At 50.3% G+C, this 144,179-nt stretch overlaps 1 long non-coding RNA gene across 1 annotated transcript in view; it reads right to left on the bottom strand.

The window, feature by feature from the left end:
• Window positions 1–143,884: 143,884 nt before the first annotated feature.
• LOC123393008 overlaps window positions 143,885–144,179 on the bottom strand; it is an 11,472-nt gene continuing 11,177 nt past the window's right edge. Inside the window, exon 3 of the long non-coding RNA XR_006607710.1 lies at window positions 143,885–144,179. This exon is cut by the window's right edge and continues 100 nt beyond it. This is a non-coding gene — a long non-coding RNA (uncharacterized LOC123393008).

Genomic DNA, 144,179 nt, shown 5'->3' with positions numbered 1-144,179 from the left:
AAAAAGGGCCATGATAGCTAGTTGAGCCCTTTTCCCTTCTGCCTTCATCCTGTTTGGAATTAGAACATGATCTCTGCAGCTACAGCAGCTGTACTGTCACCTTGAGGGAAAAGCCAAGAGAATTTTAAAGATGCTGGCTAATTCCACAGAGACTTTAGGTAGCCACCCTCTGCTTTTTGTTTTTGTTTTGCGTGTGTGTGAAAGGAAATGCTCCCTATTTGTTTATTTAAACCATTGCAAACAGGTTTTCTGTTATTTGCCACTGAATACATTCCTATTGTCCTGGAAGGGTCAGCAATCCAGTTATGTACTGCAGATAACAAACCACTCTGAAACTTAGAACCTAAGACATAAAACCACACCCATTCTGTTATTTTCATGATCTTTTGGGTCAGGGATCCTGCCAGGGCCCAGCTAGAGCTTCAGCAGGCGGAGGCTGTGACAAGGGGAGTAGAGCCAGTTGTCTGGGGCCTCAGTGAGGTTTTCTGGGGTTCGAATGTCCAAGGCAGCTCCTTGGCTTTTATGTCTGTGCTTGAGCTGAGCTGGGACAGCTATGGCTCTGCCTGGTGTTATTCTCTCCCTACAAGACCTTTTTACATGGCTGGCATGGCAATCTTAGGGGCTTCAGACTTCTTATGGGGTGGCTGGCTTCCTTCTGAGCAAATATACCAAGAAGGAAGCAAAAACTTCTAGTTCTCTTGAAGGTTTGGCCTGGCCTTACTTCACTTGCCCTCCTTTCCATTGGTCGGAGAAGCCACAGGCCACCCCAATTCAATGAGGAGAGGAATTCTGCCTTTCTTTAGGGTAGTCGCATGCACAAAAAGGAAGATAGGATCTGAACTGCCGTCCCAGAGACAAGACAAGAAAGAGTTGCAAAGCAGATACATAGTTCAAGGTCCAGCTCTGGCTTTGACTCCCCCTGGGACCTGTGTGCACACTGCTCTCTTGGAACCTCAGGGCAATGTCTAAATTCCTGACCTCAACACATAAAACCTTTCACATGGCCTTTGGCTTTGGCCTTGCTGAACTTCCTGCTGATTTCTCAACACCCCAGTGTTGCTCTTGATGCCTGAAATTCCTCTCAATCCCTTCCCTCAACCTCTCTACTCGGCGAACTCCTACCTACCTGTAAGGACTCAGCCCCAGTGCTCCTTCTCCTAGAAGCTCTCCTGATCAGCCTTATCCCAGCTAGGTTCTCCACCCATGGGCTCTTATCCCCTCCTGGCCGCCTCTCTGGCCCCTCGGCATACACCTGCTTGCTAGTCTGGCTTGCCCACGAGAAGGTGAGAGCTTTGAAAATTCCAGTCTCTAGTCCCCATCTGAGCCCCCAGCCCCTTCCCGCCCCCAGCGCAGGGCCCAGCAAAGAGCTGGCAGGCGGGCACTGTTTGTAGTAGAGAGAGAGGAAGGCAGTAGACACCCAAGAGCTATACGACAAGCACATCCGGGGATTCTCACAGGGATTTTCCCCGTTGGCACACTCCCTGCTCCAGGCCCTCCCTGGAATAGCTGAACTCAGAATTACTTCCCTGTAATTCTTACACCAGAGTTAGAGTGAAATATTCAATGGCTATAGAACAACGTTTCTTCAGCGCTTGGCTTAGGAGCTGTCAACACCCCTCCTCACAGGCTTCCCCATTCCCGATGCGACTTGTGGTAGATCCAGCTCACATGCCTGGCTGATGCTTGAGCCTTGCTTGCTGCCGCTGCAGGCGCTCCTGGGACCCCCAGGAGCCGCTGCTTTTCCTGGCCTTCCAGGAAATCCAGTACGTCTTTTTAAAACACCTGCTTTGCGCCCAGCTTTCTGCTGGGTGGTGAGGACAACAGAAAACCTGATAGCAAAGCAAAGGCGTAGACAGAGAGTTAGCAGGCTGGAAGGCGGGAGTGCGGCGGGCATGGTGGGGCCAGGAAGAGGGGCGGAACCTGGTCAGGATAGGAACTGGGCAGGACAGGAGCCTTCTCTGCTCTGGCTCATCTTCAGCCAGTCCTCAGCGCTGGGGTGTTGTGGCTGTTTCCTTGCATCTTCTCTGATGGGGGGACGCCCAGACCTTACTGATCATCCAATGTTAAGAGTACTAATCCTTCCCTTCAAGCCACAGAAGGAAGTTTGGACTTTAGCCTGAGAAAAATGGAGAGACATCGACGGTTCTTTGAAAGGTACAAAGTGATCAGATCTGGGTTTAGAAAGTGCATGCTGACTGTGGCTGGAGAATGGGTTGGGGGAGGCAGGAAAGAGGTAGGGAGATCACAGGGGGCTGTACCATACTTCCTGAGGACAGCTGTTGGCTGCCTGCAGCATAGTAGGGCTGCGGGGAAGGCGAGAAGTGGACAGATTCCAAGACTGTCTGAGTTGTGGATGTCCCATTCCTGGTGGGTGGTGAGTACAGAGGGAGAGGGAAGCATCAAGGCTCCTGAGGTTGCTGACCCCCACAGAGGAAAGGAACAGTTCTGTGACAATCATGGGGTCAGTTCTGATACCTTCACTGATGCTCCCCTGTCTTGTTTTTTTCTGAAATCCATAGCTACTAAATGTAGTGATTTCCTCAAGCCTGGGGCAGGTAAAGGGGAAATCTTTCCAGCATCTATGCTATGAACGTCCCATCTTCTGTGTTGTAGCTGCAGGAAAGTCAGGGCCATTTGTGAGCACAGATCTGACACTTCCTTTGCACTCTGACTGACCATGCACCTGCTGACTCACCCCAGGTGACTGGGCTAGGCAGCATCTTTACTCCATTAGTAATGGAGGGTGTCCCTAGGGGGTGTCACACTCTATGGTATTGGAAAGAGATAAATAGAGAGAGTGCCCTGAAATCACAGAGGACACTCTCCCTGCCTAGGGGATGGGAAGAAGGCTTTACAGAGGTCTTGACACATGAGTAGGAGTTTGCCAAGGAGATGGGGGGAGGAAGAGCACTCAGAGCAGATGGTACAGCAGGAACAGAGGCATAATGTCAGGATGAGAGAACCCAGAGACAGTGGGGCAGGAAGAGCTAGAGATGACACTGGAAGAGAGGTAAGGTCATCAACAGCCATTCTCCAGAAGCTGAGCTTGACCTCGTAATATAGCGATGACAAAGATAGCAATGACAAATAATACATCATCATCTGATCGATGGCGGTTGTCTGAACCGTGTGTTAAGAAGGATTCCGAGGTGGAGTTTGGAGGAGTGACACAAACACTAGTGAGGTCTGCTGGGTTGCAAGAGGAGAGCTGCTAGTCTGGGTGCTAGGGATTTGCCATCTCTACAGTAAGAGGAAGAGCCACAGAAGGAAGGAAGAGCGTGTGGCTGAGGAGTGGCTGGGGGGGGGGGGGCGGCGGAGGGAGGAGGGCTCATGAACGTGGGGAGAAATTAGCTGGAGGGTTCGGGGAACACGAGTTGCTGGGAGGCCAGACTGAGGCCATGTTGCCAATGAGCCAGCAGTGAGTTCAAATATAATCGGAGGCATAAAGCAACTACCAAGTGTCTGCAAGGCGAAGGGTAGACCTTATTGTAGCTGTTCTGTAATGAGGGTGTGCTGGAGGAATAAAGAATTTCAGCGTCAACACTGTCAGTCTCCCTTCTGCCTTTAGCAAAACACCCAGGTAAAAGAAGACACACACACACACACACACACACACAGCAATGACCCCACCAAGGGGGCACTTTCTACCTCGCCTTCTCTGCTCCCTGCGAAGTCAGTGCATAATTACCGGAAAGCATTTTTGACTGAATTTTAGATGAGCATTTTGACAAAATATAATATTGGAAACAATCTTTATCAAACATTCATGTGTCGTGTGAGAGATAAAGCCCGGAATCCATAATTCATACGGCGTGTGTATTACCAAGTGTGCATGAGAGACTGAATTTCAATGAGGCAGCCTGAACAATATTTTCTGCCAGACGCAGGCTTTCATCATTTACATTATTCACTAGGTTTTCCAGAACAGTAAATCTTAAATATATATTTGTGTTGGGAAGAGCTTGTGTGCGTGTCTGTGTACACACAGAGGGACGTGCACCCTTTTGGGCACAGAGCTGGCGGATGCATGTTCCAGCTGGAGGGGCACGCGGTGACAGCCGGGAGGCTTGGCGCCGCGGATGTGCAGGGTTCCTTCTGGAGGACCGCCCGCATCACCATGGACGCTTCAGCTCCCTGCACGGCCATCAGATCCACCCACCCTGTTGTCTCCCTCTTCAGACCCATCCAGCGTCTCCCGTGGCACCCTAAAATAAAACAGGGCTTAGATGAGGGGCATGTCCATGGATGCTTCAGAGCAGAGCTATTCAAAATTTATTTGCTGTACTCTCCAGGAAGTAATTGTCCCCGAGTCTCCAAAGGTCAAGATTGGAATGAAGTGCTCATAAAGATGGTTGGATTTTGTTTCACTCTGTTGCTTAAATGTCTTCTGCAGCAAGCTTCCCCAGTCCATGAATCGCTCTGCTTGCATACTTTAGTGACCAGGAGCTCAGTACTCCCAGTTTGCCCCAGACTACCTCCTAAGAGTCAGAAGTGCCCGAAGGTCTTCCCTTGATTGAGGCAAAATTCGTCTTATAATTATCACCCCTGTTGATGGCCCAAGCCCATGAAGACCAACAGAGCAAGCCTGCTTTCCAGCATACAGGGCAGCCCTTCAGAGCTCTGAGCAAGGACATCACATCCCTGGAAGCTTTGCTTGCCAGGTCTTTGTCCCTTTAGCTTTTCCTCAGCTGGCTTGCATGGCAGGTGCAGAGGTGCTATCTCAGACTCTACTTTAGGAGCGAGGAGCTCATTTTCCCGAAGCCAAGGCTACTGCCAGCTTGTAGCCGAGTCCTTCCTCTGGCATTGCCCTGGACAGAAGGGACTGGCCCACCCCAAGTTTAGCCCTCTCCGGGGGCAACTCCGGCCCATGACTTGTAGATGCACCTTGGAAAAGTCACGTCCAGCTCTAGAATCCCCGTGGGGTGGGCTCATGCTCTGTTATACGGCAGGCAGTTCAACTTCCCTGTCTGCCCAATCCAGCATTTTTCAGTCCCCTTGGGAGCTGATCTGGGACTCCTCCCCAGTCATTTCCTGCACGCCCATCTTTGGGGCAGAGTCTCAGGGAATCGGACCAAAGACGATAGGAAGTAGGAGTGGGCTGCGGGACAGCCTTCCAGGGGAACTGTGGAGCAGGATCCCTGCTGGCCAGCGGGGAACAAAGATGCTATCCCTGGTGGTGAATGCCAGACTGCACTGCGGGCTCCCCTCCTGGGAGGACAGTAGTGCAGTTGTTACCACTTTGTCCTGCTGGAGAAACTGGGATAGGATCCTGGTGGAAGGGAACCTCGCAAGGCAGGTTGCATATTTCAGGAGAGTGAGAGGATTGAGGAAATTAGTCATTATAAAGACAATGGGATTGAATGACTCGTGCTGAGTGTGATCGTTGGATCTGAAAAAACCGATAAAAGGCTGTAGGTGATTAATTACCAATTGAAGGCCTCGTGTGGTGGTAGTCATTGGGCTTCCCTGGTTACAGAGAAAGGGATTCACATCTCTAGCAGCTGGAGACAAGAGAGAGCTGAGGTTCAGGAGCCTAAGTGGAGCTCCAAGAAGAGGACATTCTGAATTCTCACCCTGAGTGAGCTGGCTATGCCAAGGTCACCATCCTTGGGAAGGTATGGAAGGAATGGAATCTTAAGACTGAGAATGAGAATATCAAGGTCAATAACTTGAGAACTTTGAACCCCAGACCTGCTGGGCCCCCCAACCCCGGCCTGCCGAAGTGGTCCTCTCCCTGATATGGAAGTCTAACGCTGCCCCCTCCTCGCTTACAGATGATACAGACTCGACATCTGTCTACTCAAGATCTACCTCCAATCCCCTCTGGGACACTGGACCAATCACTGGGGCCAAGTCACTATAAAAAATCAGCTAGTGAAGTAGGAACCTTCCACAGGAGGAAAGGAGGTCAGTGTCCAAGGAGGGATAGGAACCCCCATGCATGCTGACAGGACCCAGGGGGGCATGCACGACACACTGGGGGTGCCCAATGGGCAATGCAATGCAAAGCTGGATGAGTGAGTTTATCACTATGGAAGACTCTCCCTTGATACAAGATTTCACACCCTGACAAGGACCTTGGAAGATGATACTAACACACTGTTCATGGTGCTCTTCCAAGCTTGGAAGAAGATATGGCCCACACTCTGTAGAGTAGAAATGTCAGAATTGCAATGGCAGATGGCTGGAGAGGGGATCTGCAACTCTGAGGAGGGAACAGGCTAGAGTGGCAAGAAAACCTACTGGCTGGCTGTGTTCCGCTGTGGGGTCTGGATGACGGGCCATTTGCCAAAGCAGTGTCAGGTGTGCTGGTGAGGAGGGACCAGCCGCAGGGAGGAATCCACTGGGTGTGTCGTCTCTAGACTAGGCATGACCTTAGGCAGTGTCCCATGCCACAAACCTGGGCTCCCTGCTAGCCACTGGGATCCTAGGAAAAGGCAGAAGTGAGTGGGGTGGAGCTTACCGGCCAGAGGCCAGGTGGGCCCCACCATTGCCATGAGCAGTGAGGTCAGAGTGGTGGTGGAACCCGCAGATGGGTAGGTGTTGCTGGAGGATAGATGGCCCTGAGGGAGGGTGACCAGCTGAGCTTTGTTCAGGACTGTGGGGGTTTCTGGGACAGGGAACTTTCAGTGCTAAAACCAAGAGAGTCTTGCTCAAACTGGGATAAATTGGTCACCTTGCCCTCTAGGCAGCTAAGAAGAATATTGCTCAATTTACAAAAAAAAAAAAAAAAAAAAAAGTAAAAGACGGATGATCAGGAGGCTAAAAGCTGCTGTCCCAGTTTTAACAAAAACAAAAACAAAAAACCCATGATCTCTCATCCAGTTTCTGAATTTGCAGGCCCAGAATCTACTGACTAAAGGAGAGGCTAGGTCCCCATAAGGAAGGACCCTGCCTCACCATGGCCAGTGGGGTCCATGATGACTACCCTTGTCCTTTTCCAGCTTATATCCTGAGGAATGGCAAGTGCCCAGAGCTGGTGCTGATAATAAACGGGATTCTGAAGCCTCCGTGGCCACCATTTGAGTATGTGTGTGTGGGGTCAGGCTATACATATACTCCTGGCACAGATCTGACTCACACAGGTCCACTGCATCCATGTTGGGAAAGTGTCACCCAGTGTCCCACAGGGTATCCTAGTGGGAAAGACCAAGTGCAAGCTTCTGAAACTCTTCCATCCCTACCTCCAGTTAAGATGAAAAGCGAAGGGGCACCTGGGTGACTCGTGGGTTAAAGCCTCTGCCTTCGGCTCAGGTCATGATCTCAGGGTTCTGGGATAGAGCCCCGCATTGGGGGGGGGTGTCTCTGCTCAGCAGGGAGCCTGCTTCCCCCTCTCTCTCTGCCTGACTCTCTGCCTACTTGTGATCTTTCTCTCTGTCAAATAAATTAAAAAAATCTTAAAAAAAAAAAGATGAAAAACGAAGAACAATATTGCATTCCAGTGGGAGATGCAGAGATTAGTGCCACCTTTTATCCTAAAAAAAGAGAGGAGTGGTGGGCCCCATCATTTTACCATTTTATTCACCAGCTGGAGCTTCCAAAAATGAGATGGGTCTTAGAGGATGAGAGTGGGCTCAGAGAAAGACGGCACTGAGCACTGCACGGTGTATGCAGATCTCTATCAGGAGAGAGGCCCAGAGCAGCTCACACTCTCCAGGGGGTGGAAAAATGCATCCATGGAAGGTCTTTCACCAGGAAGGTCTTTCACCGGGACAAGCATTGACAGGCAGGAGCTTTAACTCCTGTCAATGCTCCTGTCCTCTACCATAATATAGTCCCAAAGATCTCAAACTGTCTAGACAAGTAGTGTAACATCTCACAGATCTGTGGAATTGATGAAATCCTGTCAATTATACTGGATGAGCAAGACAAGCAAGGAAGTTGGAGGTCTTGCTAAGACACACGTGCTCCAGGGAGTGGAAGCTAAACCCACAGAGATTTGGGGCGCCACTATCACCAGTGAGGTCATTAGCAGTTGTGTGTTCCAACTACTTTGGATTCTCTTCCAAAGTAAAGTCAAATTACTGCATCTCAAAGCTTCTACCACTGAAAAGGAAGCTCAACACCTGGTGGGTCTCTTTGGATTCTGGCGGCAGTATTCTCCACAATTGAGAATTGATCTGTGGCAGATCAGTTTCTGAGCAGCCTTACTGTGTGAGCCACATGATAGGGCAGACTTTGAAGGATTACAGGTATTTGTAGCCGGAAAGGAAACTAAGTGGAGTTTATGGTGAGTTCCAAAAAGAAGATTACCATGTAGACCATTAGGATTTTGGAACAAAGCCAATCTGCAGTAGAGAATTAGACATTCAGAAAACAGCTTTTAGCATGCTACAGGGCACTGGTACAAATGCCACCCTTGACCGTGAGACATGAAATGACCGTGAAGCCAACCTTGTTCAGCATGAACTGGATTCATGCACAAACATCATCAAGTCATAAGATTGTTGTAATTTGGAAGTAGTACACCTGGGATCAGGCACGATGGAACCAGATGACACCAGAAGCTGCCAATGAAGGAGAGGCAAAGCCCCATGTGGTCCACCACTGCTGTTCAGCTCCCACCTGTGGCTCCGTGCGTGAGGTCTCTTAAGACTATGTGAGGAAGTAGGGATAAAACCAAGCTCTGCTCATGGATGTGTTGACTTAAACTATATGTGTTGAGTTGAACTATATGTGTTGACTTGAACCACACATGGTAGACCCACTCAGGGGTGACCCTGGAAACCAGCGGAGAGGACAAGACCTCCCAGCAGACAGAGCCACAGGCAATTCCCTTGGCCACCACTTTTGTAGAAAAAGAGAAATGACCTGAAAGAGAACATGAGTAGCTTCACAGGAAGCAATGAGTATCTGAGCTTTTGACCATGGTCCTGAAAGGAGAAAGATGAGATGTGAAGGTCCACAGAAGAAGCATGTGGATGAAGCTATGGGATCGGTCACGGAACATGAAGAACTTTGTATCACATATCGCCATGCATTAGAGCTCATATAACCTGGAAGAGGCATCAAGTAAACAGAATGACTCAGATAGTTGACATCATGGTGTCAGCTAACCACTGTCACTGACCTTCCCCATGTTGGCATGGATGGATTCATGAAGAGGGAAGATAGGGGGGCAAGGATTAGAGGCTACGTGTGGCACCAATAGCATGGGTTCGCTATTTATCAAAGGTACTCCCATGTCCCATGCCTACCCTGCCAGCAACAGAGACTGATGTCAACACATCTACACGGCATCATCCTTCAAGGAGATCCACTGGACACTGGATGGTGAGTGATTACATTGAACCCCTTTCACTCTAGAAGAGCAGATGATTCATTTTGACTGGAACTGACTTGAATTCTAGATGTAGGTTTGCTTTTGCATGTGCTGGACTTCAGTTTGCCCCACATCTGATGGTTCATGAACTATTTAATCCACCAACCCGTGATCCCATATAACATAGGATCCCATGATTGAAGAGGATACCTTTACAGCAAAGGAGGCATAGCAGTAGGTGGAAGATTGTAAGATCCTTTGGGTTCATCTCATGCTGCATCCCCAGATACTGCCGCTCCACAGAGTGATAGAACAGCCTTTGAAAGTGCAGCTGAGGCACTAGGTTGAAGATGATGCCTGTGAGCCTTTAGGGTATGGCATGGACCCTAAGTCAATGACCTTTTAATGATGCTCTATTCCCAGCAGATAGAATGAATGGGGGGAGGGCAAGAGATAGAAGTAGGAGTATCTCTGCTCATTGTAACTCCCATGGACCCTCTTGGGGATCTGTGCCTCCTGTCACCACCCCACTTGGCTCTGTGGACCTGGAAATCCTGGTTTCTGGAGGAGAAATGTTTCCACTAAGGGACACAGGAAGTCACAATAAAGTTTTGGTGATAGTGTCACCCAGTATCTTTGGGCTGCTTATTTGTGCTGAAAGACTAGTAAACAAGGGACAAAGTCACTAAGGACTAAGTCACAAAGTCACTAAGGCTTCCAACTTTGATCGTTGGAAGGAAGTAGAGTCGTTGCTACTCCAGACAAAAGACAGGGACGAGTATGCTTGGCATACTCGTGTTTTCGCCTGTCCATTCTTGATGGTAAACTGAGAAGCACAGTCCCTGTGAAGGCATTCCCTGTGACACAGAGAGGCCTGGGGAGGGTATGGCAACCAGAGAGTCAGACCTTTTAGGGATGAACGTCTGGTTCATAAAGCCAGATGAGCCTCAGAGTTCAGCCTTGGCACTAGATGCTAGTGAAGGGAATCTAGAATAGGTAGCTGGTGAGAGAAATTACAAGGACCACCTACGACAGTGGTGACTACGGTGTGTCCCACTATACCTCCTCTTATTCAAGTTTCCCCAAGAGAAGAGGCCACCAGTATCTAGGAGACAGGAGAAGCTGCTCTAAGGAGTTATTCTATAAAACAGATGACTGTGTGCATCTCAAGGGGGTGGACCATAGTGGGAGGTATGATACACTGCCCAGAGGCTGCTCCGGGACTGAGCACTCACTCCCACACTGCTGGCAGTGCTGTTCCCTGGCCTCACCCACGTCCCTCTCCAGGAACCACCCTTGGCCAAAAGGAGCTACCATGCCTTCTCTCTGGGAGCAGCCCACATCTGCTGGTTGGTTGATATAGGGTACAAAGGTCCATCCCCAATCCAAGAACTCTGAAGGGCCATACTGGCAGCAGAGGCTTTGCTAAGAATATCACCCCAACTTCAATAAGCACCGTTCTCCCTCTGTCCAAACACGCTTGCTCTGCTCTTACAGGTGCAGTTCCTGAAAGAACTCCCTAATGAACTCGCTGTGTAGAGATCTCCATCTCAGACTGTTTCTTGGAGAATACATCCTATTACATAGGATTTTAAGGTCTCAAGTGCCTGGATTCTGGTCCTATCAGTATATCTCTTGACAAATGGTCTCTAAAGCAGAAATCAAGTTTTGATTTTTCAGGGTAGGAGAGTCTCACCTCCCTTACTGTACACTCTATACATTTATTAATGTGGCCTATGTTAGCAATACCCTTTTTACGGCCATGCCACACTGTCGTCTTTTCTAAACTCACTCTTGGTTAGAACTCTACATCTGTTCTAAGCTTTGCTGCTGTTAAATCTTGTGTCCCTCATTAAGTATGTGCTGTCAGCTTTGGGGGGATCAAATATAGGACTTAGACTCTTCTGTTCAGTTCCATCTGGTTGGCTACCACTTATCATCCCTACCTGTTGAAAGGTTTTTGGATCAGACTTTCATTTGATTCATTTATCCTTCCTTTCAAATTCATGTCAGACTCAAATTTGATAAGCTGGCCTTCCGTGTCCTTATTCGGGCTGTTAATGAAAATGCTCGTCAGGCTGCCCCAGGCCTTCCCAGGGGTTGGCTGTCTTCTTCCTGGAGTGGGACAGAGCGCTCAGTCATGTCAGAGAACAACACATCTCTTCTCGTCTGTGCTGTGGGCTTTGTCAGGAGCTAATTATCCCCATTGCCGACAGCACTGGCCCTTTTCTTTGTGACACCCCCTGTGCACTGCCTCACCACCTCACCCCTGCCACTAGCCCTATGAGGTAGCTGCCTTTGATAGCCTTCCAGAGCTGCTAAATTAACGGGCCCAAGGTCACACAGCTCCTTGGTGGCAGAGCCCAGATTCGGACTTGGCCAGGGGGATCCCAGAGTAAGCTGTCACCCACTGTGTCCTAACACCTCTTCCAGAGAGCAGCTCCCAAGACTGGTTGCTCCCTGCTGCAGGAAGTGGGACAAAGCAGTGTGGAGGGACAGGTGACTTGGGTCATGTCAGGGGAACGGGGAGAGGTACCCAAATCCCTCTTCTCTCTGGGAGAAGGAAGCCTCTAGAAAACCAGGCAGTGGAGAGAAAGAGTGATGCTCACTTGGTTCCATGATCTTCAGGTAATAATATTAATGCTTGCTGAACATTGCCTTTTGCCAGGCACCAGGCACCATGCCAAGCTGCTGACCTGCACTAACCCACTTGCTTCCCCAACACTCCTGTGGAAGGATCTGTGGCACCGAGAGGTGCAGTGACTTGCCCTTAGTCACAGAGCCAGCTGCAGAATGAAGCCTGGATAAGAAACCACCAGTGTCCTCTCAAGACAATGCTGGCCTCTTTGCTCCCGTTTGCTGGTGAGCCACCTGAAGCCTAGCGAGGGACAGTGACATGCAAGCCACATTGTAAGCTAGAGTCCTCACAATTTTGTAAGCTCTGCGGACCACATTGTCACTTTCCGCCTTTACTCTGCTAGGACAGGAGCTCTGTGAGAGCAGGAGATGTTTGTTGGCTGTAACATTCACAGATTTACTGCTGGGTCCCCAACTCTTATAACAGCGCCTGGCATGGGATGGGTGCTCAATCAGTTATTGATTCACCAAGAACCGGGGTTATGATCTCTAGGGTGCCATGCAGGTACCCAGCCCCTGAGATAATGCGCAACCCACACCCATGTACAGGGAGCTGGCGGGACCAAATGCTCTGCCCAATGTCTCGTGACCACGTAGTTACTACCTATGAATTGGCTGGTCCTTTGCAGGATGCTTGCCCTCCCTGGTACCATCAGCTTTCCACTGTTTTTGGCTGAGATCATAGCCTGAGCATCGCTCAGGTAGGGATGTGTGGGAGAAACCCGCATGGCTCTCTGTTTCACCACCCGCATGACATTTGGTGTGGGGCCGGGCACAGCCAGCTAAGGGATCTTGCAGCTTCATGCCAGGAACAGCTGGTATTTTTGCTGTGCAGGCTGTGCTGTTGCTGGGATTAATTTCTGTTTTCTTTTTCCTTTATCTTCCCCCCCCCCCCAAAATAGGAGCACACCATTCTCCCAACACAACACAAAGAATCAACAAACCCCTCCATGAGTTAGCGGTAAATATTGCAAGAGACCCACCAAGATTTTCATTATCTGTGGCCGCCCAGCCTGCCAGGGAGGTGTGGGGGCCGGTAGTGCTGGCTCCTTTGGAGACCCTCTTGGAGAGCAATGCAGAGCGGGGACACTCCCAGGCTCTCGAAGGGCCTGCAATTTAAGCCACTTCTTGGTTTCAGGACAGACTCTCTGGGTATTTAGAATAACAATTTACTCTGAACTCTTCATCAGTAACAGAAATCCACAGGCAAGAAGATATTATGGAGGTCAGATTGCAGTCTCCTCTCCTCTTGACTTGGGGCTCCGAGGGGTCGGTCATGATCATTACCATGTGGTCAGTCAAGAGACTATCCGTCCTTGGCTTCTAGTGGCAACTGTGCTCCTTCCCACAGCATCCTGACGGGCCAATACCGGGACCTGTGCTCATCTGCCTGGGCTTTCTGCTCAATGAAGTCCCCGTAACTTGAGTGGTTCAGAAACATCCTCCCTAGGAGTGAAATTGGCCACGTCAGCAAAAATGTCTTCTGGCTCCACCTGGTATATTCTTCCATTTTGTATCCTCTGCCACAGGGACATTTTTTTTCAGGGTCCTCTTAGGATTGCCCTAATAGCTCAGCAATGACCTCTCTGGCTAACTCCTGATGATTTTTTAAAGGTGCATGCAGTGGGCTTGCCAAGTGTTAGAATGGGAGGCCACCTAGAGACCATCTAGTCTTCCATGACCTGTAGGCAGGCAGGAAACTGCAGAGATGTTCAGGATGTTGGTCAAGATCTCCCAGCTGCTAACTGGCAGGGAGGCAAGGCCAGGCGGGTGGGCTCCCAGTGCTGTCCCACCCCCACCCAACAACTGCCTCCAGCTGCCTCTCCAGTCCAGTCCGTTCCCCCAGGTCTTTCAGAAGACGGAAAGCTAAATTAGAACTCTGTATTAGTTTGCTACGGCTGCCATAACAGAATACCACGGAGCAGAAACAGAAATGTATTCTTTCTAGAAGAAAGAGGCTAGAAGTCCAAGATCAAGGTATGGGCAAAGCTGGTTTCTTCTGAGGCTGTGAGGGAGAGTCTTCTCCGTGCCTCCCCGAGAATGTCCACTGGTAAGCCGACAACCTTTGTCGCTTCTTGGCTGAGACCATCACCCGAATGTCTGTCTTCATCTTCATGTGGCATTTTCTATGTGCCCACATGCTAAATTTCCCCTTTTAAAAAAGGACACCGGTTCTGTTGGATCAGGGACGTGCCTACTTCCAGTATGATCTCACTTTAACTAATAACATATGCGGTGACTCCCCTTCCAAATAAGGTTGCCTTCTTCGATATTTGGGGTGAGGACTCCCCCTATAAATCCAGGGGGACACAACTCAGCTCCTAACCAACCCCAATTTTCTAAAACTCGGTGATCCTGGATAGTTTTTAACTTAACAAATCGCCATCAAATTGAATTAAAATACGGGTTCTTAGCAACCTAGAAGGAAGGATTCCAACATTAAATAATTGAGTAATGTGACACCATGACTTGGAACTACCTGCACACAGATTGGCTGTGCCTGGGGCTCATGCTTGCTGAACAACCAGCTGTGGCCGTTTGAAGGGGATGGACAGCGAAAGAATCCAGAGAGAGGTGAGGCAGGGTTTAGAGTTGAGGCTCTGTGTCTGACATATGTATTCAGGGGGCTTATTTGCATTTCCCCAGGCTAGGTCTCAGCTCCTCAGGGGTAGAACTGGAACTGTTTGGTGCACATCAGTAACAACCGCACAGTGAGGCTCAGAGACAAGGTGCCCTGCTCATAACAACATGGCAATCATGACGCCTGCTTTGTGCATTTCAGATTTGTTTCCTCAACTGAACTGTAAGCCCTTTGAGGGCAGAAATCTCCTGCCCCAGTGCCTATCTCAGAATTCTGTTTGGAAGGCACTTGGCACTGGGGTAGATCTGATCATGACCCATAGCTTCAGCCTCTTTCCCCATACCCGAAATCTCAGAGAAACCCCAAGGCCTCCTCCATGCAGTGTAATTGCTTTGGAAGCACAGTGCTTCCCCGTGGCCTCTGGCTGGCAATCCTCTTCTCCCCCCACCACGCACCCCCACCCATTTCTCCTTGTGTAATTAAAGGGAAAATGTTCTGCATTCATTTACTTTATACTTTATCAAATAACGGAGAGATGAATTAAGAGGTCCATATTTCTATTTCAAGGTTCATGTGCTTTCACAAACTGCGCAAGTTGTGCTCTTAAAACCTGCCGCATCAGCAGGAAGTCTCAGCTCAAAACTCACCATCTCACCCCCTTCCTGTTTGCATCCCCAGTGCAATTTCTAAGTAGATATGATGGGTAAGGATTCTGCATAGACAATTGTGAAATAATACTGAGAGCCGCCAGGATCCTCCGTCCCTTTTGTCCCTCTCCTATTGCTCAAGGAGCCTTCTCGAGGAAGGGATGGCTCAACTTGGCTCAACTAACTTGCAATGTTTGTTGAAACAAACATTTATTCGGTACCTACTGTATGCCGAGGGCTATAGTGGGCACCACTGGCGAAATTCATATCTTAAATTTCTTCAGGTTAACAAGATAGTCGTACGTTCAAAACTGCATTGAATTCTTACAAAACCCCTCTGGCATGGATATTATTAGTATTAGCCTTGCCATTCTGCAGGGGGAAAACTGAAGCTGAGAGAAATGAAATGACAAGTGTTCTTCACATTCAGCAGGTCAGTGACCTGGTAGACTGGTAAAGTCTATGCATCTCAGCTCAGAATAAATTTTTAAATGCATAAAACAAAATAAATAGGCTCATAAGGGCAACCAAAGATACCGGAATGCAGTTTTTCAAAATACTATGAAAGTCTGATAGAGTAATTTATGTGCTTCTTTATTAAGGCATTAAATAACAAGATTCAAATAACTATTGCAACTCTAGAGTAATGACTTGCATATATCAGGGATCAGCAAACTATCATCTGGCTCACCACTTGTTTTTATAAATAAAGTTTTATTGGAACTCAGCCCCACCCACTGATGGTCCTATTGTCTAAGACTGCAATAGTTGCAACAGAGGATATCGGCCCACAATACCTAAAATACTTACTACCTGGACTTTTACAGAAAAAATTCTACTGACCCTTATTGTATTCAACATTTTGAAACACCTGCAGCAACTTTAATGGAATTGGAAAAGACCTGCGATTTCTACGGCTGACAAACATCTCAAATACTATTGCAAATATGCCTCTGGTTTGTTGCCTTCATTTGTAACTGAAGCTTGTCATTTTTTCCATCCAAGCTCATGGGTCCCCAGAATTCTATTCATGGTGCCTGTGTGGATAGCATTTGACAAACCAGCATTTGCCCTACAACCCTGGATCCCCGACCCTCAAGCACCTCACAGTCTGGTAGAACACACATACACACAAACACACTCACCCTTGTAGGCAGGAAGTTCCTGCTTAGGAGATCATGAAAAGAAAAGGTGCCATGGAACTCTTGGGGAGACAGTGGGGTCCAATCCCTTAACCTTCTGAAGTCCTTGATAAATCCTGAACCCACACATGTGGTTGTGGCCAAAGGGATGAAGTGAACTCCAGCTCAGCTGCCTAGCCTGCTTATGTTGAAGGGTGGGATGCCTTTCTAAAACTCTCACAAAGATGCTCTGTGGGCTAGGGAAAGCCTGGGTACATCTTCCCTTGCACAACATGGATGCGTCTATATTTGGGCTTAGACTCAGTGCATGTTTATCCGGTAGTCCCTCAAACACTTACAGGTGCACTGATGGATTGACTCTTGGATAGGTAGCAATAAAAAGGAAGGCCATTATCATACTGAGAGATTACAAAGACCTCACTCTGCAAACTTTCTATTCATGCATTCGTCCATTCACATCTACCTTCCTAACAAATACTCGTTAATTCCCTACTCCGCGCCAGCCTCTCAGCTGACCACATGGGTGCTCTATGTATGAGCTACAGGAAGTGTAGTCCCGCTTTATAATTTCCTAGCTATGCTACCTTGGGTAGTTTCTATTCTCTGAATTCTATTAGTCCAGCTACAAAATGGGAATCGTAAATATGCCTGCCACCCCCTTGACAGATCTCAGGTGAGTCCAAGGAGATAATTGACGGAAAGATTGCCGGGGAGAAGTTGCTTCAAAAATTGATAGAAAGGAGCTATCTCTATAGCTCAGGAGGGGTGGGCTCCTTCACAGAGAAGCAACCTTGAGTCAGGTCTTGAAAGATGGACAGGATCTGAAGAGGCCAGAGGTGAGCAAAACCCAGGAGAAGAAGCCAAAATGGCACCATCAGTGAGATCCGGGTGGCAAGGAAGGAGCTGTGGCATCTGGCTGCCTCCCTGAGGAGCGTGTGACACTCAGCACACTCCCTGCCGAGATGTTAGAGCCGGCCAGGAGGCCCGTGTTTATTATCATCCTCATCACCATTATTATCATTATTAATAATATGATATTTGGAGCATTTATGCACATTAATTTTAAACAAGCGTGTGTGGTGGCAAGATGGGAGGCAGCTACCAATAAACAGCCATAACGTGGGTCTTTAATTTGCATAAAATCATTTATGCTAATTTAATTAGTCCTTTGTTTACAGCTGAGGCTCACTCACCGCCGGGCTACGAGATGCGCCCAACTGCAGCATGCTGCGGAGCCGGAAGCCGAGCACACGCATCCGTTGTGCAGGGAGGCCCCTCCTGCAGAGAGGGACGAGTCACCAGGACACAGTCAGACTCGACAGTTCTTATTTATAACCTGCTCCCTGCAGAGGATGGTGCTGGGTGCTGTCCTATTTTTAACTGACCTGTCCTGACAACCACCTTGTGAAGATCAGAGACGTTTCACATCTGACCCAACATCACACAGCTAGCAAGTGACAAGGCAGATATTAAACCCAGCTGTATGTACCTATCTCCAGTTCTCAGCCTCTTTCTATATCTTTATGGGAATAGACATTAAGTGTGAAGAGCTAACGTGGTTTGGTACACGGTAGGGACTCTGTAAACGTGGGTTGAATGAATGAATAAATGAATGAATGGACGGATGGATGGAAAGACAGCACTGTTTCAGTTAAAAGTGCTTCCAGGTGTGTTTTCACCTTGATATCTTATAGCGGCCCTGACAGATGGGTCTGGCCAGCTCCATTTTGCAGAGGAAGCTGAGCAGGTGGGGTGACGGAGAGGGCACTGCACTTTGAACCCAGCCTTCTGCATCCTCCTGCTGATTGTGTCACTGACTGAGGCCCTGACCTTGGCCTGCCCTTGACCTTGGGCAAAGTGCTTCCTTCACCCCAGTTCCTCCATTGCCCCATTTGCAAGACAGAAAGAAGGATCCCTTGTCCTTCTAATCTGACGAGCAGAAATAAAAAAATGAGTCTGTGGAGGGGACCGTGCAGGGTGCCTGGAAATTATAAGGTGGTATTTGTCAGACTTGCCTTGGGAAACCTTGAAAAATTGAATGGAAACCACTGGGCTCATTCATCTCCTTTTAACAGCCCCATGTCATCCAGCCTGGTCTTTTCCATTCCTGCTCTGTCCAATCCTGACAACATAATTTAGTTCCAGGGAACTTGAATAGAACAGAGCGGACTGGTATTTCCACACACCCGGGCCTTGATTAATACCGTCAGGGCAGCTGCCTGTGAGGAAGAGGAGTCCAGGATGGTGAGGCTCTGCGGCATCCAGGCTCCTGTGCTCACCGCCTCTCCCCTGCCTGGGGGCTCGCCCCTTCCCAGTCTAGGTGCCGAGACCGTTACTTGGTGGATTTGTCCTTCCTGCTGTTTAGTCATCCATTCTGCAAACATCCTGAGTGTTTGCCACAGTCAGGCTGTGGGGAGTGAGAGTTAAGTAAGGACCAGCCCGGTCCTTCAAGAATTCGAATTCAATCACGAGAAAATGAAGACCAATGGCCACTCGGACAAAAAACGGCTTAAGAGATGAAACAAGGGCTAGAGCGGGGATGGAGTGAGACTGGGGGTGATGGAGGAGCCCCCTCCATCTGAGGAGAGGGTGAGAGGCCTTCGCAAAGGAGCCGGTGTCAAAGGAGGAGTTTGGGGATTCTTGAGATTTCCCCAGGCAGAGGTGCAGGGAGAGAGGGAGGGAAGGAGTGGGGTGCAGACTACAGGCCTAAGCAAACTCGTGAAGGCCTGAGATGCCCGACGGGTGTGGGACTGGCCGGTGGGCGGTCTGGGTGTCCCTGCCGCGAGCTGGTGCTGAGGTGGGGGCGGGGCCCAGAGCGCGGACTGCCACGGGCAGATACCGACGGGTCTGTCTCAGCTCTGCACGGGCAGACCTTTCGGTGGGAATGCACCCGAGTCGGCAAAGGGAGATGAAGAAGAGGACCCTGAAGGAAAAGCGAGAAGGGGGTGGAAAGCAGAGAGGGGCCATTCCCCGGCATCCCATCCTGGTGAGAGTGGAAGTAAGTCTCAGATGCTGGCAGGGTGAGGGAGTAGGGAGCAGGCTGTAGGTGCAGGGCGGGTATCTCCTCTCATTTGTGAGAGTGGGGCCCCTCCGACAGTCCTGAAAACAGTGCCTGCTTCTTTTTCTTTGTGGACTTCCTTCAAAATAGGCAGCCACCCAGAACGACCTTGACACTGCTAACCACACCCAGGACCCCTTTCCAATATTCTGCACAGAAGCCTCCTGAACCCATCACAGAGGAGGCAGGATCACCCCATCATGAATGCGTCCCTGTCCTGCCCAACAACACCTGCATGGATGGCCTCTTTCCATGGATATCAAGATTTATTGTTCCTCAAAATCAAATATTGACCTTGGCTTTTTATCCATCAATATATGACCTTTCAAGTCAATGAACCTGGATATGCGAGTCAATGGTTACTTATTATTTCCCCTGCCCTGAAATGGAAATCTCAGACCTCAGTGCACGGATTGGACCACAGTCATGATCTGTTCATAGCTCCCTGCTCTTGGCATTTGTGATTGAAGAGCCCTTGAATGAGCTGCACGGTTCCCAGGAAGCCCGTTTGCTCGCTCGCTCGCTCACTCATGGCATCAGAAGCCACTCAGGGCAGATTTGCAATTCCATGCCACCTCCCCCTTTCCCTCCCTCTTTGAGAAACATTTGAGTCTGGTGACTTCTCATCCCAATGGGCTGAGGCTGGTCCCAGGCCACTGGGGAAGCATGGTGTCTCTCTTCCCATCTGTCTAATGCCAGAAGGCATGGATGTCCTTCTTGGGCTAATTGGTGAACAGATCCTGACCATAAGTGACCCATCTCTGAAGTCTTCTTGCACCAATGACCTCTGGGAGTCTGGGAGGAGGTAGAGAGAAGTTTAAGTCCCAGACATCTGGGTTTGAAGTATTAGTCTTTCCTTACTAGCTGGGTGGCTTTGGGTAGGTTCTTTCTGTTCATACTTTCAGTGCCTCAGTTTCCCTATAAGTAACGGGGGCTGTTGTAAAGAGTCAGTGAAATAATCTGGGTAAGGTGCTTTTAATCAATGTCTGGCAGAGAAGCAGTGGTGGGGGTAGAGAGTGCTACTGCCCATCTAATGCTTCTCCCCCTTCCAGCTACATGGAAGACAGCCATTCCCACCCACCACGCCTGTGGTTGAGTGGAACAAGTGCCGGGTTCAAGCCATCAGACTTTAGTTAGTTAGTTACTTATTGGACAGAGAGAGAGAGCACAAGCAGGGGGAGCAAGTAAAGGAGAAGCAGGGTCCCCACTGAGCAGGGAGTCTGATGTGGGGCTCAATCCCAGGACCCCAGGATCATGACCTGAGCCAAAGGCAGACACTTAACCAACTGAATCACCCAGGAGCCCTAGGCCAAAGGAATTTGACCAGAAGTGACATGGATCACTTCTGAACCGGGTCGTGAAAGCCAGGGCACCATTTGCCAGTCTTTCCTGCTGCTGTGGTGACCCGGAAGGGGAAGGTCACATGCGGCCAATGGGGTGGCTTTGGATGGCGGAGCACCTGTCAGCTGTGTGGCTGAGGGGATCCTTGCCAGGATCTGCAAGGAAGGCTGTGTGAGGAAGAAACAAATCTTTGTTGGGTTAAGCCCCTGAGATTTTAGAGCTACTTATTGTTGCCATGTAGTTCAGACTCCCCTGGGTAATGGGGTTCTCAATAAATATGAGTGATCATTAGTGGGAGGACTGGTGCTATGGCAGACAAGCAGAATGCCCTGATCACTGGCCGTCGTCAGCAGCAGACACATGACCATGACAGTCAGTACAGCCTGTTCAAGCCCTGCTCGGCTAGAGAGTCTGCCCTGATCTTCTGACTAGGTCTGATGAGTCGGCTTCCCCTGGGCCTTTGTCCCTGGAGCCCCACTCTCCCCTCGAGACTGTACCTGGAGATTTGACTCCATTAAATGGCCATTGATGGCTGTGTCAATTTACTTGATGCAGGGAGAGGGGAAAGAAAACATGACGCTGAGGGCCAAGGATCCCGGATTCGAATGTCAGCTCAGTGTCTGCCTCTTCCTGGGCTCCTTGCCCAAGCTGGGAAGGACCTTCCCTGTCCCCCATGGCACCCGCTTGCCCTGGGCAGTGACTCTGGCTGCCTTCTCCCCTGGGCTACGTGCTCTTCAAGGGCAGGACCTGTCTGAATCCTTGGCACACAGTGTGCTATGTAAATGAAGGCTGACTTAAGGGTGATGCTGAAAGAGAAAAAGGCGCCATGATCATCTGTTCTGTGGCGTCACCACCACAGAGACTGTCTTCGGACATCTGTTTCCAGGAGAGTTTATCTGGGGGCACCTAGCAGGGGCGGATGGCCTTGTACCTTCCCCAGGCAGCCCTGGAGCACTTTTGTGGGAGCCTAGAGGCGTGAAGAGTGCATTTGGAACTTCACTGCCTTGTTCCAAGCTCCTCACCTTGCAGAAGGGGCTGGAAGTCATCTTGGGAGCTGTCAGGACATGATTGCAGGTCTGTGGGCCTCCAACCCTCTCGGCTTTTTACTTCTCATTCATGTAGTTTTATAGCCTGCAAGTCAATTCTGTCTTAGGCAACTCTCGGGTGTGTTTGATCACTCTCTACATGGAAAACGTGACCCTCTAGAGAGGTTTCAAAGACAGAGGCTTAGTTTAGGAGCATGAGAGCAACCTGGTTTCAGAGCCTGGGTCTACCCACACGCAGACCCACTGTGGGTGCCCAAGGAATGTACACAGGCAGGACTCAGGGTGGGGACTGGCAGGCAGTCGGGCCTAGATTGGCAGTGAAGTTGCGTGAGGATGTCCCAGCTCTCCACACCAAGCTGCTTTGCCCAGGTGGGACCAGTCCCCGCTGCACCTGACTGATGACTGAATTCCCATTCATCCGTTCAGTACCAGTCTTCCCCCACAGAGACAAAGGACCATGCCTGTTTCTGCCTCACCAGTACGGAGCACAGTGTTGGGCACATTGTAGGGTTTCAGTACGTATTTGCTGACCAACTGACGGAGTGATTTCAGGCCTTGTGGCCTAGATGCCTGCCCTAGGGTGGGTTAGGAACTGGGGAGGCCATAGGTGTAGTCCTGGCCTTTCTATACTCATGGTTTGCAGGCTGCCTTTCTCTTAAAAGAGCTCTAAAAACCATGCTGGAGCAAAAATGTTTATGAGTGTGAAGTGAGACCCAGAGAGGGTAAGTAATGTTCACAGTCACCCAGCCGGTTAACTGCAAACCAGGGCTGGGGCCCAGTTCTGAGTAACTCTAAAAACCACGCACTTTTCCTTTTACCACCACCCTTTCAGCAAATCCCAAACCTCAGGGAATGTCAGAGTTCCTTGGGACATTTGTAAAAATTCAGATTCCTGGGCTTCATGCTCAATACTTCTATTTTAGTCAGTTTGGAGGCAGGGATGGCCTTAAGGCAGACAGGCGCCCCAGGCCAAGACTTCATTTATTTATGTATTTATTTTGCGGGTGAGGCAGAACACTTTGAGTCACTCAAAATCATGTAAGCACCATTCTGCTGGTCTGATCTTCCTTGATCTAATGAAAGACATGCTTTGCTGCCCAGTGAGAGCAATTCACTGGCCAGACTGCCTGCCAGGTACAGGGATCTAACTGTGGGGCCTGGAGATGACCCCACTGGTCTGAGTCCTTGCAGCTCTTTGGGACATCTGGTCAACTCTCGAAGGCCCTGGGATCAAGAGAGAGAAGGTACACAGTCTCTGAGGAAGAGAAACAAATGGGGCTTGGAACTCACACAGGGCCTGGTCCTGTGTTGGGATTTCCCACCTCGGTGGCGCTGGGAATCCAGGCCTGGGCACAAGGAAGGCTCTCCATGACAGAGGGGCCCCCTGAGGTGTGGGCCGCGTGACAGGCAGGTCTGTCTGGAAGACACCTGAAAACCTGGATTTACATCAGCACCCCGGGGGATTCTGACCTGGGGTACTGTAGGTCACACTTTGAGAAACACTGCCCTAGGAGCCTAGGGACAACTTAAGATAGGAAGAGCTTCTGAAAGCCCTGTCTAGTCGGGGATGGGCTCACCCGTGCTTGGGGTCGGGTGCAGGCTCCAGGCCTGTGGGCTCTCTGACCAACCTAGTGGCTGTCACCCCCAGGCATTCCCCCACAGGAGGAGGTTGGTGGGCACTGGGTGGCAACCCTGCCTCCCAAGGGGCCTTCTGATGAGACAGGCCCTCGGCAGCCTCCTAATTTGTGTCCTCCTTGCGGTGCCGGTAGCGGCTTTCTGATGCAGAGGGACCCCAGTCACGAGTTTCTATTAAAAGAGCTGATTCTCAGCTCTCGGAACTCAATGTGCAGAATAAACAATGGGGCAGAATCCTATTAAAAAAGGCTTCCAACATGGACAAATTAAGCCCTTGGGAATGCCTTACAAAGAATACATTTTTCCAGTGTCGAACCAAGATCAATAGAGAAAAACAAATAATTTCAAGTGGGAGTTGTCATAATGATACCCAGGTACCGGCAGGGGTTGGGTGCCTTATTTTGGCCTGAGGACACCCCGGCAAAGATAATGAGGGAGCAGAGGAGGGGAGCTCGTCACGGGCGTGGGGGTGTCTGGGTCTCCCAGGCGGCTGAGCGAGGAGGATGTCGCGTCTCATTTGTCTCTGTCGAGACTCCCTCTTTCTCTGGGGGATGGTTAAGCCCACAGCGCTACGCTCAGCCCACCGAGGGCTTTGTAAGCCTGGGGTGGGGAGGGGCAGGAGACCCCGGCTTTGTTCACGAGGGGAGGGATCTCTGCGCAGGCAGGGCGGGGAAGCTGCGTCTGCCTCCGCCTGAGCAGAGTGGACATCCTCAGACATTCGCGCAGACACCCGAACTGTCACCAGCCAGAACTAAGCCCCTCCTTTGCTCTCTCCACTTGTGACGGCTCTATGAATCTCACTCCTGCCATATCTAATTCCGTTCCCTCGAGCCACGCAAACTCTTCCCCGTGCTTCCAGGCAGATCTTGAATCCTGCCTCTTTATAAAACCTTTCCTGAATTCTTCCCTCCTTGTCTAGATTCCTAGTGATCCAAGTAATACCCCTGAGCGCTCCAGTGAAGCAAAGGGAGACTCGGGCCCGGCACATCATTACCCCTGCCTCCCCTCACCACCCCCATCCTATTGACTGGTCGGGTCAGTGCTTCCCCCTCCTTCTTAGGCATCCCTGGTTCAGTCCAGCTCACCCCACACCTGCTGGGCAATGCCGCGTGGTAGATCCCATGCTGGTTCTGGGAGATCCCGTGTTGAGCAAGACACAGGCTGGGGGCCCGTGAAGGCAGGGACTCACCCAACCTTCCTAACCTGTGACACTTCAGACTGCACATACCTTATGAGGCAGCAATCCTACTCCTATCTGCCCAAGAGAAACATTCCTACATGGGATCATGGAGGCTTTTTCAAGGACTTTTACTAAAGCCTTGGTACACAGAGCCAGAAACAACCTTAATGCCCATCCCTGGGAGGATGGCTAAGGCCTTATGGCTTGTCTCTACTTCAGTTAGAAAAATGTCCATATAGTGGTGCAGAAAGGTCACCACGAGAGTGTGGGATCAATAAAGCAAGGTACAGAATGTACATACGGTATGATAGTCCTTAAAAAAATGCACACACGTGTACATTATACACAGGCACACACACTCACATATGCGCACACATATACGTACATACGGGCACACTCAGGCACACACAGGCATGCTCACTTGCAGAATGCTATAGCCTTCCTTGTTAGGATCACAATCTCAACATTCGGAATTTCTCCGAATTCTTGCTCTGCCCCTCGCTAGACCGGTAACCTTGGGCAAATGAACTCCCCCTTCCGTACCTCATTTTGCTCCTCCGTAAAATACAGATGACTATATTTCAACCTCCAGAAATGATGGAGTGGAATGAATGATGAATGGAGTTAACACGCTCCGAGCGCTCGCACGAGAGCCCGGGCAGGAAGGGCTGAGCGTTGCTGCTATGAGTCTGCTTCTCCTCGTCTAATGCGCACACCTTGCTCACATCCTAAACCAGCAGTCAAGGTGCAATTTGCCACTGGTAGACCTTAACGTCGGGTCATAGTTTCATCGACAAATTCCTTCCTTCTTGGTAGCCCGTGAAGTGATGATGGCTCATCTTCCACCTGGAGACGGTGTGGGCACGGTGAAACAGACTATGATAACCGGGAAGTAGTCAGTAGGGCATGGGCTGGTGCCCAGCGAGCTCTGGGCCAGGCACAGCCTGCTCATACCAGTGGTTCCCTCTGGGAAGAGTGCCGGAGAGGGGGCTGTCAGGAGGCCTGCGGCCTTATCAGGGCTGCCTTAGTGCTTTACAAGCAGCGAGGACCCGTGTTTACATGTGGTTTCACTTAGCGTTGCTTGGCTGCAGCAGGCAGACACTAACACTGGTTAACTTCAGCAAAAAGGAATTTATTGGCAGGATGTCGGGAGCTCACAGAAGTGACAGGAGCCCCGAGAAGCAGACTCGGAGAGGGATGAGGGCCCCGGCCTCTCCCCCGGGCCTGAGTTAAGAATCACGGCCACCACCTGGTAGCAGGAAGCATCTGGTCTGCACGCCTCCATGGCTGAGATGAGTGACCTCCAACCTTCTTCTCTGTCTCTGGGTCCAGTGGCTCTTGTCATTCTTTTTTGGTGTCTGTCACGTGATGACCGCCTCCTCCCTAGGCTGGAGAAATTCCCTACCTTAAAAGTTTTGAGTAAAAGCTACTGAGTCAGCCCCCCACTGTGACCCAGAGTGGTGGATCCGGGCAGTCCCAGGCTCCCTTGCAGCTAGGGCACAGACGCGTGCCCGGGCTGGTCAGCTGCCAAGCCCCTCTCCTGTACAGTGAGCTAGGAACAAGCAAGGCCATGAAACAGGGGCCAAGCACATCTGTGCTGGGGGCAGGGAAATGGAGGGCAGCCATGGCTAGATTGAAGTCCACCTGGCCGCACTGATTAGAATGGCACCACCCATGCCCAGTGCCCGGGGCAAGCCACAGCACCCCATGCTCAGTGCACTGCCTTGGTGCTCTCACTGGGTTAGCTTCATGAGGACAGTTCGGCTGTGTCAGCGTGGCTTGGCCTCTCTGCTTGTCTCTGTGTCTGTTCCTGCCTTCCTAGCAAGCCTGTGGACCACCTCACCTACTTCCAAGTAAATCTCCCTTTCTGCTTCAATCTGACCAACTTAGATTCTGTAGTCGGTGATCAATAAGCCTGGCTGACACCCTCTGTCACTCACCCCAGATGCAAAGTCCCAGAAGAGAGGTCAGGACACCGGGTTACTCCCTGGCATGAACCAGAAGACATAAGGAGCTGGCTTTGGTGATGGGAGGCAGGAGCCTGGAACCCTGCCCCCCACCCCTCCCGCCAAGACCACACACAATGGGGAGGAGGAAGAGGCAAATTCTAGGAGGGAACTGGGAATTGAGGTGCTGCTGGTGAGGGGTGTGCAGGGGGTGACAAAACATGACAAATGGGCACTGTTGTTACTTAATCAAGATAGTGCATGCCCTGCTTGCAGGAAACCAAGTCATTCACTCATTCATTCATTCATGTTATTCAACAGACTGCAAGCCAGTTATGTGCAAAAGCAGTCAGGCACTGGGGACGTAAAGATGACAGCCCTTCAGGAACCTGGGTCTGGTGTTGTACCAGGTAAGTGAACAGGGACAGGCGGTGGGCCCACTATCGCAACACCAGGTGGCCCAGGCACTCAGCCTAAGAAGGAAACAGTCAGAGAAGTCTCCACAGAGCAGCAAATGAGCTGGGCCTTGAAGGAGAGGCAAGATGGGCAGGGGTGCAGAGGAAAGGGGCGGGGACAGCGCAGGTGTGCAGCCTCAGGATTATGAAGGGACACACCCTCACCCCCGTGCTCTGGGACAGGGGAGAGTGCAGGGAGCTGAGGGTGGAACATGGGGGAGGCCAAGTGTCTGCAGGAGAGCAGGTGCTGTGGAAGATGAGCCTAAGGGTCAGGCCGGAGCCAGCAGGCAAGGGCCTTGAATGTCAAATGAAGGGGAGTCAGCAGAAGTGTTTTAAAAGAGAGAGATAGGTCATTAGACCCATCTCTGAGAAAGATTGTTTGGGTGCATGAATGAAGAGGAATTTGTGGGAGCCAGGAGAGGAGGGAGCAGTGGAAAAAGAGAGAAGGAGAGGCCCCAGTTCAATCTCTGAGGCTTGGTTTGAGAGACTAGAGCCCAGTCATGCCAGCTGCCACTCTGGGCTCTGCCGGCAGCTTGCTGAGTGCCTGGACACGTCACGTCGCCCCCAGGCCACTGTGTTTTTGTACTGTGCTCTGTGGGATCCACAGGCTTCCCCAGAGCAGCCATCCCCCAGGGTCTGTAGTACACACCAGGGCCCACATCTCACGTTTTGCCCTAGTACGGTGCTGCTATGACAGTCAATGTGGAAAACCATGGAACCAGCTCCCCAAGTTCTTATGTGGCTCTGAAATCTTCAGGCAACCAACTCAACCTGGTGTGCTCTTGACCTTCCCCATTGTAATGTACCATGTTGAAACCGCTCCGTTCCAAAGTGGATGGCTGTTCCCTTATGCCCAGGGATCCATGAATCGAATACTCTGGTTCTGCTTGAAGAGATAGGACCTTAGCAGGGGAAGGTCTTGGAGGTGGGAAGGCAGATCATGGCCCAAGCTCTTGGTAGGGTTGGAGGGGCATGGCCCAAGGCCTCACATTGGCAGTGGGACAGCCTCCTGGAGGAGCTAGGTCTCAGCAGCTGGAGAGGGGCTGGGGAGGGATGTTGTGCTCCAGGAGGGGAGAGGAGACTAGCAAAAGGGGGGAATCTGTAAATTGCTGGGGCTGCCAATCCTGGACTAGAATTTGCTTTTGCAAGCGCATCATGGAGAATCCAAAGAAGATCTGCTTAATTTATTTTTCTCAATAAACATTTTTTTCCAGGGGGAGAAAGTCCAAGTTTGGCGCAGTGGCTCCACCAGGATCTGGCCTTCTTCCTCCTGTTCTACCATCTTGATGTGTGGGGTCAAGTCCACGTTCCTGGAGGTCCAGGGAGTGGCAAGGGGGAGGGGCGGTACCTAAAAAAAAAAAATCAGCTTTCCAGATAAGCCTTTCAGATACCTGCCGCTCTCCTTGGGTGCTCCCAGGGCCTCCCCAGGTCGAAAGGGGACCTGGGAAATGGAGGGCTTCCCCTGATTTGAACAAATGTGGGGTTTCCCTTGGTAAGAAAGAAAGGGGGAATGGGTGTGGTTTAGGCGGCTAGCTGAGTCTGTCTCCGCAGGCCATCAGATTCTACATAACACGGAGGCTTCCTAATGCCCTACCTCGTGGCCCCAGTCCCCACGTCTGGGGCCCCTCGTGGTCATTGTCCCGGTGCAGCACCCCAAGAGTCCGGCAGCTGGGACCCTTCCTCATTTTTCCTGCTGACAAGGCCAGATGGCAGGCGGCATGGCCCCATCTCCTGGCAAGTTCCAGGGGACCTTGACCCCTCCCTCATGGAAATCTGTGTCCCCCTCCGGATGGGCTTCCTGTGGCCTGCAGCCCAGCCTCACTCCAAATGTGATTTGCCTTCTCTCCCTCCAGCGAACAGCCCAGAGTGAGCGGGCCCATCTGGTTCTGTTTCACTCCACGTTACTCATCAGGATGTGTTTGCCAGCAGTTATTTGATGTTCAGGAAGAATTCTGAAGTTTTCAAAAAGGAGTAAATAAAATCTTTAATCCCCCAAAGAGTCGTGAAATTGCATTTTGCTGAGTTGATGGTGGGGGCCCGGGGCGGTCCAGTGACGCTGCCTGGTGCGGGCGGCCGGGGCCCAGGTTTCCCCTCCTGCCAGTCACTCCCCTCCTCATCCCTGGCCTCAACTGGATCTCCCAGAACCCACTCGGAGCCTTTCCAGATCCTCTCACGATGCCCAAATTTGGGAACAGAAGGCTGCAGCAGGGGATCCCTGACCTGTCTCTTGCTCCCCAGCCAAAAAAGCTTTTAGGGAGAGCTCTTTCCCACTCACAGCCTTGTCTGAGCCCTGCCGCCTCCCTGACAAGAAAGTGTGAGCTCCAGAGGGAGGAGAACTGAACCTGGGACTCTGGTCTTTGTGCTCCCTCCTGCCGTGGTGGCCCACAAGCCTGGGACAGTGCCATTTCTCAGGGTGCCAGGAAGACACTTTCCAGGTTTGCCAGATTACAAGACAAGAGGCTGCAGGCTCTCTCCTCCTTTCTGAGCCATTTGAGGAAACGAGAGAGACCACTGGATGTTAGGATATCAAGAAGGGAGAGGCACAGCAGCTTATGGAGCCAGGCCTTACCTGCAGGGGGAGGGTCCGCCTCCATCCCCGTATCACTGGCTCTGGAATGCACATGGCCTCCTGCGTCAACACAGAGGCAACACTTACCTCTTCTCTTGGTGCCTTATGGCAGGCTGCAATTTTCCAGAGATGATTCAGTAAAAGAGCAAATTGATGTTTCCTGGCAAGTGCTGGAATCTTTAGGTTCTTACAGCCGTGTGACCAATGAGACCCCCGCCCTCGTTGCATTTAAAGCAACTGCTAAAGGAATCAAGCAGTGCATGAAAGATTGTTCGTGTATGGTGACTAACATAACATGATTTAAAAAAAAAAAAAAAAAAAGGATGGCTCCTGGGGCCGATAGAGGCCTGACCCTCAGCCCTGCCTTTCCTGATCACGCCCACAGTGTGGTCAAGCCCGCCGGAGCGAGTCCATGCATGGCAGGCTGTGAGCCCCGGCCAGAGCTCCACCGCTCTCTCCGCACTCACAGGAACTCCCGAGGGCTGGTCCCCCCCTGCTGCCATCACATCGCAAACTCTGCGATTCACAGGGAACCTCTCCTCGAACATCACTCCTGACAGCTTACAACTCCAACGATTAAACATTGATCACTCAAAATTTAACATCCCATCTTCCTTTGATATCCTCAACTGCTCCCTGCATAAGACAACAAGCCGCTTTCTGCGGCTCAGCGTGAGGGAGGACTTCAAAGGTGCCTTTCCCTCTCACTTGCTCCCAGCAGCTCTGGTATTCAGCAAGCAAAACTGACAAGCAGAAGGGGTGGGGATCCCCCCCCAGCCTCATCTTTGGGGGTCAGGTTAGTGGAGGGACCTCCCGGATTTGGGTGCCGGATGAAGGTTCAGGGGTGAATCAGGGGGCAGAGCTTGGATTCAGGAACACCCCGGGTCTCTCTAGAAGCAGCTGCGAGTCATGGGAAGAAGCTAGAGGAGCTGGGTGTAGGTCCCTGGGGGGTACCCATGCCAGCTCTGGAATGGCAGGGACAGGTCCCCTGTTTTCTCCAGGAACAAGGAGATGATGTCACTTTCTCTCCATGAGCTCCCCGGAGAGGATTAACCAAGGCTGGGAGTGGGGGTGACTGACCCAGCACAGGTAAGCTGGTGACCACAGTGCCCTCCCTTCTGGGGAGAAGTCGGGTTAAGCCAAATAGTGGAAGTGTGTTTGTAAGAAGAAAGTTTCAGCGGCTTCATCAAATGTGTGATTTTGAAGTCTTCAGAAGGTAGCCACTTGCAGAGACACAGCTAACAGGACGATCACAAATTATTACCTATCTTCCACTCACTCAGGCTCCCGGAGGGTGGGGGGTGCTGAATTTTATTCAAAGTATAGTAGTTGGTGGTCATTTGTAAAATGTTACAATCAACATTAAAGCTCTAGTAATTAGTGGTCATTGGTAACACACTACATCAGTCAGGCGGGGGACAAAGTGATTTACCTGTGTCACCTTGCATAATCCCCACACCACGTAAAGGTGGGCTTTCTCACTGGGATGTGCATCTTTTGCACAGCTAAAGAACATGTTGGCTGTGGACGCCTGGGTGGCTCAGTGGGTAAAGCCTCTGCCTTCGGCTCAGGTCATGATCTCAGGGTCCTGGGATCGAGCCCTGCATCGGGCTCTCTGCTCAGCAGGGAGCCGGCTTCCTCCTCCTCTCTCTCTGCCTGCCTCTCTGCCTGCCTGTAATCTCTGTCTGTCAAATAAATAAATAAAATCTTTAAAAAAAAGAAAATCTTGCCGGACCCCCTGCAGGCTCCCAATTTGCTCCCAGAACCCACCTGGAGGACAGGGAGCTCAGGGCCTTGGCAGTTGACATTGGAAGTCCTCCCTGGTCTGGTGGGATCCAGGCCATTCTGCAGGCCATTACACACAGCTTTGAGAGGTCTTTGGGGCCAAGAGCAGGGCCAGCCAAGAACCAAGCAATTCACTGCACAGGCTCTCTTCTATCCCCAGCCCTTGAGGATCATGGCACCCCTCTCCTCCAAACCCTGCTATGGCCTCAGCCCTTCCCAGTGCCTCCCTCCCAGCTCCTGGGTTCACATGGAACCTGCTGGCATCCTCGTGCTGGGACGTGTTCATAGACGGAAAGGAAGCCAATTTTGATGGAGCAGACTCAGCACAGTGGGGAGATTTGGAGCCTGTCTCTCATCCCAACACACCTTCCATCATATCCCTGCAGGGTGGCCCATGGCCACTGGAGCTGTCCCTAGAGGTCTCACAGAGTTGGTCTGCCCCTTTGTCAGAGATTTCCGAGCTGCGTTACACCTGCAGGCCGATGGCTCCTGGTTCATTCTTTAGCAGTTCCCAGGTCCCACGGTGCTGTAGCCTTTTACTTTGCCGGGGAGGGTAGGAGGGAAGCCGGGTGGATGGGTGCAGCCTCCCAGAAGAGTTGCCAGGGGCTGGGACCTTGTCCGGCAGCCCAATCAGCACCTCGAGGAAATTGCCTGTTTCCCCAGAAATTGTAGGGTTGGGCTCCAGGGCTTGATACCAGCATTTTCGAGGTGTCACTCGCACCTGTCAAGCACAACAGGTATTTTCTTTGCTGGAGAGGCACTCTCCTGGTGAGGTTGCTCGGCCCTACCACGCTCAGACCTCCAGCATGGCATGTCAGGCAGCTCCACTGGTCTGCTCAGCAACGCACCGCTTCCCACGGGCACGGGTCAGTGCCTGCAACCGCTCCCCGCCCGCCGCCCATCGGAGCCACCCCCCATGCTCTTGTTGAACGTGTGGTTTGTCAACCTTGCAAGCTGTCTTTATATTCTGCACAGTCTGCAGAGGCATGGTAATGAAATAGAAGAGGAGCTGATTTTGAGGCTGGATGAGAATATATGTTACCTCCCTCCCTGCCCCACCTTGATTTGGGGTCATTTGATGATTATTTCCCAAACTCAGTGCTTTGTTTAGAAAACGGGTCAATGCAGAACTCACCAAGTCTCTGGAAGGGCTGGGTCAAAAGGCATCTGGTGAGGTGCCCAATGTGGGTATACAGTAGGCACTCTATAATGTCAACAGGAAAGAGAGCAGCTTCTAGATTTTAGAGAGACGGGACCACTACCAACATGTGAATACTGTGTCAGCGAAGGGTGGGCTGAGGCTGGTGGCCAAGAGCTACAGGAAGGAAGGGTAGAATCTTCAGGCTGGAGAGCTTCCCAGCCCGTTCTCAGTTCTCCGGCCCCGAGCTCGCTGTCTGTCGCTGAACACCACCTTCCTTAGGACGGCCGCACCGAGAATCAGTCACCTTTGTCCCAACAGCCCCGAGAGATGGATCACCTTTAAGTACCCCATCCTGCCACGCAGCGTCTGACAGAGCCGTTAGACTGTGGAGATCAACTCTAAATGTGACCCTGGGAGATGTAACAAATTAACCCATTATCCTCCGTTAATGGCCCTGCATGGCTTCATTTGTCATAATGAGCTGCTGCTTTGGAGAAGTGAGAACTGGAAACAGGACCCTGGTGCATGTTTCCGGATCCGGTTTCCAAGCCTGCGTCCCCGGAATCCCCCAGGAACGTGGGCAGGACGGAGAGTCCAAACGGATCCTCCCGGCAAGGCGCTCTATGCCATCTCCCTCCATGCCCGCGGCCAGCCTGTGAACTAGACAGCATGAGTCCCATCTAGCAACGAAGGGGCTTCAAAGAAGAAATAACCAGCCGGAGTTGTACTGTCGGGAGCCATCAGACTGGTATTAAAACCCAGGTTGAGTCCCAGAGCCTGCCTTGCTCATCCTTACTTGGTGTTTGCGGCGGGCAGGCATTAAACGAAGTGCTTTGCATGTGTTATTTTTTATCTTACGATAAGGTGTTATCGTCATCCCCACTTTGGAGACGAAGAAACGAACTCTTGGATTCCGTAAGGGGTTCGTTCAGAGTTGCATGTGCGGTTTGTGGGTTTGGAGCCCAGATCTGTCCATTTTCAGGGGCCCGGGTGCTGCTCATTGTATTGGGCTTCTCCCTCAAGATGAATTCGTTGCTCCACCAAACTGTGTTAGGCACACACAGGGGAAAGGCTCTGCTGTAGATCCACGGGAGAGTTACACCTTGGCCAAGCCAGGCCCCTACCCGCAGGAGTCTTATCTATTCTTCCACCCTCGGCTGGACCTTCTCTACCCTCTGTCAGAAGGCATCCTGGGTCCCCCAAGTCTCGTCTCTGTGCCGGTGTGCCCTCCACGGCTCCGCCCTCGGCCACTCCATGGGCATTTCCTGTCCATACATAGAAGTGATGGAGAGGACTGGGATCGGCGGTGCCACGGCAGTAAGCGACCTCAAAATCCCAGTAGCTGATGGCAAGAAGCTATCCCTCTAGTGAGGAATATGCAAATGTGGTTAGCGAGGGAGGTCTCCTCCTCACCGTCACCGGGTCATTTGGGCTGACGCCAACCCTTCTGCCACCTCCCCCCATGGCCACCAAGGTGCTTAGGCAGGGAAGGTAATGTAAACTCTGGGCTCACTCCGAAAGACCCGCCTGGGAGTGACACCTGTCGCCTCAGGGCTATTGCAGGGTCAAAGCAACACACTCAACCTGCCCGCATCCACAGTGGACTGGAGAGCCATCCCACCATGAGCCTAGAAGAAGAGGAGAACTGGAATCGTCATGAACAGCCCCAGGACCACCATGGCCGTAATAAATACAACGGACCCAAAGCAAGGTGGTCCGGTTCTGGCTGTGGAAGGTTCTGAGCCTGAGAACCCCTGTCTCTTCATTCAAAAGAGAGATTGGCAAGTCTTAGAGGTGTGTTAGAGGCTATTAGCTCCCAAATAAAACTTCCAATTTCACTGAATCACATTTAACGCGCGTTTATGGGAGGCTTCTATGTGCCACGTGCTTTGATTTGATTACAGGTGCCTTCTGGACATAGGACATTAGTGGGTGACATTACAGAGGACTTCTTACGTGTCAAGCACGGTCCTAGGAGCCCCTGTGTCAGGACTTATCTATATTTCCATTTTTTTTTAAAAGGTTTATTTATTTATTTCAGAGAGAGTGGGAGGAGGGGCAGAGAGTGGGGGAGAGAGAGAGACTCTCAGGTAGACCCCCAGCGGAGCCCAACATGCGGCTGGGTGTCATGTCCCGGAGATCACACCCTGAGCCGAAACCAGGAATCAGACACTGAACTGAATGTGCCACCCAGGGTCGCCTGTATTTCCACCTTTGAGAGCAGCAGTTCTGGCTCCCACAGCCCAAGTGGTCTGCCTGGACCCCATGGTGCTGAAACACAGAGGAGGCAAGTGCAGCCCAAACCTGTCCCAGCCTCTGGGCTTTGTCTCCGGATAGAGCCACCTCCCAGTTTGGGGAGTGAATTAAATATTTATTCACTCTGGGTTTGCAGTATTCTTTTCTTCGTTTGGAGCTGGTGTGTGTGTTTCCATGTGCCCAGGGTTTTCATGGACTTTATGGTGCCAGATGGATAAAGCAGCCTACTTATTCATTAAACAGACATCTATCGCACGGGAGGCTGGCACCCTCCTTCAGGGCTCCGGGGAGGAGCAAAGAAGGTGCCACCTCCTGGAGGACAGTTCGGGGACACTGGCTCTGCGTGGAAACCTATGTGCTTTGAAATCAGCGTTTCTGCTCGAGAACAGATAGGCTTTCCCATGTGCTCAAGTGCACGAGTGCTGGGATGTCGGCTGTAGCTTTGTTATATTGTGAGCAGCATGAAAGGACTGGAAGCTGTCACGTGCTCCCTAGGAGGGGACCGTTTAAATAAAGGGTGGTGCCTGTGTGCCCTGGAATGTCACACACACTCGTGATGGGTGATGGGTGACCACGCAGCTTAAGTTGGAAGCTGTAGCCTCACAGGAGGTGTGTGTACCAATTCAGGTCCAAGTGCAAACGTCCATATATCACAAATGAATGGCTGTGTGGATATAGGATGTTTCTTGGGCTATTACTAGATGTCTAGTACTCTACCCTATACTCTACACATTAACTTATTTAATGCACAAAAATATGGCACAGGCGGTTGGACCATTCCCATTCTACAGATGATAAAACCGAGGCATGATGAAGTGAAGTGACTTACCCAAGGTCACTTAGCTGGTGAATGGTCTGGCTCAAGAGTCTGGAAAGTCTGGCTCAGGAGTCTGAGCTCTCAGCCTGCATGCAAGTATGCTCCTGATTGTGCGTCTGGACCTCCTCCCGTCCTCCCGTCTCTCTTCTAGCCGAAGCCCTTCACCAGACCTAACCCACTCTCGCCTGCCTTCATAGCCCCCTCTCTGCTAGTCTCTTTATCTCTGCTTATAAATAAGCCAAATCCTCCTAGACTCTAGAAAGCTTTAGAGTGGCAGAAAGAAGGCTGTGTATTCATGGAGCCACCTTTCCCCACCCCACCCCAGGACACCTGATTAGATCGCATTCCCAGACCACACACGGGAGTGTAGGAGCCGTGGTAGGCCCAATTCTTGACAGGTAAGAGCAGGGGAGCCTTCTGTATGCACTGTCTCCTGTTCGTGTAGCTGGAGGCTGAGGTCTCCTGGATGCAACACAGTGGCTGAGTCCCCACTTGTAGAAGGACCATGAGGGACAGCCACCAGGGCTGTGATCAGACTGTGAAGGGAGTGAGGCGTACCTGGGTTGGGAGAAGTGGCTGAGGTCTGGGGGCTCCCCTTCTACATCACCTAGCATTCGTTATTTTCCCTTCGAGCCAACGTCTCATCCCTGTCTGTTCTTTTTACTACTACATTCTTAAAGACGATACAGACCCCAGAGATGCAGACTTGGGCACCGCTCCTCTCTGACTTGCTTCTTGACCTTTAGGACTCTGCGTCCTGCGTTAGTTGGACACTGGCTACTCAGGAGCACATTCTCAGTGGAGGGATGGGCTTAGAGTCAGGCCGCCCTGATTCCTATTCTGAACAAATCACACAATCTCTTATCTAAGCATCAGGCTGGCCCTCCTCACTGAGGCACCAAGAGGAAGAATGGGAACCCTAGCAGTGAGCCCCACACAGAAAGTGGCAAATGCACATTTTCTTCTTTTCTCCTCGTAGTCTGTATTTACTTATTTACTATTCTCTTCCTCCCTTATACATCTATGCAAGAGATATGAATGGTATTTGTTTTCTTCTCCCTTTCTCCTCTCCTCGGAAGGATATTAACTATTTCCACAACTTTATTCACTTCTGTGTAAGTAATGACCTAAAGAATACTGTAGCTTGATGTCTTTCCCTGGCTCCAGAGCGTTGTCCCAAACAGCCCACGATGCACACAATTAATCAGTCAGTATGCTCTGCTACTTTATTGAGAACCCGCCGTGGACAAGACCCTGTGCCTGGTGCTGGAGACAACATAGTGACCAAAGGCAGATGTGCTCTCTGCCGGGTGAGGCTTATAATCTAGTGAGGAAGATGGATGTTAATCAAATAATCTTGCAAATAAAGGTAAATTGAGGATTTTGACAGGTGATTTAAGGGGCAGGGGTATAACACTTTGACACCCAATAATTGATTTTTTTTGACTTAGTGAGGATGTTTCTTATGGAGATAAAGGTTAAGCTGAGTTCTGACGGATGATAGGAAATGAATTAGGTGCAATGGGAGGGGAGAGGGGTAACAACATGGACAGGCATCTCATGTCACCAAGGAGCACTGCAGGAAGGAGGTGGTGAGCAGAGGAGACACAGAAGGGAACATGGTTATGATTGGGGTGGAGAGGAAGATAAGAAAAACTGCTCCTCGCTCCCCCAAGATATAGTGTCCTCTTGAATGCTGACAAGAGAATCTTTTATTTCAACTGAGTGTAAGACAGTCTGGAATAAAGGCTATATTTCCCACCATCCCTTGCAGCTAGCCCTGGGCATGTAGAGCAGCTCTGTTCAATGGAACGTTCTGTATGCACCTTTTGGGAAATGTTCTTTATCTGCTACTCTTCCCATCTGGGTGAAGCTCAAATATCATGTCCACAGACAGAGCCACCATCAGAGACCAGGCTGTAGAATCAGGCGTTAGAGATAGCAGAATGACAGCTGAGAAATCTGGTCCCTAAGAATGAAGGATCTACATTTTTTTGCCTGGTCAACTGTTGGTCTCTTTGCGTTGAGGAGAGAATGACATTTCTGTCACATCTAAGCTACAGTTATTTAGGAATTTCTATCACTCACAGCTGAGCATAACCCTGACTCACCCAGAGAGGCGGGAGCCAGACCGTGCGGGACTCTGTAGGCCACTGCAAGGACTCTGTCCTCACCCAAAGAGAGCAGGGAGGAGCGACTGAAGAGGGTGGGGAGCCATGTCTAGTCCCTAGCACAGGCTCCAGAGCAAGTCGGTTTCTGTCTGTATTCATCCACTCAAAGAGTTGGCTGAGTAGGTACCACGTGTCAGGCACGGCCACAGATCCTTGAGTAATCACAACCAACTGGGACGCATCCTGTCCTTGAGTCAGAGGCAATCTAATGAGAACCGTCGACAGGTAAATAATGGTCCCTCTTCAGTCAACAACAGTCATGGAACGCTCAGGAAGCGTCCAGTGATGGCATCAGTAGGGGCACCTGAGCCGTCAGGACAGGCACTGGCGTGAACAATAGCATGGCCGCCTTGCTCTGTCAGGCTCAGTGTGCCCAGCTGAGCACGTGGCGTGTCAGACATGGTGTCAGTCCACAGGAACCGCAGCAGCCAAGGACATGACAGCCAACTCGCGAGGAGCTCTTCCACTCCCTAAGCAAGGAAAGGGCTGTGAAAAGACTAAAAGTGAAGTTCCATGGGTCCTGTGATAGGTGTAGGAGGGTGAGGTGAGGAGTAGAATGGTCGGTTCTACCTGAGGCCTCAAGAATGTCTGTGCAGAGAAGGTAATTCTCGGGCTCCCTGTGATCCCTGTTGGGAAGAAAAATAGTAGTTACCACAGAGCAAGGTGTGGGGCATTAGGAGTGTGAGCAAAATGGCCCTGAGAGCACTGAGGATGACCTAAGTCACTTGGTCTGTGAGTGCGTGCATGTGTACACCTATGTGTGCGTGTGTGTGAGAGCGCGTACAACACGCTTGTGCCCAAATGCACACGTGTATTGTTTACAAAGGTGAGGAGGGGTTAAGGGAAGGTTTCACAGAGGAGGTGGCTCCTGAGCAGAGCTTTTAAGGAAAAGCAAGAGTCCCCTCAGCTGCACAGGGCAGAACAGAGTTTTAAGGCGACAGGGACTGCACCTAAAAGGCCACAAAACATGAGAAAACATAGGGGTCTGAAGGGACTTCTGAGAAGCTCGAAGCAGCGAGTCAGAGGGCCAAGGTGTGACATAGCTTGAGATGAGGTTCGACGGGACAGGGGCCCATGTCGTGAAGACCCCGGTTGTGGGACCCAGGCCTCTGAACTGTTTTTTGTTGGGAGAGAAGCTCCAGGGAGAATTTAAACAAGAAGAGAACATGGTCAGTTCTGTTCTTAAAAAGAACAATTCATTGGAACAAACTCCTAAATTTGTCCCTTTGGAGGGGTTAGGAGCTCACGTTCCTAATGCCCCACACCTTGCTCTGTGGTTGGATTAAAAAATGATGGTGCACCGTTTAGTGCGTCATCGAAGCAGAGATCAAAAACAACGAGGTGCTCTCACAGGACACCAATTCCAAGATCAATCATCGAGGCGAAAATAATCGAAGTGCTGTACAGTGCTTGTCGTATGTTTCTATTTGTCTGAAAGATGTGTGAGACTATGCCTGCGCGGAGTTGTCTATCTATCTTGTCTTTATGTATCGAGAACAATCCTCTAAGGGTACACACAAAATCCCGAGTAGTGGTGCTTCTGTGAAGGGGAATTAAGAGTAGGAGTGGTGAGGGAGACTTTTCACTGCAAACCTTTTGTACGGCTTGAATATTTTTTACCCTGTGCATGCATTATTTTTTCCAATATATTAAATAAATATGTATTTAAAAATTTATTCTGCCTGAAATGTGAGTGATGCATTGAAGAGAGGAGAGACTCGGGATAGAGGGAGCCCTCCCCCACCTCCATTTTCCTGATTAATGGCCACACCATCCATCCGGTTATTCCGTCTCAGACCTTGAAGCCCTCTTCAGCTCCTCCCAAGTGTAATCACTTATCAAGTCCTGCCTGTTCTACCCCAGAAATCTCTCTCCTCTCAGCCCCAGAATAGACAGAGAGATCGATGGAACAGAACTGCAAGCCCAGAGACAGACTGGAGTATATATAAATATTTAGTGTGTGATAACGGTGACATTTCAAATCCTTGTGGAAAGGATGGATTATTCAATAAATGATGTTGGGAAAAAAATTAACTCCGATCTTTAGCTCTGTGATAAACTTAAATAAATTCCTGGTGCATTAAATATGTGTATAAAAGTAAAGTCACAAAGGCACTAGAAGAAAATGTAGGTCAGCCTTTTATAAAAAACTTGGGACCAGAGAGCGTCCTTCTAAGGAAGATGTTGAAAGAAGGTGGTGTGGAGACAGATTCAGTAAGTCAGACTATGTAATATTTCTGCTGTTATAAGCTAATAATGTACTAAAAAAAATCAGAAGCGAGAGCAAAACTGGGAAAATCCTTCCCGAACTATAGCATATGAAGTGTTAATAAGCTTAATTTATAAAGAAAGATTACAAGACAATGAGAAAAAGATGAAACACCTTAATAGGCAAACATGATAAGTAATTGATGGAAGAGAAAACCAAATGGTCAGGAAACATATGGAAGAAAGATGTTATTAAAATAGCTATAAAAAGCCACATTTCACTGAATATTTTTAATTAAAAGAGAATTCCCTATAGTGGTCAGCGTTCTGGAAAACAGTCTTGCATACTGTGGGAGGCAGCATAAATCGGGTTAAAGTCCATGGTACAATCTTCAAGTGTAGATCAGAATCCTCAAAAATGGACATATTGACTCACTAACTTTGCTGGAAGCGCCTTTATGTATATATGTATCCTGAGGAAATAATTAGGAACATGACAATGATCTTTATCACAGTGCATAGATAATGTCAAGAATTTGGAAAACAAAACCCCCAAGTTCCCTTCACCCTGAAATTCTTAAAGAAAGATAATTAAATAAATCAGAACATGTCTAAACAAGGTAATATTATGTGACCAGTAAGAGTATCTCAGTTTAACATCACATCTGTACTGGAAAAGCTATTTATAATGTAGCAAAGCTAAACAATGGTCTCTAAAAGATGGTGGGTCCAGTGTAATCCCTGTTATTTGGATGCAAACATCATGTCCAGATGAAGAGTTGGAGAGGAAGGCCTAACAGTTTCAATAGTAACTGCTTCTGGGTGGAAAAATTATGGATGATTCTTATTTTCTTAAAAATCACTTTTTAAAAAAGATTTAAAAATCATATCGATTACTGGAAAAACAATGAGAGGAACTTAAAATGTACCTGCTCTTTGTCCCAGCAAATATAGGAATTCATTCTAAAGACATAATTAGGGATGTGAGAATGGATGGTGGGACAAAGGTGTTCACCAGAGTGTTACAAATAATGATGAAAATTGGAAACAACCCGAATGTCCAAAACCAGGGAATATTTAAGCAAATGCTGGTTGTATGCAATGGAAAGCTATGGAATGACAAAAATTCAGTTACAGAAGAGTATTTGTTAAAATGGAAAAAACATTCACAAAAATAAGCGGAAGCAAAGTAGGTCATGAGGCTATCCACCCAAGGACATACCTCCATTGGAGAAAAGCAGAAAATATTAGGAAATTCCACACTAAAATAGTAGAAAGGTTATTTCTGGGTGGCTGAGTTCCAGGTAAGGTCTTTTGTCTGATATTCTTATATGGTTTTAAGCATTTTGTATCCCATGTGTATTACCTATTTTACTTTTTAAATTTGGGGAGCTATTAAAACATCACAAATTATTGAGAATTCAAGTGAGAAAACTAGGACAGGATTACAACATATGTGATTTCCAAAGTGTTTTAATATACTTAATCTACAAAGAGCTCTTACAAGTCAAGGGGGAACATATGAACATCTCGATAAAAAGATTTGCATGGGAAATATGAAGACAATATAAAAAAGAAATATAACCATTCTCTTAGCATATGAAAAAAAAGATTGACTATCACTGATAATAAAGGGACTAGAACTCAAAGAGAGAGGGGAATTCCTGCTCTTCATATTAGAGGTTTTTTTTTTTTCCCCCTCAAACATGGATAATACCCGGTGTTGCTCCTGGCTTGGGAAGCTGACCCTCTCACGTTTGGATGTTGGCCGTGTACCTCACTCAGTCGGCTGGAGAGCAGTGTGGCAGATATATTAAGAACCTTGAAAATGTTCATTCTTTGTGACCCAGGAATTCGATTCCTAGGAATATATCCCGAGGAAGCAATCACGAATGTGAAAAAAAAAAAAAATTATGGGCAGGAATTCTCTTTGCAGTCTTCCTGATAATAATGAAAATTTGGAAACAACCCAAAATAGTCAACAATGAAGGGTTGGCTTGATTGCCAATCACAGCACAGACCTATAATTCAATGCATGCAATTTCCAAATCCACAAAGCTCTTTGAGCTGACAGATTTTTGAAAGTTTGCTGAAGGTTCATGGGTGACAAAAGTCTGACCTGGACTGAATGAAAAGAGGCTTTTTGTGTTTCCAGCTATTATTTATTTCTGTGTGAGTATTCAAGTGTTTTTCGTGTTTGGGTATTGCATTTGGTTCCAGGCTGCTGCATTGTAGGTGCTGCATCATTACAATTTTTACCTGATCTTACCTTTCCTCAAACCCAAATAATTATGGTTTCTGAAATATCTGACCTCAAGGGTTCCAGAGAATATGCCTATGATGCAATCCTATGACATCACTTAAATTCATGCTCACATGGAACATGGTTGGGTATTTTGGTTAATCATACTTCTTTTTTATTGTTGAAACCCCAAACAATAGAATCTAAAGCTAGGCACATTATTTTTTTTTAAAGTAGGTGTCTGCAGATTCTTTTAATAGATGAAAGAGATTTGAAAGAATATATCAAAATTTTAACATTACTTCTCTCTAGATGGTGAAATTATGAGCAATTTTAATTTTCTTCTACATATTTTTTATGGTCTCCAAAATCTCTGTAATGAATCCATATTATCTCTAACAAATAAGTGTATTTTAAAAACCTAAACTAAATCTAGATGGTTTCCATTACCTAGAAACTAAAGTACAAACTCCTTAAAATAAAATGACAAAGACACGGAGCCAGGATTCAGACGTAGTGCTTCTGAATCTGACTCCTGTGATTTTTTTTCCCCCCTCTAATGTGCTATATCCACCAGTCTTTTTGAAAGAAGGTCCGGTAGAATTTTAATAAATGCTACTTGCAAACAGATTTCTGCAGAAAATACATATTGAAAAATGCAATATACACAACTTTATTGAAGAATGTCTTGGGGTCTTTGATATTCTAAGATGCAATACGTTTCCACAAGAGGGTTTCATCTGCTGAGTTCTTCCCATATATTTGGCCATACATCTTTTCTATTTTATGTTATCTGTACTTTAGTTTTATGTTATCTTGAGGAAAATCTTCTAGAACATCTTGAGAATGTGCTTCCCCTAAAACACTTTGGAAATGCTAATCTAACAGAAAACTTTATCCTTCAACTCAGGAAAAATATACCAGAACCATCTCCAGAGTGGTGAGTTTCCTGTGGGAATGCTGACCTTTCCTTATTATCAGCTGTTCCCTTTTAAGAGTGATCTTCATAACATGTGAAAGGCTTGCTTCTGGGATGGAGCTTTTCCTCCCTTTAGGGCAGCCATCTTGACCTGATGTGATCCCGCAGAGGGGATGGATGGTCTGTCGAGTGAATACCAATGGGAAGTCTGTGGAGGTGAGAAACCCAAGCTCCCAGACTTGATGCTCTGAGTCCTCTCTTAGGTATTCTGGGACCTCAGAACGTCTCAACCCCTGCGAAGGGACTTGGCAGTTGTCTAAGAGATGGGGAGTTTTGTGGAGTGAGCCCTAGCCAGGGACACAGCAGCAAAACTGGAAGAGAACTTACTTATGTGAACATTCAGTGTAAGCTCTGTCTTCTCTCTGTGTCTCAATCACAGGGGGTTGAGGAGGGCACAAGAGCAACCTTGTTTCGTCTTACTTGCCAACACCCATCAAAGGGTAGAGGCTTCCTAGAGTATGGAGCCTGCATCCCAGCTTAGTGAGAAAGAATGCTGTGATCGATTACTAATGTCTGCCCTGGACAAAGATAGGAAAAGTAGCATCACTTCTGTCCTTTCTTTGCCATCTCAGAGTTTAGAAGTATCTAAGTACTCTTGAAGACCTGGGGTGGTTTAGAATGGACACAGCTCCCAAATCTAGCTCCTGTTTCATAAACACTGGTAGTCTTTTTGCCTTATTTCTTCTTTTTTTGATTCCCTTTCATCCATGGTGATTCCAGACTCTTGGCTCTTGGTCTGTGCAATAGCGAAGTAATGGTTTTCTATGGCAATCTTCTTGTACTCCCTTTCTTTCACCCTCTTGCCAAAGATGAATCTGTTTTTACTAAAAGAGAAAAAAAAAAGAAAAAATACATATGTAAAAATCACACATCCTCACCATGTGCAAAAATCATGTGTTTGGCAGCAAGAACATCTTTCTGGGGCCAAATGGCATTTTTCTTTTCTTGCAAAACGAGCAAAAAAAAAAAAAAAAAAAAACCAACCCCCCCAAAAAAACCAAAAAACACAACAACAACAAAAATAACTTACTTTCCCAGCATCTGGCATTGAATTATTGGCCCTTGTCAGTTGCGGCCACTGAGGGGCCCCTTGTCCTGGAAACCTGTGATGTTGAGAGACCAAGAAGTCCCGGGGAATCTGGTTGCAACTGCCTCCCTGCTTTGCATAGGGACTGAAACACACAAAACCAGGGTTGGCAGAATCATCGTTATGGGTATGAGAGGGAGAGTGGGATGGAGAACAGATAGATCAGAGCATCTGTAACAACTCCATCACTTACCAGCCATGTAATCTTGGGCAGCATTCTTAACTTCTCTGAGCCTCAGACTACTAAAAAATAAAAAGAAGAAGAAGAAGAAAGAAAGAAAAAAAAAGTACCATAGTCTCCATACAGATTCAGCTGGTCACTGTGCGTGAGAACATCCCAGAGAACAAAACAGGTAAAAGTCCCTGCCCCTGGGGAGCTGATTTTTTGATAGGGAGGGACAGGCTGAGAGGAGGTGATAGGGCGAGATGGACACTGACTAGTCAATTACACATTAATATCTCGTGGTGCTAACTACTCCGGAGAGACTCCATCTGGGCAGGGGAATAGGAAATGTCAAGGTTGGGATGCCATTTCAGGTAAGATGTCCAGAGAAGGAGCCACTGAAATCCGTTTGAGCAAATGAGGAGTTGGTGAGGTGCCACACATCTATGTGGCATTTTCCTGGATGATTAGGGCTCCAGGCAGAGGGCACAGCAATGAGAAAAGCCCTTAGATAGAAATATGCCTAGTGGGTTGGCACAGGAAGCCCCTGTGTCTGGGTCAGAGTGAGTGAGGCAGAGAGGAGCAGGAGAGGAGAAGGGACAGGTGTGCGATGGTGGGGCAGGCCAGGTAAGGCTTTCTTGGGATATTGGTTTTTGCTTTGAACAGCATAAGGAGATGTGGAAGCTCATTACAACGAAGAGAGACATGATCTCATACAGGGACATTGACCACTGTGTTGAGAAAAGGCAGGCAGGTATGGGAGAGAAGGATAGATGTGGGGAGACCTCTTAGGAAGCCTTTGCTCCAGGGGAGCGATGATGGTGACTTGGACCAGAGAAAGTGGAGGACGTGGAGGGAAGCGGGAGGCATCTGTGTATATTTTGAAAGTTGAGCTGACCAGATAGTTGTGGTGCCCCATGGAACAACGTGAGTAAAGAAACCCCAGCCCAGCACCTAGAATGCAGTGGGTGCTCAGTTAAGGTCAGGGGACTGTTCTGAGTCCTTTGATGATTGTGCTCACCCTCAGGGAGGAGGAGGAACTTGGGCCGTGTGACTCAGAGGAGAGCATCCTCATTCACCCAAGCATTTCACCCGATGCCGTGCCTGTGTTGAGCACAGGGGTCTGGAAAGGCGATGGCCATGTGTAGGGGTTGGCTCTTCGGGAAAGCAGGGCAGAGAGAGGGGTAGAGGGACTAGCCACTCAGGGAGCTTTGTTTCCCAGACTGAAACAAATAGAGTCTTGGCAAGGATCACCTCAGAGGAATGGAACTGGTGAGAGAATTCTAGAATTTGCGCTAGAACAGCTTTAGGGAGGATATCTGAGTTGGAACTAAGCGGTGAAAGTGGGTTCTTCAGAAGTGAGTAGAGGGCAGACCACTGGACGCATCCTGACGACAGGCTATGCATGGTGCCATGGGCACTAAATGGCCTGGCACCACGCCCCACTGCCCTCCTCGTCTGTGGCTCCGGGGCCCCCACAACTGAACATGGCAGGTGCCAAAGATGGTCTTGAGGAGGAGCGTGGGGCCAAGGACATGACGACCTTCAGTCCAGGATTGGCAGGGCCAAGGGGAACAGATGTGCCACTGAGCCCTTGTCATGAGGGTGCCTGAGCGTTGCTGCTGCAAAGCATGTCAGCGGGGCTGGGTGGGGGCGTGGGGGCAGAGCAGAAGCCACATTCCTGGGGCGAGCAAGGTGATGTGGGCTGGGACACAGATACGGTTTCATAGTCATTTTCTTTTCTTTTTTTTTTTTTTTAAGATTTTTATTTATTTATTTGACAGAGAGAAATCACAAGTAGACAGAGAGGCAGGCAGAGAGAGAGAGAGAGAAGGAAGCAGGCTCCCTGCTGAGCAGAGAGCCTGATGCGGGACTCGATCCCAGGACCCTGAGATCATGACCTGAGCTGAAGGCAGCGGCTTAACCCACTGAGCCACCCAGGTGCCCCTCATAGTCATTTTCATAGTCATTTTAATGTCTTAGAAAAATACACATTTTTCTTTGAGGGGAGGGATACAAGATGTTCTTTCAAAATGCATTTGTGTGGGTGCCTGGGTGGCTCAGTTGTTAGGTGTCTGCCTTTGGCTCAGGTCATGACCCCAGGGTCCTGGGATCGAGCCCCACATTGGGCTCCCTGTTTGGCGGGAAGACTGCTTCTTCTCCCGTTCCCCCTGTTTGTGTTCCTGCTCTCACTCTGCCTCTCTCTGTCAAATAAATAAACAAAATCTATAAAAATAAAGAAATATATAAAATGCATTTGTGGGAGCTGAAAATTCTGTTGACTTGATGGAGATGGCCCCGCCCAGGTGGTAGAGGCTAGAGGCTAGATGGAGCGAGCCAAGGGGGCCGTGTAGGATGGCTAAGGTTTGGGCAACCATACGCTCGAGGGCTCCTGTGTCCACTGGGTGCTAATGACAGGAAGCCATTTGTGCTGGCCTCTGCAGAAACTGTCAGGGTCGGCAAGGTCCTGGACGGCGTCTGTTGTCACAGCTGAAAACTCTCTGGGCATGGGGGATTGTACACGGCGAAGGACATGTTTTATTTCCTCCTTCCCAGATGCTGTCTCTTGTGAAAATGGGAACTCGAGGAACAGGATGGGGGAGACAGGGTTGGGGACCTTCTGTTTACACAAAAGCCTAGAAGCCACCCTGCAACCTTCCATTTTTGACTTGCTCTCATGGCTTCCTTTCTCCCCAGACCCGGGAAGAGGTGGCCTGGTGGGAAACTCTGGCTTGGCTCACCCTCACCCCCAGCCTTGGTCACCCGTCTCCACAGGATGTCTTCCTCTCCAGACCATTTGTAAAAGACCTTTAGAAAGCAGAGCTAAAAGGGGGGCCAGTTCCCCGCTCTTGGGGCATTCTTGCAAGAATACGGATTCCTCGGAGCAGGACAATGTGGGGAGGGAGGAAGAGGAAACACAGACTCTAGGGTCGGAATGAGTGTGTTGGAAGCCTGACTGTAACATTTTAAAACTGTGTGTCCTTTCGTTGTAATTTCGAGCTTCAGTTTCTTTCTCTGTAAAATGGGCCTGACCATGCTTGCCTGCCAGGGCTTGTACTGAAGGATGAAAAGGGTCAGATGAAAACCCAGCACCAGAGTCTGGGGTGATCAATGCCATCCCAGCCTCCTATGTTGGACATCCCTCCCCATCAGATGAAGCTAGGGCTCCAGGCGGGGCAGAGCCAGCTCCAAGCCAATGCTACCTGTTAGACGGATCATCAGTCTTCTCCTCAAGGGCGTGCTGTATGCACTGTTGTCTTCAGGCATCTGTGCATGTCTCCCATCAGCTCTGTGACATCAGCCTGGTCCCTTTCCCTTTATGGGCCTTAATGGTCTCCCCGATTAGGGGATGGGTGCTCTCTTGGGCTTCCCAGTTTGGGGACATTATGTGATGCCCGCGTGCAGAGGATGGCCAGCACAGAGATTCTGGCCCTTTCTCAAGCCCCTCTTGGCCTAGGTGACCCACTAGGTGAATAACATTCTGGCAACCAGGTAACCGAGGTCAGTAGATCAGAAGTTAATCATTTCCTTGAAACACAAGCAAACACATTCTGTTTCCACATTCACCAGTTGGCCTACACAGGGATAATAAAATCACACATGCAAGGCAAAGTCGGGGCACCTTTCTTGATCTGGATTGACCCCAATTACCCGGGTGACCTTCGGCAGTGGCTTTGTCCACTGTGGCCTCAGCTTGCTCATCTGTAAAACGAGAGTTTGGGATTTAAGTGTAGTTACACAGAGGGCACGGTTCGTTGATGGATTCAGAGGCTGGGAAAGCAGTCTGGTCCAGGCTCCCTCCCGCCCACTTCTTCCCGTCGGGCAAGCTTACTCACTTGCCCCAGAGTGCACACACAGTGGGCTTTCTGGACCCTTTGCTTCACAGGAACTGCTTGCTCTGCTCTCCAGCTTGGATCCTTGAAACCCAACTGCTCCTGTATTCTCTCTAGGCCCCTATCCCTCCCCTCGGACAGCGCACCCCGTGTGCCATCTCTCTCTCACCTGGCCCCGCTGTCCTCAGCCTGTGAGTGATAGTGAGAGTCTACGCAGTGCCCAACACAGGTCTTCACGGGGCACAGAGCAGGGCTGGGGTTGACAGCAAGACCTTGCGGTTCCTTAGGGCCAGAGCCATGTCTCCCTCCCTCCTCGCACCCGAGACTTAACCTCCAGTGCCAGGTGTGGACTGAGAAGGGGCACAGAGACTGCTTACCAGGCTGCATGCTGCCATCTACATGCAGACCTGGGTGTCCTAGAAAGACTTCTGTCTATTGGGCTCATGAACACATGGGAACGCAATTCTAGAAATAACCGGACCCACCACGTCTGGAGGAATGCGATTAAACATCAGTCCTCACATCAACATAAGTCATCTCCAAGAACAGAACCTCTCTCATAGAGATGCAGCATCCAGCCCTGGCTCTGCCCTGGACACCTGGTGGGCCCCTGCCTGTTAGGATTTCCCTGGCCTCACTTTTCTTCGGGGTGGAAGGCAAGGGTGCCATCCCTCCATCTGTGTCCAGCTGTCATCTGCCAGCCTCATAGGCCCCTGCGTCCCCCCCAGCTGCCACCACGCCTGCTCGGGAGAGAACTGCTTGTGGAGAGCACACCTCTGCGTTTTCCCGCCTGGCCCCAACTGCTGGCCTCGGCTTCTCTGAGGCTTGCTCAGTGCACAGCCCAGGAGACCTCTGTGTCCTCTCCCAGTTCTCTCCACCGGTCCAGCGGCTCTGGCTTCCGGAAAATGAATCATGTGTCCACTCCCACCAGTAGGTCCCCATGTGACCCCATCCCCGGGGTGAGCAGCAGAGGGGAAAAAAAAAAAAGTTAAATGTCATAAAGCAGGACAGCAAGTCTTCTGGGGCTAGTGTTGGTTAAATGCACGCTTTCTCTCTCTGCACTCTGGGGCTGGGCGGAGGGGAGGTGGGCAGCTGCTGGCTACAGCGTGCCCCTGCAGCGACCTAGGGCCTGGCCTGCTGTCTGTCCCTGGTGCTGCCTCTTTCAGAGAACCCTGGGGCCAAGATTTATTGGCTGCTGGGGCCCTGCTGTGTGTGTGGCTTCGGTGTTTACAGGCCTGGGGGAGGCTGAGGTCTCCCTTCCCAGGCCGAGCACTGCTGGAGAGCAGCAGTTTGGGCGAAGAATGGTTGTTCTTCACAGTGGAGTCTGCGATGGGACTTGGTGTGCAGCCCAGAGCAGCCCAGCAGCCTTGCGCTTATAACAGCCAGGCCGGGCACGGAAATCCCCCCCGTCCAGCTTCAGACAGGGGAGGGTAGGGGACAGAAGCCTTGTGCCTTCAGAGGGCCCGGGCACCCTTGCCAAGACCTGGCAGGCAGGCCAGAGCCGGTGACTGCGTGTTGACCCTGGGTGGCCAGGCCCCGGGGACAGCTGAGAGCTGAGGTGGGAGGGGCCCTCTGGGCGCTGAGACCAGGGCAAGAACCCCAAGCCAAAGAGGCCACAGAGTGCATAATGCAGATGAGAGAAGGGGGACGGGGTGGGGGGGGACTGCCCCTTCCCTGCTGGAGAGGCCCAGTGGCACACAATGTGTCCTTGGTCCAAGCACCTTAACAACCGGTCTTCATTTGTTCATCTGCGAGGTGGGAAGAACGCCATCTGCACCGTAAGTTTCATGGGCTTTAACCTACGTAACAAAGGCAAAAGGCCCGGCAGAGTGGGTCCTCCATAATGGCGAGAATGTTTCCCACCGCCTCTCCTGTTGACTGTTCTGGAAGGCACACTCACACCACCCTCTAGCCTCATGGTCCTGTGGGCTGAGCACCGTGAAGGCCTGCTTTCATATCGCAGCCTCGTTCCTGCTGATGACGGCCACCCGGGGGGGGTCCCTCGGTGTCCGGGGAGTGCCCAGCCAGCCTGCTTTACCTGCTGCCTCCCCTTCCTGGCCCCAGCCCCGCTCACCTGGAAGGAACAAGAGCCGATGCTCTCTCAAACACTTGCTGTGAATCAGGAGCCAAGCTGAGCACGTGACCTGTCTCATCACTTTTTAATTTATTATTCGGAACCTTTGACTGTGGAAATGTTCGAGGGTAATCAAAACCAGACAGGGTGGTAGTGCAGCCTGGGCCCTCCCCCAGCTTCCGTAGGGACGGAGCATCCGTCCCTGCTGACTTCCCTTTCTTCCTCCTCCTCCGTCTTCTCTGTGTTCTTCCCTCCCTCGCTGCTGGAACGTCTAAAGCATATCCTAGACCCCGTGTCCTTTTACCTGGAAGGCCCTCAGTGTGTGTTGCTACTGGACACAAAATTGTAAAAAAAAAAAATAAAGATCTATTATCATATCTAAAAAAGTAAACAGTATTTCTTAATCTCATCTAATATTCAGTCTGTGCTTCGTCTCATTTAATCCTCAAAGTAACCGTTAGGAATAAGAAATATGATTGTTCCCACCTTTCAGAGGATCAAGAGTGAATGGACGTGAAGTGGCTTGTGCGTGGTCCCCCAGCTCAGCCCCATTTCCTGGGGCCAGTCAGCCGGTGGGTGTTGGATGACGGCAGAGTCATGCCTGACCTACCGAGTCCCATGTCACCCGGCAGGCCCCCACCCACACAGGTCAGCTCCTGCCCAAGCCCATTTCACTCCTGGTATGGCCTTGACCTCAGCTTTCTCACAAAAAAACAGGCAACCACACAGCACCCACCTCCAAGGTTTATTCATTTCTTTATGTCTCTGACAAATATTTATTCTGTGGCTGTTTTGTTCCAGTGCTATTTGGTGGTGCTTGGGATCCAGCAAGATTCCCCTGAGAATCTTAGCCAACACAGAGCTGACAGTCTCTATACCTTTGCTACTCAAACTCTGGTCCGGGGACCCGCCGCTTTGGCATCCCCTGGGAGCCGAACAGAAACAGGGCCATTCAGCCCCATCCCAGCACCGCTGAACCAGAATCTGTATTTTAACAAAGTCCATGAGGTTTATTCCCACACACACTGAAGTCTGAGAAGCCCCTACTTTGGGCCACCGTTCTCACTCCCAGCTGCACATGAGAATCCTCCGGGGAGCTTTAAAAAATACCAGGCCTGGGACCCACCCAGTACCATTAAATTAGAACCACCAGTGTTGTTTACAAGTTCTCTCTGCAGACTGGATTGAGCGCACCAGCCCACATTGATTGTTTGGAAAATAAATGAGCTCATTGTCTAGCAGAGTACCAAGAACACAGTAGGTGCTAAATTAATACTCCATTTCTGCCCTCCCCATCTCAAGCTTGTCCCTAGGATTCCCACCTCTCCCCCAACACACACATACCCAGCCCCTTTGGGTGGCTTATCACCTTTTCTGATCCAAAGACATTCTTTGGCTCCATGAGTTTCCAACCAGGGTGCTGCTTTTAGCATGAGAACCCCAGAATGGTGAGCTTGGGGTCTTCTCATGGCAGTCAGGCTGCAGGAAAGATATGAGCTTCTCCCCTCATGACCTGTTTTTCTGGGCTGAGCCAAGAGCTGCAAACAAAAATAAATAAATAACTGACAGCTCAGCCACATGTGCAAAGAGCTTTCTTTCACCACGCCGAGTCCCAGAGCAGACGTGACCTCATCCCACTCCCCCGCCAGGTGACGCAGCTCGAGGCAGGTGCCACCAGCCACTGGGACTCACCAGGCAGAAGCAGCAGTTGAGTCCCTGGGCATGCAAGAGAGGGCTCTGACCCTAGCCACCCCACTGGGTGGTCAAAGGGACAGGGGTGTTTTCTTGGGGTGGTGGCTTTGGCAGAAACTCATGGTGGGGGTCGGTCAGTGTGAGGTTCCCGCGCTTCTCCCCTTTGGCAGGCCAGCAGGGCACTGCTCACTGGGCTGTGTACAAGCCTATGAATGAGTCACAGTCCGTGGGGGAGGCTGGAGAGGGGTCAGAAGCCCTTCTCCATGCTGCAGGGATCGGGTCCGCCAGAGAGGGGAAGGGCAGAGGAAAGGGGGCTAAGAGCTGGGAGCTGTCTTCCTGGGAAGCCAGCACTCAGACCTAAACTCCATGGTCCAGTGCACTGATTTCATAGGAACCATAATTCCCCACACCACATATGGGGTGACTGAGGCCTAGACAGGGTCATGAAGGCTGGTCTGGAGACACCAAGGCCGGTGTTCTCTCTGAGACGTGAGTGGACCAGCTCAGAGAGTGAGGGCCCAAAGGCCACACTGGGCATGTCCGGGTGCGCCATGGGATAGCACTCTGACCCCAGGCCTTGGCCATTCAAGGCCAGGGACAAATGAGGCCTGCAGGCCAAGTGTGGGAAGGGAACTCAGGCAAAACCGACTCTGGTCCTTGTTGAGGATTTTGGGCAAGTCAGTTCACCTCCTCGTGTCTCTGGTTTTCTCCCCTGTCACATGGGGCATGACCTTTGACCTCACAATGTCACTTTGAGGTTTCATCGAATAAGAAAGTGGACTGTGAAGAGCTGCCAGGGGGCTGCCTGGGAGACCGGCCACGGTACCTGTGCCATCCTTCCCCACCTCCGAGCCCACGGCAGACATCACCAGTTGATCACAGCACTTCCGCCCCCGGAACGTGAGCCTTGCCTCAGAGCTGTTTTCCGGCCACTGTGCTCCAAGCAGTCGCTCCCAGTCTACCAGAGCTTGTCACTGAGATGGAATCTGCCTTTCATCCTCACATCGTCTGCCGTGAAGCTGCTGCTCCCGAGTCAGGCATCACCAGGAAAAGCCAGAGCTTGGGTAAAAATGGTAGCAGGAAATTAGGCAGGGGCTGGGAGAGGAGACCCAGCCAGGAGAGAGGGCTCTTAGTACCTAATGGACCATGGACAGGGTCTGCAGCCTGTAAGGGCTGCTGGCAGCCAGCCTGGTGTGCAGAGCGGCGCTCACAGGAACCAGGTACCGGGACGGGGTGCCTCTTGGCTGAGCCACAGCCCTGGATCAGGGACTTGCCTCTACATCTCATCCTATGACCATGAAGTCTCTGGGAGATGGGGGGTCTCCACTGTACCTAGAAGAAAACTGAGGCTGATGGAGGCTAAAGTCAAGAGCATACGGAGTTGATATGGGCACCCAAGTTTGCCAGATGCAAAAGCCCACAATCTCCATGCTGCCATTTGCAAAGTAGGGCCTGTTTCCTGGGTCCCTCTCCAGAGCGACCTGTTCTGGCCCCCGGCACGCAGGAGCAGGAAGGTTGGGTCCCTGCTGTGGTGCGAGGCAAGCAGACCAGGGAGGTTTCTTGGCACTGGTTTCTCTGTTTTTCCCATCCCTGCGGCATTTGAGTTTGTGAACCTTCGAACGGGGGACAGAATCCTAGACAAGAGTCCCTCTCGGCCATTCTCTTTTATGGCATATCCCCAGGCAACTCTCTGCCCTTTCTGGGGCTCAGTTCACCCACCTATGACCGAGAGCCCTGTGACACAGGGTGGGTCTGCAAAGTGCCAGCACCCGATCCCCTGGGAAGCTCGTTAGAAGGGCTGAACCCCAGGCTGCTGGGTTAGAATCAGCATTTTCCCAGGGCGCACATCGTCCACATGCTCACGGACGCTGTTGAACCATCCAGCTCCAGAGTCCTGGAGTCTCTTGCACGCCCAACAACAGAGCAAGCCTCAGATCACAAACTTAGCCCCTGAGGCCCAGCCAAGGCCCACGCCTGCAGCTCAGGCTGGTCATTCCAGCCAAGAGGGCTGAGCTGGGAATGCCAGGACAGCCCTCGTTGGGGATGGGAGGCAGGGCCCCATGCAGGAGCAACTGTGTACAGGCCCACAATGGCCAGTAGAACCAGCCAGCCAGGCCACCACATGCAGTGCCCAATCTGGGGTGGGGGGTGGTCAGGCACACCAGCACAGAAGCAACTCCGGGCAGCCACCTGGTTGTGGGGAGGGCAGGGACAGACGCTGAGGAGGCCAGAGGAAGGCACGGTCAGAGTGGGCCTGGGACTAGAGGCAAATCATCTCTCTCCACTGCTGTGCCAGTACCCCAAGACCTGGTAGGGGATATCTCAGGCCCCATCACAGAGCAGCAGGGGCCACAATTAAATTTAAGTGCTCATCCATTTTCCCCACAAGCACCAGCATTTTCCATCCCTTTTATGGATTTCTGAGGAATGATAAAATGCAGCTGTTTTGGCTCCTGAACCAACGAAGTAATGAAAGGTGGCCCGGGTCTCCTCCAGGGAAATCAGAGGCTTATTTATTTCTTTTGACTCCAAGACTCCTATCCATGTTTCCTGATGAACCTGAGCTTCTAGACCTGCCCCTCCATCACCCCGGCCCTCACCTCAAACCACTTTCTAGTGACTTCTTTGCAGACACTCGAAACCCTTCTGGTGACATGATGTTGGTCAATTTTTGTGCTTTACTCTCCTCCTCCGAAAAACACATGGGTTTCGAACCCCTGCGGCAGGAAGGGCCCTTGGCAGAGTTAAAACAAGACGCCGCAGCCCATGGCCTCGCAGAAGGCCTGGCACGGGGTCGCTGCCCAGCTTTGCCATTGACCTGCCTTTCAGATGTCCTGGCGGGTCAAGAATTCACATAAAGCAAGCCATTGGCTGCCGTTCTAGCTGGACCCCAGACGTTGCTACTTCTGTGACCGTGAAAACAGCCCCAGCCTTCACAGGCATGGGTCGCTCAGATTCACAGACTCATTGAAGCCTCACTTAACCTTGAGACAGGTAGGACCAGCATTAGCAATCCACTGCGCAGAGGGCTGAACGCCTCCTCAAGGCTGCTGTGTGAGGGTGACGCTAGTAGAAGGGTCTTGGAACCAGGACTCCGCACCAATCTATTCGCATTCTGGGGAGACCCTGGCTGCGGATGGCCTGGGATCCCTTCCTCCATTTCTGCTCCCTGAGTTGGTCTTCCTTTCACCAGGATCTGCTCTTCGGTGTCAAAACCTGCAGAAGCCTTGAGCCCCCTGCCTGCTAGTAAGGCAGCATTCACCGGGCCAGGCAGGGGGGATGCTGCCTGTCACTGCAGGTGTTCAGTGTGGGGGGCCCTCTGCCAGGTGTGCTGGGCAGTCTGTAACCCAGACCATCCTGGGGGCTCTGTTGTTTGTCATCAGCCACTGCGTGGGTCAACGAGGTACCTTTGAGTTTCTAGCACCGTAACTGCGCCAAATGGATTGAATTACATCCCCTTACCAGATATGCCCCTTACCAGAGACGACCAAGTCCTAACACCCAGCCCCTGGGAATAGTCCTTATCTGGGAATAGGGCCTTTGCAGATGTGATTAAGTGAGGGATCAAGGTGAGAGATCATTCTGGATTTTGGGTGGGCTTTCTAAAGAGGCAGAGATCCAAGATGCAGATACACTTAGGTGGGAAAGTCACCAGAAGGCAGAGGCAGGGATTGGAGGGATCTGTCTACAAGCCAAGGAATGCCAAGGACTGCCAGTAACCCCCAGAGGCTGGAGGAGGCAAGGGAGGGTCCTCTCTGGGGTCTCTGGAAGGACCTTGATGCCAGACTTTTGGCCGTCGGAACTGTTCTAAGTCACTCAGTTTGGTATCTGTTACAACGGCCCTAGAAAACTAATACACCACATAAAAAATAAAACAGTTAACATAGACTATCCACGTGTTTGAGATGTTTCCGGTGACTGACATGACGCTGTCCCCTGTGGGGCGGTGGGCCCTAAGGGGATCCTGGCTGTGTGATGGAGGCTCTGGGGCCGAGAGGCTGGCGGGTGGTTGTCAGCGCCGCGGCGGGAGGTGGCCCGTGCTTGGCTCCGGAAGATGCTGAGCATGGACGTGGTCGGAGGTGTCTGGGCCTGAGCCGGGGTGTCAGCGTGCTGCCTCTGGGGGTGAGGATGTGCTAAAGGTGACGGTAGAGAGAGGCTGTCTGGGAATTATGGGGGATCCAGCCCCCAACTTCCTGACCGACCTTAGGAGTTCTTGGGAGCCATCTACTTGCCCGGGGCAGGGACTGTGGAGATTGCTGTGTTCTCGGCAGGGGTGGAAAACAGAGCTGAATATGCCGTGTCTCTTCTACTCTACAGAGAGAGAGGGGCCCGGGAGGTGGACTACTCCAGCCTCAGGGGGGATAGTCAAGGGGCTAGGGAAAGGAGGCTTCTCCCCAGTTTGGGGTGTCCAGGGACACTTGCTGGCCGAAGTGGTCCGTTGGCTCCATGAGGTCCATAGGAGGAGTCCTTTGAATCGGAAAGCCAGGAGATGGCCTGGGAAGTGTGATGTGACCATGGATGGGACCACATAGGACTGGAGGGTGGGGACAGGACCAAGCAGTGAGCTGGGGCAGGCGAAGGCATGGTGGGAGGGGAAGGAGGTGGGGACTCAGCTGAAGATGTCTGTCACCAAATGGGAGGAAGGGAGGCGTCGGGAGCGTGGGTTATGACTCAGGCCACAGAGCCTGAGAACCCACGGGCAGTTTGAGGGAGTCTTTTCTCTGTGGTGGGACTGAAGTCGGGGCCAGGCCCGCAAGGACTCTTGCCTAGCCAGGCAGAGGAACAGATCAACACACACGCGCGTGCACGCGCATGCACATGTTAATACACACACACACACGCTAATACACGCACACACACAGACACATGGACACACAGACCAAACACGCCAGGATGTCCACAAAGCCATCTACAGAGACAAACGTGTATGCACACTACACACACACACACACTCACACTCACAGAGGAGCCCATCTCCCAACTCTCTCTCTCCCACACCTCTTCTTCCTTTCTCTGGAGCCTACTCCCTACCAACAGGGAGGGTAAGGTCCAGCCCTAGCCCCAGGGTAGGCTGGGGACAAGGGCCAAATCCTTCATCCCAGAGAGAGTCACACCTCTCCACAAAGGCAAAGGGGAGAGATGGATAGGTCCATAGGCAAGCTCTAGGTGACACACAGATACCAGAGAAACTGGCCCATTCACACACCAAGAAATGGAAAACCACAGACTCCAGTCACACCCTGATGTAGACCAAGAAAGATACTCAGGTGTACACACACACACACACACACACACAACAGGCATATATGGGCACACACTCCCAGACACACAGAGGCATACATCCGCACACAGACACACTGGCATGCGCACAGACCGACACACATGTGCTCTTCGCCGAAAAAGATACACACCCGGGGAGACACTCAGACACACACACAAAGACACACAGATGCGCGGCCAGACCGACACAGGCAGAGCCATGGAGACAAAGAGGCTTTGAGCGAGGCCAGCCCGCCTCCAGAACCCAGACATCCCAGCTTTGCAGTCCCCCTAGGAACCCTGTGAACCGCCAGGAGAAATTCCTGGGATATTAGCTAAATTTCAGACACAAACATTCCGGTCTCCCTCTCCAGATGTAATGCTCCTGAAAGCCCGTACAGCCCTCCCTCAGCTCGCCCCTCACAGCCCCCACTCCGCAGCTCTGAGGAATGCTGCTTGTCGGCTCAAGGAAGGGGGTGGTCCAGGAGAGGTGAAGGGTGCACACCAGGCAGGGAGCGCAAGGCCAAACGGGTAGGGCTGTCTGCACGGTGGGGTTTAGTGGGGTTTTCCAGCAGATGAGGTGCTTAGGCAGAGCCAAGGGGCTTCCTTGGAGCAGGGTGGGGTGCCCAAAACTGGGGCTTGGTCAGGCCCCAGGGAGGAAAGGAGGGGTTTCTGGACTAAAGTCAGAACCCAGACTTGGAGTTCAGCTCTGTACTGGGAACATGGCTCATCATGAGGGGCCTCGTGAAGGTCCGGGTCTTGCTCACCTCCCCATAGACACGTACTCCTCAGCTCCAGCACCATGCCAGGTCCTTCCTACCCCAGGGCCTTTGCACACCCTGGGCCCTCTGTCAGGAGCTCTTCCTCTGACTCCGCCTCAGTCCCAGCATAAATGTCACTTTTTCAGACAGGTATCCTCCCCCACCTGTGTCAGCCTCATCTTGTTTCCTCCTGGAACAGCTGGTTCTCCTGCCGAGTTTCTGTGTGAGTTTGCAGCTGTTCCTCGTTCTGCATGGCTACTCTTCAAGCCCTCCTCTGGGCTAGACCAGAAGCTGCATGAGGATGGACACCGAATCTGTGACAGCTGGCGCTTAATGCACCCCAGGTGCTCAGCGAACGCGGTCCCTGTCTCCTGGGCCATATACTCCTCTTGAAAAGTTTCTAGCCTCAGTTTCCATATCTACAAAGTGGGTTGAAATGGCATTTCTCTCACCAGGTTCTTGTGGGAAGAAAAGAAGATGATGAATGCAAATGGGCTTTGGCAAAGGTCCCCTTACTGAAAGTAAGGACTGCATGGTCTTCCTTCATAAGCCCCCCATGAGCACTGGCGGCAACCCAGATTTAGACACAGAGAGGCTCTGTAAACATATGTCTAGCAGGGCTTGGTTGCCTAAAACATATGTTTCAGGAGTGCTGTGAAGTCTCCTCTTTGCTGATGCCTGAAATTCCACTGTTCTTATCACAGATCCGTGGTAACTCAGAGCCCATTAGAGTTATCAGTCACTCTCCATCAAAGTAAAGAGGTGGCAAGGCAGACCTTTCTCTGAGACGCAAGCAGACGGGAAATCCGGGTGCTTTGCATCCAAATCAGCCTCAACACCACGTGTCCGGGCGACTGGGACACCAGGGCCACAGTAGGGCGCCGGCTCTGGGGGACATCCCAGGACAAGCCAGATTTCCTACTCTGTACCACCACAAGCCTCTCCATCTCCTTCTTCTGCCCTGGCTTCCTGCAAGGACAGTAGCCAGTGGCTTCACCTCCTATGAGGTGACTGACCAGGGCACGTTACCCAACGTCCCTGAGCTCCAGCTGTCCCATGTCTCCCCCACCCCCAGGTTTTTCCGTGAAAATCAAACAGCTTTGCGTACGTGCGGGTCCCTGGCAGTGCTCCTGGCACCTTGTAGTAAGTCAGTAACTGGTGGCCGTGGTGATGATGATGAAGGCAGGGAAGTCAAAGAAGCTGCCCAGCGACGATGGTGTGGGATTCTGTTGCCTTCCGCAGAGCCTGCTGGGTCTGAGACATGGGTCTGCCTGCCTCCCGCCCAGACAATGCCTGCATTGCAAGAGGCAGCTCTTTATGCCGGAGATATATGTCTTGTCGTAAAGTGTTTAATATTTTAGCTCCTAATTGCGTTACCAGAGACAGACAGCCGTTTATCCTCATCGCTCTCCCATCGCTGTCTTTGGCAGGACCCACTGGGCCGCTCCAGGTGTTTGCTTGCCTCCACCTCTGAGGTTCTGGGATGGCTACATGGGCACCTGCAGGTGGCTCAGCGTGGTCAGCGGTGAGTGGTGCTGGCAGCTGGGGGCCGGGCTTGGCGCCTTGGGGAATTCGAAATGACCCTCCCCTCCTCCTCTCTGCCTGCCGCCCTCTTGCCTATGAAGCACCACACCAGCCATCAGCTCCTCTCCTTCTCACAGCTGTTTCTGCAAGGTGAGAGCTGTTCTTACTGACCCCATGATACAGAGCAGGAGACTGAGGGCAGGGGAGGTTGTAAATTTCATTCATTCATCCATTCATTCGCTCGTTCCCTCAGCAATCCTTTTAGGAGGAGTGGCATATGGAAGGTACTGGGGACGTAAATGAATAACACACACACACACACACACACACACACACACACACACCAGGACGCATAGCCTTGCTCAGATGGAGAGTGGAGAGTGACAATAATATAACCACCCTTCACACCTCCACATGTCTCTATCCCCCTCCCCCGGCCCTCGCCCCGGTTGTGCTCACAGCCAGCAAACTTATCCCAACCTTAGCTCTTAGATGCGTGCTCTCTGTTGAAAGCCCGGAAGCTTCCTGTTCACATCCTTGTCGGAGCTAGCCCCCATATCGGGCCCCAAAGGAGCCTCATGCTTATCACTTACCCCAGACACATCTGACAGCCCCACTCACCACCCACCCAGCGGCCGTTCTTCCCCTCTTCCATGGCCTGTATTTCCCTTCAGAGCCCGGGTACTGCTGTTGGTGGCCAGAGACTCTGTTTCAAATCTCCTCCACAGTGTAGACGGATCCTAGGAGTCCTAACCCCCTTCACCAGACACTTCCCCTGTCTCCCTACCTGGGGTGACCAGTCCATGCAAAAGTCAGTGAGAACAGGGGATTGTTATGGACTGAATGGTTGCTCCCCCGTCAGATTCATCTGCTGAATCTTAACCCCCAAGGGGGCAGTGTTAGGAGGTGGGGCCTCTGGGAAGCAGAGCCCCCAGGAATAGAATCAGGGCCCTTACCAAAGAGACCCCAGGGGAGCTCTCTCTCCCTCTGTCTGCCCTGGGAGGATACAAGAAGTTGACCGCCTACGACTGGTCCTCACCAGAACCCAGTCACGCCGGCACCCCGTTCTCAGACTTCCAGGCTCCAGAACTGGGAGACAAAGGCCCCGCAGTCACGGGAACTTTGTTACAGCCGCCCAGGCAGACGAAGTCTGGAGTATTTGCGGGAGAGCTTCGGGTGGGAAGGTAGGAGAGAATTTTCTCGAGTCTCACCTTCCCCTTCCTCCTGCTTCGTGGGTCTTTGTGGGCAGGCGAGGTGCCTGGCACCACGAGAGCTTGTGATCCTGTGGTGACAGACGAAGGGCCAAAACCAAGGACCTGGAGAAAGGCTGAGCAAGGTGGGTCAAGTCTGGGTCTCTGGGGGCACAGCTGGGCCTCTGTATGACCATGGGGCCATGCTGCTGTGGCCTCCCGTGGACAGCACTGCCCTCTGGGACTCACCTGCTTGTGCTGAATGTTTTCTAAGAGATGCCTGAGCCAGCCTCCTTCATCCCCCTGCCTCGAATGTCCTTTCCTCTGGTCTCGTTTTGAAAACTGCTTCTTGTTTTTTAAGACCTGACTAGAGAAACCCCTTCCTGAGTTTTTCTTAACCCCCTCACCTTACACGGACCGAGGGCTGAGACCCACCCATGCGCAGCACATCGTTCAGACCCCTTTCAGCGGCCGCCACCACATTGATCTGTGACTATTTCTTTTCCTCATCTGTCTGCAGACACCCTGGGAGGTCGCCCCAAGGGGATCTTCGGTCAAGGCTTGAGTGACAAGGGCTTGCCACACAGTCCTTATGTCACAGAATTCTCCCAGCGACCTTGGGAACCAAGGCTGATGCTCACCTCTATTTACAGGTGAAGACACTGAGCGCAGAGAGGGGAAGAGGCATCTCAGAGTGAGCCCTGGGCTTGCTGGAGGGAAGCGGCCGTGGGTCTGCCCCGCCGGGTGCCCCGCCTGGACCATGGTCCCCGTGAGCCATCTCCCTGCCGTGGCGGGGGCTGCCTGCCGTCACAGGGCGGTGGGTGGCACAGCCAGGTGGTTGGCCCAGGGGCAGCGAACAGACCTTGCTTGTCCTGGCACAGCCACCAGGGAAGGATTCAGGGGCCATTCTCTGTAGGCAGCTGGGGCTGGGGCCCATCAAAAAATAAGACCCGAGCCGGGCCTGCCGGGGGATGAAGTCATGTGGAAAAACACTCAAGTCAGAACAAAACTGTCTTTCTGCAAATGACTTCATCACGTTGCCAGAAGGCTCGGATCACCCCACCTCTCACCTCTTCCAGCCCGCCCACGGGAGCGGGGAAGACCAGTTCCTCGGGTCCTGTTACATCACTTAGCAAAAGTAAATGTTGCCGAGACCCACCCAGGAGGTGCTGGGGAGCCGAGGCCTCCATTTTCCTCCGCAGCCAGAGCTTCCTCCAACCCACCAGGCTGGGAAGGCTTTGTGGGCAGCCGAGAGCCTTCTCTGCCTCTGTGTTCCCGGTGCCCAGCCTGGAGGCCAGCAAACAGCACCTAGGATAACAGGACACAACATAACACCCACTTGTTGAATGCACGTGCTCCCGCATTCTGCAAACACTAACCGAGCAGCTCTTTTTCTAGCCAGGCATCTTGCTGGCACTGGGGTTATGCTTGCAGAAAGAGGAAATGGGGAGGAAAGGGAGGAACGAGAGGAGGAGGGAAGGAATGAATTCCTCACTGGGGCGAGAGAGCACGAGGGAGCTGCACAGCCCAGACAGAGGGGTACACAAGGCTGAGTTCTACTTCTCATTCTGGCAATGTATTTCTATTCAGTGGGGTTTTCTGGAGCATAGCCCCCATTCCTGGGAGCTTGATGGGACCTGGGGATCTAGGGAAGCCGTTCTGGCACCATGCCCCTGATCGTCTTGTGCAGGAGGTGGACGATGTCGGTGGCTGAAGTTATGTGCTGTAATGGACAAGGTGATGTGGGACACGCAGGAGGAAGTGTTGGAGGGACTGGCCAAGGAGGAGAGCCTTGAAGGATGAGCACACCAGGCTAGGCAAGGTGGGGTGGAAGGGATCTGAGGCTTCAAGGTGTTGGGGGAAGGGCAGACAGTTCTCTGGGGAGCACTGGGTGCCTAATTGTGGGGATGATAGGTGGAGCTGGTGGCACAGGCTGGGAGCCAAGCTTTGGGGGCGTGGGTTTCACCTGGTAGGGAACAGGGTGCCACTGAAGGGTTAGAGAGTAGAGGGTTCAGTTTGGGTGTGCGTTTCAGCAATGCTGCTCTGGACTGAAGGCAGGGGGGGGAGACAGAGAGCTACCAGGAGGCCCCTGGATGATTCAGGGCCAAGAGCGAGACCACCTGGAGTACAGTGGTGGGAACGGGGTTGGGAAGAAGAGGAAAGAGAGAGAGACATGCCCAATACTCGCAGGCCTTGGAGACTACCAGGAGGAGGAGAAAGTGGAGGTCATGGGTGTTCTGGTCTCTTAGGCTATCAGAATTTTTGCTCTAATGCTACAGCAGAGAAACTTAACATAACAGAGGCCTAATAGAGAGAAAAGACCAGGTTGGCAGTCCCAGGCTGGGCTGGGGGCTCCACGGTTGTCAGCGATCCAGATCCTTCCATCTTGTGACGCAGACATCCTCAATCCCCAGCCTTGACCGCGTGGCCCAGGATCGCTGCTCCAACTCCCACAGTCACAGCTGCTCTCCACCCAGTGATATGAGGGGAAAAGGGAAGTGGGGTGCACACATTCTTTCCAGAGATGGGACTTAGAAATCTGCTAAGGTTCCATTGGCTGAACGGAGAGGCAAGACCCTACAAGGCTGTGAGAGACGCTGGAAACTGTAGGCTGCCGTGTGCCTAGCTACAAAATGCCTTCGTCGTGGAAGAAGGAGAAAACGTATCCATGGAGGACACAACAGCTGCTATTGTGTATGCTTATTTCGCATGGATGTATGTATTTCTTATTTGCCAAATCCATTCTGTGAAGAGTCGTACTCATTCCTAACCAAGTAAGTGTTAATTACGACCAACTTTTGCCAACAACACGCTGCATTTTCGTGGATAAGGTGGGCCTCCTATTTGGCTTCAGGTTCCCCAGCCATCGAAGGAGACACTGGAAACCATTTTCAACACGAGCTCTGTGGGGTTAGCCGAGTGGGCTTTGGCAGCCTACAGATCCCGTTTACTTACGTGCTCAACTGAGGGCATACATTTTTCTTGGGAGAGAATCTACAGCTTTCAACAGATTTACGAGGCAGTTTGTGACCCTAAAAATGTGAGAAACAGGCTGAAAGAATTACTCAGGGTCCTCCACACCTATATTGTATGACTTCTCTGTCCCCATCTTGTAGTGGTCGCTTGGAAAGGAATCCAGGGAAAAGATAAAGGGAATTGGAGGACTTCAGGATGGTTGGAGAGTGGGTGTGGTCCCCCACCCCTGGGCCTTCCTCTCCAGGCTTTGCCCCGGCTGTGTTGGGATTTGGCTAGGTGCTCGCCTGGCACACGCTGCCCGATGCCTCCCACACGGTCCCCAAAGCTCCCAGCCAGGAGCCAGTTAGGATTTCAGAGGTACAAGTGAGCTGCTGTGTTTGGCCTGCCAGGTGAAAAGAACAGAGCCCGCATTAACGAGAAGCTCCTCTCTTGGTATCGGCTTTCCCTTCTCAGGCGATGTCTCGGACCAGGAGCAAACCTGTCTCTCTCTCCGGAGCCAGGGATTTGATATTGTCGTGAATGGAGGTTTTCATCCCCCACTAGGCGTCTGCCCTCCATGGCGCCTGCTGCTGGTGCCAGGCTTGGCACGGGAGCCCCAGCTGCAGGAGTTGTGGGTGGACAGGAGTAACTGGGCTCCAAGGCACCCCCCTGCCAACACTCAGACTCGGTGGAGGGAGAAGAAGCATCCTTCTCCCCTCCCCCTGCCCCCCAAGAAGGAGCAAAGAGATGGGCACGGTCCTGGCCAGGCACAATGAGTCTTGAGGAACTGATGGTGCACATTACGTGGGAATTTCTCAGCAGCCCGCAGATGAGCTGATGAGCCGGACTCCTAAGCGCAGAATCACCCCCCCTCCCCCGCCATCAGAATGGTACAGAAAAGCCACAAAGAAGGATTTTATCAAAGGGGAATGGGAGAAGAGAAAGGCATTATGGCACCAAAACACTCAGAGCAGGGATGGACGTCTCCAAACATGGACAGGCTGGGGAGAGGAGAAGGGGGGTAGAGGGGCTGCCCCTGGACGCTGCCTGGGAGAAGGCTCAGGAAGAAGGAACAGGGGGTGGGGAGAGCAGGCATGGGTTTCAGCGAAAGCCCCAGTTTGGGGTTCCGGCAGCTGGAAAGCGACCCCTTCATTCTAGGAGAGCGAGACCTGCAAGAGAGGTCAGGCCTGGGTGACAGGGTGTGTTCCTGCTGTGGCCAGACAGCTGGCAACGGGCCTACCATCTTGACCGAGCTGGCCAGTCCTGTTCTCCTGTCTGCAGGCCCTCGGGCCACTTTTCCCTCCACCCTGAGCTCTCACTCAGCACCGGCTGGAGACTTTGTTCTGACAGCCTTTAACTGCGAGTGTGGGACCAAGGAGGGCGGCCAAAGACACACAAAGGGGAAGAAGGCAATGGCTCTGCTTTCAAAGAACTACACACACAGGCCTGCGTCCTGGCTGCAAAGCACTGGCTGCTGGATTCCACGGTTGAGGCCCATGAGTTACGGCAATTCTACAAACACCGCTGCACGGAGGGCAGCAGTTCACGGAGCCTCCATGTGGTACGGGGCTCCAAGTGTGATGGAGATAGAGACAAGGAGGAAACAAAACCACCTTCTCTCTGCCCCCTGAGAGCTCACAGTCTGGGCGCAGTGGGATCTGCTTGCCGGCCAGGGGGTCGGACTTTGATCTCTCAGAGATCATCCTCATAGCATTCCTGGGAGGGAGGCAGAATCCCCCCCTTGGGGAAAACAGAGGTTCAGAGACTCTAAGTAACCTGCCCAGGACCACACAGCTCGGGGGTGTGCTAGGGAATTTTAATTGCCGTTCTGTCTGAATCTAAAACCCGCCACAGACCCCACTCTTCTCTGTGTGAGGAAGGACAAGGGGGTGTGGTCTGAAGCCTGAGTGGAGAGCTGCTCATGGTCCTTTCCGTCCATGATGACCAAGGAACTGGTCCAGTAATTCCTGGCTGGGCAGATGGAAGGATGAAAGGACCTTTGACTCAAAGGCCACTCATTGGACAAGGGACCAGGCTCTGTGGAACGTTTGGGGGAGACAAGCTCAGTAGGAAATGGAGGGCAAGTGTGTTAAGACCATAGGCACTGAGCCAGATGCATCGCTGTCCCTTCTGAGTGTGGGAACGACGTGAGAGCCAGCCCATCTCGGAACCTCAGCTTTCTCCTCTGTAAAATAGACAGTAGTATGTAATTTTTCATGCTGTTGTGGAGATGCCCACGAAATGTAATGTGTGCTGCACCCCAGGCCCAACACAAAGGAGGACCTCAGTAATCATTACAATGATGGTTCTTATGACCATTCTGGACAGAGTTTAACAGCCCCAGAGGGCAGATAAGTTGAAGAACTATAAGACAGGCACAAATGCAGTGCTCCTGCGGTCCACGGGTGGGGAGAGGGCAGGTGAGGCTGGAAAGATGCGGGAAGTCTTCCCTTTTTGGTTTGTTACCTTGTTTAATTTTAGACTCATCTTCTTTGAAGTCCTTTCTGTTTCACTTGTGCCGAGTCTCTAGAACACGCAGGCGGCTCCCGGTGACTCTGTGCAATGGGTGAATCTCTGGGCCAGGCGTCTGTCTGGCTGCAGATCTTCGGAAAGCCTCAGGCACAGCCATCTTTCTGCCCTTTCCAGACGGCTCCGGCTCAGAGAGCTTCTTTGACATCATCACAGCCAACCCTGGCCATGGAGCCCTCTACCCCCACACATTCCCGACCCAGCTCCTGGAACAGGGGATCCCTCCTCCTATGCAGCCTGTGGAACTTCTGCTCCCATGAGAGTCAGTGGGGATGATGGAGAGAGCCCTGGAAAGGAGTCCAGGGACTGGCACCGGCCACCTAGGGAAGTGGGTCAGGCAGAGCCCAACGCCCCTGGCCTTTCCAGGCTCCACAGAAGCGACATCACTAGCATTGCCCACAGGGCAGCAAACGCTCCTCCAATGAGAGGAGATTGGGTAAGGTTCCAACTCAGTTGGTTGGTGGGCAGCCCCGAGGTGTGTCCTCCGCAGCCTCGCCCACAGTTTGCAGACACGTGAGCCGTAGGGACAAAATCCCCTCCCCAATATGTGCCTCTTGATTCAGTGCCTTGTTGCCTGTGTTCCCCACTGTGTTCCTGGACGGGGCTCACTTCCCAGATAAATTGCTGCACCCGAACCCTTGTCCTGAGGTCTACTTCTTGAGAGCCTAGGGGGGAGGACAGCACATGTCTGGGGCACTCCTGGGCTGAGGGCCACGAGGGCTCAGTGACTGCCTCTGTGACCTGTTGGCATCGTCCTGCCTGGCTTTCCCTCTACTTGCCTGCCTCGCCCACATTCCCAGAGTTGGGGGGCAAAGTCAGAGCCCTCTGCTTGCCGTCCTGGGTTACACAGTGACCTTCTGTCCCCTTACATCTTCCTCGACGGCAGGAGGAGGCAGCTGAGAAACAACGAAACAGCTCTGGGCTGGCTCCAGGAGGAACGGCCGGCAGCTCCCTCAAGCCTCCTGGGTGATGGGTGTGCCGGCTTTATATTTAGAGGGAGCACTGTCAGGGGACAGGGAAAGAGAGGCTGACTCATCAGTTCCTAATGACACTAACAAGCGGCATCTGCGAGGCCTCCTGGGGCCTCAGCGCAGGGGTAGATTTACTTTCTGGGGCTCCGACATCAGAGCCTCCATCGCTGCCTCCCTGGAGTGTGTCACGCTCCGGCTTTTCACGGGAAAGCTGCCTAACGCCCTGGCAAAAGCAAGGTAATGAAATATTCATCTGCTGAGGCTGGAGGATGGAAGCTCTCGGGTCCTCCAGGAGAAGCGGAGTCCTAAATTAAAGACACGCACAGACCCAGACAAAAGCACATGCCCAAGGAGCAGACATTCCCAGGCACTTCTAGAAGCGACACAGCCTCACACGTACACAAAAGGACATGCCGAAATACACCCGTTGCACATGCATGTGCACCAGTCAGACACCCGTACAGCACACAAGCCTGTACGAAGGACACACACATGGGACAATGCGGACGCATACGTGTGCATCGCACAGACCTATGAACCCCCACCATATGCGTGCACCCGTTCATGTATCTATTCCCCCACCACTGTCACAAAGAGTGACATCTGCCAAGCTGGTGGATTGGGGGCAGAACAGCCCATCACTCAGCCCCGACTTTTGAACAATAGTAGCCTGTCTTGGCCGTGCCGAGGAAGCTTGGTTCTGTCAGGCAGAAGCAAATGCTGTGCTGGGGGAAGTGTGACTCAGAGGTGAGTTACACAACTCCATTCAGCCTGTCTGCTCTGCCAGGATGGGGAGGATGAGGAAAGCCTGCAAATGAGAAAGCCAAGGGGCTCCTGCTCTTCTAGAAGCTTCCACATGAGCGTGTCTCTTGTCCAGGCTAGTGGAGGCTGGGGCTCCCTGTGGGGAGCTCGAGGAGTCACTACGCTACGAGGAGTCACACATGGGACTGCTGCTGGACACAGGAGCACCTTCCATCTGAGGGGTGGCCGTGAAGTGTCATCTTCCCACCGACCCGTCCCTGCCCAGCTGGTGCGCTGACGGTGGGGGCTCCATCACACCTGCAAAGTGAGCAGGCCGGCCCCGGGGTTTGGGAAGTAGGCACATATGTTAGCCTGTGTCTGTAAAGGTGATCTTGCCTTCAGATTGTTCTAGAAGCTCTGACTGAGCAGCTCACAGTTAAAGGACTGATGCCAGACGCAAAGTTTTTGAAACCACTCCGGTCCACAGACCTTCTGAGCAAATGACAACATCCCAGTTTCCATATATCCATTCAGCCAACAGCTACCAAACATGTAACCAAGACCTAGGGCCTGGGGTGACCGAGTTGAGGGCCTTCAAGATCTCATGATTGATCCTGGAAGGGTAGGAAGCTGGCCAGACAAAGAAAGAGGTATATGTGTGAGTGGGTGGGAGGTGGAGAGCTGTGGGGGACTGAAGGGTGGAGAGGAGGGAGAATTAATTTCTGAGCTGAAAAGCAACATTCGCAAAAAAAAAAATTTTTTTTCTTTGCAGGCAATGGCAGGCGGGGGACTAGTGAACTACAGCTCGCAGGGCAAATGCTCCTCATTTCCTGTTTTTGTAAAGAAAGCTTTATTGGCACACAGCTATGGCCATTCACTTACATATCTTTGGTTGCTTTTGAGCCACAGTGGCCAAGTTTTGCATCACAGCAACGCCTTCAAGCCCTAAAATAGTTACTATCTGACCCTTTCTTAAAAAAACCTGTCAACCCCTGTTCTGGGTCTGTCAACTAATTCTGGAACCCACTGTAGAATTCTTTTTTTTTTTTTAAAGATTTTATGTATTTATTTAACACACACACACACAGATCCCAAGTAGGCAGAGAGGCAGGCAGAGAGAGAGGAGGAAGCAGGCCCCCTGCTGAACAGAGAGCCCGATGCGGGACTCAATCCCAAGACCCTGAGATCATGACCTGAGCTGAAGACAGAGGCTTAATTCACTAAGACACCCAGGCGCTCATAACTGTAGAATTCTTGAAACCAACTGCAAAATATCTAGAACCCACAACATGAGAATCCCGCATGGTGTTCCAGAGCTCCTCCAGAGCTCCTGGTGTAGGATCTACAAGTTCACAGGGAGCTTGTGCCTCAATGACCCCATTGAATCCTTCAACCAGCCTGCGTGCGATTAATAGTCATGATAACCCAATTTTGCAGATGGCAACACTAAGACAAAGGGAAATGAAGGGACTTGCTAAAGACCACATGGCTGGGAGAGGCAGCCTGGTTCCTACATTCCATGCTCTTTCCACCACATTAACCTGCAGATGTTTCCCCGACACACACTCCACCCCTGAGCTGCCCTCCCTGACAGTCCATTTCCCTCCTCTCCTTCCTCCCATCCCTGCTGCCACGGAGGCTGCCTTTTGTGCATTGTGCCGTCTTAGCGGGAGAGAGGGTTCGGAGGAGAATCGAATTTCCTGGCCGTATCTGTTTGCCGGTGCCCGGTGCACCCTGGGATGCTAACGAACAGTGACAGATGAGTTTCAATTGACTGGCGCGTGTGAAGAACCACTGGACCAGGTAATTCCAATCCACCTCCTCAGAGCTCCATCCAGGAGGGGGCCCCGGGGTGTCAGGGATGGCCCTGCCCTTGGGGCCCCATGGAGGCTGAGCTGGGAGGGACCCAGCTGGGTCCCCAGGAGGGGTGAGCACCCGAGCCACCCCTTCAGAGCGCAAGGATCGCAGTGCCCTTGCGCATTTGTTTTCACGGGAGCTGCTCTTAATGGAATTACATTCCCTTTATTAGATACAATGACCAACGATGTGGCTGTGTTGTATCCGGTGGATTCTGAAGACCCACCCCTGCCATCCACGCGCGTGGACACACACACACACTCACACACACACACACATGCGCGCGCGCGCACACACGCAGGTTTCCTGCAGCTCTGTGCTGCTGCTGGCTGGAGCCCTGCATGCTGTGGGTAACACATTTAGCTCGATAAAATATAATATACGACGGGATCATATTTAACAAGGAAAACAGGGCCCGAATGGACAGCGGAGCAATGTGGCTGGGTTGCCATGGAAACCTCTGGTTCGGAATTTCCTTACTCCTAGGAGATTACATTTTCAACCTTAATGCTGTATTAACATAAGCTTTGGCACTTAATGTCTCTGTTTTTCACCTCCCCTCTTTCCCTTGCTCACAGGCAAAAAAAAAAAAAGGAAGAAAGAAAGAAAGAGGCTTCGGGAGTGAGCCGGGGAGGGGATAGGCTTCACTTCATGAAAGCCCGCACAGGGTCTCCATCTAGGGCAGCAGCCACCGCACCCGGACGCGGCGCTCTGCGGTTTTCGGAGAGCATCACATCCATTATCTGCCGTGACCTGCAGACAGGCCCGCGCAGGCTACCCGCCAAATGCCTCTTGCATCCATCCCTTCTTCCCTGTCGCACTGCCACTGACCTTTTCGTCTCTCTCGGGGCTGTGGCAATAGCTTCTCACTGTCTCCCCGCTTCCTGCCCGTGCCCTCCTGTCCCCTCTTGCTGCCTGAGTGATCTTTCTGCACCGCAAATTTGTTCATCTTGCCGTTGGTGTCCTAGTGTCCAATGGCCCCAGCAGGTACAGACTGAAGTCCCGACTCCCATGCATTCCAGGATTAATAGCTCTCTCTACAAGCTCCTGGCCAGCAGTTCCTGCCATATCGCCTACACTCCTGCCCCGAGGAGGCGGCGTTGTGCTTTCCGAATACACCAAGCACTTCCAGGGGCAATGTATGTGCTCATGCCATGAGCTCAGCCTGAATCCCTGGCCTTTCCTGTCTTGTTGACAGAGTCTTATCTTCCCTTAAGACCCAGCTCAGCATCACCTACTGCAGAGGTCCCCTGCCCACCTGGCTGCCAGGGTTCCACACCTCTTGTACCAGAAGGTTGTTGGATTCCTTAACAATTGCCGGTCCCCTTGGGTCTTCATGCACCTGTCCCCTCCACCATGTTGGGAACCTGTCAAGCCCAAGGGTCATGCCTCCTCACCACCCTATCTCCCTTCCTCCCTCCCAGAATGGTCTGGCACCTTCTAGGTGCTCAAGTGGCATTGGTGAAACTGAGTTGACAGGTGACAACACTGAGTTCATAGAGAGCTCAAGATGAGTCAAACACCTTTTGTCTGGTAAGAGGCCCAGTGCATGTCTCTCTCTTGTGACTACCCTTCTCTGCCGCTCTGCTTGCTCTGAGGTTTCAACATTGCCTAAACCGCACAAACCTCGTCTCTGTTTGCAGTACTACACATGTCTTTTCTCTGCCAAACCCTTTCTTCCTTTCTTATGTCTTCTTCACCAGCTGCTCAAAAGCCTTGGGCCAGCAGAGCCACTAGAAAGTCTAAATCTGGGACAGCGAGGCTTAGAGACCCTTGGACCCATAAAAACCAATAACTCTTCTTCCTGGTGAAACTTACCATTCTTCTAAAAAAAAATGAGGTTCTCAAGGTTGCAAGGAATAGCCACTCTCAAGAGCAAGCTCATGCTTTGGTGTTTCACCCTAAGGATCCAGGGAGACATAACGAAGGCCAGAGTCTCCACTACCAAAGGAGGGACTATCTACCACCCGCCCCCCAACCAAATTATGTTCACCTGGAATCTTAGCATGGGACATTACTTGGAATGAGAATCTTTGCAGATGTGATTAGTGGAAGGGTCTTGAGATGAGCTCCTCCTGGATTAGGGTGGACCCGAAAGCAATGACAGGCCTCCTCTGAGAGGCAGGAAGGAGAAAACACACAGAGATTTAGGAGAGCAGGTGATATGAGCATCCTTGTACAGACAGGCACAGAGGTTGGAGGGATGGGTCTACAAGCCGGGCACACCAGGGATCCCTGAATGCAGAGTCAGCAGAAGCTGGGACAGAAGCTGGAATGGAACTTCTCTCAGAGCCTCTGGAAGGAACCAACCCTATGATATCTGTTTTCAGGCCTCTGGCCTCTGGCACTGAGAATAAATGTCTTTCTTTCTTTCTTTTTTTTTTTTTTTTTAAGCCACCTAATTTGTAGGCCTTTGTTACCTAAGCATCCCTAGGAGATGAAAACAACCAGGCAATGTGGCAGGGAAAGCCCCAGAAGGGCCCCAGGGAATAAGGACAGCTGGTGGGCTCATCACTTGTGGGTGTCCACTCTGTGCCTCACCCCAGCACCCCCAGGCTCCATCACGTTTCTTTGTCAACATCCAGCTGCCTCTGCCCTGCCCATCCCCCCCCCCCCGCCTCCCTGTGTCTCCATCTTGGGCTCCCACAAGGTTTCCCGTCTGCTAAGGGGTCTGCAGTCTGAGCTGTCCCCTGTGTCAGTGTGTTGGTAGTCTTCCTATTTCCCCTATACCTGCCCACCAGCCAACTCTCTCACCACATTTAACCTCTTCAAGAGGGGTGATATGCTCATGGTTAACCACCATTATCCCCAAAGGGCAAAGCCTTCACTCCCGTGCCCCCCCCAACCCCCCGCAGATAGTAGACCTTGGTCCTGCTCATTCTGGTCAAGGTCCACCAGGGTCCGGGCACTGCTGAGGCCAGAGAGGAAGGTCATAGGTTCCAGCAAGGGGAGGGAGGCTCTCTCTGAGTGGGCCAGACAGATGACCAGAGACAGCCCTGGACTGGCACCTTCTCCGAGGCTGAATTTCCTGCAGAACTGACTAGTAGGCAGTAGGAAAGGGGAGGGAAAAAGAAAGATGCTTTTCTTTAAAGTGTGAGAAGGAGAGCACCATCAACTGAAGCTCTTTGAAAAGCCAACATTGCAACCCACTTACCTCCTTTGCGGGAGTCTAGCTGCCTTTGTCGACATGCTCAGAAGTGCTCATTGCTCTGGGGCAGCCCGACAGCCCCCAGTGACAGCAGGGGTGGGCTCGGAAAGGCCGGGCGGGAGGAGTGGGCTGCCCGGGCCCTGGTTGAGCTGGGTGCAGCCCATACACCACGGGTGTTTGCAGAGAGCAAAGCACCACGGCTCCAGTGTGTCTCGGGCTGCTTTTGCTATAGTCCCGCTCCCTGAATCCTTCCTATGTGCTGCACCACGCTCACCACGGTCCAGACTTCCTCTCATTCACTCTCCCCAGCCCCAGGGCGCGGGCCTCAGTTGTGGGCCCTTTGCACAGGTCAGAAGACGCAGGTGTGCATGCCCAAGGTCACAGGGCGCGTGCGCGATGGAGTCAGGATTCCAGTTCGGGTCAGAGGGGGCTAGAGATCAACACCTGAATGCGCTGCCCATTCCTGGAATGGACCCTGGGGTGCAGGGACCCTACAGGTACAACTGGTGACATTGATTACGAGATCCAGAGTGGGTCACAGTTGGAGGCTATTAAGGCTAAATTTCCCAATTTCGATAACTACACTGTGAAACGTGGAAGGTCTTATTCTTCAGAAAGATACACGGCAGCATTTCAGAGTCACGGGGAGCAATGTCCCCAACTCACTCTCAAATAGCTCAGGACAAAAACAGAATTCTAAAGTGAGCGAGATGAAATCTGGCGATGGGAGAATCTCACGAAGGGTACGCAGGGGGCCCACAGCTCTTCTGGCATTCCATACGTTTGAAACCACGTGAACATTTAAACTGTAAAACAGAAAACTTCAAAGTGCTAGCTCTTCTTATTTTTTTTTTTTTAGAGCAGCCTTCATGATGTGTAATTTCCGCACACGAACCCCACATATTCCAAGTGTGTGCTGTGATGACTTGGGGCGAATGTATGTACCCAAGAAGCCATCACCTCTGTCAGGAGCATGTGTGGATAGCTCATTCTTCGCTCCCACGAGCGGACCTACCAGCATGTGCTTACCCATACCCTGCCCATAGATATCTGCATTATTTCCGGTTCCTGGCAATTATGAATAAAGCTGCTGTGAAGATTTGTGCCCAAATCTTTCTATGGATATATGCTTTCATTTCCATGGAAGGACTGCCTCATGTAGTATTATGTGTAACTTCCTTTTCCTTTTGAAGATTTATCTGTTTATTTCAGAGAGAGGGAGGGAGAAAGAGAGAGCCAGCCGGGGAAGGGGCAGAGGGAGAGAGAGAGAGTACTGTAGCTGACTCCCCGCTGAGTGGGGAGCCCAAAAGGGGGCTCCTTCTCAGGACCCTGAGATTAGGACCTGAGCCGAAATTGAGAGTCAGATGCTCAACAGACTGAGCCCCCCAGGCACCCCTGTGTGTGTTCACTTTCTAAGAAACTACACAGGTGTTTTTCCAAAGCAGCCGTGCCACCAGCAGCGTGTCTGGATTCTGGTTTCTCCACCTCCTAGCCCCGGTGTGCACCATCTTGGCATTGTTAGTCCCAGTGATGAGACCCATGCCAGTGGACTCTAGGGGTCTCTCACTGTGATTTTCATTCCCATGAACCTGGTGTCTAGCGATGTTGACATTATGATGATGCCATCCCCTCTCTGACTTCTCTAGACAAAGAGGTCCATGCAGCGAGCCTGGAAACCTCGATGACAGCCACCCTGCCGTCCAAAAGTGGACAGCCAAGTCCCAGACAGAAAGCATGGAAGTGGATGGGCCCAGATTGAAGACTAGAGTCCCCACCTAGAGCACAGGGTACTTGCCAACAGAGGTCTTGGTCCAGTGGCTCCTATAGGCAGAGACTGCCTTTCAGACCATCTCCAGCTCGGCAGCCCAAGCCAGGGCATTTCTGCTTATCAGTCAACAACGTGCAGTAAGTCCTAACCTCTAACCTTATTCATTTACTCAACAGCCATTGAGTGCCGCTCAAGTGCCCAGCGCTGTGACCAGCGTACGTGTTTGACAGGCTTTGCTTGGTTCTTAGATTGTAGGCGATGTTCAGAGTAACAGTCAAAACCCCTAAGGATAATGTTCAAGGCCTCTCTTGATCAAGTTCCTCAATTTAGGTTTTCCTCCCACATCCTCGCCCGCAGCCTATGCTCCAGCTCTCTCAAAACGCCCAGTGTCCCAGACTTGCCAGCTCCTTCCAGCACTTGGGCTTAATCTTCTCTCATGCTTCCCTCTCTTGGCTGATGCAGGACTTTTCAGCCACACGAAGCTTCCCTCCTGGCCTTCTGCACCCACATGGATAGATCTTCCTGAGGCCAGCACTAGCCAAACTTCTATCCCATGCACAGTTTGCAAGGGCCACAGGCCCCTGAACGACAGGATGTTACTGCACGCACCCCTCTTGGCACAGGGGTTTCCTGGTCAGCGAGTCACCACTGGCCGAATGGGGCTGATTTCCACACCATATCCTCCCTTTCTGCATTTAGGGACCAGGAGAACTCGCGGCTCCCACGTTCACACACGACATGCGGTTCGCAAATCCCTCCAAAAGCCTGAGGTGGCACCTGCTACGTTCGAGAAAGTTAAGTACGTTTGCCACCTTGCCCACCATTACCTGCAACAGCCATTATCATTGTGTGAACACATGGCCCAGGAGTTTAAACACTATAACCAATTAGTTTCTCGGGGTGCAGCATCTTAAACACGGCAAGCTCAACGAGATACGAGCGGGTCCTGAAAGCTTTCTTTTCTTCCCTCCTCCCTCTGTTTTTCCCTCTTGTTCCAGCGGTACTTACCCATCTGTACTTTCACCACACAGCTCTTCCCCCTAGAAATGCCATGAAACCTTTCAAATAAAATATTTAACGTGTGGATCTAGTAATTTTATGTTGTGAGTAATGAAACCTTTATTTAGGTCTCACCTTTTATTAAACCTCAGGGTTCTCCTTTGGTCTCTAATGACATTACGTTGCGTCAGAGTTAGGCAGTTTTTTACAGGAGCCTGTATTATTTGTTGTGACTCGGTAATGCTAATGTTTAAATTTTGAGTCCTTTTACTGCTGATTAAACCTCTAAAGACTATAGCAAAATTTCCGCTTCACTGCTAGAAGAAAAGAAAACAGCTCGGTTTGTATTGAGGAGATCACTTGAAGAATGTGCGGGAAGGTTGCTGCATTTATGAATAAAGCGAGGCATTATCATTTTTAATAGGAATTAAACAGCTAGAGGGAGAAGTCGGGCAATGCTGTGATCAGTGCAAAGGAAAACAATCTAACAATTTTAATTAACTGTATTTTAATAGCTTTAGTTATAATTGAATAATTTAAATACCAAGGGAAACAGTTAAATCTCCTAAAAGCCTTTTTTTATTTACATTTTAAATACAGTTCACGGTGAAGAGATGACAGTATGTGTGCTGGGGGGAAACCGGCAGGATGACTCCCGCAGTCGGGCAAGGCTGGAAGAGGCAGGATGGAACCTTGAGTGATCGCGGGCCAGGGACTCGCGAGCCCCACACTGCGGGAAGAGATGGCCTCCTGAAAGGGTCAGGGACACAGAGACGGGGCAGCGCGGAGCTCCCCGCCCATCTAGGGCCTGCGACACATGTGCTGTCACAGCCCCTCCAGCTAGTGGGGACTGGAGTGAGTCTCCATGTTCACTCAACATTCAGGTGGTATTTATTGCCAGGAGTATAAGATAGTGGGAATAACAGCCAACACTCACTGCACGCTTCCCAAATATTGGGGACTGGGGATAATGGTAAGTGAGAGAGAGAGAGAGAGAGAGAGGAGAAGGTCTCTACCCTCCTTGAGAGATAGACGATAAACAAACTACTGAATAAACAAAACAAGCATAAATTATAAGAGGCCTACAGAAAGTTAAATAGGAGGCCAAAACAGATAATAATGGGGTGGCGGGGGTAATTTTGGATAAGTTGAGCAGGAACGGCCCTTCTCTCGAATTGATTCATGTCAAGACTTTGAGAACTACAGGATGCGGCCTGGTATTGAAGCCTAAGGCAGCTAGAGCTTTCCTGCCAGATAAGCAGCATATGCAAAGGCCCCGCAGTGGGGAAAAAATTTGGTAGAATTTTGGAGGAATTGAGAGAAACGAATAATAGCCAGCCATAGGGAGGAGGGGAAGTTGGTGCATGGTAGGGGAAAGAACCTTCCAGGGCACATAGGCTTCTGGGTAACAACTGGAAGGTTTTAAGAACTTGAACATGCAATTTAGTTAGTGATTCAAAAAGGTCTGACTACTATTTTCCTAAGCCTTGTGCTTGGGTATGACTTCCTCCCTCCCCCACCTCTGTGGTCCCATCCAGGCACTATCAACCTTCCCTGGATGATAGCTGAAATGATAGCTCCCACGCCTACCCCCTCCCATGCACAGTGCCCATCATCCTACTCCTTGACCAGCCCCTCTGGCAGAATTTCTGATACTCTAGTTCCTATACATACCCCATCTGGGAGCTGGCCTTTATTCTTCAACCTTTGCTGATCAGGGCTCAGGTTGGAACTGAACAGACTTCCCCACCAATGCTTACCTCCAAACCATGAAGTGGTGGCCTCACCAAATCTCCCCAGTTCTACATATGCACCCTCCTGCTACTGCATGTCCACCCTTCGGCTGGGGCCACCAAAGCCCTATGGATCCCTGCATATTAACTAACAGCTTCCTCTTGGAGACCAGCCCACTGCCCACCTAGCATCCCTTCCTCCCTTCTCAAAAGCCTACAGAGAAAGCCTCTTCGTGACTTGTAGCCAAGCCCTTCTGCAGCATAAGAATCTCCATCAGTGCTAACAAGGAATCCCGGGACATCTTGCAGATGTCCATCTCTGCAGAGACTGGGCCCTGGGAGATGGCAAGAAGCACCCTGGGGGGAGCAGCAGAGGACACAGCAGATACTGTTAATGGACAGTGTTTTGGATTGCCATCCCCTTCCATTAGGAGCTGGGGATTCCTGCCGTTCCAGGCTGCTCCAGGATGCCCAGCGTCCTCTCCTGCTGGGAAAAGGCTAGACTCCTTCATTAATGGGGTCCTCGTCCAGCTCAGACAACAGCAGGGGAAAGCTGCCGACTGAGCAATCCATTTCTTCCTCCCTGGAACCTCACCGGCTTCTCAGAGGGCTCGATGAAGGAGGGACCAGCTCAGACTCTTAAGTTGAAGTAGCAGGCTGCACGGATAGGTCTGGACTTCCAGTTTACTCACGAGATGATGCAAAGTGTATTCGTCCCACAGGGGATGGGCCAGGCTGTGTGGGGTGATGACAAGATCTGTGACACAGAGTTGAGCAGAATTGAGCATAGTAAAGAGAACAAAACGCACGAGTGCTGAGTGTTGACTCTGCTGTGTCCACTCTAATTTGCCCTATGAAGTGCCCCTTGAGGTGAATCCCATCATCTCTGCTTCACCACCAGGGAACAAACAGCCGAAGGTGTGGCAATTTGCCCAAGTCACCGAACTCGTGTGTGATGGATGGAGGACCTGCCGGGCTGCGCTCTTGTTCTTAACCACTACACGCTGACTCGCCCCAGTGCCAGCCCTAGCCTGACCCTCGCTGGCCCGTGCCGCCGAGCAGCATCACCCACACCGCGCCCTCCCTTGTTCTTCTCGAGAACGGTAACCAGAGGGCCTCCTCTGTGCCTCTCATCGATCTCATTTACAGATGAAGAAACTGGTGCTGGGAGGCACAGGACGCTGCATAAGAGCGTACAATTATTCATGCTCTTAAACTTGAGCAAGTGGCCCCACCAAGCTCCATTTCCCCACAAGCCAGTGCTGCCCCTCAGTACAGCTGCAGGAGCTGTGGGTGCTTGTCCTCGTTCACAGCAGGGCTGCTGCGCTAGGTCCAGAACAGGCAGAGGCCAAGCCAGGAAGGTCTAGAGCTTCTTTAGGGATGATAATGCAGAGAGACCAAGTGTTGAGAGTCTGAATCCAAAGCCCAGACCCAGGGCCTGGGTGGTGGCGGGAGGGTGGCTGGGGAGGGAGGGGTCTCAAATGTGCCTTCTGGCCTGTAGCAGCCACAAGGTCAAGGGGAGCCAGGTGTGTGTCCTGCTGAGGACAGCTCCAGCTCTCTTTGCTCCATGTCTCTGGAGTCCAAGGCTGACTACAGAGCGTGACCACATCCTGACCCAGCAGCCCTACGCAAGGGTTGCCCCTGGGAGGAGCCCCTCGCCTGCACTGAGGGAAACTGGAAAAGGAAACAGTAGAGTGGGCAGCTGGAATCAGTGGGTGGCCAGGCTACGGGGGAGAGGTCTCAGTATGGGACTGTCATGATCTGTCCTGGGCATGCAGGACCAACAGACTTTCTTCTCCGGCTGCTGGGAAGGTTATCAGCTGAGAGCACTCCACAGTCAGCCCACTTTAGGAAACAACTGGGCTAAAGAAAGCTCCACTGTGAAGGTCACACCTCTCCCTGGGGCAGCCTACATTCACTGACCAGCCACAGAGTAGAGGAGACAAGTCCCTTTGCCTAAACTCAGAACCATTCTGAAGAGCTGCTAGCTTCCGGGCTCCACGCGGGGCCAGTGGAGGCTTTGCTGTGACTACCTCATGAGGCCGGATTTCTCCCTCAGTTTCTTCCTACTTTGTTCCCTCCTCCAGCGGGAGTGAATCCCGAGAACCTCCCCTAATTAACATCCCACACTAATCTCCCACTGAGAACCTGCTTCCCCGAGAGCCCAACCTGTAACAGGCACTGACCTAAATTTCACGCTTACTCAATAAACCTGCACAGAGTTCCTGTTATGGACCAGACATATTCAGGCGCTGGGGACAGATCCACATAGAAAGGTCCTTACGTGCCCCTCTGGCTGGGGAGCCAGACTCAGAAGCAGATCTGTGTGCTGAAATGTGATGGGGGCTGTCACAGGGCCTTGCTCCTGCAAGGCCTGACCAGGGCCACTCATTTCTCCCCAGGTACATTCAAAAGGTAGGAAGAGGTTAGCTCCCCTGTCAGTCAGCACATCTGGCCTTGCATACCTTCAGTGACAGTGGCTTCCTACAGTCCTGAGCAGATCTGCAGAAGTGCAACATGCTTGTGAGGAGTCCACCCCAGCCTCCTTGAAGCTGTCCCCAGACTGGGGTTGGGGACAACCAAGACAAGTCCATTCTGGGGTTTCTGAGTGTAGCTGGGAATCCGTGAGTGGGCAAGGAGGTGCGTCACCAAGAGAAGCCCAAAGCACATAGCAGGGGGAAGGGCTCCGCACCACAAAGGTCTCCGGAGAAGAGGGTCTTCTGCTGGAGGGTATGTGCCCTTCTAGAAAATGTCTCCTGCCTGAGCCTCAGTGTCCCCTCCAGCCTTGGTCTGTGTTCTCGAATTCAGAATAAGTGTTCTTAGGATAAAGCATAACTTGGGAAATGCTGCAGGACTTCTCAGTGCCTGCATGGCTCCAGTGTTCAGGGAAGTTCTGCAAGTGAGGACAGAGAATGCAGCATCTCCCATAACCTGCTGCTGCTGCTGCTGCTGCTGCTGCTGCTGCTGCTGTTTCTCCTCCTCTCCCTCCTCCTCCTCCTTCTGCAAGGCATCTCTCAGGGTGGTCATTTTAGAGAGTGTGCTTTGAAAAAAAAAAAAAATGCTGCTTTCAGAACTTTCCAGAGCTGCCCCTGTTCTTGCTCAGAAGAGAAAGAGACATTCCATCCTGGTGGAGGCTTGCAGCAGAGTGAGGGAGGCAGGCAATGGTATCTGGGAGAGGAAGAGAGGGGGGCCAGCCAGGAGGGCGGGAAGCAGGGCGCCCCTCCTCTCACCTTCCCCAGAGCTGAGGGCCGTGGTGCAGGGCTGTCTGGCAGGCCAGGGCAAGAAGCCGGGGGAGGCTCAGGTGGCATCCATGCGTCCCCGCCTCTGAAAAATGCATGCTACAGGCCAACAAAACAAACATGAGTGTGCACCAGGCTGTCCTTACTCTCGGCCAGCTCAGAGGCTCGGTCACCAGGCCCTGGCTTCCATCTGAATTATGGCGAGACGGGAGGCAGGGCCCGGCCGGCTCCGGAGTGGGGGAAAATGATAAACAGATGTGGGAGGACCAAGGGGCAGGATGTGCTGGAAAGGTCTGTGGTACCTCGGGCCTGCTTGCAAAAGCCTGTCTCCCTGGGGGACGAAGAGGGCAGCGAGGCCACAACAAAGAGAAACTGGTGGCAGAGGGGGTAAGGCCAGAGGCTTTGAAGTCCCACAGGCCTGGGCATGAATCCCAAGTCTACCACTTGTTCGTTGTGTGACCTTGGACAAGTTATTTAACCTCATATGTCAAGTAGGGAAAATAATAGCTCCTTACTCAGACCGTGGCTTTGGGCAGATTAAAGAAGATGATGCACGGAGAGAACATCACATAGGTCTGGCACATAAGCCCCACCAGTGGTGGCTGTTTATGCTGTCACTGCGGCGGCTGGCTGACTACGTCCCGCAGAACCAAAGTGGACTTGTCTAGGGAGTACGGACTGTGCCCTGCTCAGTGCCAGGGGCCAGGCACAGACCCAGGCAGGCCCGGAGCCCAGCCTTACAGAGCTGACGGCCAGGGAGAGGCTGTGCCCGGAAGCCACTATTGGACGCAAGGCGTCATCTAGACCCAGGACCTGTCACTGTGTCTCAAACGAGAAAGTGGTAGAAGCAGCCTGTGCAGGGCCTGCCCCCTGCCATCAGCTGGTGATAGCGCAGGCCTCCCCAAAGCTGCCCCTGCCAGACAGACTCCTGCTCAACCTTCAAAGCCTAGTGCAAATGGCCCTTTCTCCACGCAGCCTTTCCCGCAAGGCCAGGGCCCTCCTAGGACTCGATGCATGATTTGGGTGTGGCACTTGTCAGTTCCAGTAGTATAGGTGTTCATTCTTGACTTGACTTAACACCCCTTCTTGGACGAGAAGGTCTGTGAGGGCAGGAAATGTTTGGAGAGCCGTATGGAGCAATGCTTAAGGGTATGTGTTCTGGAATCAATCCCACGTGGGTTGGAATCCCTGGATGCCCCAGATTTTATGACAGTAGGTGAACTCGTTAACATCTCTGAGCTTTGATCTCTTTATCTCTAATACGGAGAGAAACACAGCCTAAGAAAAAGACACGAGCCACAAGTCCTTGCACAGAGCCTGACACACAGGGGTCCCTTGGGGACAGTCATAGCACATCTGTATTTCCCTCTTTGTGTCTACCTAGTCTTACCCCATCAGCTGGCTCATCGCGGGTGCTCTGTGAGTAGTTACCAGTTGAATAAAGTCAGGAGTCTATTCCAGGACTTAGGATCAAAATCGGTCAACTTCACATCTACTGCGTGCACCCAAAGGAACCCTGAAGCAGTCCAAACCCCACCCCCATCCAATTTATAGATGGGGAAACTGATGCCCATGCACTTTTGTGGGGACCATACATGCAAACAAATCCTCCTCGGTGAATTGGAATGTTCTTTCGGTTAGTTCCACGGTGCACGGATTCTCAATAGCCAGTTTCTTTCCCATCTGAACTGTTTCTGTGTAGAGGAAATATCAAGGTGTATGATGTCAATGCAGTTAAGTAATCCAGCCAGCTGTGTAAACATCTGGAAGTAGTAGAGACACAGCCCCAGAGTGAAAGCAGGGATCAGGGAGTCCAGACGTCTCAGTGAGGCCTCTAAACTGTAACCTGCAAGGAACCAGTTAGGAGAGGCAGTGCTCTGGTCAGAAATCCGAGCACGCATTCTTTCCTCTTCAGGCACGGAGTCCTGGAGGATCTCAGAGGAGGACAAGAGGGCCACTGTGCCTGCTCTGCACAACTTTGGAAAGTGGATGTAAGGTTTAGGAAAATCCTGCTAATGACATGTTAGCAGCAGCTGGAAACAACTTGTCAGATTCACAGGGACCTGCCTCTTCTGTCTTTCCCTGTAGCAGGGAGTGGCCATGGCCATGCCCTGACTCCAGAACCCCAAGGTTTCGATGTCAGGGATTTTAGGGTTTCAGATGAGGAATCCCTGATCTGCTTTCTCCTTAAAGTGACTATTCAAAAGACAGAGCCAGTGTGGAAAGCCTCTATAGGAGCTCCCGGGCCAATGCTTGAGTTGTGGACGAGAGAACTCAAGTCCAGAGAGGGAGGCTGCATGGCCAAGGTCACACAGCTGGGCAGGGAGAGACTCAGAGCTGGAACCAAGCTTCCTGATTCCAAATGCATGCTGATTTCCCTACAATCCATTTCCCCTTTCTCATTATTTAAAATTATTTTAGTAGTGCTTATTGATCCTTTTTTAGATCTAATTACAAAAATAGTATTGTAAGAAATGTAGAAAACACTCAGAAGCACAAAATACACTTGTTAACAGAATGTCCAGCAGGATTTAATCACTGGTTCTTACTATCTGTCTCTCTCTCTTTCTGTACACACACACACACACACACACACACACAAACACACACGGCATTCAACTCCTTTGCTAAGCTTTCTTTCATTTCAGGACCTTGACAGGTGTGGTCTGCAGTGATTTTCTAGGACCAGATACTGTCTGTCATTTGCACGTAGAGAATGCAAGGCAAAGGGAAACCTGTCCTGTTCATCCCTCGTGAACGATGGGGTCTCTTCTGTAAAATGGATTATCATATATGCCTTAGAGTGGGTCAAATTAGAGCAAGAAGGAGCAGTGGCTGCACAAAATAGAAAGCATGTTGTTCAAAGACAGAGGGAACGATGATGGCAAGAGCAGGTGTTTAGGGAAGGAAGCAGTGGGGGCCAGCAGGCCATTGGGATCTCACTTTCTAGCTCAGGGCACCCCACTCAGGGTAACTTCCATCTCCTCCCCACAAAGCCCAATTTCAGCTCTCAGCCCAGCCTCTTGTCCACCACCCAATGGCACCCAGCTCCACCCAATGGTGGCCCCCCAAAATGAGACCCCTGCTTCAGAACCCTCCATGGGTGGTTGGACAGGTTGCGCAGGCACTGGGGGTGACTATGGTGGCAGCACAGCTCTCCGAGGGACACCGGCAGCTCCCCAACCTCAGCTATCCTTCCTTGGCTGAACCCCCAAAGCTGCCACTCTCAAGGCTCAGGCCCACAATCCCGAACACTTTGGGGCCATACACTCTGTTTCAGCCGTGACACCGGCTATTTCTCCTACAGGCTCTCACAGCAGCTTCCCTCGAGTGGAAGAGATGCTCGTCCCCATTTTACAGATGAGGAAGTCAAGGCCTTCAGCACTCCAAGCGATCCTCCTTATAGGAATGTTTGCATTCAAAAAGACCGAGCTTGTTGGGCTGGAACTTGGGGTGCTGTGTCTGTGCTGTTGCTGGTTGGGGGTCACAGGGACTGTGAAGGTCCTGTCTTCCTCAGTTCTGTTGCAGGGATCTGGGAGTTACCCCTGGCCTTTATTGCCATCCGCCTCTCCTCCTGGTCTGCCCAGGCAGCACAGGGATGGATGACATCCACTCGTTCCCCTGGGAATCAGCAGAGACCAGGAGCACATGCTGATGGGGGCTCCCACCGGCCAAACACCTGGATATCCCAAGTGTCACCTGTCCGGGCTGCAGGCTGGGAAGCTGGGGTAGGCACCTGAGACCAGGAAGCCGTGGATCCCTGGGGAGAGTCCAGGCAGGCCCTGACCATGTCTCATGGACAGTCTTGGCTGGGTCTGGACTTGGAGGGTGGGAGGTGCATGGGTACGGGCCTGCTGGGAGGGGAGCTCCTCCTCCAAAGTGCCCTGGTCTTAGTGAAGCCTCCTCCCTGCCTGTTAGCCTTTCTAGTTTCAGCCTCACCCCTCACACCCTGAAGGGCTTGGATGGATATCCCAACCCTCTCTGCACCCCAATAATAAGGCCCACTTTGCCCGCCTCCTTGGGAACAAACAAAGGATTGTTGAAAACTCTCTTCAAAACAGAATACCAGCTCAATTTTACCGGGTTTAATGGTGGAGCAGGTAGGAAATGGCCTCTGGCCCAAATGACAGGGGACCCAGGAGCTGAAGGAGAAGAACCCAGATATGAGCCCCCTCCTATGGAAGACATCCTGGCTGCAGTTCACAGAAACCCAGAATCGGCACCATCAAGGAGTCAGGTTCAAATCCTGCCAAGGGTTCACGTTCCCCACGTGCCATCTCTAGCCTCAGGCACACTGCCCATCTCCCGGAGCTTCCTGGCACCGCCCTGCAGGCCTATCCACCTAGGCATGGGGAGTGGGCGAGTCACTGCCTCCCCGGGACTTCTGCATGGTGTCTTCACCCCACTGTGGAAGGTGCCTTTGAACTTGGCCGGCCTGTCATGGGCTGTGGTGTGGGAGTTCCGCGGGTAGCAGGGGCTTGGGACCTGGCCTCGGGGTAAGCTTCTGAACTCTCCAGTGTCCCCAGGGTGGCCCAGGCCTTGTTATCTTCTCTGTCAGAAAGTAGCCGGTTCTGAACACCCAGCTTCAGGGCACCAGCAGAATCCCAGCCTGGTCCCTTTAATGGGTCTTGTCAAGCGGTCCCTGATCTGGCAGTGATAAGGAGGCTCAGCTGTTGGGGCCGGTAGCCCAGAACCAGCCAGGAGCTCCTATCTCCCATACTCACAGGCAATCCCGGGAGTTCAGTGGCTTCCATTTATCAGGAAGATGTAATCTCCTCCAATAGTGGCCACATATTCCTCTTCTGGGGCTCCTGAAAATAACTGCTTTCCCAGGAGGTAAAGGGGCATTTCTTTCCCCAGGAAGAGATGCCATCTGCATGCAGGTTTGCACAAAGTCCCTTACTTCTAGTAGCAGAGTTTGCTGGTTGCTTTCAACAGCATCCATGATCCCTCTTCTTAATAACAACATATGTTCAGGATAGCAATGTCTCCAGCTAAGGCTCACCCTTCCCTGTGGTGTTAGAAAGGTTCTGGCCCATGAGATAGAGTTGGATGGCAACTTTGGGAAGTCTCTTAAAAGGACTGGGGCAGATTCTCCTCCTTCCTTTTCTGCTTCCTGCTATCTGGAATGGTGATATAATGGCTGAAACTCAAGCACCTATTTTGGGCCTTGAGGATAAGAGCCATGTGCCAGAATGGAAGGGCAGCAAAATTGAAGATTTAGTCCTTCACCCTTTTGAAGCACTGTGCCAACCTCAAACTGCCTGTCTACAGACTTCTTTACAGAGTAGATTTTAAACCACATTTTGTCCCACTATGATGGGATTTCTATCACATACTGCTAAATCTAATCCTCACAGATACACTTGTATTCCAAAGTCTGACAATACCACACTGCTTTACCCATTCATGAATTCCCTGATTTATTTCAGTCATGCAGCAAACATTCTCTGTGCTAGGCTGTGTACGGGGGGTTGAGGACATACAGACAAATGACCCCCAGGTTCTGCTTCCTAAGAACCCACAGTCCAGGTTAAGAGTCAGATGTGATCCTCCTCTGCTCAATAGCCTTCAATGGCTCCCCCTTGCCTTGGGCATGGTGCACTGCAGAGCTCCGCCCCCTCCCTCTTTTCCACCCCTCTTCCTCTCCACATGGGACTACTCGATGGCTAGTGTGCAGCCTGGGAGTGAGAGCAAGAGCTGTGGAGTCAGCTGCTCTTCGCCTGAGCTCTGATGCTGTCTTTCGCTAGCTGTATGGCCTTGGGACATGTTCCTAGAAAATGCTTACCTGTCTCTTCATCTGTAAAGCAAAGATAAGTCACCCTATGACCAGACTTCAAAAAATTCAAGGAAATAACATGAGTACAGTGCATTCTCAAAAATAATCATATTTTTGTTATCACGCTTCATCTAACTCACCCTCCCAGTGGGTAATGACTGGGTATGAAGCAGCTTGTTCCAGGCACTGCCTCCTCCCCAATGTCCACTCCTCCCTTCTCTCCATAAGTGGCCATCTTCCCTCCCTGCCTGATGCCTAAGCTCTCGGAACCCTGAGCCCAGCTTCCCCAGAGGATCTTCCCAATGTTCACCAATACTGAGGTCGGTGCACCTCTTGGCCAGTCCATTCTTGCTTATCCCCCCTTCATGGGCATGCGCTGAGGTCCATAGGAGTCAAGATCATGCCCTTGTTTGTCTCCTCCTCTCCAGTAGTAATTGGTACTTAGAAAATGCTTGCTGACTGGATGGAGGATAGAGGATGGATGGATGGATTGGTGGACAGACAGATGGATAGATGGAGGATGGTAGATGGATGGATGGATTGGTGGACAGACAGATGGATGGATGGAGGATGGAGGATGGATGGAAGATGGAGGATGGGTGGATGGATGCACAGATGGACAGATGGAGGAGGGTGGATGGATGGAGGATGGTGGATGGATGAATTAATGCACCAAAGAGCTGGCCATAGTCGGCAGGGTAAGCTCTGTAGTAGATGAATGTACAAAGTACTACAGAAGAAGGAGGGGCACTCTAACTTGTCCAGGTAGGAGAGAGAGAGGACATTTGTTCTGAGTATTAGTCGTTGGGGTCTCCAGGGTGGCTGGGAGTCTCTAGGGTGGGCAGTTACTTGAATAAAATAATACAAGGAGTGGGATGAACTGATTTTGTTGCACTGATCCCAAGTGCTGAGCCCTTTTCATCAACCTTGGGGCAAGGGGGGAGTGGGTTCTTCTTGAGACTCTAACCCATAGGGCTAAAACATACGGCAGTCTCTTCCCTTAGATAAGAAATCATGAAACTTAGTCATGAAGGGCTGAAGGCGGGAAGGAGGGAAGGGGGAGGAAGGAAGGGGAAACCCACATGAAAATGCCACCATATCCTAAAGTCAGACGCACATGACCTCTGAGCCCAGTGACTAGGAGAAGACAGCGGTTGACTCCTCTGCTGCAGTGCGGAAAGCAGGGCTAAAAGCCATCACGTCATGTCCTCTCAGTCATCCAGATGGCGTGTGGTTGAGCAGACCCTAGAACCTCGAAACCGAGGGCCACGAGCTGCCTCTGTTCAAGTACCCATGCTGCCTGGAGCATCGCAGGGGCAGCCTCCCTCTTGAACCTACTTGGGCGGGAGAACGTCCGGGCGGTGGCCAAGTTGGGCAGCGGGCTGTGGGGAGCAGCAGCAAGGCTCATCGCGTGAGTGTCAGAGGAAGGTCCGAAGGTTCCATTCATTCTCGCATCCCCTCACTCACTTATTAATCTATCAACCATTCATTCGAACATACTGACTGATCGCCTTGTAAGCACCAGGCACCCTTCTAGGTGTTGCAGGGAACAAACAGGCTGCATCTCCACCTCCAGTTTATTTACAGAGTGGGAAGATGGAGAACAAATTAGATGAGCCAGTTGACTCCGGGTAGAGAGCAGCACAGCGGAGAAAACGGAAGGGAGCACAGACCACAATGGCTCAAGGTCGAAGGAGCCAGGGGAAGCCAAAGACGGAGGCTGAGACGGAATGACAAGGAGTTGGCTGTGGGAAGATTTGGAGGAGGAATTCCAGGCCGAGGGCCCAGAGGGGTGGAATGGCATCATTGAGGCACCCAGAACGCCCAGGAGAGCCACAGACCAGGGCCGGAGGGGCGTGGGAATCAGGGCTGCTTTCAAGAAGACCCACCCCCATGCGTGGGCCTCTGTGGGGGAGGCCAGCCGTGACTGTGAGGCCCAGATGTGGGGGTCTGAGTGGGGCCTCCTGCTTTCCTCACCCTGGCAGCCAAAATTTGGGTACCAATATTTGCTCAGCTGTGCACAGGAAGAGAGCAAACTGGCAGGCTCGGTGGGGGCAGAGCCTGGCTTACGCCACCCACCGAGCAGAAGCTGTGATTCATGTCCTTAAACCCTTTCTCCTTCTTTCCTTGGTAACAGGGCCCCCCGATTCTTATCTGGGCTCCAGCCACCCAAAAGAAAGATCACATTCCCCCATTTCCCTTGAGGCTTGGCTAAGAACTTGTCCCTGAGATGAGAATGGAATATGGCGCGCCCCCTTCCAGGATCTTCCTGGAAAGACAGTGGGCTCTGGTTGCTTCCTCCAAAGACACCATATTCTTTCCTCCTTTCCTGGGAGCTGTTGGCGGGGCCTGCTGGCTGGGGCCGCACCGGCCTTCTGGGACCTTGAGATGGTCTTAGGGATGGAAGCTCCCCATGGCAGAACGACAAAACAGAGGAAATTTGGTGGAGAGGAACCCCAGCAGGAGCTCCAGACTTCCTCCATTCCGAGAGCCACATGAGAAAGAAATGTCTGTCGTATGAAGAGGCTATTACTTGATATCCCTGCTGCTTGCCCAGTTGGCACAACCCCAGAGCCAGCCGTGGAGCAGGGGTGTGCACCCAGTCAGGCTACCCCAAGGACCCAGGCGATGGGCCCCCCAGGACAGAGGGGTGGGCTGGCCTGGAGGGGCCGCGGCTTCCCTCAGTCTGCAGGAAGAGGTGCAGAAGAGGCAGAGAGGCCAGGTTCCTACTCACCAGGAAGCAAGGCCCAGCCTGCGTCTTGCAGGTGTGTCTGTCTGATGGGCAAGACTTGCGCCCTGAGCCTGTGTGGGGAGGGTTGCCGTGGTGGGTTTGTCCGGAAAAGGGGGTGGGAACTCCTCTCCCCACAGAGCAGAGCTGCTCTGAGGGAAGCCGGACCCTGGGCCGATGTTGGGCCGTGTGCACGATGGTTCTTGAGTACTCTGGCTCTCAGTTAGCCACCATGACGCAGCCTTAGGGGCCACATATCTGGCCATGCCATAGATCTGGATGGATTCTTACCCCACGGTGGCTGGGCCCCTGACCAGAGCGGTCGATGTCAACGTGATAACAGGAAGCAGCTTGTGTGGTCTGACTTGGAGCCTCCTCAGGGAGTACACGGGAGTCTGAGAAGTAAGACCACCATGATGGACATCCAGGTATTTTGGTAACTTTTGAGTACTGACTGGGACCCTCTCCTTGACCAAAGCCCATCCAGTCTCCTCTGAGGCCTCTTCTTGACTAGCCCTCAACCGTGGCCTGTGGAGACCTGAACAAACATGAACATAGTTTCTAGTGGCTCATGGATGCATTCCTAGGGTGACTCTGGCCCTGTTCAGAGCGTGGGAAAGCTCCAGGCTACCAGAAAAACTGACGGTCCCAGTCATCCTCTGAAGAGAGGGCCCCACCTCGTAGCCTCTGTGGGAGGGGAGGAGCTTAACTTACCAGGCACAGACAGCAAATCCAGAAGGGGTCCCTGTGGGCGGGTCAGCACCCTCTTCCTGCCTTTTGTTGTCTGCACTTCCTAACTCTCCTGAGCTCCTGCTCAGAACCTTCTCCCTCTCCCTCAGGCTCCCTTTCAAATCCCCAATCCGTAGGTGTAAATGGAAGCTCAGTTCAGTTCATGCTCAAGTCTTTTTCCTATTATAGTGGTTATTACTGAGTAAATCTGTCCTTACCCCATTAGCCAGTGACCAGCTTTGTTTATCTGGGACAGTCCCCAAAAGACGCTATGGGAACATGGGTGTGTTGGTGAGCGCTGGGACTCTGGGGCTGTGGCTTTGAACACCCCAGTGAGTGTTGACGTGGCTGCCGGGGCCACAGCTGTGGACGTGGGTGGTGCAGACGGGTGTGGCAGGGGTTGGCTGGCTCACAGCAGGGCAGGGCATGGGTACCCCGATACCCAGACACCCAGACACCCTGCAGAAGGTTTTCCTAGAAGAGCTTTGCGCACTCCCATTTGTCAGACCATGGACCCTCCTACTGTCCCTCTGTGAATGTGAAAACTAAACTGTTGGATGGGTACCCCCTGTTACCAACAGGGAGGCTTCCAGAGACTGCAAAGAGGAATGGCAGACCCCCTGGGTCTTCCTTCCGGCTGAGGGCATGACCCCATCCCACCGGCCTGTGCGTTCTGCTTGGTCCAGCGCTCTGCAACTGCTGCTTGGGCTCTGTTTTTCCTCTATCTTGCTGGAAATGTGAAAAAGGCCCGTTTCATAAAGTCAATTGGAGGTCTTTTTGACCTCTTGAGCTGGAAGGCAGCACCCGGCTCTACCCTCCCCAGATCTGGGTTTTACTGCTCTAATGGCCGTGTGATGGAATTTCCATGGCACGTCTGGTCCTCCCAATTCAAAATGCCCTGTTGCACGGGCTGTTCGGGTGTCCCAGAGCGCTCGCCCGCACTCCTGACTGCTGCGCGTACCCTGGGCCAGCACGGAAGGTTTCTACCTGTCCTGTCCCTTGTGTGGAATTATTAAATGTGCTTAATTCATTACAGGAACACGGACCTTCTAGTGCCTCCGCAGTTAAGAAAGCACCAGGGGCACTGAGGACAGCAGGGGGTTTTTCCCACTGGCTGGTAGGCTTCCTCCCACCTTCCTTTCTCTTCCCCTTGGTCCTGACCTCTTGCCACTCAGCTCTGAACAAAAAAGGAGCCAAAGCAGAGGGAGGAGCTGTAAGCCAGACGGCACCGCCTAGAGCTGGGCTTCTCAGCTTCCTTGACAAGACTACCTACCATGTTGACCTGGATGGTTCTTGGCCGGGATGGGGTCTGTGCTGTGCCTTGTAGGGCACTTAGCAGCTCTCCTGGGCTCTACTCACTAGCTGCCAGCAGCACCATCCTCCCCTAGCTATGACTAAAAATGTCTCCAGACTTTGCTAACTATCTACCGCATGCAAAACCACCCCGGGGCTGAGATGCCCTGATCTAGAGAAAGGGAAGCGTGCGAGGAGGCAAAAGGACACCACAGAGTCTGGTGACCAAGCACAGGGCCTCTGGAACCCTCCACACTCACCTGCCACCTGTCTCCACCCCTTATTTGCTGTGTGTGGGTCGGCAGGTGACTACTCTCTCTGTGCCTCAGTTACTTCCCCTGGACCTGGGGAAACACTAACAGCCGGCCCAGCGAGCTTCGGTGTCGGTGCCCGGCTCTTCTCGAGCGCAGTATCAGGTGAGGTGTGGGTAGGCCCCTGGGCAGAAAGGCTGTGCCTTGTGTTCTTAAACCCAACACTCTTTGGTGCTTGCTTCCAAAATGAAGTCTCCAGCCGGCGTTCAAGGTAGTCATGATCAGAACCTGCCCCCTTCTCCAGCATCACCTCTCACCTGAGTGAGCCACTCGGAGCGCCCGGGAGGCACCACATTCTCTCCTCCATCTACCACTGGGCTCTTGGTGTCTGCCCCTTGGATGGGGGACCCCGTTCAGTTCATTCTTCACCTCATCCACCCCTGCTCAGGGTTCAGGAATCACCTTGCTCCAGGCCTTCCTCTCGCCCTCCCGTACTCGGCTTGTCCTCTTCCTCCCCAATCCCTGTCCCCTCCACTAGCTCCGAGGTCAAGGGCTTGCCTGCAGGTATTTGGGGAAACAACCTCAGGGTGGGAAGACTGGAAAGAGTGGAACAGGAAAGGAGAAGCCAGTCTATGAAATGTGTCCCTGAACTGGTTAGAGCTGCCAGCAATTGGGGCCACTCGGAGGAAACTTCTGGAATACATCTGTGAATTTTATACCCTAGGTAGTGGTGAGCAGCTCATATGCCCTGCAGGTCTGGCTGGCTCAGGGTGGGTTGCCTGCTCACGCGTGTCAGTATGGCTGAGCCACTCACTGACATCTCCTCCGTGGTTGTCAGATGGGCTGTGGGACAGGAGGCAGGAGGATGTGGGGTTTGGTACCGCCAGGCCCTATCTAAGACATCGTGGCAGCAGTGGCCAGAACAAATGGCAGGCCAGGAAGATGTGGGATGGGACATGAAAACATCTGATACATCGTACCTCCTTGGTCCTCTCTGCTCCCCATCCTTCTCACCCCCACCCCCCACTCACAGCCCGGTTACTGTCACCACCCACTCGTGTGCGTGGCCCCCCAGGAGACTCTGACTCCCATGAGCAGAAACGTTTCTTTGCTATATCCCCAGATCCTATAGAGTGGCTGGAAGAATCCAGGCTTTTAAATAGGCTCTAGATGAATGAACGACCCTATGAGTCAGAGGTTGGCCTGGACCCCAGGGCTCTTGCAGCTTCCCAGGCTGTGATGAAGCCACTTTGTCTCACGGGCATCCTAAGCCGTGTCCCGGTGCCCGGAGCCTGAAGATGAGCCAGGTCTGGAGGTGAGGTCTGCTGAGTGGGGTGATGTGAATGTCTGGGGGGGGCGCTGATCCCCAGAGTGCAGCCACAGCCCCGGGCCGCAGGCAGCCTTGGCAAGGCACAGCCTAGTGTAGAGAAGTGAAATGGCCACAGCACAGGCGGAACCCTGGACGCTCGGCCTCGGCTCTGGCTCCGGAGGGCCACAGGGCCTGGAAGGGGACGGACAGCAGAGCCATCAGCGAGCTGCCCAGACGCCTGGCTGCAGAGAGGTAGTTGAGACCTGAGTCCAAGGAAGGGACTTGAGGGCAATGTCCAAGACCCCAGTTGCTAAAACTCAGAACTTCAGGGGTGACAGGAGCTTTGGTGAGCACCCTTCACAAGGAGCTCTCTACACAGACACGGACACAGAGGCTCTGCCCGAGCTTCACAGATCCAGCGTTCGGGCCTGAGGTGCCCACTCTCGTCTGCAGGGTGCACTATATCCTGGCGAGCCAAGGACCGTTCTTAGAGAGGCTGACAGATTGTTGGAGTTTGTGCTCTCCCCAAAGCAGATGCCAACTCAAGGCCTGGGGTGCCAGTGGTTTATCAGGGAGGTGCTCACAGGAAGCAGGCGTGAATGAGCAGGGAGGGTGAGGCGGACAGGGGCTTTCGTAGGGCCACTGCCACAGGGGACAGGGCCCAGTTTCACCAAGAGCCCTGAGAAGCACAGGGGATGCCACCAAGCCATCCGAGGGAAGGCTGAGGAGCTGGGGCAGCTCGGCACTGGCTGCGGCCCCATGGATCTGAGAGGTTCACAACTCTCCTCTCTGTGTAGACTGAGTGATCCTGGCTGGAGCTGGAGAAAGGGACAGAGTCGCTCAGCTGCACTTGTGGGAGAAGCTTCTGATGCCCATGGAGTCTGGGTGGGCACAGGAGGGACTGAAATCAAAGATGGATCACTGGGCTGTGAGACAGAGCCCCCGAAATGGCATCTGTGTGCCTGGTGTCCGATCCCAGCCTCTCGCCCACACGAGAGTGTTGACTAGTGTGTCTCCTGTTGGACCCGGTGGGCTGTTCTCACCTAACCGTGGGCCATCTGGTGTTGTGTCTCCGGAAACTGGGTAGTTTGGTAGATACCAGACCGAGGGCGTGCATCAACACAAGAAGGGGGAGAGATGGGAGGGAGCCCATCACAGCAACAATGCCGTCGGGGGTGCCTGAGGAGAAGACGTCTTTGCTTTGTGCCGACATGCGCTAATGTCCACAGAGGGCCATTTTCCCCTTTTGAATTTCACGGTCCCCATGCAAGTAGGCTCGTGGGATGTTGGCCAAGGACAAATAGGAGGGATGTAAGAAGGCAGAATGGCCAAGCCACTTCTGTGATGTGAGAGGCAACGCGAGACATATCCGGGGGCCTTTGTGAATTCTCTTCAATTCCTTCAGCCGAGGAAGCTGGAGGAAGCACCCTCCGAGAATTGTGCTGTGTAGACGCCGTGTGGGGTGCCTCGCGCACGTAAACACATTTAGTCACTGTCATGGGCCCGTGGGGTGACTTCAGCTATCCTTGTTAATGGTTCAGAGAGGTTAAGAAAGATGTTCCAGAATCATCTGTAATAGGTTATCTGCAGTAGGTGGTGGCATCATTGACAAGAAGGTGCCATGGCCCCCCGGGGCCAGGCCCTTCTGCCGAGAAGCAGGCTCTAGAACACGAAAGGGGACTGCGTCTACTGCGTGTTCACTGTATTCGTGCCCTGGGCCCCCAGCTCACAGATGGAATCTACATTCCTCCTTGCGTGCACCCTGCAAGAGGGCTGCCGCGGCCCCCATTTTAAGCAGAAAGATGGGATTCAGGTAGCTGGCATGCTTTCCAAGATCAGCCTCTCTGTTCTGTGCCTCTTGTGGGATCTGCTAGGTCTTATTTTCAAAAACCTCTCTCTCCCTCTCTCTTTTTCTTGTTCCAGGAAACCACTTGAAAGCTTTGCTGCCCTTGACGCAAAGTGTTCCAGGTCAGCTCACATTCTAGAAGCGTCTGTGACCGAGGGTATTTTAAGAGCAGTGAGCCAGGCAGGGAAATTTGGAGAGCAGCCAGCTCCCTGATAAGTGTCTTCTAGGAGGCTGGAGGCTGATAGAGAGGATGAAGATTTTTCTTTTTTTCTCCAGAAGGAGCCTCTCTGCTTCTGAACCTACAAACTCAGGGGAAAAACAAGAGAAAAATTAACAACAAAAACACCCTCTTACATGTGGGGGTGCTCTGTTCCAAGTGTGGTCTCCCAACCACCAGCTGTCCTGGGCCAGCGTGATCTGGTCTCACTCATTCTCCCAGTCCCTCTCTATAGGCACTCCTCTAAAATGATCACAGATTTTTGTTGCTCAGTATGCAACCCATCTTTTTTACTCTGGCTGCTTTGCAATTTTCTCTCTCTCTCTCTCTCTCTCTCTCTCTCTCTCTCTCTATATATATATATATATATATATATATATAATTTTCAGCAACTTGATGATGATGTATTATCATTTGGTTATTTGGTTTTCTTTGTGTCTGTCTTCCCTGGGATTTGTTGTGCTTTTTGGGGTTTGTGGGTTTATACATTTTTACCAAATTTAAAAATGTTCAGTCATTATTTTTGCCGAATATTTCCTGTCTCCCTCCCTTTCGAGCTCACGCTTGGCTGGCTGATCCTGGCCTGGCCTTCGCTGAGACTCTGCTGAGTCTTCATTATCTGTGCTTCGTTGTAGATAAATTCATTTGCTAAGCCTTCAACTTCACTGATCTTTTCCCTCCTGGTAACTGATGCATTGTTAATCCCGGCCAGGGAAGTATTCGTTTCAGAAACTGTATAATTTGAATCTCTGCACTTTCATGTGCTCCTGTTTATCTTCTGCTTGCCTCTCCAGTGGGGTTCTATTTTGCTTTCACAGAACAGTTCTTCCAACATCCTTGTACTCCCGTTCCTGCATTTCTGCTGTTTCTCAGCTCTTCCTACTGACAGGTTTATCTTCCTTACAGTCTGTGGCTCTTTGCTTTTTGGGGAGTCTGGTCATTTTCAGTGGATGATGGTCATGGTGAACTTTATGTTGTTGACTGTCTGGATTTTGTTGTCTTCCTTTAAAGGGAGTTGGATTTTTGTCCTGAAAAGCAATTAAGCTTCTCGCAGATGATTTGGTTACTTTCAGCTGGTGTCTGAGATGTGCTAAGGCAGGGTTGGAGCAGCCTTCAACCCGGGGTCAGAATATTTAGGAGTGACCCATCTGAGGTCCCACCGAATGCTCAGATACCCACCAAGGACTCACCACTCTTGTCATCCGTGTTCAAACATCTCCCCACCCTGTGTAAGTGCCGGGATTTGTCCAACTTAAAACTTTCTAGTGACAGTTCGCCTGATTTTGTGGTGTTTCATGCTATGTGAACAAGGCCCCACGCTCATTAAAGACCCAAGGGGCTTCCTCTGCAGATTTCTGGAGCTCTTCTTCTCTGTTCCAGAAACATGTTCTATAACTTCTAGCCACCGTGGCTTTCCCTAAACTTCCATCTTTACCCCTTCAACTCAGCAAGACTGTGAGTTCTGTTGGACTTCCCCACCTTCCTCATGCCCACGGTCTAGAAATTGCCACTGGCAGAAAGCCAGGTGACCACAGGCAGAAGCCTGAGTTGACTACAGGGCTCCCCTGCTCTGTTGCTCTTCTTCCTTGCTCTGTGCTGGCCATCGCCCCACGTTTGGAAAGAACTGTTTCATATATTTGCTCCCTTTCCCTCCCTACAGGAGGATAAGTTCAGTCTGTAATATTCCATCCTGGCCCAATTTCAGGATTTTGATGATATTCCTTTTGGCTAGAACCCTCCTGTCAGACTGTCCTATCCTTCTCTCCAGTCTTCCCACCCACCCCCACCCCCGCCATGACTCCAAATATACTGCCTCACAGGCAATCCCTTTTTCTGGACTCTTCCCATTATTGGTGGGCTATGCCCAATCTGAGCTAGCATCTGCATGGTCAGGAAGAGTTAGACCAAGTCTCACAACTTGGACAGTGTGTTGTGACAGATAGTGCACTTTCCCTTTTTCTAAAATTATTTAGATGAAGGGCGATGAAGACACAGAGGCCCAAAGATGCTCAAGATCTGCTCAAGCGAGCAACAGGATGGCCGGACTCTGGAGCCTTGGGATTTACCACCAGCAAAACTGAAATGTCCTTGTTCTGTTTCTCCACCCCATTCCTCAGGGCTGAGTGATGGAAGATGCTGGCAATTTCTTCTCCTATTTTGAAGCTACCCAGACTTCACTGAACCTGCAGAGCCCACAAGCCTATAGTTGTTGCAACACTACAAAGTCTTAGGGGCAAACAAGTCTGCCTTCTCTGCAATAGTGTTATGACTCTGGCTAGGGAAAGAACAGTGGTGGGAGCCTGGGATCACTGGGGAACAAAGCCAGTGGCCAGCAAGCCTGGTAAGAGCAGTGACAGAGCTACAACCTGATGTCGAGAGGGACCTGTACTCCAAAGGGCACCGGCTAAGGCATCATGTCACCCAGGTGGGCCTGAGCCTCCAACAGGCCCTGAGATGCGTGGGAGGATCAGATTGCTGGCTGGAAGGGCATGGCTTTAAGAAGAGGGGATTTTTGTATAAAGAGGGAATATTTTATCTACCAAGCACCCACTTCTTGCAAAGAACTGCAAGGAACAGAATTTCATGTCATTCTCACAACGTTCTTTGTGGGGAAATTCTTGAATATTGCAAATGTAGTGTTTGCTGATTGAGAGGGAAAAGAAGAAACAACCAAGAACTACACAAACTACCTTTGATTTTATCACTCAGAAAGAACCCCTTACCAGTGTGCTGCATGTCCTTAAAAAGTAGCTTTGTTGGAATATAATTTACATTCCATAAAATACACCCATTTTAGGTGCACGGTTGGGTAAGTTGTCAATTTTTACAGCTGGGAATTTACTACCACAATCAAGTTCATTTCTATCACCCCCAAAAGCTCTAGTGTCCCTTTGTAGGCACTCTTCTCCTACCCCAGGCCAGGCAAACGCTCATCTATTGTCTCTTTTCTAGAAACTGCAAATAAATGGAATCACGGGATCTACAGTCCTTTGTATCTGGTGTCTGACATCCTTCCCTTAGCGAAAGGCTTTTGAGATTTATGGTGCTGCTGCTACATGGACCAGGCATTCATCCCTTCTTAATTGTTACATAGTATGCCTTTGGGTGAATGCACCAGTTTGTTTATTTCTTTACTAGCTAATGGACACTTGAGTTGTTTCCAGCTTTGAGCTGTTAGAAGTAATGTTGCTATGAACCAGCTTGTACTGGTCTTTGCATAAACGTGTTTTCATATCAGTAGGTCAATATCTAGAAGCAGAATTGTTTGTCTGTGTGGTAAATCTATGTTTCACTTGCTTAGGAAAGTCAGACTATTTTCCAAAGTGGTGGCACTATTTATATTCTGAAAGCAATGTGAAAACATTCCAGTTCCTCTACATTTTTCCAACACCTGGTATTGTCCATCCTTTTGATGACAGCCATTCTGGTGGATGTGTAGTGATAATTCATTTTGATTTAAATTTTCAATTTTCTTAATACTAATGATGGTGAACCTGTTTTCATGAGTTTACTGGCATTCACATATCTTCGGGGAGGGGTCTGTTCAAATATTTTGTCTATTTTTATCTGTTGCTGTCTACCTTTTTATTGAGTTGTAAAAGCTTTTGTGTTTTATTCTGTACACATATCCTTTATCAGATGTATGACTTGCAAATAGTTTTTCCTGTGTGTGGCTCATCTTTTCATTTTCTTATTCAGTGTTTTTTGAAGAACAGTAATTTTTTTTTTTATGAAATCCAGTTCAGCAATTTTTCTTTCTGGAAATTTTTGTGTAAATATATTTTAATAAGATTATAAAGGTGTAATCATGTTTTCCCTTATTATTTTTATCTTGATAAATTATGTTAATAGATTTTAAACCTACCATTCCCAGATTATGACCTACCTAATCATACTTTATTTGGAAACTTTATATGTAAATTCACTGAATTCACTGATACCATCTTGTAGATTTGTTTTTTATATATTATCTCTGTCAAACATGGTATTCTAGTTTATAGGATGAATCGGTATTGTTTCATCTTTTTTTTTTTTTTTCTTTAGTGTCTGGGATAGTTTACATAGCTTGGTAATGTTCTATTCCTTGAAAGTCTGAGGGAAAAAAAAAAAAAACAGAAGAGTGAAACTTGCTTGTCTGTGAGCTTTCCCTGTATCACCATCTTTCCTGCATTGGTCTTAGCTTTGTTTTGGAAAGAGATCTCCCCGACGGCAGACTTCAAATGGGATCTGCCTATTTGTTTTCAGATGGAGGGACACTCCTGGGCTTTTGTAGAAAGATATTGAATGTGCCTAAATCTCGGGGACTCAACAGATAGGAGCTTCCAGCCCAGTGGACTATCACTAGTGGTATGTGGTAGGTGGGATCAGCCCAAGAGGGATGTCTTTAGAGGTGGGCACGCTGGCCAGACTGTTCTCTCCATTTCTACTGCACACCTTGGGGTGATGTTGTGTCCATGGAAAACCACCACCTTCATCCAAGATCTCTGGATGGGAAATAAGAAATACAAGGAGTTCCTTTCTCTTTGAGTCTGTTGTTTTTGTTTTGTATTCTTCTTTTACGAAGATACACATTGATTAGAAATATAATTCATTGACATTCTCCCCCTCCAGTTTTTTTTCCAAGGTTTTTCTCTGATAAAATTTTCATTTTTAAATTTAATTTTAGCAATTTTTATCTTTATAAAAACATCATGCGTTTGCTCTTAACTTCAAAATTGTTTATACAGGTGACACGTATACTCTTATATTAGTCTAATTATGTCCTTCCCACAATGCTGATGGTCACTTTCCCTCCCCCACTCTGAATTTTGAGGATTGTCTCATCTGTCCTATTTTTGTCATTAGACAAACTAGTTGTTTTCCTATTTTGATGCTTTCCACGTACTCCAATCTCCCCTACCCCACTACTGGTTTCAATCATCTCATTTAGTTTCCAAGACAGGAAAATGGATAGATTTTTTTTAATGCCAATTTCTGGAAGTCAGAGCAGTCCACTCAAGGAGTTGTCATCTTACAGATGAAGGAGCTGAGGTCCAGCGAATTAGCAGGACAAGCAGAATTGGCAGGGCTGGAACTGGATACAAGCAGCTTCTCTGCCGCTTATCCCGGAGAAGTAACATGGTGCTCACGGGTGCCAACAGGAAACAGCCAGCAGTGGAGCACACAGAGGGCAACAAGCACTCACCTCACCTCTGAAGGTCACAGCAAGCCTGAAGCCCCACCTTTCCCATGCATGGTCTCTGTGACGGTCCCAGCCCTTCTGCGCGAGGCTGTGGGGCCACACCTGCTCAGTCACTAAGCTTCATGCTTGCCCCCTGAGGTCCAGAAGCCACAGGCCACGCTCTTCCCCTGCTCTCAAGGATGGGGGGAGGTGTGTGGGGGGGTGTAGAGGTGTGTGTCTAAGAGGAAGGCAGAGGCCAAGCATATGTTGCTGCCCATCAGCACTGCCCAGAGAAGAGAGGTTGACCAAATATTTTGTGAGATCAAATGTGGTGGTCTCTGGAAAGAAGGGCCATGAAAAGGAGAGGGGAGGCATGCTACCAAGCGTTTCCGTAGGCTGCTTCCATTTACCTCTTCCTACATCACCCAACAACCATGCACTCATTTCAGGCTTCACTAGAAAGCTACTAAACACCACTGTGTTTCCCAAGTTTTTGACACTTAGCTAAGTACACAAACCATCTAGTTGAGGCAGAATTCTGCCTCTTATTGTGAATTAATGAGCAGTCTTTGGACATCTCAGTGTGGCAGGCAGCCATCCTGTAATTCACAGCCAGGGAATCCCCCAGGCCCCCCTGTCACCTCCTCCATGAAGCGGCCCCAGATTTCCCAGGTGGAGAAGTGCTCTCTCCTCAGGCCTTTTTGTTGGTTTTGCCTATCGGCTGTCCTTGGGTTTTGCACTGCATTCATTCATTCCTTCTTTCACTCAGTGTACTCTCTATTTAGATACCCCTGCGCTATGGGGCAGGCAACAAGGTGCACAGATCAAACCTGGTGCTGGTTCTCAGAGAGCTTGGGGTCTGGTGGCAAAGAGAGAAGATAGATAAGAACTGGTTATCTATCAGGAGGTCGGAAGGAAAGAAGTGAAATGGGAGCTGGGTTAGCCCAGGTGACCGGGATCACCCAGAGGATGACAAGAAGCCAGCCATGTGCACGGTGGCAGGGAGCCAGTGCTGGGTGGCCATCCTGGGGCAGGAACCCAGTGGCCAGCACGGCTGCTGCACAGGGAGTGGGGGAGGGACGGCGGGATGAACAGGGATGCAGAGGTGGGCCAGCAGCCTCGTTTCTTCCAGCTGCCACAGTGCTTCTTGGCGGGCACAGCCCTGTCATCCCCGACACTTTACTGGGGGTCCATCTCTAGCTTGAAAGCACAAGATCTGGATCAGAGTCATTTCCAGGTGTCCTGAACACAGGGTCTGGCTTTGAATCAGATGGCGATTAATCAGTGGAGAGAGTTGGGGTGAGCACCTGCCTTGGTGAAATAATAAATGTGGAAATTACTTGCCAACCAGAGCAGTACTGTTTCAAGCGCAGCCAGAACTCGCTGGACCTATCTGCCCACGGCCTTGCCTATCGAGTGGCAGGGGTCTTGTTCCTCACGAGAGCAGTTCTGCCTTCCTGCCAGCCTCCCAGGCTCCCTTGTAGGCTCACAGTCCAGTGAGAATTGCGTTGAGAGCACTACTGAACCTCGGAGATGCACAGAGATAACAGATATGGTGCGTGCCCCTTATTTGTGTCCAAGAGAGAAGCTTCTAGACCACCTCATCCCTTGCCTGGCCCTATTTAAACCTTTGCATCCCGGCTCCTTGGGGCCTGCCACCTGGTGCTGCCTCACCTCTTATGTCTTCCCCAGCAACAGAATGGAGACACCTGCTCAGAGGGGACTGGTCAGGAAGTGTCCCTGACATGAGAAGCCAGCCTGTGAGGTGTGCTGGGAAAGTGCATAATTGATGAACAGTCCGACGGAGACCCTCCTGGAGGACCCAACTGCAATCAGCTGTGGCGCTTGGTCACGACAGGAATTCCTTTTACATCCTAATGCGGCCATGGACATGGTGAGCATGTCCCCGTGGTTATTAATACTTCAGCGGTTCGCCTTGGGTCACTGCAGCCACGTCCATTCTGGCTGCTGGACTGGAAGTGGGCATCAGGCTGAGAGCAGGGCTCTGGTGTCCTTGAGGAGTCAGCGACTGAGCACTTGGTCCCCACGTACTTGGGCAGGTGGGAGGGGGAAAGCCATCTCTCCCATGGCAAAAGTCGGAGAGGGCACGCCCTCCCAAACGGGAAAATGTGATATGGCTACTTGCATAATGAATTATTCACATACCAGGATGAATTAATAATCTGAGCTGTGAATTAATTTTATTGGGTTTCTTCCAAAAAGGTGAGCATTTCAGAGGCAGGAAAGAGGGTAGCCTGCCTCCCACCCCTTGCCCCCCCAACCCAATCATTTAGGTGTGAGCACACGGGTTTGCCCACAGCAAGTCACTCAGAAAGTTTCATGTTTTCTGTGTTGGAAGGTGACTCATGGACTCTACCAACAATTTCTTTTTGACCTTTAATAAGAAATTACAATACCCCTAATTACCCCCAGCATCTTTCCTTGTGGCTGGAGTAAAAATTTCAAATTAAATGTCTTCTCTTCTTCCCCGAGGTTGGCTAAGACAGCCTTGTAGACACAAATCCCTTTACACTTGGACACGGAGAAAAGAATCAAGATGGATGGCCCCAGCCCTCCTAGTCGGCTGCACACCTGCCTGCCCCCTCTCCCACCACTTCGCCACCTCCCTCCTGGATGGTTCTCTGACAAGTTCATTGCTGTGTTCACCAGAAAGCGATCAGCAGAGTCTTGCTTCTGGAGAAGTTAAATGCAGGCCGACAATTCCTCGGGGGTTCAGTGGATGAAAGGCTGCGAAAGAGGGTTTGGAAGCGCTTCACAGAGGGGCCCACGTCTACACATACGTCAAGAGAACTGTTGTTTGGGGAAAACAAGTTGTATTGGAGGCTTTGGGAATTGCAGAGAGGTTTTGCAAGAATTCAAAGGAACAAATAGGAAATAAAAGACAGAGCTAACATTTACCGAGTGCGTGCTATGTGGTGGGCTTCCTGTTAAGTCTTTTCAAGTCACTGTTTCATGGAATTCTCAGAACCTAGTGGACTGACTCCTATGATTCACACGCAGAGGTCAAGCAATCCTGCCCAGGTCACCGAATAGAGAGCAGAGCCAAGACTCAAGCTCAGGCCTGTTGGGATCCAGAGCCCATGACTTTCCTCGGCGTGCATGTCCTCTGAGATGGGAGACAGGAACAGAACACCGGCACACACAGCCACAGGGCAACAAAAATGGCTGCTAAGAACGGGAAAGCCAGGAGCTCTGGACTCTCCTTGAGCCCCATCCCCAACTCCCTGGAATCCTGCAAAGGCCCCTATGTTGCTCTGGGCCTCAGTCTTCTCGCTGGTAAGACGGCAGCTTTGACGTTCAAGCCTCCTCCGGGCCCAATGTTGGAATGTTCTCTTCCGCCGAGGCCACAGGTGAGCGGAGTTTGGCTCAGGAACAGGGCCACAGAATTCCGTAGCCAGCTGGTCACCGAGACCTTGAAGGCCCTTGACAACAAGTCCAGGGACTCCAGGCCCTGTCCTTAAAGCCCTCAAGATAGAAATGAATGAGGCCGGAGGCTGCTCGTGGCGCATGAGAGAGAGCTGGCCCAAGCCTGCTCCCTGGCAGCCTGGAACCCTGTCGGTGTTCAGTGTTTCCTTATTGAGCAAATGTAGTATTTTTAGCATGCCTTCCCTAAGTCCTTGCCACGTGCCCACTCCAGCAGCAGCACTGAGTTCCTTGTCTTCATTGAATTCCCTCCAGCCAGTGTCCCCGGGATCCCATCTGACAGCCAGACATTTGAGTCCCTCTGTCCCAGGGGATGCGGGAGGGCGATCAGGGCTGACCTTGACTCAATTTGATGGAAAGAATCTTATTTCTAGCGGTACAAAGTTAGAGGAAGAGCTGAAAGTGGTAGAACAGAGAGCCCCCAGGATGGGGTCCGGTGGGCCTGCTTTGAACAGCAACCAACGCTTACTGGCTGTGCGGTTCCAGATAAAACCCCTTATGTCTACCTGTCTTGGTTTTCTTCTCTGAATAAAGAGATGTAGAAATCCAGCCCATTGAGATCAAAGTGCCAGGAAGGAAGGGTGGGTATGTGTTCAGGGGTGCTTACTGCTCTGTTGTGTGTGGAGTGAGAACTCGGGTGATAGGGTGGGTGCCCAGCAGGAGGGGAGTGGAGTAAGCCCAGCAGGGCCTCTGCCCGTAGTCCTACCCAAAACCATAGGCCAGTTCACCTGGAGAGAATTCTAATACAGAGAGGTGAATACAATATGACTCAATTGTGAAAACCAAGAACAACAGAAGGTATACTAATACGTGACAAGAAAGGTGTGGGAACACACTTTGGATTACGAGCAGGGCTCACCTGGAGTCTGGGGACAGTTTGCAAGGTGCAGTCAAGGGAAGGGAGAGAAGGAGAGACGTGGGGAAAGGAAATGATAGGCAAAAGGGGGAAGAAGGGGGAATTAGGGTATCCAAAGCAAAATACCATGTCATTTCCGATACGCACATGCAAAAGGTGCACCCCAAAATGGATAAAGGAATGTTTAATAAGGTACAGCTCTCCTAGACAGAATGCCAATATCTTGGAGATCCTTGGAGAGCGGTCCTGAGGCTCAAAGAAGGTCGTCATGCATCGGCCTGAGAGAACCATCTGAGGTCCCATCTTAAGAGGAGCCCCAAGATGTGAGTCTGCCTACTCGGCCGGCTCCCAGGCCAACGCGCTTCCTCCCATGACCACCGCACTAAATAATCATAAGCCAGACACAGTCCGGTGATTGACTCGCTGAACATGGGACATTGATTATTAGTCATTCTCTCAGACTAGGAGCATGAATCAAAACAGATGACAGTCCCCTCACTTTAGGTGGGAGGGGTTCACCCAGTCAACCACGAGTGCTGTAATCATGATGTCAAAGCAGCAATCACATTTCAGTTTAAAAATAACTGGAAATGCCCACTTGAACTAAGTATGGGAGGGGCGTGCGGCTAGCGGGCGATAGCAGTGACTGAGGTCTAACAGTAACCCCTGGGCCAGACACACGAACCCATGTGCACGGGAGCCAGGAGACAGCTCCATCTGTGCCGGTGCTCATTCCTGCAAAGCTTGTCTCGTCTCAACTAAGAACACCACCTGGGTTCCTTAGTTTACAAGTCTGGAAACCGGGGTTCTGGGAGGTTAGGTAACTCGCTCCAGGTTTCATAGCTGGTATATGGTAAGACCAGGATTAAAACTCAGGGAGGCTTGACTCCAACACCCATGCTTTGAATCCCATACTACAATGATACGGCTGCAGATTGGGACATTTTCCAGGCTATATTCACCTTGTGTGCTGTGCATGTCCATAGTGATCGAACACAGCTTTCCAAGCCACGGGTGGGGGCTTCAGTATGGAGTGCTCTTGATATTGCTGAAATGTGACATTCTTCAGTCTATTCATCTGCCATGGGCTGTGACTTGCAAGTGTCATTTATGTGCCCTTTGGTATGTTATTAACGTGTGCTCTCAGTGGAGGTTTAATTTCGGAAGTGGTTTTCCGTATCATTGGAGAGGCTAGACAGATAATTAGAACAGCACCCTTCAGAATATAAAGAATAGCACCATGCTGTTCTCCCAAAGGTCACCTGTGACCACTGAGACCCCAGACCAGTGGACCGAGTCTCATTCTGCTTCCTCCTCCACTTTGTGGCGCTTGGGACACTGTGGCTGTTCCCTCCCCATTGCTCATCCTCATCCTCCCACCATGGGCCCATGGTGACTATTGTCATGGAGACCCAGATGGAGGAGGTGGGGGGAGGTCTTGGTAGAACCACCATTTCCCGTGGCTTAGCTAATGCTGGAGCCTCCTCAACAAAATCCCCATGAAGCTGGTGTCCGGCATCCGCTCTGAGGCCTCTTGTGCTGCAGAACTCCCTTGCTGGCCAGAGTAGCTTCAACTTTTGAACAGCTGTGCCATTGTTCTTCCACTCAAAACATGAAAGGACCCAATACATGCGGAGCCTCTACTTCTTGGTGCTAATTCTAGCTAGCCCTTGGGCAGCGGACATTGTGTCTAGACCCTTTCAGTGGCCAGTTCCTCGAAGAGTTGAAAATAGGAAACATACACCTTCTCAATGCTTTTTTCAGGCTGAACATCTGTACTTCCTCGCGTTATTGTGATGATGTTTGAGCACGTTCAAGATTGTCAGTTGTTTTCCTAAACCTCGAGGCTGAGAATTGAACACAAGACGTGACTAGGAAAGCCTTGAATCATCTTCTTTGTCCCACAGTCTCTACCTCTTTTAATGCAACCCCAAGTTGCTTCTTGCCAATGAGAGCTAGGGCGTGGTGCTGATGCCTATTGAGCGGCTGATGACCCAAACTTCTCTTTTCTCTCAGGCTGCCTCCCAGCCAGGGCTGTCTCATTCTTGGCTGACACGGTAGAGGCTCCCGAGCACCGGTGCAGAAATTTCCTCTCCCCTTTATGTGTCTTGCCTTGTGAGTTTTTTGCATCACGGTGACCCACCGAGAGCTCTGGGATTGGAATTCTCCCCACTACCTCATTTGTCATCCCCTCCTGGTTCGGTGGCATCCACAGATTTGATAAGGAGCTTTCTATGCCTTCATTCAAGTATTCACAAAATTTGTTTTAACAGGAGAGAGCCAAGGACAAAGCCTTATCTCCGGCCCCTGGAGAGCTCCAGAAGTGACAAGCTAAACAGGAATGAATTAATCAGCAAGCTCTGAGCCTGGTTCTCGAAGTGGTTACAAGTCCACCTTCCTCACTGTATTTTTACCCTCGCTAGAGTTTTTCATGTTACCCAAAAGGGTATCATAAAAACTTCATTATATCCTGTGCCCAACTGCATTTTCCTGATCTACCTAATAATTACAAATACCCCTGAAAAAGGACAGAAGGACGGTGAGGAGGCAGGGAAGGAGGGACAGAAAGAAAAGTAATCAGATTGCTTGGCTCAGACTCATTTTAAAATGGACATGCTGATTGGTAGGAACCAACGTAAGTTCTGGACCACCTTCCATGGAAAACCATTTCTTTCATGGCTAAGTTATTGTTTAAATGAACAATGTCTGTCATGGGCTTTTAGGTGTTTTCTTCACATTAGTTCTGAGAACGCAAAGCTCCTCTTCATTTGTGTTTCCAACATTTTCAGGGCCCCCTCTCTGTCTGGTACTAGCATTCAGGGGGTAGCATTCAGACCCCAAGGTGGGGGAAATCACAGGCCTGCATCAATACCTTCTATGCCTTCACTTCTCCCTTATCTGACAGCTCCTTCCATGTCTCTGACCAAGGATGAGGGATCCCATGTTCAGGTACTCTTTGTGTCCAGTAACCAGAGGTCTTAAAATAATTGAAAACCATCAGGTGGGTTCCCTTTCTCTGCCAGACCACTGACCTCTCCCTTTCGGGCCAAAGCATACCTTCTTGAACCGGAAAGATAAAGGTCCATTCCCATCACTACAGCTGCATTATTTGTCTGGGCCTGGGGAACTTAAGTTCTTCCTCACTCTTCTTACTCCAAGTATGAATTGAAAAGCTCATTTCCCCAGATCTCAGGCTACTTCGGTCTATGGCCCTTAGGACCATAGAGTATTAAGACAATTTTACTTCCAGTGGCTGAGAACCAAATGCAAACCAGCTAAAGCAAAACAGGGAAATGTATCAGCTCACAAAGTTGCAAAGTCTGAGGACAGGCCATGCTTCAGGAACTGCCATGTTCACGGGTGCAGGCAGCATCACTAGCACCCAGTCACTGTCTCTGGTCTCTCACTTCTCCTTGACTTTATTCTCAGAGGGTATCTCTGGCCTCCCGGAAGGTCCATGCTCTCTCTTCCCTGATAATAGAGCCCCAGAAGAGAAGTCGTCTTCTGGATCACGAAACTAATAGCAGTGATTGGAGCCTTGGCTTTGTTCACATGCCCACCCTGACCAATCACAAACGCAGGACGATGCTGTGCTCTGAATGGCCAGGAAGAGCCACATGTCCACGCCTGGGGGTGGGGTTAGAGCCAGCAGGACACCTGAAGCTGGATCTGAGCGCGGGCTCGTGTCTAGAGGAATGTTCGGGTTTCTTACTATCGAAAGAAAGGGGAATAAATGCCGAGATGTCAAACAAAGAAAGCCTGGGAGTGTTCTTCATAAGGCCTCTTCTTCCTTTGTCCCTTGTAAATAAAACCTCATCTGGCTGAGATCTCCATGCCTCAGGGAAGACGACGTTTGAGACAAAAACTGATTGATCCGGACCAGAGGGTCGCAATCTTCTCCGTGCTCAGTAGCACCTCCGGGGCTCCTTAAAGCTCAGATTGCTGGCCAGGGCAGGCACCATGTTCTAAGAACCGTGTTCTAGAAAGGTCACTCCAAGGCAGAATGCAGGCTAATGTGTGAGAAACTTCACTCCGGGGCGGTGGGGGCGGGGGGTAGAAGGTGGGGGCGGGGAAGAAAAGCATAGACAGCGAACAGGAAATCCAGAATCGCACGGTGTTGGTAGGTCTTGACTGAAGAAAACGCTCAAGGAAAGCCCTCCCACGTTTATAAAATAAAACCCAGCCCTCCCCATTAGGGCTTTCTTGACCACAGCCTGTCTTCTACCCCCAGTCCCACTCCCTGGCATGAGCTTTCTCCCTAGCGGTGAGGAACCACAATCTTTCATGGACTTATGCCGCTTCCAGAGCTCTTGCCCACCTTCTCCCTCCACTCATTCTTCATAGCAAATCTCTCCTGAGAGGCCCACCCTAACTCCCCTCTTCTCTCCTGGGAAGCCGATAAATGCACGAACACCCCCAGAAGCACCACACATGTCTCCCTGCCCTGCACTATTTCTGGAGGGCAGGCACCTGGTCTCCTCTCCTGGTGACCCCATGCCCAGGACTAGGCTGGTCCATACTGGAGATTGGTAGAATGAATGAAGTTGCTTGGGCAGAAAGAACGTCTATCATCTCTGCACCCCTCACCCACGGAGCACAAAGTCCTTGTATAAACAATGGCTAAAGAGTAGCCTTCTGGTTGACCACGGCTTACCTAATACCGTCTCAGGAAACACAAAGCTGAGAACTGCAATGTGAACATCAGACAAAACATCTGATCCTGGCTCTGTCCAGTTACCAGCTGTGTGACCCAGGCTGGGTCCTCATCTGGAAAAGGGGAGTATTGATAGCCTCAAAATGATTTTTATTAGGAGACTCTGAGTTTAGGCACCAAGTACCTGCTTGCCACATAGCAAGGCTCTACAAATGTCAGTCCCTAATATAATTTTATAACAGTCATTCAAATATTGCAACCAAATAGGTACACCAGCTTGGTCAATTTTGGCTTTCAGTGGCCTTGTTCTTAAGAAGGAATCCAGCCCCGGAGGATGAGGGGCTCCCATAACTTGGGTTAAGGTTATTGAAGCTGCCTGACACAGTCAGTTGGACCCAAATTCACTAAGAAATCATCATGTGGAGCCCAAACTTGTTCTGGACAATCTCTGTGTGTGCTAGGGAGGAGAAGGCAGAAGTTCACCAGAAATGGAGACATGGGTCTATGGAAGCATTCTTTCCACTGATCTGCCTTGAGCCTAGCCCAGTGCCTGGCCCAGAGCGGGAGGTGGGGCGAAGTTGGTGGTCTCCCTTTTTCCCTGGGGAGCTTTCAGTCTCTTTAAGGGAGTCTCACTGACCCACGAAACGACCACAGTGAGCTTTAAGTGGTGTGATGCTCAAGGGCCCATCAATCATGCTCTGTGGACGATGGAGGAGGCTTGGGTGGTCAGAGGAGTCAGACAGTCACAGGATGAACAGATTTATGGCAGCAAAGGGGACAGGAGGACAGCCAGGAGAATCCTTTCCAGGGGAAAGGACCCACAGGACCCACAGTGAGGGCTCAGCCTTCTGCATCTAATGAGACTGCCCCAGGCTCTGTCCCAGGCCTAAGGTAATTAAGGCAGCCAGCCCAAGACACCCCCTTCTCTGATGTGGACGAGGTCCAGGTCCCAGTTAAGATCACTGTGGGGGTTTGTTTACTACATCTGAGCCCTGGCCCTGCTATTCACAGGCTGCATAGTCTTGGGTAGTAGTTTGCATCTGATTGCCAGTTTTCTTCTGATTTCTGCCCTACATCATTTGGTAGCAGTTTGGGAAGGATCAAAAGTGCTGTATGACAGCAGTGTCTATAAATGATAGCACAGTAGATAAATTCAAGGCATTCCGAGTGCTGTTACTCGGGTATATTAACGCTTCATCCTACAGGTATGGAGAGGGAGGGAGGGGTGCAGAGGGAGGAAATACCAGGAAGATATTTCTTATCATAGCGGATCATAGTTGTATACCCACCCATAATCTCTCCTACCTGCCTTATCCTGATTCTGCAATCTTGAATACTTTTGGGTTACCCAAAAATGCCAGAAGTCAGTACGACCATAAGAGCCAAGAAAAGGAAACAGAACAACTGGGCATTTCTCCTTTCCTTTAACTCAACAATCTCATGATCCTCTGTGTGTTTTTAGAGAAGAGATCACAGAGGCCAATCCATGCATCAGTGATCCTGATGTTTCTATCAAATGAGTCATATGAAATGAGATCTCCAGTTGATTTGAGCAGAACCGTATGCCGGCGCTCTTCACAATGAAAGGTGTCCGTGCTATGCATTGGGACGTGAAAAAGTTTTCATCGCAGCAAATGTATAAGCTTGTATGACAGCCTGGTGCTCCCTGAAGCTTCAAGCTTTCTGCTTGATCAGAATTAACTTTCCTTGAAAAGAGTGGGAACCCAAACTTAATAAGGAATGAATGGAGTCCATTCCAGTGTCCATGTGGCAAAGTAATACCACAGCCACAAGCCACAAAACCCAAGTCCGAGGGGGAAATGGGGCTGACTTTTTGCCTATTGTGCCACTTAGTCTTTTCTTTCCAGACTCCTTTCTTTCCCACACACCAGGGTCTTTAAAGACATAGTGTCATTTGCACAGATCAGGCTCCCTTCTTGTAAGTTTCCAGTTAAACATTCTTTTGTAGCTGACACCTATTAATAATTTAAAATGCCTGCTCTTTTGAACAATGATCAAAATTAAGCTATTACCCACAGGGGGATATTTACATACAGTTAGTCGGCAGCTGCTTAACAGCCTTTTTGACTCAAGATTTCTCGTGACCCTCACATATCATTTGTAAGCAGAAGAATATTTGGTGATTGTATGATTTTCTTTCTTCTGTGTGTTTGATAAACGGCCACTGGGAATCACTTAGGAAGTAAATAAGGTAATTCTTTGTGATTTCTGCAGGCTGCTGAAGTTACGGGAGAAAGGCAATTACTTTTAGATCCCTCTACATGCAATTTACTAATAAGCTACAGAAGGCAGAAACATGTAATTAGTAATTACTATAGTATGTAGTGATGCAGCTCTTACCCAGCCGGTCTATGGGCCTGTAATCTAGCGGCAGAAAATGAATCGAGCTTAGTGCACCCAGGCAAGCCCTGCTGTATTTTAAGACTGTTACCACGATAAACTCGATTTCTGTTTATAGAGACTGCAGAGGGGACACCGAGTCTTGGTACATTCACCTATACTTTCTGTACACTTGAGATCACAGGTGAACGAACAGTGGACCCAGGCCCAAATCATGAGCCCCAGGTCCAAGCCCATCCTGTTGATCACACCAAGGCATTACCTAGGCTTGCTGCCAGGGAAGTGATATGGCACATCCCAGGGCTCAGACGTACATGGGACTCGGGATCCGAAGGTGCATTTTTTATGGCAGAGTTGGGGGCTGGGAAGAGAAGAAAAATGAAAAGCGGACAGGAAACAACTTCCTCGTTTTGAGATGGGGACACTGGCCACGTGATGTGTATTATCTTATTTACAATAGCTAGGTGTTATTGTGCCCATTTTTATAACAGAGAGGATGGAGCATTCATGGTTTTATGTCATTCGGTCAAGATCACTCAGTGTTAAGTGGCAGAGCTGGGACGTGACCCTAGGTGAGTCTGACTCCCTCGTACAAGGAAGTTATTCTGTCACACATAACTCCTTATTTCAAAAAACTAAGTGTATCTGCATCAAATACCTCAAAAAAGGTAGATACCCTTGATCATGAGAAGGGTCCACAAACAGCAGGATCTTAAAGCTGAGTGCTTTCACCCAGTAATCTCAATTTTAGAAATTTATCCTGAAAGGAGGAGAAAATCCCAAAACTGTAGATACGAGTTTATGTACAGAAAAGTGCAACAAAGATGTCATTGATAATACTAAAACCTGGGGAAAGAATTCAAACACTGAACAACACAACACAATCATAGAGAGATAAGTTATGGTGATGACCATATGACCGAATATTAGGCAACTCTGAAAAATAGTATTAATGAAGAGTTAGTAATAACATAGAAAAAACTTTAAAACCTAATGGACAGTGAGCAAAATACAAAATTACACATACAGGAAGAATTCATTTATGTATAGTAATATTTACAGAGAGAGAAAAATTGCACATGCTAAGTTATTTTTAATTTTTTATTAACAACTTAAGATAATTCACATACCAAAAAAATGTACCTTTTTTTTTTTTAAAGATTTTATTTATTTATTTGAGAGACAGAGTGAGAGCATGAGCAGGGGAGGGTGGAGGCAGAGGGAGAAGCAGACTTCCCGCTGAGCAGGGAGCCCTAGGCAGGACTCAATCCCAGAACCCTGGGATCATGACCCAACGCGAAGGCAAATGCTTAACCAACTGAGCCACCCAGGTGCCACAAAATATACCCTTTTAATATGTGACATATGTTGGTCTTAGTGTGTTCACAGGCTTCTACAACCATCACTATCATCTAATCTTAGAGAAACTACACAAGCCCATTAATCGTTCCCATTTTCCCCATGCCTCCAGTCCCTGGCAAACACTAACATATTTTTTGTCTCAATAAATTTTCCCATTCTGGACATTTACAATAAATGGAATCAAACAATTATGTGGTCCTTTATTTCCGGTTTCTTTCGCTTAACATCGTGTTCTCAAGGCTCATCATTACTTTTTAAAGGTGAGTAATGTCCCGTTGTGTGGTTATATCACATTTTGTTTATTCAATCATAAGTTGATAGGCATTTGGGTTTTTCCATGTTTGGGCTATGATGAATATTGCTAATATGAACATCAATGTGCAATATGTTTTCATTTCTCTTGGGTATATCCTGAAAGTAGAGTTGCTGGTAACTCCGTGTTTAACACCTTGAGGAAATGCCAAAATGTTTCCAAAGTGGCTGCCATACCGTTCCACACCCCTGCCAGCAATGACTGAAGCTTCCAGCTTGTCCACACCATTGAGAACAATTGTTATCTGTCTTTTTAATTTGCATCATGCTCGTGGGTGTGAAGAAGTATCTCATTGTGGTTTTCATATATTTCCTAATGACTAACCATGTTGATCATTTTTTCATGTGTTTATATCTTCTTTGAAGAAATATCCGTTGATATTCTTTGCCCATTTTTTTTTTAAGATTTTATTTATTTGAGATAGAGAGAGAATGTGAGAACATGAGCCAGTAGACAGAGGGAGAGAGGGAAGCAGGCTTCCCACTGAGCAGGGAGCCTGACGTGGGCCTTGAACCCAGAACCCACACTTCACTGACTGAGCCACTCAAGTACCCCACTCTTTGCCCATTTTTTAAAAATGAGTTTTCTGGGACACCTGGGTGGCTCAGTGGGTTAAAGCCTCTGCCTTCGGCTCAGGTCATGGTCCCAGGGTCCTGGGATCAAGCCTCGTGTCGGGCTCTCTGCTCAGTAGGGAGCCTGCTTCTCTTCCTCTCTCTCTCTGCTTGCCTCTCTGCCTCCTTGTGGTCTCTGTCTGTCAAATGAACAAACAGAAAATCTTTAAAAGAAAAAAAATAAAACAAGTTTTCTTTTTGTTATTTACTTGTGAGTTCTTTATATATTCTGGAACTAGTCCTTTATCAAATACACAATTTGCAAATATTTCCCCCCATTTTACAGTTTGTCTTCTTACTTTCTTATGATATTGGCAACACAGAAGTTTGGAATTTTGAGAAATCCCTAACTATCAATTTTTTGTTGTTGCCTCTGTCTAACCCTAGGTCATGGAGATTTACTCCTATGTTTTCTTCTAAGAGTTTTACAGTTTCCGATCTTATATTTAGATCTATAAACCCATTTGCACGTGGTGTGACGTAAGAATCCCTCCCCATTCTTTTGCATGTGGATACCAGTCGTTCTAGAATCATTCGTTAACACAGCTATTCATTCCCCACTGAAGTGCCAACGCCTTGGCACACTTGTCAGAAATCAGTTGGCCATAAATGAGAGAATTTTATTTATGGACTCTTAGTTCTACCCCATTGATTTTTTTTTTTTTAAGATTTTATTTATTTGACAGAGAGATCACAAGTAGGCAGAGAGGCAGAGAGAGGGGGAAGCAGACTCCCCATGGAGCAGAGAGCCCGATGTGGGGCTCGATTCCAGGACCCTGGATCATGACCTGAGCCGAAGGCAGAGGCTTGAACCCACTGAGCCACCCAGGCGCCCCACTGATCTTTTAATCTGCTTTTGTGCAAGGGCCACACTGTCTCCATCACTCGAGTTCCGTGGTAAGTTTTGAAACTGCGAAGTGAGGGTTCTCCGACTTTGCTCTTCTTCCTAAAGATCATTTAGTCTCTTTTGATTTCCTTGGAATTCCACGTGAATTTTAGGATGGGCTTGTCAATTTCTACAGAAGAGGCGGTTGGGATTTTGATAGGGATCGTGTCGACTCCGTAGATCTGCTTATTGGGGGTTCCCACCCTGTTGACAAAGGGATGGCTGTGCCCACTGCAAATCCTGCTGGCTTTTCTGAGCCGTGCATGAACACCCTCTCTGCCTGGCAAGAGCAGTGCCGCTCTGTGGAACGCTAAAGCAGGCTTGGAAATTACATCCGTATAGAGAGGACCTATAAAGGAAAGGCGGCTGCTCCCCTGAGGCCATTCTTGGCCACTCCATTCACCATGCGGCTTCTATTACTTAGGCCAGCGAGGCTTTAAATACCTCCGGGCACCCCTCCCCCACTTCCTGTGGAATACTATTTCACAGTCCAATACATCTTCCTACAGGGGATTTCCCCTGTTCCTTAGCCCACATTTCCTTTTGCGTTTTCGTCCATTGCTTCCTGAAAACCACACCATTCCAGACTGGTTTGCCTACTTGGGACTTCCACGTTTCACGGCCTCAGAGGCCCTATTCTTTCCCAGTTGTTGGGCAGATTCTGGGTTTTACAGATGAGGGCTTTCACAGGAAGCCCTTAGAGTGTGCGTTGATACCAGGGCCCCCTGGCTCATGAGGCTGAAAGCAAACGCAGCCAACCCAAAGACACCAAAGGGTCCGAGGTCCTCCCCATCAAGAACTTGAGAGTCCTCTCTGCACTTTGGGGAAGAATGGCTCGCTTCTCTGACTTCCCTTGTTTGTTGTACGGGTCTGGGGCTCTCGTTCCCCCCAGGTTCCTCCCCACGCTCCAGTGAGAAGGGTGAGGTGTTGGGTGCCAGCCCAATGCCTGCTTGGTAAACTCACAGGAGACCTAGGTCCCAGGGCCATGGGGGCTCACCCATCGCTCTAGAGGAGGACGGCAGAAAATTACTCGGAGGCTCAGTGGAGAGACGGGAGCCAGAAAGAACAAGGACATGGAATGAACATGTCCTGAGTGCTTGTTCTGAGTGTTTTACCCACATGGTACACTTGATCTTGAATCAGCCCACCCAGGTGGAGGGTGCTAACAGAATGATTGCAACGCAAGGAGGCAAAGCCACCAATCTGAGCCATGCAGCAGACAAGGGAGCAGGGCAGGGCTCTGACACATACTGGGTTTTTTCCAAAACCCATGTTCTTTCTGGTACACACTGAGCCTCAGTTTCCTCATCTAGGGAATGGAGCTAATGCAATCTCACAGAGCCGCTGAAAAAACTGATCGGGAGTACCTAGGTGAAAAAAGTCAGGCTCAATAAATGCTATATTGCTTCTTGCCTTTCTTCCCCCTGGATGGCTGATCGGGGCCATTTCTCCAAGTAATTTAGCAAGGCGACTGTCTGCGGTCCCTCTCCTCCCAGCCTCCTGCCCTGCACTGATAAGTTTTATTAGCAAAGAGGGAAGGGATTTTCTGTGACCAAATTTCTTCTGGGCTTTACAGGAGAAATTGATGGAGCTGCCTGGCTCCTCGGCCAGCCCTTCATCCTGACGGGATTGCCTGGCCTACGCGGGGACTGAGTGCTACAGAAACCTTTCTCGCCCGGGGAGGGAGGGCGAGGCAATGTTATTCTTCTGAAGGGGAAAATCATCATTTGGCTTCTTGGGTTTATGTACCCTGGGCGCCAGGGAAGCAGCTGGAATTTGCCTGGAAACCACAGTGCTGTCTGTTTGGTTCTCAATAGGCGACTGGGGACAAGACTGCATCTGACAGTCGGTCACCTGCCTTTCTGTTCTGCATAATAAAAACCAATTCCCCGGGCACCTCATTGGCTCTGCTGAGCTAGGGTCTGCTGTTTGGTTTCCTGAGAACATGAGTATGCGTGTGTGTGTGTGTGTGTGTGTGTGTGTAAACATGTAAGTAGTCCATGTATATTGTGTCCGTGTGAATGTATATATGTATGAATAAAGTTGTATGTGTACATACGTGTGCATAGCATATGTATGTGTCTGTGTGTGTAAGTAGGTGTATGCATATATATGTATGGGGGAATATACATACATGTTTGCGTGGGGGAGCACAAATATGTGTGTGTGTGTGTGTGTGTGAGTGTATTTATTTGAAGGTAGTATGTATCTGTTTCTGCCTCCATTAGGGGCTAGGTGGGATCCCAGAAACACCAGAAGAATTAAACTTTGGGACATGCAGAGACACATCTGTGGGTGTCCCTCCTACCAGTGGCCTCAATCTACCTTGAGAGGCAGTGGAGTGCAGTGGGAGTTCTGCCCACACTACAGGCTGTGTCTGCCTGCACAGCTGAACACCCTGGATGAGACCACCTGCTTCCTACCCCTGGTTGCTGCAAGGGTAAATCTTAGTACCTTGGGTTGCCCTCCTCTTCCTCCTAGAAGCCTTCTGATTCTGCCCCCCATTTCATGCCTGGGTCAAGCTTCTCTCTCTGAGCTTTAACTTAGGCCAGCACTGAAGATTCTATCCTGAACTGGGACAAGGGTCTGCTACACATCTCTTCCTACACATCTGGACTGTCAGCACCCTGAGATCAGAGTCATTTCTGCTCCATATCCCAGGGCCTAGTACTATAAGCCACCTTTTAGACATTCAGTAAATGATGTAGAATGAGTAAATGAATGAACAAATGTTCTCATGTCTCCGTGTTCTCATCTGTAAATTGCAGGTAAAAATGATTTACATGGTTTCTGGGAGGATCACCTGGGATGAATTCTCTGGAAGTATGTTTTAAAGTGTCAAGGATTCACCCAGCAATTCAGGCCTTTGGGATCTGGGGAATCCCAGCAGTTGAATGGGTCAGCAGGCATGGTAGAAGGAGAACAGATTTTGAAGAAAGAAGTTTCTGGTTCAAATTCTGGTTCCACTACTCAGTGGCTGACTGACTCTGGATGAGCCACTTTGCTGTCAGTCTTCCTCTCCTCAACTGTAGAAGAGTCATTGGTGCTTTTCTTATAGGCATTGGGTTCGGCCTTTACATAGTGTGGGATGCATGGAATCATTCAGTAAAAGTTGGCTAAACCAAGGAATATACACAGACACAGGAGCACTGACACAGAGTCAGCATGTCGACAAAGAAGTACCAGGAACCTTGAGTAGGAAGGATAAGTGTGGCCTAGAGAAACAAGGCCTGGTGTGGGATCCGGAGAATCAGGGACTTGGAAAAGCAAGAGTGATGGTGTCTTGGGTGGGTGGGCTCAAATGAGCACAAGGGCTGATGGCAAACGTGGCATAGTGAGTTTGGAGTTGGTATTAGTTTCCTCCGGCTGTGTTTTCAAACTAACAGAGACTCAGTGACTTAAGACAATGTCCATTTTCATCAGACAATTTCTGTAAGTCAAATGTCTATACACAACTTAACTGGGTTCTCCACTCAGGATCTCATGGACTGGAATCAGGATGTCATCTGGGCTGTGTTCTCATCTGGAGGCTTAACTGGGGAAGGATTTGCTCCCTCAGGTGGTTGGGAGGATTCTCCTTGCAACTCTGTGGAAATGATGTTGCCATTTTCTTGTTGGTCATTGGTCAGAAGCTAGAAGCTGCCAGTAGGTTCCTGCCATAATGCAGCTTATTTCTTTCTTCTTCTGGCTCATTTCTTCTTCAGGAAAGACCATATATTTCTAGTAAACCCTTTTGCCTGATTAAGTCAAACCCACCCAAGATTATCTCCCCTTTGATTAACCCAAACCCAAAGTCCCTGATTTGGGACTTTAACTATCTCTCCAGAACATTTTCACCTTTCCAAATATAGATTACACATGATAGTACTATCCCCTCATATTCAGAGGTCCCACCCACACTCCAAATAAGATGACACAGGGTCTGTGCACAGAATTGGGGCAGTGGTTATCATAAAATTCTGCCCACCAGAGATTTATCAGTCCATCTCATCTAGCTGTACCATAAGGCTAGAGTTCTGTGAAGAAGCAACTTTCCTATCTCCTATACCAACCCCTAGAGCTGACAACCAGTAGTGGAAGGTGGACATATGACCCTGTTGGCTCAAACAATCCTGGTTTATGCCTGTTTTTCATGTGTGACTATTAACAGTTCCCCTTTTCACTCTTCCAATGACCCAGATGAGAGGAATATAAATTGTCATTTGAGATAAAGGAAGGAGCTTCTCTCCAGAGTCTTCCAGGCTCTTTTGAAAGGAGATGGAAGTTTGCATGTAAGCTGTTAACATGGACAACAGAGTGAAAAGTACTCAGCCACAGACAGACTATAAAAGGAGAAGGTAAAGGAGCTGAGCATATGTAGAGGTCTTGCTAAATACCAAAGGATTTTGATAAGGTGTATTACTGATTTCCCACGATAATCTATGAGGGAAGAAGCACCATCCCAAATGTATGGTTGAGAAAACTGAGACTCAGAAGGTGACATTGACCAGTCTAGGCTCATACCACCAGGCAAGAGGGTATTTGACTTTCCGGGACCTCCCTTCAAGTTCACTGCACCTGTTCCATCCTACTGCACTGCCCTCAACTCCCGGACTATTCCAGGAACTCCCCCTGGGCCCTACCTCTTATGGTCATCTATTTCTTTTCAGAGTGACTTGTTTGGGGTTTTGCTTTTGCTTCTTTACCACCGAGAGACACCATGCTACAAGGCTGAATTTTGAAATGTAATAAGCTCAAATCATGGGTGCTGAGATCTGTTCTTCTGTGGGGAAGATCAACCAACTGCTCTCAAGCCCTGGCTTTTATCCTGAAGGTGAGGTAACCAGACTCTTTCCTTGAATGGAGCTTGAATGTCAGCTCCACGGGCGTGAGAGCTACATCTTCATTGCTGCGTCTCCATCGTCTAGCAATGTTCTAGTACACTGCATGGTACTCACTAAATATTTGTCCAAAGGATGAGTGAATAAACCCTTGACTCAAGGGAAACTCAACTTTAATATCCAGGCCAAGTTATCTCTTTGAAAATGCATTCCAACAAAGAATCAACAGTGCCCAACGGTTCTACCTGTCTGGCTAAACCTTCTTTTCATAAGACCCAGTGTCAGGAGACTGAGACGATACGCATTTTTAATTAATGTCTAAGACCATCAATTTACACGAGCTCTCCAAGGCTGAAAGCGAATTAACCAGTCAATGACCACTTCAATCAACTCACAGGTGACTGGCATGAGAGATTTGCATGGTGTTCTCAACAACAACACATGGCGAGCTGGTTTGTGCTGACTCCGAAGCCTTCACAATTGGTGTGATTGTGGTCTTAGTGGAACCGGCGGGTCTGCAACCTGATGGGAGACATTTTATACAGGATGAAATGGTGGTGCTGATTAACTGCCTCCCTTCTGTGTCCTCACAGGTAGTCCTGATCACAGATGATGCCAAGGAGAGCAAAGGCTCTCCCCTGCTGAAAGGCAATGGTGGGACGTCTGATGGCATTTGCTGCTAAATTCTTCCTGATTAATCAGGCTACTCCAATCTGTAGTGAGAATTTCTCAGAGAGAGAAATATGCTTGAATGGAATTATCTGGAACTATGACTCCAGGGAAGGTAAACTCTTCAAAAAGTGGAAGCAGGTCTCTTTGTGCTGGAACACAGACTTGGTGAGAAGATAGTGGCTGCACAGGAAGATGAGAAGAAAGAGAGAGAATGAAAGGCTAAGGGGATGATTGTTCTTGTCCCCAGAGATTGGGGACGCCCATGGAAAGGGCACTGAATTTTTCCCTTCAAGGCTGTTTTATGTAATGGTTGTGGGTGATGCATAAATTTTGGAGTCTCCTTGACATCATTCCTACCATTTATTAGCCACGTGACCTGCGAGAGTAGCAAAGGCTTTGAGCTTGGTGTTATCGTTTATTAAAGGGAGGAACCAATGACTGCCCCAATCCCCAGGGTTTTTGTGGAGTGGAATACTTTGTGAAGGTAGGCTTTCAATGAATGGTAGGATCTGTCCCCACCACTCAAACCAAAGCAACACTTGCAAAAGCTGGATGGAGTCTGGCAAGGGCTATTTTTAAATTATGAATATATTTGTGGGAAAAGTCTCAGAAACACAAATGCAAACTGACTCACATTGAGGGTGTTATTTTTACCAAAAATAATAGAACTACAGAAAAATTCAGAAACCCAGGACACGTAAAGCTGCCCTCCCCATGGGGACTGGTACCCTTCTAGCATCATGGCCAGGAGTTCTCCAGATCGTGTTTGCAAATGTAAGCGAGCCAGCCTTCTCTCTTCCACAGAACCAATCTGATGGGCACTCAGACTCTGGGTTTTTGCACTAGATGACCACACCTGGCTCCAGGGAGGAGGTAACCGTCAGGATAGTGGCAGGTTCCTTGGCTGGCTTCTCAGCTTCCAGCATGAAGTCTTTTCCCTCCCACTTCCCAGCCCCCCACTTATTGGGCAGTTGGTGTTCTCTTGCAATTATGACACTCTGTCTTCTTGAACTCACCCTTCCATTCCTCCACATGACTTTAGATCTGCCCCTTGGAATACTATTACCTCAATTCTTTTGGGAACTCTGCCCTATTCCATTCAACTAGAGGAATCAGATAGCAAGGGGTTGTGTCTCCCTGGGAAAAGGATGCTGACTTTTTCATTGATCAGAGGTCGCCATCTTCTCTTTTTTCAAAAGACACATAAAGTAAAGGTCCAAAACCAAAGGAACTTGGAGAAGCAGCAGGATCTGTGAAAGGCAAGATTTCTCCTGACCCTGGAATATTCACAGCTAAGCCACCCAGAAGCCCGCCAAACAACTGAGTATTTTTTAATCATTATTACGTCTTGTAAGGGGGGAAAAGAGTCATTTGTAGCCTGGCAACAGAGATCTGCATGTTTTTCCTTCATGCCAAGCCTTAAACACAGCCTTCCCTCTGCTGAACCTAATGATGCTAAAAGGCCAGTGACCAGGACAAATTAGGGTGGCACCTAATTCGGGCCCTGGTGACATGAGCGGGCCAATAGAGAGTGTCATAGAAATTGGCACGTGACCGACAGGCATTCAGTTGAAACCCAAAAGCTCATTAGAAAAGTCACACGTTAATGGTAAGGAGCTGCTCCCAGCCTCAAGGCTCCATTTCCTGCACGAACCAGGGATGAAGTTCTGGAGGCCAGGGCAGGGCAAGAGCAGGTCTGGGATGAGAGCTGTAGCTTGAGTCTTAACAAGATGCTGCATGCCCAGGAGCCCTTCCTGCTCCCTCCCAGGGCACCACCCCTTGTCGCCAATGCCACCTCCCAGCTGGCCTCCATGTAGCACTCCTCTGCTCTTTACCCTGATCCAGGCACAGTCCTTCACCTTGAGCCTTGAATGGTTCCAAGGAAACCGTTCTTGAAGTGGAGGAAGAAACAGACCAGAAGCAATAGCTCAGGTGAGCCTACCCAGAATTTAGTACCACCTTGGAGAGGCCATAGGGAGGGGATGGTTAAGAATGTGGCATTGGAGGGGCACCTGGGTGGCTCAGTGGGTTAAGCCTCTGCCTTCAGCTCAGGTCATGATATCAGGGTCCTGGGATCGAGCCCCGCATCGGGCTCTCTGCTCAGCAGGAGCCTGCTCCCTCCTCTCTGCCTGTCTCTCTGCCTACTTGTGATCTGTCTGTCAAATAAATAAATAAAATCTTAAAAAAAAAAAAAGTGGGTTAAGAATGTGGCATTGGAGACAGACACCCTGATTACCAACAGAGGGGCCATGGGCAAGTAACTTAACCTATGAGCCTCAATTTTCTCCTCCGTAAAGTGGAGACAGAAGTAATTCCCATAAAATAGGGATTTAGGTGAGGCACTTAGGGCCTGGCAGTGGAAAGTAAGTGCTAAAGGATATTCGCTATTACTGGTCATATTATTACTACCACTGCTATTTCTGAAATATTTAAATGTGGGCAAGTAACATATGTACTTGATTTTCTCCTCTCAAGGTTGTTGTTGTCAGGTTGAAATGAAATTATGTTTGAACTCATTTACCATAGTTCCTGGTACAAAGCTGGTCTTTGAGTGTTATCTATTAGTACCTTCTGTGGGCTAAGCCTGCAAGGCATGAGGTGTACCTGCCTTGCAGACCATGCCTTACAGACCATGGTACTCTGGCCACCCCTTTTCCCTGCTCCCTGAGCCAGGCATAGAGCAGGTGCTCAGGAGGACATACAGAATGTAAATGTATCTCCCCATAAGCTATTGACTTATCACAAAGGGAAAAAAGAAATTTTATAAAGAAGAGATCTAGCAGATACAGCCTTAACCAAGGGATCAAAGTCAATATGACCAATATCAAGACAGATCTACCTTACCTGGTCCTTGGTACGGCATGCTGGGAGGGACACAATTCCATGGAATTCCTGCTAGAAATGGGAAGTCTGGGTCTTACCCTGAGAAAAAATATCTCATGATGCCTAACTGAGGGACATTCCACAAAGCAACTGCCCTGCCTACCGAAATATCAAGGTCAAGAAACAAAAAGAAAGAAAAAAAAAAGCCTGAAGAACTGTTCTAGATCAAAGGAGTCAAAAAAAAGAAATGACAACTGAATGTGAAGCGTGAGCCTGGACTGGATCCAAGACTGGGAAAAAATGAATATAAATGACATTATTGGCACAACTGATGAAATTAGAATATAAGCTGTGGGTTAGATAATACTATTATATTAATGTTATGTTTTCTGATTTTTATCACTGTGCTGTGGTTTTAAAAGAGACTCCTCAGTCTTTGGAAATATACACTGAAATATTTAGACATACACTGAAATATTTAAGAACAAAAGGGCAGGAGGTCTCAGATTCTCAAATGCTTCAGAAAGAGTATATGTTTTATTATATATACAGAAAGAAACAGGTACAAAGCTCTCTATCTGTACATCCACCTAGACCACCCAGTTATTACTCAGCTTCAAGGATATCCATTCTCTTGACGTCTTCTCAGTGTTATCTGTTTGGGGACTTTATGTAGGTGAGATCACATAGAATGCACTTTTAGGGGTTTTACTTCTTGGTTCTACAGTATGTTTCTGAGATTCATCTGTACCATGTACAGGAATGGTTTGTTCATTTTTGCTGCATAAGAATTCCGTAGCATGCTGTATATATTTTCATATATCCATTCTCCCATTGGTATCCATATGGATTTTTCATTTTGACTATCACGGATAATGTGGCTATGAACAATCTAGCACATGACTTTTGATGAACGTATGTGTGCATCTACATTGTGTTGATTCATAGGAGTGGAGTCGCTGACTCCTACGCTACCTGCAGGTTCCACTTTCATAGAACCCGACAGCATTCCGTGTTGGTTGGAGCACTTTCCACCTTCAGTGGCAGTGTATGAAGTTCCAGTTCTTCCACACTCTCGTCAACACTTAGTATTGTCAGCCCTTTGGATTTTAGCCGTTGTAAAGAGTGGCATCTCATTGTGGGTTTAACTTGCATTTCTCTAATAACCATTGAGGTTGACCCCTTCTGTTTATTGGACATGTCAAGAAAATCTTTTGTAAAGTATTTATTCAAATCTTTTGCTCATTTTTCTGTGGGCTATCATTTCTTGTTCATTTGAAAGATTTTTTAAATATATTCTGGCTAGAAGTCTTTTGTCAAATACAATTACTATGAGTTTTTTCTGCTCTCTGGCTTGCCTTCTTACTGTCTGCCTGGTATCTTTTGTGAGCATGGATTCCAATTTTAATGAAGCCCAAATTATCAAAATCCAGAAATGTATATTCTAACCTTTTTTTCTTTTAAAGCATTAAACTGTGAAGAATAAAATCAGGGAGGCCCCAGTTCTAGGTTCCAATGGGCAGAGTCCTACCCTGGAGGCCTCAGGTCAAACTAGAGGACCCTCTTCAGGCCCCACAGGCATGTGTGTTGTCTAGGGGAGTGAGGTGTTTGGGGAGACGAGTGGAGAAAAGCATAGCCTCCTCAAGGCAGGGTATCAACTCCAGAATTCAGAAGTCCAGCACTCTCTTCCCTTGTCTCCTGCTCCAGGGTTATAGGGCAATGTCTCCCAGGGTCAGGCACAGTCCCAATCAGAAGGAGGCCTCAGAGAGAGAGGAGACTAGGGGAAAGTATTGCAGTTCGGGTCACAGGACCAGTTGCAGAAGTGGGCACTGAGCAGCTCGGGGGTTCCAGAGGGTAAGGAATCCTTCTGCTCACAGCAGATGGAAGAAAGGAATAAACGTTATGACTTCACAGAAGGAGCTGTTGGAATGGGTCTTGATGGATGCATAGGAGCCTGCCAGATAAACAATGGGCAGAAAGGCATTCTAGTATAGATAAGCATCCAGGGAGCAGGAAAAGCTGTAACAGCTGGGAAAACTGTAGGATGTACGATACGGTGTGAGAAAGGGGGTAGCCATGGCCCTCCATTCCCCCAACAGCAAAGGAGATATTCACATCAGCCCATCTCCCTGCTGACATGGCTGCTCATCTTTTACTGCTTGGTATGATGGACACGGAGATTCAGATAGAAGCCCCGTCTTTAAAGAGAAGAAAGGGGAGAACACAGCCAAGAGCTCAGAGAGTTGGAGAGGTCCAATCCCTGCGAACTACATGGAGGAAGTGGCTGTGGAGCTAGGCCTTGAAGACCTGACCGTGCCCCCAGCTATGAAGGATGCATCAGTCCTTCTGCAGGTCCCCAGGAAATTCTGAGCAGGTCCCTCAGTGTAGCAGTGAGGGCTGGGGACTCTCATGACCCAGTGCAAGAAGAGTGGACTGGGCAAGCAAAAGGCGCTGACCTCTGCCCCTCAGAGAGGCCCCTAGGTCTGCATCCCCCTCCCACTGACGGCACGGCCCTCTTTAAGGGATCTGCATTAATGGTCTCTGCAAAAAGGGTACATAAAGTTCTAGCTGCTCCATGAAGAGATGTTCTGACGCACCTCTGGGCCCTGAGCAGGGAGGCTGCTGCGGGTCAGCAAGCAAGGGCGCTGTCCTCAGCAGTCAAGTTCCAGCCTTCCTGCAGGACACCACCCCTCCCTGACAAGCCCCCACGTACCGTGGACACAGAAGGGCTCACACGCCTCCACTGCCTTCCTCCCCTGGCTTCCTTACGCAACTAAAGCTTGAAATTGGAGGCAGAATTAAAAACTAGAATATTTTATCACTCCCTCTGCTCTATCTCCTGAAGATCTTGACTCTTCTTTTTTTTAATGTTTTTTTACCCTTTTAACAAACAGTTTTCAGATGCATGACCTACGTCACTACATTTTTCAGTCTTTGTCTCTGTCTCTGGTTTCCCTCGGGGAGTGGAGACAGAGACAGAGCTGCGCCTGCGGGCGTCGCACTGGTGTGCTGGAACTGGCCCCTTTGGCTTTGCAAAAGCATGTCCCTTTCCAATTCTGGACTCGGTGATACCAAATAAGGAGCTCAAAATCAGCCGTGGCAGGAGAGTTCACACCATAGTAACAGCCAAGGGCTCCAAATCCAGAGGGGATGGGGGGTAGGGGGAGCTTGGTGTTTGATTTATACAAGCACACCATGAGGACAGGTGGCCCAGTTGTCACCTGCGTCACCAGCCGTGGGAGATTCTCTCCTCATGCCCTCATCTGTTGCCATTACAGATACCATGGGCTGAGCACGGCCATGCACGACGTTTGCTACACCCACAGTCTCTCCTTTGCAGGGGTTAAATATGCAGAAGGAGGGTGTCCGGGGTGGCTGATCACTCCCCCAAACACTCCTGAGTCAACTGGGAACTCTGGGCTGAATGTAATATAATTTCACACCAACGTTCATCAAATATCGATTGAGTGGGGGTTTAGAAACCAGGCAGGACTCTGCTGGTCAGGAGGGTGCAAAGTGGGGAAGAGGGAAACTGCCTTAGTTCCTCCTTTCTTGCTCTGAGCTATTCAGCTCTCGCCCAAGCCCAAAGGTACATAACCCATTCAGCAGCCAGAAGTCCTGCAGGCAAGGCCGTGTTCACCCTCTGTAGTAGGCAGGGGAATGAGGACGGCTTACTAAAATAGGGGAGGAAAAGTGTCCCTCGGCAAAAGTGTCCCTGGGTTCTTGGCTGAGACACTCCACCCCCCATAATGAAAGACAGACTAATTGGAGAAAAACAAATTTAATTGAATTTTGTATAAATTACCCCCAATGACTTGAGTCCCAAAGACGTGACCAAGGCAGGCAGCTTTTATACCTTTTAGGAAGAGAAACAATGAATTTTTGAAGCACAGACAAGACAAAGAAGTTTCGGCTTGGGGAGCAACTTAATGAAGAAGTCACAGGGTTTATTTCTCTAACTTTCTTGGCCCCAAATTTCCTATCTCGGACCATACGGATGGCCGCTAGCCTCCAGGTGCAGGGACGGTACCCCTCGCCCGGGGAACACAGTTCCTGCTTTCAGAGAGACAATGGCGGTCAGAATGTCCTTCTTGCATCACCGTCTCTTATATCAATTTAATTCAAAATAATCAGTACGCCAGAGCGGCATATCTGGGGGCTGTCTGCTCCGAACCCATCAGTACTCAGGTCTGCCCTGGGGGGGACATCTCTCCACCACCACCTCCCACTGTTCACAGTTGCTCACAGTGTTTTCCTGCCCATAGGAGCTAACCCCACCGTGGAGTCCTAGTGAACAAGAAAGACTCCGTCTTCCTGCAATTCTAGGGAGTTGTAGGGCTCTACACAAACTAGCACCCTCTGCTGGGGTCCAGCTGGCCTGTCCTTTAAACCACCCCTGTAGACAGACTCTGTCCTTTCTGAGTGGGGGGCCTTGGGACCAGATGAGCTGACTCCTCCTGAACCTTCTCCTCCTGGCTTCTCCCTCCCCCATCCTTCTCTACCCACTTCTACCCTCCTTGGATTTGTCATTGACTATATCCAACAAGGCCGGGAAAAGCTCTGATGACTGTTCCCAATCACGCCCTCAGCCTGGGCCATTCGGCTGATACTCCAAGCTTTGTGCTCTGTCCCCTTATGTCACCTTGGTGCCAAGAAAATGCCAGGACACCACTGAGTGGCTGAAACCCAAGGGTCTCCATGGCTGAAGTTTGAGCTCCATGAGCTGACTATACAACTATGGGCAAGACATTGAATTCCCCTGAGCCTTAGTTTCCTCATCTGCAAATGGGGCTGATACAAAACCTCTTAGGTTGACCAGGAGTTCCTCAGTGAGATTATAGCCTAAAGGCATCTAGTCTTCCACTCAACAAATATTTTCTTGGGCAGCTCAGTGTGCCAGGACCCGAGCCAGCAGCAAGGTGCCTAATGAATCTTTAGTTCCCTACATCCTTCCCCTCCCCACAGATGGATCGCAGAGACAGCAAAAAGGGACTGACAAGATGACACTATATTCTTCTTTTCTGTGTTGGAGGGAAATTGTGTCAGGCATCGCTTTGGTGGCATTACCCACCCACCCCCCCCCCAAAAAAAACAAGTGTGCTGGGCTAAGTCTCTGTCTCTGGGGGTCACAGGGCCTGTGTAGCAGGGCAAAGGAAGTAGCCTCTGGGTGACCCTGGGGCTCTGCTTTCAGCCTGGGCAAGCAGGTCTGTGAGCAGTCACCAGATTGCCAGAAAAGCCAGGAAAACAGCTGCAGATTTCTTGAAAACTTAAGCCTTTAGCCAGTGCTTTACCAACAGGGTAAGTTCTGGCCCAGGTTCAGAATGGAAAATCCAGGCAGGTTCCAGGGCTGGAGGGCTGGAGGGCTGGAGGGCGGGGCCTGTCAGGATAGAAGGTAGGTGAGCAAGGATGCTGGGTGGAGGACAGCCAGCCCTGGGGCCCAGGCTTTGAAGAATGGGAACATTCACCTGGATAGGTGCTTTCTCTACATTATCTTTTTTAATCCACCATGAGCCCACTTTACAGATAAGGAAACTGATCAGTTGGGATCTATGCCTTGTCTGCTACCATCTCATGATGGGAACTCAAATCCACCAACATTTTCTGCTACCCAAGACTGACTTAGACCACTAGAAAAGTATTCTATCGGCACCTGAGCCAAAACCTAGAACCATCCACCTGTAGTACAAGTTAAAGCGAACAGAACCAGCTCCTTACCCCTAACCTCAAACACCTAACTGGTGCAGACAAGGACCACACCCACATCTTCTACGATTTAAGCTTAAGTAGTACTGAAGGTGCCCTGCTGGGCTCAGAGGAGGAATCCATACCACCTGCTCGCCCGAAGAGTTCATGTGTGCAAGAACGTGATGCCCTGGTCTGGGCTGCTGGGTAGAGAGCCCAGGGAACGCCGGAGGAAGACGGGGGCAGGTCGGGGGGCTGGGGGGGTCGGAACTAACCAGGTCCAGGCTCCAAACTGGAGCACTGTCACTAGCAGGTTGAATCCTGGCAGCCCCAGCCCGTGTGCCAAGCTGGGTACCAGCATTTCTGTGGAAAGGAAATCACAGTGTGGGCTGCCCATCACCCGCCTCCAGTGCATGCTTGATCTCGGGGAGGGCCGGCCTCCGCCCTCATGCCCCGCCAGCTCCAGGCCACACAGGTCTCCTGCTCCCATCTCCCCGCTGAAGCTGGCACTACCGGCTGGCAGCGGCTCTAGAACTGGAAACCCCAGGTGGATCCAGGATCTGCAGCCCGAAGACAAACGGTTCTCAGGGCGTTCCCTAGCAACCGGAGCGGTTTGCACGCAGCCCGCAGCCCGGGCTTCCGCAGCTGACGCCCTTCCATCCATTTGCACCAAGGCGTTGGGTCTTAGGTGCTCCGGGACGCTTCCTAATGTTCTTTCAATGATCCACGAAGCCATTTGCTTATAAAATCTCCTTCTTTCCTCCCCCCGCACCCCTTGCCCTTATGCCAGCACTCTGCGCAGTGAACCCTCTGCGGCAGGCTCACAAGCAGAGCCCTGGGTGGCTTGTCAAACAAAACCCTCCTTCCACAGTGGCAGCAACCGTGCGGGGGGTGACCCCCCTTGCGCCGATGCTGCCTGCTGTGGGCTGTGCTGGGAGCGCGGGAGGGGATGGATGGGATCCAGAGACAGAAGCAAAACAAGCCCAGCGCCAGGCAGAGGTGGAGGGGAACAGGGGTGGAGGGAGAGGGACCGGGATGACGAGGAAGAGGAGAGAAGAAATGGGGTGCCGGAGGAGGAGAAGGGAGGAGGGAAAGGAGTGGGGAGGAAGGGGAGGCAGAGGAGAAGGGGAAGGAGAGGAGAGGCCACTTCATTTATTTATTATGATGCCAGTTGTAGTGCGGGTCTCATGTGCGGGGAGCAGACTGTATTTTATGTTTTAATCCTCCAAGCTGTGTGTGTGGGCTGGGGATAATTACATTGAAAAATGTGTATAATATGCAGAAGGTTCTTTTTGTGGGGAATGGGAATGCTCCAGTGGAATATCTTCCTCATGGCAACCAATGCCTTTTCCATAAGCCGCTCAGGAGGTGCCGGTAATTGGGAGTACGGTGGAAGCCTGGGGCTGCCTCCCCCCCACCCCCAACCGCCAAGTCCTCTATTTTAGGGGAGGCTTTGGCATTGAGAATCAGAGCCCGGCATCCCCTCACCCCGCCTGCCCACCAGCCTCGTGGATGACAGGCAGGATACAAATGGGAGTCCTGATTGCTTTCTGGGCGCAGCCTTGGGGCAGCCGCGGAAGAATGCGGGAGGGAGAGGGCGGGCAGGCTGCTAGGAGACAGAGCAGGGCTGTGCGCGCGCACACTCTCACACTCACGCACCCCTCTGCACGTTATGCGCATGTGCTCAGACTCACTCATCCACACACACACAATACAGGCACACGTGCACACCCACACGGCAGCTCTCCACGCTTCCCCTTCCTCATGCATATACACACACAAACACGTGCACCCATACATTCATACACCCACGCCTTGAGACGCACAGACATGTAACAGCGTTCACACTCATGCACGCTCACACAAATGCACACAAATGCACTCATATGCATGCACACACAGTAGTGCTCACACACATGGCCACACACAGGCACACACAACGGTACACGCATGCATACAGCTGCAGACTCACACTCAGTCTCACACACGCACACTCAAACGGCCACAGACCCACTTATGCATGCACACGCGTTTACACAAGCCCACTGTTCTTAACCACAGCCATACATGTGTTCACGCACACCTTCCCATCCCCCGGCACACTCACATGTACACGCACCACTGCCCTGGTGAGGTAGAATCAGAAATATGGCCAGTGACATTTTTATTTGGAATTTAAAAGAAAAGAAAGAAGAAAAGACATTGACGTCTGCTTTCCCTAAAAGGCCACCAAAAAATATCCTCAACCCTGACATTCTAAATGTTTGTTTTTTAGCACGCATGCTTTAGTGACTGCGCCCCTCACTTAATTTGAGCCACATGGCAAGTTTGCAAACTTTCCTTTGGCTCACACCGACTGCTGATTTGATGCCTGTTTATCCAGAAACTGCAGATCCACTGGAAAAAATATCCTAACCTACCGAGGAGCCATTAGCTGCTCTTCCCACAGTGGGCCAGCATCCCACTGGAGGAAATCCATGGGTGGGCAGCCGCACCGTCCCCGGAAAGCCCAGCTGTGATGAATAGGGCTCCTGGCTCCCTTGAGACTCGCCTGGTTATTTTGCAGGAAATTGAATTTCTTGGTACATTAGAGGATACACTAATGAGTCTTAATGTGGGCTGAAGAGCTGGGGATGGGCTCCGACCTGGCCATCGGCTGGGTCAGCTCCCACTCCTGCCTCTGGGACCCCTGGATCCTTCTCTTCCCTCTGCCCCCTCCTAGCTCTCACGGCCAGACCCACATGATGCCATCTGGCATGCTCTTTGACCTGGTTTTGCTCTGGTCCAGGCCTTCGGTCTCTCGGAGACAAACTCCACCATGACTGTAGAGGGTTCCATACCCTCCATTAGTTCTCATACCTGTGGGAGTGGAGGTCAAAGTCCCCGATCTGGGGCATCTGGAAAGCCTAGAGGGTTTGGGTCCTGGCAGTTGCTCCAAGTTGCCTCCTACTGTGTTTCCTTTTGTCTACTCGGCCCCAGGCTTGCTGGCTGCCCTCAAAGGCTCCTGGCACACCCCCACAGCAGGGCCTTGCTTTTGAGCCTTTGCTGCTTCCTGGAAAGTTCTCCACCTAAACATGCACACCCCTTACTGTCCACCTTGCTCATTCTCATTCCCAGAATGTCATCTCCACGAGGCTGCGCCTGACCACCTGTTTTGAGGCCTCCCCCTAGCTCTGGTTCCGCACATCCCCTTCTCTCCTCTCCTCTGTTCTCTTGGGCAGCCCTCGTCACCCAACATGCAATGTGTTACTAGACCTCAAGCTCTCTGAAGACACTCACACGGGCTATTTTGGTCACTGCTCTATCTTTTGCACCAGCCCAGGAGCAGGTACTTAGGGGACCCACAACCCTCTGTTGGCAAATAAATGATGAGCTCCCATTCAGCCAGTGGGTCCTGCCCAGCCTCCCCAGCCTGTCTCCAGCATGGTCTGATCTGGGTGCATCTTAGGGCTGGAAGAAGGAGTTGAACTTTGCTTTCCTGGTGCAGACAGGCCTCACTTTGTTGCTCTTCTCGGAGACTGCATTTTTTATGAATGGAAGGTTTGTGGCCACCCGGCATCCAGCTGGTCTACTGGCACCATTTTCCAACAGCATTTGTGCACTTCAAGTCTCTGTCAAGTTTTGGTGATTCTCGCCACATTTCAAACTTTTTCACCATTGTTATACCTGTTACAGTGATCTTAAATATTCCTACTATAAGTGTTTGGGGACATCACGAACTGCACCCATATAAGCTGGCGAATTTAATAAATGTGTGCACTCTGACTGGTGCTCCCACGGGCCAATCCCCCGTCTCTCTCCCTCGCCTCAAGTCTCCCTATTCCCTGAGACACAACAATATTGAAATCAGGCCAATTAATAACCCTACAATGGCTTCCAAGGGTTCAAGTGAAAGGAAGAATCAGTCAACGCAACCAACTTCATTGTTGTCTTATTTTAGGAAATTGTCACGGCCGCCCCAGGCTTCAGCAGCCACAGCCCTGATCATCTCTGAGCCATCAAAGCCCTCCACCAGTGAAAGGATTACAACTCTAGGACAACTCGGTCGATGGCTAGCATTACTGTTAACAATAAAGTATTTTTAAGCTAAGGTGTGCACATTGGTTTTTTGTGTGTTTTTTTTTTTTTTTTTGAGACATAAGGCTATCACACATTAAAGAGGCTACAGTAGAGCGTAAACACAGCTTTTGTCTGCACAGAGACACCACAGTGTTCACTGGACTCACTTTATGGTGCTATTTGCTTTCTTGCAGTGGTCCAGAACCGAAGCCACAGTAGCTCTGAGGCTTGCCTTATGCAATGCCATGTTCCGGGATCTTACAGAATATGTAGAATACACACACGGATGTCTTTTTACTGAACATATAGTGAGAATTTGCCAGGTGTTTTTAAGTATTTTATGTGTATTTTCTGATTCGCTAGCCAAGGAATGCTACCCCGTAGGTACTGTTATACCCATTTGGACAGATGAGCAAACTGAGGCTCAGAGAGGTGAAAGACCTTGCTGAGGTCACACAGCCTCCACCGGCCTGTGCTCTTTGCACTAACCTCACCACCACTGCTATCTGTCCCGGGTGGGTGGTGTTATCTATGGCTCGGCCAGCACCCGGCCCTCCACTGGTGATCTAGGCTGTGTCTGAAGTGTGAGGCGCAAGCGAAAACACTTCGCTTCAGCCAGGATAGCACTGCCGCATCTGAGAACAAGGGAGGGAGTGTGTTCTCACTGAAGAGCAGGTTCTTCTCTGTGGGGGCGGGGGGGGGGGGAGTCTCTGATCTGGCACTTCCTGGCCATGTGACCCCCTGTGTCCATATCTGTGAAGTGAGTACAACACCTGCCTCACGAAATCACACAGTGGATGTATATAGGACCCTAGTACGGTTTAGGCATGTTCCAGCCTCTGAAAAATTTTTCTATAAAAAATGTATGATTTCCAGATTCGGGGGTCCATCTTACCACTCACTGGAAGGTCTTGTCAGGGTCCATGATCACTTCTGCTTTATCGAGCAGCCGCTCTGCCCCGTGGGCCCGCAGGTGTTAGCAGCAGCTCAGAGACCCCTGGCTTGTCCTCACAGCACATGGCTGTGGGTGTCTTTATGTCAGCAGAGGATCCCATCAGCCTCCCCAAAGAGGGGTGTGAGATAAAACCTGAGCAGGGGAGGGGTCCTGGATGCAGTCCGGGCCAGGGTGGGAAGGACAGAGAGGCAGCAGCAGGGAGTTTTCCTCAGGGTGGGGCTGGGGGTGGTCAGGAGAGGAGCCCCCAGGAGCAGGGTCAAGGCGCAGGGCTGACCGTGAATGCCGGCGGGAGGTACACGCCTTTGCTGCCCGGATCCTGGGGCCACGGCCCCGCCGCAGCCCTGTCAGCCACCGCAGAGCAAACAAAGCCAGAGGTGCTGCTGCAGACATTGCGCACGACTGGGAAACAGGGGCCGTCTGTACCTTTCAAGGCTCTCGTCTCATTAATCTTGTACCTCCGCAGTCCTTCTGAAGAGCGCACTCACGGAGGCTCATTCATTACGGCTCTAATAACGGCGGCAGGCATGACGGCGCGGGGCTGCGCAGGACCTGGCCTCTGCAGCAGTGGAAAGCCAATACCTTTTTAAATACATTTACACAGCAATAAATAAAAGCGGTCTCAGTTTACCTCTTTATTAAACTCTATTTGCTCGTCGGAGTTAAGGGCCGCATTTGTGTCTTGCTGTTCAAATTTATTCGTGTGCAGCGCCTATAGGCTGGGGGCGTTCATTCCAAGATGTGGTAATGGTAGCTGGAGCTTACAGGGTCTTTCATCAGCCAGTCGCCCTTATTAAGGACTCTGCTCTAGGCTCCGGGGTTCCAGTTGAGCACCATGAAGACCACCCCCATTATCCAGAGGGGAAAATGAAGGCAGGGAACTGGTGGGCTTTGGTGAGCCTCTCCCTACAACCAGTCAGCCCACCACCCGAGGCAGATGTGACCAGAGTCCCTACACTCAGGTCCAGAGATGGTCCCTTAAAGGGCTTTCTGCATCTTACACTACCCCCACAGAAATGGGCTTAGAGATTCAGAGTTATGGCTCTGAGAAGGCATGCAACCTGTTCAAATTGATTTTGACTTGGGATCTTCTCTCTCTTTCTCTCTCTCTCAACCCCTGGTCTTATCCCAAGAAACCAACTTGGTGTGTTTGTGGAGCACGCAGGATTTATCAGTCGGGAAGGATTCCCCGCTTTGGGATCTCCTGACAGTTCCCACGAAGGACAATTTCTTGCCTCCACAAGAATTAGCCACCGCCTCCCCTATAGGGCCTTATCTTCTTTGAGAATCTTGCACTGTCTGGAAAGGACCCCAGTGTTAATTGAATTAAAAAGGGGGGGGGGAGCCCCCCCCCGCCGCCGCCCCGTGGATGAGTAAGCACACTCACTAGCAATTAACTCCTATCCCAAAGCTCAGGCCATACCTCTGCCCTTCTGAGTATAGTGCCCCAGGATCTCAGACTCAGGCTGAAGTAAGTGGGCACAAGCCAGCTGATCATGACTGGAAGACCCCAGTGATGGGGTCTCTCTGGGCAGGTGTTGAAAACAAGATTTTGCAGCAACAGGATGGGAAGAGCTTGGGAAAGTCACCTGAGGGAAGGATGCCTGAATGTATGGACCCTGCCCTCTGCAGAGATGAGTGGTGTCTTACCCTGCACCCCCAGCACCACCCCCAGCCCCCGCACACCGTGAGATCCTGCGGGGAACACACTGCTTCTTCAGCTCACCTGGAGAGCTCTTGATCTCTGTGTTGCCCGCAGGGGCTCACCCGTACTGACTGTGGGTGAGGCACCAGGAATGCGTTGCTACCACCAATGTGACAACAGACTCACAGAGGCAGCAGGAAAATTGTCCCCATTTCACGGATGGAGAAATGGGTACAGAGAGGTTGTATGCCTTGCCAAAGCTCACACAGCTGACCAGGATTCCAGTTCGGAAAATTTATTCCCATTCCTAAGCTCTGTACTGCTGCTCCTCCAGAAGCAGTGTCAGGAACCATCTCAGAACCACGGGGTCGCTGGGGGGTGCTGAGGGATCCCCACATTAGAGAGTGAGGGAGGATCTGTGGGGTCAGAGCGCTGAAGGGCCCCCAAGATCTTGCAGTCAGTTCAAAGCTCCAAGTTATAATGAATATTAGAGTCATCTTTCCCCAGGATTTTTGTACTGCTTTCTGCCCTTTCCTGGCCATCCTCCCCCAATGCCCCAGGTGTTGGGCATCGCAGATTAATGATCAGGAGAGCCGCAGATGAAGATTCTGATTCCAGATTTGCCCATTTCCAGCTGCACACCTGGGCCAGTCACCTCACGTCTCTGAGCCCGAGGGAATCAGTCCACACATCCACACCTTATACATCATTCCGAGCCTGGTGCAGGGATTTCTTCAGAAAGAGCGCACGCAGGTGGTGGTCCCAGGCTGGCCTTGCCCATGGCTGGCTGTTTGATAAGTTGTGCCATTTTGGGCAAGCCGCTTTACCTTTCTGGGTCTCAATTCCTGCATTTGGTGGAAGGTGAAAGAAGGCACACTTCACATACCGTACACACAGAGTCATTGAAAGGATGGAACATATAGGAAACAGCCCGTAGGAAGTACACAGTAAATGTTGATTTAGTCCCCTTCCGTCATCTTAGCCTGGGTAGATGGCTAGGCAGCTGGGGCAGGGGAGGGAATCTGTTCTTTTCATTTTAAGTTCAAGCGAAGAGTGCAGCACAGCTTACCCATTTAATGATAGTATTAGAACGCTGATTCGGCCGGGTCATGCCAAGTCAGAAGCCGAGAGTGCTGACCTCCAGCTGCATGACAAGGGGGGCTGTTGTGCTCACTTGTCTTCCCCCCGTTTGAAGCAGTAGGTGGGCAGACACAACTCAGTAGTTGGCCCGGCATTCAGCCTCTATCCCCCTGTCCCTTGTCTGCTGGAAATCAAAACACTGACTTTCCCAGGAGCCCTTGCAGTTAGGAGTGGCCACAGGACCAAGTTGGGCCAATGAAACATAAACAGAAAATGGCTAAATCTTCAGAGTGAGCAGTAAGCTTCTGGGAAAGATTTTGTGGGGAGAGAGGATACGTTCACATCTTGATCATGGCGATAGTTCCATGTGTTTATATTGATCTGAAATGATCAAATTGTACATTTTAGGTATGTGCAGTTTGTCCATCCGTCATACCTCAATAAAGCTGTTTAACAAACTCTGCCAGGGGTCCTGAGAAAGGGTGGGTTTCCTAACCAAAGGGACCTTCATGGAAGACATTTCTGCCATCCCTTCTTCCTGCTTCGAATGCAGAGCTGATGCCCGAAGGCTGGGTTGGCCAACCGATAACCAGGAACGACAAGTGTGTTGGAAAGCCAAGAGAGCTCCTGAGAGCTTGACTTTGAATCTGTCCATAGACTACTTTTGTTGAGGAAAAGAAACACTTCTTCCTCTCAACCCTTGTAAGTAAGGTTTGTGGTTTCTTGCTGCCCAAAGCCTTCCTATGTATATGTAGGTGCTCAATCAATATTTGCCAAATAAACGCATTAAGGGTTGGGTAAACCAATGATCGAGGAGGAAGAGGAGGTCTGTCTGGTATTTGGGGCCTGGGATCAGAGCTGGCCCTGGAAGGACGGGAGGGGTTTGGCCAGGAAGAGAAGGAAAAAGCAGTGGTTTGAGGTAGGGAGAGCCACAGGAGCACAAGACACAGAGATGGGGAAGCACCAACCCCCTGCCCCCGCAGATAAGCTCCCCTCTGAGGAACAGGCAGTTCCACCCCTCCCCCCATTGTGGTTAATAAGCCATCCCACATTTTGCTTTCCTCCCACATTACTTTTTTTCAGTGGCAGAAAATTATAGTTGACAAGTGGCAATTGATCTCTTCACATTATTTTGAAGCAATTATATTGAAATGGGAAACAATGCTTCCAGGAAAGAGCCCGATAACAGAGTTGAACACAATGCTCCCTCCAAGATAGGGGAGGCCGATTTGCACTGTGGAGAAACTGACCAAATCTCCTTCCTCTGAAATTACAGTTAATTATCGCCCGAGAATCTTCAAAGATAACTTCTGTTTCAACCCAAGGGGCAGAGGACAGGCCAGAGTCTGGCAGGTGTCTTCATGAGGGGCTGCCCAGCCTGGGGCTTGCTGGGATTGCCTCAGCAGGGTACCCCTGAGCCCCCTCAACATACCAAGGGTGTGTCTGGGGACCCAAGTCTGGACACATAAAACCAGCTTCTCCAGAGAATAGTGTGCTATAATTCCCCAAACTCAGAAGAGCCTAGGATGCCTTTAAAGTAGATTTCCATGGGCCCCCAATATTATTTTCTTATATTTGAATGTTTCTTAAATCTATGCAAAGCAAGGGTGGGTATAAACTTCTTCTGTTTATAGTTTAAAACTGAAGGTAAACAAAACCACTATTACAGATTAAGAAACAAGCCATTAGATCCGCAGAAGTGAATTAACAGCATCAGTTTAACATGAAAAATCACACAGGTTTTCCTACTGAATTTGCACCTGAGACCAGCACATAGCCTGACCCTGACACACAGTAGGGCCAGATTTTCGTGGCCCTACTATGTGCCATGAGATGAGGGCCCTCCACTTCTCTCTCCTGCAGTCTCTGCGAAGTGCTGCTCACACACGTGGCTCAGTGCTGTTTAGCCCTGCCCTGGGAAGGGAGGCAACCCCGGGCCAGCCTTGGATCTGTCCTCATTAGTCTGCAGCAACTCATATAGTGTCCTCATGATTATAACACATGTCGGTAACCTCAGGTCTAAGTGTGAATGGGCACTTTGGTGTAAAGCATTCACCTCTATCAGTGGTTCTCAACCTTAGCTACACACTGGAGTCGCTTACGGAGGCTTGAAAAATCCTAATCAGAGTAAAATCCTAATCATGGTGAAAACCTAATCAGGGTGAAAAATCCCAATCAGGGTGAACCTCAGGCCAATTCAGTTAGAATCTTTTTAAATGTTCCCCAGGTAATTACGGTCAACGATCTAGATCATGTTCTCACCCCCCACCACCCACCAGAGTTTCTCACTCAGTAGGTCTGAGGAGGGGCTGAGCAACTAACATTTCAACTTGTTCCTAGATGTTACTGATGCTGCTGGTCAGGGGACCACATTTTGGGAACTGAGAACTTCAATAATCTGCATGAGTTTATACTGATTTGTTCTGGATTATGGTAGATATTAAAGCATGGGCATCCAAAACTCATGAGTCGCAGAGAACTCATCTAAGAATGTTAGTTGAGAAAGATGTGCATTGTGGACCCAACATTGGATTTGGGGCTCAAAGCCCCCCTTGACTCCTGTACCAGCTACTCTGGTAGATCACCTTGCCTTTCTGAGTCTATGACTTGGGGAGGGGGGAACTATGCCCATCTCGGAGAGACTATGGCCTGGATGCTAACATCAATAAGTATTAGGGGATGAACACCAAAAACCACAGTGAGATACCACCCCATGCCCACTCGGACGGCTGTTAAACAAAACAAAAACAAAAACAGAAAAGAACAAGTGTCGTTGAGAACATGGAGAAATTGGAATCCGTGCCCACCGTTGGCTGGAAGGTAAGATGGGGCCACCATTGCAGAAAACAGCATGGTAGTTCCTCAAATAATTAAAAATAGAATTGCTGTATCAGGGAGCAGTTTCACTTCTGGGTACATATCCCAAAAGAATTGAAAGCAGGATTGCAAAGAGAGATTTTATGCCCATTTCATAGCAGTATTACTCACAGGCACCAAAAGGTAGAAGCAACCTGAGTGTCCATCCACAGCTGAATGATAAACTGAATGTGGTCTTTACGTATAATGGACAATTACTCAGCCTTCAAAGGGAAGGCAACGCTGACACATGATATAACATAGAGGAACATCAAGGACATGATGCTAAGTGAAATAAGCCAGTCGCAAAAAGACAAGCACTGGATGACTCCAGTTATAGGAGGCACCTAAGGTAGTCAAATTCATCGAGACAGAAAGCAGCATGGTGGCCGTCAGGGGCTGGAGAGGGATGTGCTTGGAGGATGTGGTGAGTGCTGCATAGAAGTCGGGCTTTGTTGGGTGGTGGGGGGTGGGGCAGAGACTAGGGCTTTGGTCCTAGCTCCATGACTTAATGGCTGTGTGATCTTGGCTGAGGTGCCTATCAGCACTGTAAAGATGAAGAAAGAGCTAATGGTAGCTGGCAGGCTTGTTGTGAGTCTCAAATGTCTGTGGCAGCACTTTTTAAACAGCAAAGCACTAAATGGCCTATTTTGCAAATTAAAACATATTTCAAAAGTTGTAGGGACACTTGTGACACAGTTTATGAAAGCCACACACATCCATCTCTTCTGTCCATGTCCCAGGTGGGCTCTCCTTAAAGGAGACCCTTCTCAGTGGTTTGTTGAGAAGTCCCTCCTATTTGCAAAGCTGAAAAAATGATCTAAATCCCAAAGATGGTTGTTGGTGGGTGGCGCATACAAGGGGACCTGTTCAGTCCTGCGGCACTTACTGCCGGGGTCACCGTTGGAATGAGCTCCTCTTCGGGATCTGTCCCATACGTAACTGATGCTCAGTGCCATGAATGAATGCTTGAATGAATGAAACGAATAGGGACTTTAAAGACATCCCTGCATTGCACAGTTAGCACAGAGCTCAAAAATTTGCTGACGTTTGAACATCTGTAACATAGCAAAGGGGCACGTGTTTTATAAGGAAACCAAGAAGGATCTTGGAAAACCAAGTAATTGAGTAACATGACAGCAGATGAATTTCATTTAAGGGAACAATTTTAAGTGTTCGCACAAGCTGATGGATTTTGAATTAGTTGTAACCTTTGGAAAAAAAAAAAAAAAGATCTCAGTGCTGCTTTAGCCACCTCAGTGGAACCCGAACCCAGTGGCAGACTTCACAATTGAGATGTTTCGTCTGACTGGGGAGAAGAGAAGAGAGATGGAAATTATTTTAACGTCTGTAGGAGGAGTCCACCGAGAGAGGGGCCTGGAACATTCTCCTTCCAGAGAGACCTGGTCCCCAAACTGGAAGGGAAGAGCGTCACCAGCAGCAGATCCACTAGCTTTCTCTTTTTGGGAAAACTGCAAAATAGCAGCTGGGAACAAAATGAGGGGAGTTCAAATTAGCAGCTCGCATTTATCTTACTCCATTTGGCAGAAGCCAACAGTCACTCAGAATGAAAAGCCCAAAATTTAAGGCAGAAAGAAGGAAATTGCTTTTTCTGGGCCATGTCTAATTAACCCTTGGAGCAACACAGCAATTCTGTTTTACTGCAACTTCTCGCTTAGGAAGACTCCAAAATAAAGATTAAATATGGGGTGTTCGTGAGTGGTGATTCTCCCCAGGATCTGACTCGCAGAAGCCATCAATCCTTGTGCCCAAAGGAGCAACTGGGGCCAGCAGAGCATCTCTGCTCCTGTCGCATCCCACGTGTAGGATGGGAAGCACTAAGGAAGGAGTTTGCCTTCCGGAGCCTTCGCCTATGGCTATAGTTGAGAAAAGGATGCAAAAAATCAGCTGGATGCTTCTTGCTGCCGGTTCTTCAAGACCAGTCCAGGTGTCCTTTGTCTGATGTATCCCGGTGTTGACCTTGACTGCCGCCCCCCACCCCACCAAAAAAAGACTTGGTGAATAGACACACGCTCTGTGAAGGTCATCTCTCGCATTCTCTTGAGAGGTGGGGAAGGATTTCTTACATGATCGGAAAAGCTATTGGAAGGGGGGGAAGAAAGAAAGAAAAGGAAAGAAAAGAAAAGAAAAGAAAAGAAAAGAAAAGAAAAGAAAAGAAAAGAAAAGAAATCCTTAGCCCACAGGTGATCAATGACTCTCAGTAAAACCCATTTGAACGCAGTTTCAAATCAGCCACAGGGCTGGTCTGAATGCTTAAGCAGGCGTGACAGCCCACCTTCCAGGTGAAGGATCTGCTTTGGCTTCTCGTATAAATAGCTGCGTTAGCACCACAGGCAGAGAATAACGCAATCTCCACCTTGAATATGCTAAGTGTCCTCATTATTCAAAAGGCATGAAACCGGCCAGGTGCTCTGTTTAAATGAAGAGACATCGTTCTCCCGGGCTGCACAAGTTAACGGCAGGCACTCCTTGGTTTAACCAGGTTGATTTTTACAGGCAGTCTAACTTCTGGAGCTGAGAAAACCTGGGAACCAGGTAAGAGTCCTACCTGGACAAAATAATCCCTGAGAACCTTCTCCACTTTCAGGATTGCATAACTTTTTGGGGGGAGTCCCCAGATTGTGCGGACAAGGTGCCTCAGAGAGCGGCCTCTGCCGGTGAGGCGAGGTATGGCAGCCCAGCTGAAGTAGCCAGCCTTGCAAGCGAAGTGCTTCTGAGAATAGCAAATGTTTATGTGAAGATCCTTGGTTGGGGGTGAGGAGGAAAGTACAGGCTCAAATGGCAATTATGTAACAATTCTCAAATGAAAGCTAGCTATGCTGAGGTCTGTGGAGTTCTGAAAAGATAGCTAACCATAAATAGCACATCATGGCTCAACCAACTCCCCTGCACGCCAGAGGGAGAAGAAGCTGGCACAGACCCTTTCTTTACAAAATGTCTTCAATTCAGTATTTTGAGACACGCACCTAACTTCATAATGGAAGCCAATGCAAAAGCGATTTTAGTTATCTTCTCACCGCCAATTAAAAAAAAAGTTTCCTACGCGTGTGAACAGTCACACAGTGGGCATCCCCTGAGTTTCAGGGCACATAGAGATGGTTCCCAGAAAACAAAGACTTATTTGTCAAGATCATTTAAAACCTCACCTCAGAAGGTTGAGGTGTGATGCATGGAAACAGTGTGTTGGAGTCTGAAGGGCCCCAGGGGGCCATCTTTCAGGCTTCCCCCACTGTACAAGATGGAGAATCTGTACCCCAAAGAGCAGAGCTGAAGTCCCAAGGGTCTTTGGGCAAAAGGCTAAACTATTCACAGACAAACTCAAGGCTTATTGCTACCAGCCCAGGGCTCTTCGTTATGTGATAGCCCGACTCCTGCATTCTGTAGTGATGTTCCCATTGAAATAGGCTGTCCCCTTACCCCTCCAAAATATGGATTCCCTGGTGGAAAATCCAATAGTTTTTCCCAAGCCATATTTCTCAGACTGCCTCCCACTGTGCCCCCCTCCCCAGGAAATGGTCCTGACTTTTGATTTAGAAACGATGGTTGTGGTAACATTACACCCCCTCTAATGGTATTAACCATTAATACCATTATTAATGGTTAGTTAATTAATAATTAACCATTAACGGATGGCTGTCACTATAGTAATATGGTGAGGTACACCTGGAAGGTTAACCACACAATAGCGCGAGACAGAGAAGCCCCCATGGCCACCTTGAACCCTTTTCCTACGGGAGGAGCCGCTCCTGTCCCCCGACCCCCAGGGCCTCTTGCTGGAGAGGAGAACTTCCGTGCCCTTCAAGAGACAATTAGAATCATCTTAAAGAAAGCTGAATTAGAGAGAATGAGCCTCCATGGATTCAAGGGCTTCTTCCCTCCCAACGTCCCTTATGTTCCTCATAATGGATCCTTTCTTTAAACATTACACCCCTCAATTAGCTCATAATTGCTGTCCATGCCATATGAATTATGCATCGTGCAATGCGAATCCAGGTTCCCTGGCACTGGACAAATCACAAGCTGTTGAAGAAGCTGGAGTAATTACCAAAACAATCCCGGGAGACCTGGACGAAGGGAGCATTATCTGGTCGCCAGGTCATTCTTCCACCCTGCCTTTCCCACCTGCAGCCGGGACTCACCCCTTCCCCATGGAGCACTACTAAATAGTAGCTGGGGCACGAGCGCGTGCCCTGCACCAAGCAATGTGCCAACACGCCTTAACATTTTTATTCTTTGCCATCCTTGGGAAGCAGAGACTACAATTTTATATATCATATAACTTAGCTTAAAATACCCTCTCCTTCTGGAGTTTCTGGGTCTCACATGCCGGGGCGTGGGTGAGGTTCACCTTTGGGACGTAAATGGAAGAAGAGCTTGTTTAAGTAAGTGACAAATGCCATGACAGAGGATGGCTTGAAGCTATGCCAAAGGACAAAGAGGGCACTTGGGAAGCACTCAATGTGTTCATTACTGGTCAAATTACGTTTATTGAGACTACTTGTTAAGAACCTCTAAAGAAGGGTTAATATATATATATATATATATCCACAAAAGCATTAAAATTGCATTTCTTCCCATATATTCATATTTATGTATGCAGATTCTTAACAGTCTACCCTTTCAAACAATTATCTCAAATCATCATCTAGCTACTACTACTACATACACACACGTGCACAGATGCACAGGTGCACGCACATGCACACACACGGGTATCCATATTGGTATCGGTTATATCAGGTGGACTGATAAGGACATGTGTCCCTCAGTGTTCCCTACATTCCTTCTACCACCATCTCTGCATGTAAATTTGGAGGGTAACCCATCAACCACCTACATCCAGGCTCTTTGCACAGGATTTGTCCAAATTTTTATTTCCAAAGCATCTACAATCAGACAAATTGTCCTCTGTAACTTCATTCAGCTTAAGGAGGTAAATGTTTATCTTTGGTTTCTAAGCATTTGTTAGACAAATGTACCACCCTCTCTTAATCCTGCCCATCTTTCCGGAAGCAGTGTAGAGCTCATGCCTGCTTCGAGCTCTGGTGTTTCCAGAGGTTAAGAAGACGTGATCTCGTGGTCTGCTGGAGGCTGCTGTCATCTGAAATGGTGCTCGTCTGCTGGAGGCTGCTGTCATCTGAAATGGTG

Source organism: Mustela putorius, unplaced genomic scaffold (genome assembly GCF_011764305.1).
Source record: "Mustela putorius furo isolate JIRA1106 unplaced genomic scaffold, ASM1176430v1.1 tig00000698_pilon_pilon_pilon, whole genome shotgun sequence".
NCBI classification, from domain to species: Eukaryota; Metazoa; Chordata; class Mammalia; order Carnivora; family Mustelidae; genus Mustela; species Mustela putorius.
The sequence above is the reverse complement of the archived record's forward strand: the minus strand, read 5'-3'. Positions and strand labels throughout refer to the sequence as shown.